The sequence below is a fragment of the Leucopleurus acutus genome (genome assembly GCF_964270905.1).
Source record: "Leucopleurus acutus genome assembly, chromosome: 21".
Classification (NCBI taxonomy): domain Eukaryota; kingdom Metazoa; phylum Chordata; class Mammalia; order Artiodactyla; family Delphinidae; genus Leucopleurus; species Leucopleurus acutus.
This window is the reverse complement of record NC_139163.1, coordinates 21,724,459-21,868,637: the sequence shown is the minus strand read 5'-3', so window position 1 is coordinate 21,868,637 and position 144,179 is coordinate 21,724,459. Positions and strand designations below refer to the sequence as shown.

At 43.3% G+C, this 144,179-nt stretch overlaps 1 protein-coding gene across 1 annotated transcript; it reads left to right on the top strand.

The window, feature by feature from the left end:
* The first annotated feature begins 23,000 nt into the window (after positions 1-23,000).
* On the top strand, positions 23,001-140,408 carry MFHAS1 (multifunctional ROCO family signaling regulator 1). Its single transcript, XM_082863873.1, has 3 exons — positions 23,001-26,216; positions 121,566-121,692; positions 137,704-140,408. The coding sequence occupies exons 1-3, from the start codon at positions 23,219-23,221 to the stop codon at positions 137,735-137,737; spliced, it is 3,159 nt and encodes a 1,052-aa protein (XP_082719999.1). The 5' UTR covers positions 23,001-23,218; the 3' UTR covers positions 137,738-140,408.
* The last annotated feature ends 3,771 nt before the right edge of the window (positions 140,409-144,179 follow it).

Genomic DNA, 144,179 nt, shown 5'->3' with positions numbered 1-144,179 from the left:
GGCATTCTACCTCTGTGGTCTTCCTCTTAAGAATTCTTAACCCCCGTCTAATGAGAAAAAAACTAGACATATCTCAGTGGAGGGACATTCTACAAAATATTTACCAGTATTCCTCAAAACTGTCAAGTTCATCAAAAAGAAAGTCTGAGGGCTTCCCTGGTGTCACAGTGGTTGAGAGTCCGCCTGCCGATGCAGGGGACACGGGTTCGTGCCCCGGTCCGGAAAGATCCCACATGCCGCGCAGCGGCTGGGCCCGTGAGCCATGGCCGCTGAGCCTGCGCGTCCGGAGCTTGTGCTCCGCAACGGGAGAGGCCACGACAGTGAGAGGCACGCGTACCGCAAAAAAAAAAAAAAAAGAAAAAAGTCTGAGAATCTGTCACAGTCAGCAGAAGCCTAAGAAGATACAATGACTAAATGGAATGTCCTATCTTGGATGGGATCTTGGGACAAAAAAGACAGTAGGTAAAAACTAAGGAAATCTGGAAATAAAATACAGATGTTAATAACAATGTATCAATATTGTAATGATAATGTAGCATTACATTACTGTAACAAATGTATCATACTAATGTAAGATAATAATAATAGGGAAAACTGGGTGTGGGATATATGGAAACTCTGTATTCTTTGTAATTTTTCTGTAAATCTAAAACTGTTCTAAGATAACTGTTGATTTTTAAGATAATGATATATGAAAAGTACTTGGCACTCTGTAAACATTCAGTATGTGTGTGTTGACCTGAGCTCATTGTATTATTGGTACAGTTCTCCAAACTGAGGGAACAAATGTCTTCCCTGTCCTGGGAATTCTGTGTAGTGAGCTAGCGTTACGGGGATTTCTCCAAATTCCTGTGGAGTTAGTTCTTCTTAGAGGGTGTATAGAACATGCTTTTATAAATTAAACAAGCAGCCTTTTTTTTTTTTAAAGCATCTAGAGTCTGGAACAAATATGGACTTGAATACCAGAGAGTAGGGAGTGCATATGAGCACAAAGCTTATGTTGAAACTGACTCACTTCGCAGAAAATAACAGAGTTGCAGTGAACTGACTGATTAGTCACACTCCCTGCTCTAATGGTGATTACAAAAGCCGAACTGTTTTTATGGGCGACACCCAATAAGCCAGACTAAACAGGAGGAATTAAGGGAGTATTTAAATAGGAGTGCTGAATGATGACACCAGCCTTGTAGCTTTAGAGAACGTATACCAAATGCAAGCCCAGCAGCCTGGAGCCAAGTAGGGGAAAACAACTCTTTCAAAGAGCTTAGGTAATCAAGTGACAAGAGACCCAAGGTCCACAGCCAGTGATGGGAGAGAGGGATGCAGGAGCACAGGGTTCTGGAAGCACTCAGCAAGATGAACCACTGATAGAGACAGGGTCTCTAGTCCTGGCTCTTATAGGTCTAAGCGCGTGTGTTTTTTTGTGCTGATTTTTTACAAAGCATTTCTGTTTCGGTAATTTTTTCCTCATTTACATCCATTTTTCTGTGTTGCCTTTGTTGCCATTCACAGTTAAGCAATCCACCAAGTATGAGAAGTTGATAGAAAACAAATGAAAACCATATATGGGTGTGACCCTTCATAACGCTTTCATGATGGAGGGGTCTGCGGTTGTTAAATGTAACAACGAGTATGTTACCATAGGGTTTTACTTGAAGCTGTAGGTATCAGAATGGGTAGAGAGATCAGGCATGAAAAACAAAATACATTTTTCTGCCAGTGAGAGTGATTGATGAAGAAGGCACAGAGTGTCCAAAATAAAAGTAGACACATTTTCAGTGGATTTTGTTTATTACTAAGAATGATTTTGGTGACAGTTTATATCATACAAATGGCCACTTTGGTCCTGTGTGGCTCATGTAGCATGTCAAAATTTTGATTACTATAATTGTATCTCACATTTTTATAGCTTGTTACAATTTTAAGAAGTGTTTCATACACTTCATCCCAGTTGTTGTCACCTTGACATCGGTTTCATCTTAGTTCGAGGTAACTTAAATCTTAGATAAAGTAAAACTAGATCCTTCTAAGAAATAACCCCAGGATGAAGAATACTATAAGATATTTATAATAGTGTAATAGTTTTAAATATCTAGAAATACATAGAAATCTAGAGACCATTACAAAGTCTTCTGGCTTTGCCTCCTTCCTGGAGTCCATTCTCAGGTCGTGTCAAGAGATCCATGAACCAAGGCTCTTCTACAAAAGTCTCCATCTTGGGTGCACTTCAGAAGCTTCCAGAAGAAATTACAAAGCCACACCTCAGATCACATAAATCAGTATCTCTGAGGGTAGGATCCAGGTATCAATATTTGTAAAATTTCCAGGTGATTCTAAAATGCAGCCAGATTTGAGAACCACTGTCCCTATATAAAAAGGAACTTCCTGGGCTTCCCTGGTGGCAGTGGTTGAGAGTCCGCCTGCCGATGCAGGGGACACGGATTCGTGCCCCTGTCCGGGAAGATCCCACATGCCGCGGAGCGGCTGGGCCCGTGAGCCATGGCCGCTGAGCCTGCGCGTCCGCAACGGGAGAGGCCACAACAGTGAGAGGCCCGCGTACCGCAAAAAAAAAAAAAGGAACTTCCTGATGGAAAATGAGGTCATGTGATCCTTCTGGCATATGGAATTTTGAGGTCCCATTATTTCTAATAATGTTTGAAGAATCAAAAGCAAACTTAGACTTCGAGTAAATCTTTTACAGACACTGCATAAAGAATTTTCCCCATGTTTGCAATAGATTTGGGATGGTGGAAGCATTTTATAATTAAATGAGGGATGGGCATAATTAAACTAATTAGTAGTTACTTACAGATCATGTATTTCTGCTAAGACAGCAACTTGCTTTCTGGGAATTACTGGCTACAGATTAAAGAACAAGATTTTTTTTTTTTATCTATTTATTTATTTTTGGCTGCGTTGGGTCTTTGTTGCTGTGCGCAGGCTTTCTCTAGTTGCGGTGAGCAGGGGCTACTCTTTGTTGTGGTGCGCGGGCTTCTCATTGTAGTGGCTTCTCTTGTTGTGGAGCACGGGCTCTCGGCGCACAGGCTTCAGTAGCTGTGGCACACGGGCTCAGTAGTTGTGGCTCGCAGGCTCTAGAGCACAGACTCAGAGGTTGTGGCTCACGGGCTTAGTTGCTCCTCGGGACGTGGGATCTTCCCAAACCAGGGCTCGAACCCGTGTCCCCTGCACTGGTAGGCGGATTCTTAACCACTGTGCCACCAGGGAAGCCCCAAAGAGCAAGATCCTGAAAGAACATTTACAGTAGCTGAGTCACCTGCTGTCACAATAAACCAATTTCTTACCTGAGAGACTTTCAAATTCAGGAATAGTAAATGCTTTTAAATGAGTTGTAACAAGCAAGATATAGATAAATGACTCTGTAGAGTCAGGTGCGCAAGATTAAATATCCAAAATTCTTCTCTAAATCTGTCTCTGACATTGACTCACTTATCGATCTTTTGGGATTTAGTTTTTTGTGCTTTCATTTTCCCAACTATAAAACAGAGTATTAACATCTGTTTCATGGAGGTATTAAAGAATTATTTATAATGCACTTTGAAGGTGAAAAATACATGTAATTAAATTCCATGAGAGTTCCCGTGGAAGTTGCTGAAGATATGACTGAAGCTCATTGCTCAAGCTGGAAGTTAGACTCTCTTAAATGGGTGCCTTTTCAACTCTTTGTCCATTCATTGATTCAACAAATATTCAGTTGTGACCTACCATGTGCCAAGGCTTAGATTACTCAGTGGTGAAAAAAATCCCCTGTCCTCATGAAGTTATAGTCCTGCGTGGGGAAATAGACAACAAACAACCAAACATATCCAGATAGTGATAAGTAGTGCTTGAGGAGTGGGTAGGAGGAGATGGGTGAAGAGATAGAGAGTTAAAAAAGGTAGGAGTGTGGAGCCAATTTAGTTGGGGTGGTTAGAGAAGGTCTCTAGGGAAGGTAAGAAGAAAAATTGCGGAAAGGAATTTCATGCAAATGTCTTAGGAGAGAGATTTTCAAATAGAGGGATTCATAAGTGGACAGTGTTCCGGATCTTCAAGAATAATGCAAAGGCCGTCACAACTGGGATGGAGTGAGGAGATTTATTTTAAATTAATATCAATCTACGCATCGAGTCAAAGTAATACTATACTTCTTTTCCAAGTATGTGATGATGGTTTACAGATCAGCATAGGAACTCCAAAAATATGGTTCTAAACATTCTTTTCTCTCCTTCCTTCTTTCCTCCCTCCCTCTTTCTTTCTTCCTTTCTTCCTTCCTTTCCTTTCTTTCTTTCATTTCTTTCATTCTTTTTCTCTTCCAGTTTTATTGAGATATAATTGACAACAGCACCATGTAAGTTTAAGGTGTACAGCATAATGATTTGATATAGATACATCATGCAATGATTATCACAGTAGGTTTAGTGAACATCCATCATCTCAAATATATACAAAATAACAGAAAAAATAGGTTATTATAAAATATTGGGTAGAGTTCCGTGTGCTACACAGTAAGTCCCTGTTGGTTATTTTCTGTTTCAAAATAACAGAAAAAGAAAAAAATATTTTTTTCCTTGTGATGAGAACTCTTAGGAATTACTCCCTTTAACAACTTTCATATATAATGAACAGTAGTGTTAATTATATTTATTATGTTGTACATTATATCCCTAGTACTTATTTATCTTATAACTGGACATTCTTTTCTTAGTCAAATATTTATTAGTACAAATATTCAGTTGTGACCAGTCTTATAACTGGACATTCTTTTCTTAGTCAAATATTTATTAGTACAAATATTCAGTTGTGACCAGTCTTATAACTGGACATTCTTTTCTTAGTCAAATATTTATTAGTACAAATATTCAGTTGTGACCAGTCTTATAACTGGACATTCTTTTCTTAGTCAAATATTTATTATTTTATTAAATAATAAAAGTATTTATCATTTTCTAGATTAAAAGAACAAATTTTGTTCTCAAGAAGTATACAATTTAGAGAATTATATACCTCAGTTTGCTCTTAGATGAAACTAAATTAAATTAGTATTAAGTCTATGTTAGTGTTTAGGCAGATTCTATGGTGATACTACACCTTTTTTTTTTTTTTTAATTCTAGCCAAGTTGCATAATAAGAAAAAAGTGAGTCCTAAAAAATAATGACACTGGAATTAGACTCCAAAGGACTACTTTTTATTTTCTCTATGATCTCAAACAAGTCACTATGTTTTTTTGATTAGGCTGAAGGATTATTCAGAAGAACACAGTGAATGCTTTCTAGAAGTTTGTATCTTGTAGAATATAGTACTGACAAACATATTAACATGTTTATAATCAGAATAATAAGAAAACATTTGAAAAATATTGAATATTTTAGGCAAACCGAAAGGTATAGATAATAATGTAATGCATAACAGATTTTGGTTAAAAATAATCTATAATCTATATTTGATTTCATTTATGTAAGGTTAACAGCAATGCATGTTTTGTTTTTTGGGTTTTTTTGGAGTATTTTCACAGGTTTTATTCTGTCAGCTTTCAACAGGGGTTCCACAAGCATTTTAAGTGGGTAAGTTCTTGGTGGGGAAGGACTGTCTGGCACATTGTAGGATATTAGATCCCGGGACCCTGCTCATTAAGTGCTAATTTGTAATAACCAAAAGCAGATAAGAAATGGTCTCATACATTGTCAAACACCGCCTGGAGGGATGTACCGCCCCTGGTTGGAAACCCTTGACAGTTGATAGTGGCAAATACTGCCTTGGGGCTGGAGGTGAGGATGCAAACTCTCCAGCCTCCTCTGAAGTCTCCAAAAGCCAGACCCAGGGACCCAGGGCCTTCAGAGATGGCCTCCAACTAGTCAAGGTCCTCGCCTATGCTTTTTTTTTTTTTTTTAATTTTATTTATTTTTTTAATAAGCAGGTTCTTATTGTTTTTAATTTTTATTTATATTTATTTTTGGCTGTGTTGGGTCTTCATTTCTGTGCGAGGGCGTTCTCTATTTGTGGCTAGCGGGGGCCACTCTTCATCGCGGTGCGTGGGCCTCTCACTGTCGCGGCCTCTCTTGTTGCGGAGCACAGGCTCCAGACACGCAGGCTCAGTAGTTGTGGCTCATGGGCCTAGTTGCTCCGCGGCACGTGGGATCCTCCCAGACCAGGGCTTGAACCCGTGTCCACTGCATTGGCAGGCAGATTCTTAACCACTGCGCCACCAGGGTAGCCCGCAGGTTCTTACTAGTCATCCGTTTTATACACATCAGTGTATACATGTCAATCCCAATCTCCCAATTCATCACACCACTATCCCCACCTGCCGCTGCTTTCCCCCCTTGGTGTCCATACGTTTGTTTTCTACATCTGTGTCTCAATTTCTGCCTTGCAAACCGGTTCATCTGTACCATTTTTCTAGGTTCCACATATATGCATTAATATGCGATATTTGTTTTTCTCTTTCTGACTTCACTCTGTATGACAGTCTCTAGATTCATCCACGTAAGCAATGCATGTTTAAATAGCCTTGGTCTTCTTTTTTAAAAATTTAATCAACTCATAGCCAAAACTGTATCCTCTATACCCAAATGATAGCTATCATATCATTTTTTAAAATTTATTTTATTATTTTTTTATTGTCTTCTCTTTTTATTTATTTATTTTATTTTTTGCTGCATTGGGTCTTCGTTGCTGCACGCGGGCTTTCTCTAGTTGTGGCGAGCAGGGGCTAGTCTTCATTGGGGTGCGTGGGCTTCTCATTGCCGTGGCTTCTCTTGTTGTGGAGCGCGGCCTCTAGGTGCGCGGGCTTCAGTAGTTGTGGCGCACGGGCTTAGTTGCTCCGTGGCATGTGGGATCTTCCCGGAACAGGGCTTGAACCCGTGTCCCCTGCATTGGCAGGGAGATTCTTAACCACTGCACCACCAGGGAAGTCACTATCATATAATTTTATCTGTAAATATTTCATTATGTACCTCGAAAAGCTAGTCTTAGAAAAAAAACACTGAACAATGCTTCCTTTGTATCATTGTATATCTAGTCAGCGTTAAAATTTCCCTTATTGTCTCATAATTTTTAAAAATTCAATGGATTTTTAAAATTTGCTGTAAAATATGCGTAACAAAATTTACCATTTTAATCATTTTTAAGTGTACAGTTCAGTGGTATTAGTCCATTCACATTGTTATGTAATCATCACCACCATCCACCTCCAGAACTTTTTCATTTTCCCAAACTGAAATTACAAACCCAGTAAACAATAATCCCTAATTCCTCCCCCAGAAGTATGACAACCACCACCCTACCTTCTGTCTCTATGAGTCTGAATACTCTAGATCTCTCATAGAATTGGAATCATACAGTATTTGTCCTTCTGTGACTGGGTTATTTCACTGAGCGTAATGTCTTCAAGGTTCAGCCATGTTGTAGCATGTGTCAGAATTTCCTTTCTTTTTAAGGCTGAATAATATTTCATTGTATGTATAGATCACGTTTTGTTTATCTGGTTGTCTCATAATTCTTTTTAACTGTTTTATTTCCAGCTTTATTTACAAATTCACTGGATTCTTTGGGGGCAAAAGGACACATAGAATATGTGGTCGTGTTACTTTTCAAAACCCAAAGAGATGAGGAATCTAAGAATCAAATGACAGAATATAAAGCCTTTGTAAGACCTTTTTAGGAGCTCCAACAATCCAAAGTCAACCACTTCAAAAATAAAAACAAACTGCTTGGGAATTTGTTTTTCCTGCTTAGGACTTGGTGCTTTCAGTGCCGTGGGCTGGGGTTCAATCCCCGGTAGGGGAACTAAGATCCAGAGCGGCCAAAAAACAAAAAACCAACAAACAAAAACAAAAAAACCCTGCTTTCCACCGGGCCAGGCTGTTCTTTTGTTGTTTAGTGAATATGGTATCCGCCCCACAGTAAGACATCATTGTGGAGTGCTCTGAACCAGAGAGACTAGCTCTGTGTGCTCAGCTTGGCTGGTCGGGAAAGAGGACTGTGCTCTGGCATGTTGATTCTGTGCCCCTGGCAGAGACGCTGCAGTGTTTGTTCCCGGACAGAATTTCCCAACACATCTGAAGTCAGCTTGTAGAGCAACAAGATGCTATGAGCCTGCACCGTCATTAAGTCACTTCTAATGCAGTCTCTTGAAAGACTATGTAAATGGCAGAGAGTCGAATGGGAATAGATATCTTCCATTATTGATGTCAAGCAGGGAATGAAAATCTGAAGATTCTGAACTCATTGTAGTTAATTATATGTTGTGGGGTTGGGATGTTGGAATCACATTTCTAGGGCTTCCCAACTTCTTTGCAACCTACTCTTTAAAAATATTATCCTAAGGTCAACATCAGGATCATACAGAGATAACACTGTGTAAAAGTTTTCTTAACATGTATGAAATTTAAAATATTTTAATTACATCAACTAAACCAGCAAACTGTGTAATTGCAAAATTTCTACCATTGATGTGAAATATAATTGATGGTTAACTTTTTAAAATTGAAATATAGCTGATTTACAACACTATTAGTTTCAGGTGTACAGCAAAGTGATTCAGTCATATATATATATTTTTCTTTATATGTTCTTTTTCAGATCTTTTACCTTATAGGTTATTATAAAATACTGGGTAGAGTTCCATGTGCTATACAGTAGATCCCTGTTGGTTATCTATTTTATAAACAGTAGTATATATTTGTTAATCCCAAACTCCTAATTTATCTCTCCCCCCACTTTCCCCTTTGGTAACCATAAGTTTGTTTTCTTTGTCTGTGGGTTTATTTCTGTTTTGTATATAAGTTCATTTGTATCATTTTTTTGTTGTTTTAATAAGTTTTCTGCATTTTGTTCTCTTGCGGCTACATATATATACACACTCCTGTCACAAAATGCCTTACACATGAGAGGAAATAATAATATTCACTTCATATTCCACTATTGGGGGAAATAATAATATTCACCAATTTGAAATCTAAGTAAACCAAGCATGGTATAAAATAAAGTTCTCTAATTAGGTAAAAGCACTATCTAAAATATGCATAAATGGAGAATCATGGAATATTAATGTTGAATGGAATTTAGAGATTGTATAACTCAGGGTGCTGTAATCTCTTTGGATACATGAATTGAGAATCCAGTGAAAGCTATGGATCTTGTCTCTCAAAAAATGCATATAATTTTGCTTATAATTTCACATATTCATGGACCTTCTGATGCCTCAGTTAAGCATCTGATGTAATTCAAGTCCTTCCTTTTATGCTTAATGGAATTGAGAGTCATGGTGACTATGTGACTTGTAGCCAACAGCTACAGAGTGAGAGAGGGTAGAGAGTTCACTCTAGTTAAAAGCGATTTTTACTATCTTGGTTATGAAATTGCTAAGCAAGCGATTTATGTGAAATTCCTAAACAAAGTCCCATTGGCCCCAAGGTATCTCCCAGCCAGCTTCTAACAGTGCCTTAAATTCTCGCACGTGTGGGTTTCAGGTAATATACAGTCAGCCCTTGGTATCCGAGGCGGAATTGGTTCCAGGACCCCCATGCATAACAAAATCTGTGGATGCTCAAGTCCCTTATATTAAATAGTGTAGTATTTGCAAATAACATACACACATTCTCCACGCTACGTAAATAATAGCCTGCACGTGACAAATTCAGGTTTTGCTTTTGGGAACTTACTGAAATCTTTTTTCCTGAACGTTGTCGATACGCATTTGGTTGAATCCTCAGATGTGGAACCTGAGGATAGGGAAAGCCTGACTGCACTTGTACTAACAAGGACAAGACATTAAGCACTGCCCTGCATTCAAATGCCGGGTGAAGGCACCCAGAGGATAACAGGGGTCACTAGCCCAGACTCTCTTTCTCTCATGCTGAATTCTCCTTTGAGACTCCTGGCCTCCTTATCTGCTGTTGACTTTGATGCCTTTATGCATTTGCCTACTTTTCCAACTGACCAGCTCTGCACAACATGGAGGAGGAGGGGCTAGAGAAATATGGTGTCAAAAAAAAAAAAAAGAAGAAGAAGAAGGGTGGGGCAGACAACTCTCTTTATCAGGATTAAAGTTAAGCAAAGGCAGCATTTTCAGAAATACAACTGATTCAAAATTTTTTTGTAGCTAGAAGTGAGAGTTCTGGAAATGTTTTCTATTAAATTACTAGGCAACGTATTCTAAACATTGTTGAAATGTATTTAAAAATCCCCAGTTTTACGAGTCTCATGCAATTAACTTGGAGAAATCGCACATGCTGAATAAGGTTGCGTTAAGGGCAAGAAGGAAGCTTAGATCCGTATTCCAGGAAAGAGGGGGATTTCCTTGTGAACATATTTGCTCTCAAACAAATCACAAATTGAAATATAGAAATATAACCTTAACTGTAACTTAAATATAACAAGCACTTTTTGTGATTGCTTGAGCAAAATACATGTACTTTTTGGCATGACTTTCTTTTGAAATATAACTTATTCTGATGACAAAGATAATACCTATTACAGAAAATTCGGAAAACAAAAAAGAAAAATTGTGATTCCAGCAAGTACAGATAACAACTACTGACAATTTGATGTACTTTTTGTGATATTTTCAGGCTTTATTCTGTGAGGGTCCATTTATACCACTCCCCCCACCACACACACACACACACACACACACACACACACACACACACACACACACACACACACACATATACATACAGGTATTGTAATCGAGCAGAGAAGAGCCCTAAGGGGCCTTCCTGCCCCCTGCCCGCCCACCCTTGTCCTCCTCTGCCTGCCTCTTGTTTGTGGAAGAACTTTAGCCTCCTAGGCCTTTGCCCAGTTCCAAAGAATAAATTTAATTACAGAAGTGAGAAAATGCAGAAACAAAGGAAAACAGTCAAGCAAGACAAAATAGTAATAGTTTAGCCATTAAAGTCAGTGACCTTTAGTTCCTCCTCAAGGGCTATAGATCATATTCTGAGCCAAATCCTTTGAGCTGTTTTACAGATACTGAAACCCCCACCAGGTGGAAGAAGTTAACTGCTTGTTGACCACAAGCACCTAGACCCCAGACCAGTTGGAACCAGAAAGTTGATAATGTTGACTCCAGATTACCTCATCACCAACCTAACAGAAGAATGTCCATGAGCTGATCACGTACCCCACAACCCTCTCCCTCACCCGTACCCCACAACCCTCTCCCTCACCCTGTCTTTTTCAGGGAAAAAACATTTCCTTGAAACCCATCAGCAAGTTCAGGCCGTCTGCGCACTAGCTGCCTGGACTGCTTGCTTGGCCCTGCAGTAAACGCTGCACTTTCTTTCACCTCAACGCGGTGTCAGTAGATTCGCTTTACTTGGGAGCAGACCCACGTGTGGTTCGGTAATAGTATGTGTGTATGTATTTACATCAACGTGAGGTTAGGCTTTATATGGAGAAGTGTATATTTTCAACAAATATTATGACATAGGTATTTTTTTAAGTTCTTAAATTTTCTTGGAAAGCAATTTTTAATGGCTACATAGATTCTATGATATAGGATGCCAACATTTACTTAACCATTATTCCACTGCTGGAAATCAGGATGTTTTTCGTTTTCCCCACTGAATATCCTTGAACAGATCTTTGGGGGCATATCTATCTTTAGAACAATTCCCAGGAGTAGAACATTTCTTTAGGATTTTGCTGCATATTATTAAATGCCCTGCATGAAGCTGTACCAATACATTCTTAGCTGTAATACCTGAGGATGCCCCATTTCCTTATTCTTCTACTAATATCGCATGTTAAAACATTTTTTTTTTTGCTTTTACTTTTTATTGTATCTATATGAGAAGATGGATGCTAACTAAACTTATTAAACCTTAAACTTATAGAGTTATGTATGTAAATTGTATCTCAACGAAACTGGAAAAAATAATGATATATATATTCTATGCCAATTTTATAGGCTAAATATGGCATCCTATTTTAATTTGCATTACTTTGATTACTCTGGAGATTAAACTTTTTAAAATATATTCATTACCTATTTGTATTTCTTCTAATGTAAACTATTTTCTTTGCCTGTTTTTTTTTATGTTATTCATCATTTGCAAACTGATTTGTAGGAATTCCTTATATATCTTGAATATAAACCCTATGTTGTATGCATTGAAACTATTTCCCATTTGTCATTTTCTTTAGCTTATGTTGGCACTTTTTTCCTCCAGTGTATAATATCATGAAATGTCACCTGTGCTCCCAAATTGATTTGAGCTGAACTGCTTTACAATGGGGACAGGCCTCACCACATTTACCTGTTGGGATAAATGGTGGGGTTGGAGCACATAGAGGATTTGGGGAGTTAAAGCTGGAGTTCGGGGATTGAAGTCCTTAGTGCATCTGGTTTTTCCCAGATATTCCCATTCTAATTGCCGAGATTATACATTTTCTCAATAAACACACCAATTTTAGTTTTAAAAACGATCACAATACGGAATCTACTTGTATTGATCTGTGTCTTTTTAGATGCTTTTTAGATGGACTTTGAGCAGTTAGATGTCTGGCTTTGGTCAGAAAGGATCTTGGTACCCACTTGGATTCCAACTCTGCTTTTCTGTCTGCTTTTGGTTGGGTAGCCTTGGCCTCAGACCTCTCTCCTTCTTGCTCTCATTTTACTTCCTTGAAAGGCTGCAAGAACAGAACACAGTTTATCATCCTGTCTTTTGTTTCTAGGACTACCCACTTGTCACCCCATCTGCTTTGACAACCGTTTTCTTAGATGGTCTGTAACTTGCAAACTCACTTCCAGAAAACAATTTCTATGCTAGGAGTGTTTTCCATTTCAAGGAAGAGAAGCCAATTCAAGGGTACTGTAGCAAAAGCAGGGGATTTATTATAAGTCTTTAGGGCAAGGAATGTAGCTAAGACTCAAGAATACCAGGCAAGAAACCAAAATGTTGGAAAACCAAGAAATATGATCTCTTGCTAAATCTGCAATCATTTCACATCTACCTTTTTCTTTCTTGGTGAATGGATTTCCTCTGCTCCCAAGTCCCTCTGATAGGCTAAGACAGCAGCTCATGATTCCAATTTAACACCTGCATCCACAGAACGACTGACTTTTCTACTTTCAGTCCTGAAAGGTAGCAGAATATATCACCCCAGAATATGCCACTTTGGCATAGCAATTATTTTGAGCTGAAGGCAGTTGAGAAGAAATGGATACAAGAAAAGCTCCATCTTCCCCCTATTTGTCTAAAAGGAGGACATATATTTACAAAGGCGTCCCTCCTCCCTTCTCTACCGGGAAGGACAAAGGTTAATCCCTGGAGACAACTTTAGACCCTTGTCAATGGAGAAGGCAATGACTTAAATGTTCATAACCCACTCCCCCATCACCCCCAAGACTGGTCTGCCCAATATCTCTCTTATGTCTTCAGTTGGAGATGTTATATAAGCCAGAGTTCTAAGACACCATTTTGAATGACTCATTTTCCGCTGGGTATCTCCCGTGTATACATGAGGTACACATGTTAATAAACTTCTGTTTGCTTTTCTCTGGTTACTCTGTCTTTTATTACAGGGGTCTCAGCTAAGAACTCAGAGTCAGAGGGGAAATTATTCTTCCTCCCCTACAAAGCTAAACTGCTAGGATAAAGCTCCAATAATCTTTTCGGTTTTACTTTGGGGCACATTGTCATTTAATTTGTACATCATGTTAAACTTGTTTAAACAAAAACTTATTTTTTAAAAAACCAAAGTAAGAAAAAAAAGAACAATAAGTTTAGTATTCTGCCCTAGAACATAACCCAAACTCCTAATACAATATGTAAACTTAATACTCTTGGTTTTGAAAATGTAAATTAAGTGAAGGGAAAGGCTTTCTTTCTTTTTTTGTGTGTGTGTGTGGTACGCGGGCCCGCACTGTTGTGGCCTCTCCCGTTGCGGAGCACAGGCTCCGGACGCGCAGGCTCAGCGGCCATGGCTCACGGGCCCAGCCGCTCCGCGGCATGTGGGATCTTCCCGGACCAGGACACAAACCCGTATCTCCTGCATCGGCAGGCAGACTGTCAACCACTGCGCCACCAGGAAAGCCGGGAAAGGCTTTCTTAAATTCTTCTTTAGCATCTGAAGAGCCATTGTGGTGCGGGAACAAAGGAGCAAAACTCAGGCATCTGCTAGACTTCCATCAAATCCTCTGAGAATTTTGAAATAGACAATATCTTTTTAACTGATGGGAGATCCACAGCTTCTGAAGACTGTCTTAGTCAACAGAAGACAATGTTTTATTTTTATACCTCGGCAAAGACAACAGAGAAAAGAAGCCTTCTCAAATTATCTTGTATCCAGGCACCGTGCACAGTCTTACATAAATATGTGTTGAATTAATAATGAAGTTATGACCAGCTGTGATCCTTGTGTTATGACACACCATTATTCCAAAGCATCTCACCATTTCATGGGATGAAGTGGAGCAGGTAGGGAGTCAGGTTTTATTGTTCTGTTACACAGAAGGGTAAACAGAAACTCTTTTTTTAAAATACAAAAGTAATAAAGTATCAGGAAGAACATAAATGGTAACTTTGGCTTTCTTGTCTTTTAATAAATACATGGCTTTATTATAATCATCATCAAAATTACAGTTCTTTGGGAGGACTTCACATTTGTGATGCTGTGCTGTGCTTTATGATACGTGTTACACTATGTCACGGTAGACTTTGTTTCTATCTTAGAAATACAGTGTTTCTCAAGGAGGAGGCAACATCCCAGGTGTCATTTATTTAAAAGCTAGCCCTTAAGTAAATTTGTTTTTTAAAATGGGAAATATTTTGTAAAACTGTGCAGACAAAAGCAAGATCTGAAACCATTTGTCTCACTGTCACCAAATCTCATGAAAAAACATTTCAGACTAGTAACTAAGACTCCACTGCCCGGGCTACACAGCTTGTACACTGCACACACCACCCTTGGAGGGAGGGACCAGAAGCTGAAACCACCTGATTCTCACAGGTCTGCTGGGGGTGCTGCCTTGGTCCCCTTTCACAAAAGCACACGTGGGCCCCTTTCACAAAAAATGAACTGTATGGTGGCTCCCTGCCCATGGCTTACCTTCAACCTTAGGCACAAAAGTGCGGGTGGGGAGGGCTTCCCTGGTGGCACAGTGGTTGAGAGTCTGCCTGCCGATGCAGGGGCACGGGTTCGTGCCCCGATCCAGGAAGATCCCCCATGCCGCAGAGCGGCTGGGCCCGTGAGCCATGGCCGCTGAGCCTGCGCATCCGGAGCCTGTGCTCCGCAATGGGAGAGACCACAACAGTGAAAGGCCCGTGTACCGCAAAAAAAAAATTAATAAATAAAAAAATGCAAGTGGGGAAACGACCTGTCTGCTCCCCAGCCTCCCTACCCCTTCCTCCTGCACAGGGCCGCATCTCAAAGCGCCAAGTGAGCTATAGTTAGCTTCGTTTGTCCTAACTACTTAACAGATGTTTTTCATTTATCCTTCACTGGAATGATTTTCCTCCATTTTCTCATAAAGAGGATGTTTGCACCAGGATTGGGACTGAGAATGGTGGAGGGTGACGTGAGGGGCTCGGGGAGAAAGCTATTTACAGACCCTCAGGGCGAGTTCTGGAATTCTAGGTGACACTGCTGCAAATCCTTTGGCTTTCAGTGAAATCGCCTAGATCCTGCAGAACATCTTCAGCTGAAAGTACTTCCAACGGATGCTAAAAATACATTGCAGTTTATTTTCCTCAGTAGGGAGCATATGTGTTCCCACTTGACCTGGAAACACAAAGAGATCCAATGTTAAATTTAATGCTGCCCATTCCAAGATAAATCTGTTTTCTGGAGAGCAAGGGAAAGAAAAAACAACAGACATATTGGTATGATTTTGCCTTTGCTCTCTGGGGGAGTCAGTGCCTTGAACACATTTTTTATGTTCCCTGTTGGTAGTTAAATGACCACTCTCAGACTTCTTAGCTATTGCTGATATAAACTGGCTTGCATTCAAATCAGATGGTGAGTCCAAAGCAGATTTATTAAATTTAGGGAAAGCGGGGTGAGGAGTTTGATTTTTTTTTTAGCTAAACAAAAATGTCAGATTCTTTGTATCTAATCTTAGATTGATAATTTAGCCTTCCATCTTCTTCTTTCTTTCTTTTAATGCTCTTCTCAAAAGACAATCTGAAGTGCCCTCTAATTGAAGTATAGATTTTATGGACATTTGTATTAAATCCTTTCTCTCTAAAACAAAAAGCAAACAGACCAAATACAACTTATCTACAGATGGCATAGAAATTCTGTTTCCTGCTGTAACATTTAATAACATGTTCAATCCAGTTCTTGTAGTTTGGGGATACCGTTTGTTTAGAGCTTTTGGTTGCCCAATATGACATTCTTTAATATTGTAAGAGCAAAGTTCAATTTTTACTGAAGAGGAAGTCTCAGCCCTGCTCTCCAGCTGGTACCACACTCCGGAGCTTAAAATACACAGTCTGCTGACAGAGAACTAAGACCCATTCCCCTCCCCCCACACCCCCGTCCAACCCCCGCCCCCCCAAGAAATAGCACAGCAATTAAACATGAGCTTTGGACTCTGCCTTTTTTTGAGTCTGGATTCTGCCACTCAATAGTTCTGCCTTCACTTTTCTCCATCTGTAAAAGGAGGATAACGATGGGACCTGCTGTTCAAGGCTGTTGTGAAGGTTAAATGAAATACTGTGTGAAAAGCATACAGCACGTTGCCTGAGTGCGTAGAATCTAAACCTTGAATCCATATTAGCTATTATTACCGGTGATGATTCTTAGATACCCTGGTTAGTTGTGCCCAATATCAAAGAGTTAACTGACACCACCTCGAAGATCCACTTCCTGAACTGTCCCTCATCAGTTCATTTTTTTAAAATTAATTAATTAATTAATTTTTATTTTTGGCTGCATTGGGTCTTTGTTGCTGCACTTGGGCTTTCTCTAGTTGCCAGGAGCGGGAGCTACTCTTCGTTGCGGTGCGTGGGCTTCTCGTTGTGGTGGCTTCTCTTGTTGCGGAGCACGGGCTCTAGGCACGCAGGCTTCCGTAGTTGTGGCATATGGGCTCAGCAGTTGTGGCTCGCAGGCTTAGTTGCTCCGTGGCATGTGGGATCTTCCCAGACCAGGGCCCGAACCTGTGTCCCCTGCATTGGCAGGTGGATTCCTAACCACTGCGCCACCAGGGAAGCTCCCCCGCCCCCCCCCCCCCGCATCAATTCTTAAGGCTTGATTTCTATCTAAGAAGGGTGTGGTCTGATGAAAATCATGGAGATGGATTTTCTCTTACTTACCTTTAACCACATAGTAAGGAGCATTTTTCTTATTGTTTATTTAAAGCAAAATATTCACTGGATCTAAAATTATAAGAAAGGAGAAATAAGAGAAGCCCTTTTATTATTTTCATGATAAAGGCAGCATATACTGAGCCTCTCCAGACTTCAAGGAGACAACTAAGTAAATTTTCTCCTGAAATGTTGTAGCCCACCCTTGGGTCTCATTTACACTGCAGGCTTAAGGAATAGCCACATTTCCTTTCGAGACTAGATGGGTAGTTTTGATACTCTAAAGTTAGTTAGAACCTCAAGCCCATGGATGTCCTCTCTGATAAGTTAGTAAGCATTTACAGGCATACCTCAGAGATGCTGTGGGTTCAGTTCCAGACCACGGCAATAAAGCGAATATCACACGCATTTTTTGGTTTCCCAACACATATAAAAGTTATGTTTACACGATACTGTAGTCTTTTAAGTGTGCAATAGCATTATGTATAAAAAAACAATGTATGTACCATAATTAAAAAATACTTTATTGCTTAAAATGCTAAGCATCATCTGAGCCTTCAGCAAGTCTTAATCATTTTGCTGGTGGAGGGTCTTGCCTCGATGCTGATGCTGCTGACTGATCAGGGTGGTGGCTACTGAAGGCTGGGGTGGCTGTGACAATTTCTTATAAGACAGTGATGAAGTTCATCACACCGATCAACTCTGCGTTTCACTTAAACACTTAGAGGCCATTTTAAGGCTAGTAACTGGCCTAATTTCAATATTACTGTGTTTCAGGGAGGCCTGAGGAGAGGGAGACAGGGGAAGGGCTGGTCATTGGAGCAGTCAGAACACACACATTTATTGTTTACCATCATATATGAGCGCGGTTCATGCCCCCAAACACAAGAGTAACACCAAAGATCACTGATCACAGATCACCATAACAAATATAATAATGAAAAAGTTTGAAATAGTGCAAGAATTACCAAAATTTGACACACAGACATGAACAAATGCTGTAGGAAAAATGGCGCTGATAGACTTGCTCAAGGCAAGGTTGCCACAAATGTTCAATTTGTAAAAAACACAATGTCTGCGATGCACAATAAAGTGAAGTGCAATAAAATGAGGTCAGCCTAAGTAAATACATAAGTAAATAAATCAGAACTATTTTGAAAGTCTAAAGTAGCTGAAGTAAGTAAAAGTCCTGCATTTCTGGGAAGCTATGTTTTCTGAACTCTTGAAAGGTAAAGGGAGAGCAAGATAAAGACCAAGTAGGTTAACTAACTGTACTAGTTTCCTAGGATTGCCCTGGTTTTAGGTGCAGAATGTCTCCTGTCCTGGGAAACCCCTCAGTCTTGTGCACGCTGGGACATTTGGTCACCCTAAAATAAAGACTTACGTTGTGGTTGATGAAATTAAAATTCAGTGGAAAGGGTACTTATATATTATTTTCCAAATTATATATCTTTAATATAAATGGAGTAATATAAATAAAAACAGAAAAAGCATAATGACCAAATACTCTCCTAAGAAGCTATCCATATATAGGCAAATCCTGGACAGTTTGTCCATTCAGTTATAGAGGTTCATTTGGTAGCACTTATTCTAATTGCAAACTTTTTTCCTACAAGGAAATAATTAGCCTTTATAGGGTTCTTTTGGAAATCCCAAACTTTAGCATGACACCAGATATCCTACAGGCTGAGAAAGGAGAAAGTTTCCAAAGGAAATTGCTTAACATTTTCAACGATGGGAGGTCAAAAAAGGGAAAAGGGTGAGGTGACCTTCCAGAGAACAGTGCTGCTGGCACAGTGGGGACAGAAGCCAGATTACTGGGCCCAAGGAGGGACCCAGCAGCGGAGAGGCTCCAGACGGCCTGAGACCACTTCTGTAAGATGTCAGGGAAAGGAAGTAAACCAATGAGCCAGTAGCTAGGGGGCAAGAAAAACGTCCGTCAAGGTGGTGGAAAGTCTAGTGTGCCGAAGACAGAACAAAAGAAACCAGGGATGGAAAGCTTACTTGGAGCTTGTTGCTACCAAGAGCAGAGGACTCCTGCCACCTGGGCCATTCAGACTGTTATCGAGAAATATTTTAATGGAAGACTCTGGCCCACGTGTCCAGGATCCTCCCTTCTAGCTAGCCACATCTTTTAAGGCCCAGCTCAAGACCTGGCCTCTATACATGTGCTCTCCCACTCCTTTAAATGACTTGTGCCGTCGCAGAGGGTCTGGACTCTAGGAGCAAGCCAGTTGCAATCATACGGCAGCAGCTAAAATGAAAACAGTGTCAGAATAATAAAAATAGGATAAACGTAAAGGTTTTGGAAAGTTTATAGCTTGGGTCCATGACATTGGGTAAACATCCAAGACAAGAAAACCTTTTTTTATTTTTTAATAAAGAAAAGACTGACATTTTATTATATCAAAATTAAGAACTTTCTTTTTTTTCAGAAAGATAAATTTATGTATTTTTATTGTCCTTCTTTTCTCAATAAAAGGTAGCCTTCTAAAAAAAATTAAGAACTTTCTTACATCAAAAAAAATTTTTAGGGCTTCCCTGGTGGCGCAGTGGTTGAGAGTCCGCCTGCCGATGCAGGGGACATGGGTTCATGCCCTGGTCTGGGAGGATCCTACATGCTGCGGAGCGGCTGGGCCCCTGAGCCATGGCCGCTGAGCCTGCGCGTCCGGAGCCTGTGCTCCGCAACGGGAGAGGCCACAGCAGCGAGAGGCCCGCGTACCACAAAAAAAAAAAAATTTTAAGAAAATGAAAAGACACTCTTAGTAAAGATATTGGCATGAACACAGCAAGGGATTAATAACAAGAACACATAAAGAACTCTCATAAATCAATAAGAAAAGCAAAAGAAAAATGGGTAAAGATTTTTACAGAAGAATAAGCACCAACAAAAATACAAAGAGATGTTCAACCTCATTAACGATGAGGGACATGCAAATGAGATACCATTTTATGGAATTCAATTGGCAAAAACTTAGAAGTCTAATGTGTTAGAAAGACTTCGAAGCAACAGTATCTTTTATACGTAAGACAAGAAAACCTTGAATAATCAGAGTCCCTATTCTCCAAACTGAGATTGTTTTTAGCTTTTAGGAAAACTCCAACACACGCAGGGCCACTTAACATTGGCAGGGTCTGGGGCAAGAGCACAAATGGAGGCCCATCTACCATACACCTAATCTTTAAATGTGCTACATCAGGCCAATAAGTGTGGCTCACCCACACCCCTTTCATCCTAACCTGGGCTCTGTGAGGAGCCTGTGGGCTCACAGGAGCAATCAAGCTCCAGCCACACCCTGGAGGCCCAGGGATGTCCACATCAGCAACTCCTGAATGACTATGAAATACTGCCCACCTTCTCCAAGCAGGCTTCAGGCTGTTTGCACTGGGAATTTAGGGTCCTTCATACCAAGTGTGTTCCAGAAGGCCGAGGGGGCATATCCATTAACCCCTTGGCCCATCAGAAACTTTACCACGAGGGGTGTGGTGTCGCAAGAGGAGGACCAGCTTGTGTGCCGAGGCCAGGATCCTTCTTGCCTTAGTTTAACAAACATACTGGACACATTATCATTTTCCAGTTATATTTTATCACTGCATTCTCCCAGTCTGACTTTCAAATAACTCTTGGACAAGACTTTACAATAAGGCTTCCCACAATATTGACTGTAACAGCTCAAGCAGGCTGAACAGCCCAGAAAGAATGTTCCTGCTGAGCAAACTCAAACACAGCAGGCTTCGGTGCTCCAGTGAGAGGCCCCAAACGGGGTGTTCTCTGGTCCTATCCAGATAAAGCAAATTACAGATTATCTCCTGGCAAAGGAAAAGCAGAGTTTTTAAATACATTTGAGATGGAAATATAATCTTCTGACAGCTTCTGAAAGGGAGCAGTTTAGCCTGGGTTATTTAGATCAAACCCAAACCACTTCAGTTTACCCTACATGGGGTAGGGAGCTGATGCCTTCTCCAGTCTTCTTCCCCAGGAACTAAAGCCTGGAGGAGGTGGCGTCTGACTCAAGAATACCTTGAAGGTGATGCTCTCAGGGGAATAACCCCACAAGGGGAGTTAGCACACCTGGCTCTTCTCTTCACCTGGCTGGTCAGTTGGGAGGTTGCTTCTTCTGGGCCTGTTGCCACCGCTGAGAATAAAAGTGCCAGCCTAGATGATTTAGAATTTTCCTTGGGGCAGGAGGGTCTGGGGAACCCTTGAGCAATTTGATCTTCTAGGAAGCCCTGCAGGGTGAACACAGCTCACCTGTACCCTGTTAACGTACTTGGAATATCTGGGATTCACCTGGCCCCGGGAGCGTCCTCCAGTTACAGGATGTACCATCCCAGGCTGGATAACCATCACTGGGGCATATTTCCAGCTTGAGGTGCTCAGTCACTCTCTTTGAAGAGGCAAACGATTACTACTGCACTGAATTTGGGTCCCCAAATGACAGCAACATCATGTGTAGGGGAGAGCCACGACTGTTAACTGGTGCATTTAACCAATTAAATTCGGCTTTGTGTCTCAAAACAATTTGCTTCATTATTAACCAAGCTGGAAGCAATGATGGAGGTGATATTCGGAGGCCTGATAGATTTCAAGGTTTGGGTAAATGCTGAAGAAATTATTTACTTAGTATAGATGTGATTTCAAAGAAACTTCCTCAACTAGTAAACAAACAAACAAATAAATAAAATAAACCTTCAAGTTGAGCATTGGGCTGCAAATTTTGCTTGAAATAGCTGCCATTTTCTTAAACCTACAGCATAACAAGTACCATAGAGTTGGGGCTATGGTATTTGTTTTCCGGGGCTGTTGGGAGGATGAATGGGATACCCCAGATAAAAGGGTGCGTGGCCCCCACCCCCCCACCCCCAATCAGGCCGGTGAGGAGCCTGCTCAGAGCCTTCTGTCTCTGTCGGTCTGGCACAAAATAGGGCCTCAATAAATATTTACCAAGTGCATGAACGGTTGCCTGCTTTTCTCCTTTTGTTTAGTCACACTCTCCTTTTAAGCTCCTACAAAGAAACCCAGGGCCCTGCATGCTGCCAGTTCCACTAGGGTGTGGATGTAGAGGATGTAGAGGAAGGGGGATGAGAAATCAGTAAGGGAGGCCAGGGATCCGAAACGAGAGGGAGGAAGGGAAAGATATGATTAGAGGCGCAGGGCCAACAAAGAGCCAGACGCAGGCGAACCCAAGCGCTCTGCACCCGGGACGGGCCCCAGGCGCGCCTCCAGCCCAGCGCAGTCCACGCCGCCGGCCTGCACCGGGCGAGGCGCCCCCAGCCCGCACCCGAGGCGGGTTAGTGGCCCCCGCCCCCGGGGCGGTGCCGGGAACACGCGGCGCCTCCGGCGGTCACGTGGGGGCCGCTCCGCCGGGCGGCGCTGCTGCTTCCCGATCGCACCCTCCCAGTGCCGGGGACGCGGCGTTCGTGCTCCCGCCGGAGCCTGGGGAAGCGGAGAGCAGGAGGCGGCCCGGCCCTGCGTCCACAGGATGCCCGCCGCGGAGCCGGGCGCCGCCGTTCTCGTGGAGCAGGCGGAGGCGACGACGCTGCGGGCCGCGGGGCCACGGCGGCAAGGGTAGCGGGGCTGGAGTTGGCCCCGAGGCGCCGAAGGCGGGCGGAGTGGGAGGAGGAGCGGCAGGCATCCTCCGCGGCGCGGCGGGCGGGCGGCGGCCCTGCTGCCCCGGCGCGCCCCTGGCCCGGGAGCCCGGAGAATGCGAGCTGCGCTCCCCGCCGGCTGCCGCCTCCCCCCGCGCTGTGCGCCCGGCGACCCCCGGAGCTGCTCGCGTCGCCGCCGCCCCCCAGCTGCGGGCGCCCGGCCGCTGGCTGCGCTAGGACCCGCCGCCGCCGGTCGCCGAGGGCTGGTAGGAAGGGAGGAGCGGGAGCGAAAGGGCCCCGGACTCTGGCGCCCGCCGGGGCGCAGCGCGGCATGTAGCTGCGGGCTCCCGCGCGAGGGTGTCGGCCCGGCCCCGCCATGGCTGGGACGGACAGCGGGAACCTGAAGACGGTGAGGCTGTGGCGGGACGCCGCCCTGCGCGCCAGGAAGCTGCGGAGCAACCTGCGGCAGCTCAGCCTCAGCGCGGCCGGGGGCTGCCCGGGGACCGACCAGCTCGACTCTCCCGACGCGCCCCAGCTTGTGCTGCCGGCCAACATCGGGGACATTGAGGTGCTGAACCTGGGGAACAACGGCCTGGAGGAGGTGCCCGACGGGCTGGGCTCGGCGCTGGGCAGCCTCCGCGTCCTGGTCCTGCGCCGGAACCGCTTCGCCCGGCTGCCCCCAGCGGTGGCCGAGCTGGGCCATCACCTAACCGAGCTGGACGTGAGCCACAACCGGCTGAGCGTCCTAAGCGCCGAGGTGGTGAGCGCCCTGCGCGAGCTGAGGAAGCTCAACCTCAGCCACAACCAGCTGCCCGCCCTGCCCGCCCAGCTGGGTGCGCTGGTCCACCTGGAGGAGCTGGACGTCAGCTTTAACCGCCTGGCGCACCTGCCCGACTCCCTCTCCTGCCTCTCCCGCCTGCGCACCCTCGACGTGGACCACAACCAGCTCACGGCTTTTCCGTGGCAGCTGCTGCAGCTGGCGGCCCTGGAGGAGCTCGACGTGTCCAGCAACCGGCTGCGGGGCCTACCTGAGGATATCAGTGCCCTGCGTGCCCTCAAGATCCTCTGGCTGAGCGGGACCGAGCTTGGCACCCTGCCCAGCGGCTTCTGCGAGCTGGCCAGCCTGGAGAGCCTCATGCTGGACAACAACGGGCTGCAGGCTTTACCCGCCCAGTTCAGCCGCCTGCAGCGACTCAAGATGCTCAACCTCTCTTCCAACCTCTTGGAGGAGTTCCCTGCCGCGCTGCTGCCCCTGGCTGGTCTGGAGGAGCTCTACCTTAGTCGCAACCAGCTCACTTCCGTGCCGTCCCTGATCTCGGGCCTGGGCCGTCTTCTCACCCTGTGGCTGGATAATAACCGGCTCCGCTACCTGCCTGACTCCATCGTGGAGCTCACGGGCCTGGAGGAGCTGGTCCTGCAGGGGAACCAGATCGCTGTGCTGCCAGACAACTTTGGCCGGCTCTCCCGGGTGGGCCTGTGGAAGATCAGGGACAACCCGCTGATCCAGCCCCCCTACGAGGTCTGTATGAAGGGGATCCCCTACATCGCAGCTTACCAGAAGGAGCTGGCTCATTCCCAGCCGGCGGTCCAGCCCCGCCTCAAGCTGCTCCTGATGGGCCATAAAGCTGCAGGAAAGACCCTGCTCCGTCGCTGCCTCACCGAGGACAGAGTGGAGGGGAACCAAGGAGGAGGGGACAAGGAGAAGAGCCACCCGCCTTCACCTCCTCCCGTGAGCAAGGGCATCGAGGTGACCAGCTGGACAGCGGATGCCTCCCGGGGCCTGCGGTTCATCGTGTATGACTTAGCTGGGGATGACAGTTATGAGGTGATTCAGCCCTTCTTCCTCTCCCCGGGGGCCCTTTATGTGCTGGTGGTGAACTTGGCCACCTATGAGCCGCTCCGCTTTCCCACCACCGTGGGCTCCTTCCTGCATCGGGTAGGGGCCCGGGTGCCTCACGCCGTGGTGTGCGTTGTGGGCACGCACGCCGACCTCTGCGGGGAGCAGGAGCTGGAGGAGAAGTGTCTGGACATCCACCGCCAGATCGCCCTGCAGGAGAAGCATGACGCTGAGGGGCTGAGCCGGCTGGCCCAGGTGGTGGATGAGGCACTGGCCCGGGACTTTGAGCTCCGCTCCGCCAGCCCCCATGCAGCCTACTACGGTGTGTCCGACAAGAACCTTCGGCGGCGCAAGGCCCACTTTCAGTACCTGCTCAACCACCGGCTGCAGATCCTCTCCCCTGTGCTGCCCGTGAGCTGCAGGGACCCACGCCATATACAGCGCCTGCGGGACAAACTGCTCTCAGTGGCCGAGCACCGGGAAATCTTCCCCAACCTCCACAGAGTACTGCCTCGGTCCTGGCAGGTGCTGGAGGAGCTGCACTTCCAGCCCCCTCAGGCGCAGCGGCTCTGGCTCAGCTGGTGGGACTCGGCTCGCCTGGGCCTGCAGGCCGGCCTGACCGAGGACCGGCTGCAGAGCGCCCTCTCCTACCTGCACGAGAGCGGCAAGCTGCTCTACTTTGAGGACAGCCCGGCCCTCAAGGAGCACGTCTTCCACAACCTCTCCCGCCTCATCGACATCCTCAACGTCTTCTTCCAGAGGGATCCTTCCTTGCTGCTGCATAAACTGCTCCTGGGGACCAGCGGCGAGGGCGAGGCTGAGAGCCGGGGTGGAAGCTCCCCGCTGATGGCACCGCCCGCCCCAAGCCAGGATGCGCTCCGGGCCACCCAGCTCCATCATTATGTGGAAGGCTTTCTGCTGCATGGGCTCCTGCCGGCCCACGTCATCCGGCTGCTGCTGAAGCCTCACATCCAGGCTCAGCAGGACCTGCAGCTCCTGCTGGAGCTGCTGGAGAAGATGGGACTCTGTTACTGCCTCAACAAAGCCAAGGGCAAGCCTCTGAATGGGTCCACGGCCTGGTACAAGTTCCCGTGCTATGTGCAGAACGAGGTGCCCCACGCGGAGGCCTGGATTAACGGGACCAACCTGGCCGGGCAGTCCTTTGTGGCTGAGCAGTTGCAGATTGAATATAGTTTTCCCTTCACCTTTCCACCCAGTTTGTTTGCACGCTACAGCGTCCAGATCAACAGCCATGTGGTGCACAGGTCGGATGGCAAACTTCAGATCTTTGCATACAGAGGGAAAGTCCCTGTGGTGGTGAGTTACAGACCTGCCAAGGGGGTCCTGCAGCCGGACACCCTGTCCATTGCCAGCCACGCATCCTTACCGAACATATGGACGGCATGGCAAGCCATAACCCCCTTAGTAGAGGAACTGAATGTCCTACTTCAGGAATGGCCTGGACTGCACTACACTGTGCACATTCTTTGTTCTAAGTGCCTTAAGAGAGGGTCACCCAATCCACACGCTTTCCCAGGTAAGAGGGGAGAGGGATGTGTCTCCCTTGCGGTATGTTTTAAGATGCATTTTGGGAAGATATTTGTTTCTCCTTTGGCAGACTGTTTGCTTAACCTCACTGGCTCCCCAGGAAAGCTTTTCAAGGAAAATAGAGGGGGCTTTGGGGACAAGCAAAAGGCAGTAAGTGTGTTAGCTATATGAATACAGTCCCCAGTATCACGTATCATACTCTTCTAATAGAAAGACTCAAACTTTCAAAGTGGGTTCCAGTCAAAACATTTCGGATCTCCTTTTCCCTCTTCCCAATTCAGCCCGCCTTTCCTGGAAGGAAATTTCAGATGGTTGAACAGAAGATGAGTGGTATCTGATGCCGAGCCCCGGGCTATAATGCTTATTAGACACATGTCGAAGGGGTGCTCTGAGTTTGAGATGTCTAGTCTCATATTCTTTTGTTTAAGTTCAGAGTGTGACCATAATGCAGAAATTATTGCTCCTTTTTCTTGAGAAATTCCAGAGAAGAATGTTTCGTAATCGGGGTGAATGATGGATTAGTAAAGACGAAAGTGTCAGTCTGTAAGGCATGACTCAATCCTGGGATCACTGTTTCACCCACTGCACTCTAGGGTATGAAAGAGAGATTGCTGAAATCTCTAAGGGGAATTTTTTGGGTATTTCTGGGTAATTTTGTGCTTTACCAACATCTTAAGGCCCGGGTTTTGGTTAAGTGTTAGAGTGGAGCTTTATGGAGGTGCTTTGTAAGAGATGGAAGGGACAAGAAACTGACGCGAGTTTTTGGGTTTTTGTTGGTTTTTTTTCCTCTTTTGGGGAGTGTTTTCTAGCAGACTTTTTTTAAACTGTTTCAGGTGAGTGGGAGAATTCCAGGACTGGTAGGATTTTTCAAGCCTGGTTAATTGGTATCTAAGTGTCTATTTGGGAACGGGTTCATTTCTTCACCCTTTGGAACTCTTCTCTAAACAGCTCTGATTTTTGTGAAGCAGGCTTAGTTAACATTCCAAGTGTCCTAAGGACAAACCCAGTAACAGCATCACTGCCAGTTTCTCCCCTCGGTCCCCCACCTCTGGGTACATTGAGGGGGGTGATGAAATGGAAGACTGTATGCCACTGTCATCTTTGTCCTAGGCTGAATGCTGCTCGTAATAGTATCGGGAAGGAATTGGACACCAATATTTCCGAAGGTAACATCTCCCCGTTGCCCTAGATCTGGGCTGAGTTTAATTCATCAGCTGAAAAAAGCCACCATATCCAGTTACCAGTCAATTAAGCTGTCCATTCTGTATGATTATCTGGTGTCTCGTCACAGTTCGTGACTTGGTAGCCCTTTCAGTTTGTTTTATATTTGCCATTGTCTTTATTCATGAAAGCAAAATTCTTCTCTATTGTGCCACTAAATTGAAGAAAGTGGTTGAGAATTACATATTCACAGAGCATATTATTGAAGGAGCTACTTAAAGCCAGTTCTTAACACAAAGATGGAGCATTAATAAAACTGGTGTTATTAACAACAAAGGGGAACACATAGGTTATTGAACAAGTAAGGATCTGTGCAGAGGAATTCGAAGAACTTTGAAGAGTAAACAATGAGGCTGATTTTTTTTTTCTAATCTCAGCTCTTTATTTTTTAACAGTCATAAATTCCACAAACAAGCTGTCTCCAGATGCAGAGACAACCCTATTCTCTTGTTATTGTTTTGCCTTTTTGTCTTTCAAGGAGGTCACCTGGTTTGCGATCCAGGCTATAGGGAAGAGGTGGCTTTCTCAACGTAAAAAGCAATTAAATGATTGAAAATTGTCAAATTATCTTATGTAGTGAGTAGGAATAACTCATCAGCTGTTTTTATAATATGGACTGTAGGTTTCTGTCTTGTTCATGGTCAGAGAAAGAAATTATCTTTTTTGCTTCGTTCAGGATTGATTTCTGTCAAAAGCAGCAGAGGGTACAGAGTAGCGGGAAAAGATGATTATAGTACATTTATTACATTAAGAAGACAAAGAAAAAACCACATTTTCCTCTTTCATAATTTTCTGTGATAGCCATCATTTGTTAGTATTTGTCACAATTCTGAAAGATTTGAGAAGAGCTAAAATAATGAAAAGCTAGAAGGTGATGTAGGAACAAACGTATAACGTTCGGTGTTCAGTTAGTGAGGGCATACATTTAAAAATACGCTCAATGAGTCCCTGGATTATTAAAATATATTGTAACTCAGCAGAAACCTTTGAATCTCTTGGTAGCCTTTTGTTTCTTTAAGAAGTCATTTTGCTTTTTAGAGACATGAAAAAAGTTGGTTACTTAGTTTTACATTTTATTAAAGTGTCAGGTTTATCTTGTAAATTAGCAATTTTATATACAGTGGTGAAAAAACACTGTTAAATTTGTTTCAGCTTCAAGACATTAAGATTAAATAGGAAATTAAAGTGTCTCCTTTGATTTTATATGGAAGAAACAAAGTTGCATTATTATCTTAAAAAGTGTGTGTGTGTGTGTGTCTGTGTGTCTGTGTGTCTGTGTGTCTGTGTGAGAAGCCCATTTTGGCCCTGTGTCTGTTGATGGGACATTGAATTTTCTGGCCTGAGCTGCACTGAGGTAGTTGGCCTAGGGAAGTATAACGCTAGATTTCTCTGTTCTTATTTTGATTTACAAAAGAAATGCAATGTTTTGGAAATCCTTAGTCACCAGGCCACTTGTTTCGAAAAGTTCTTGTAAAAAAGATCTAAGCACTGTGTCAGAGAGGTCACCTGTTTGTTTCATTTGAGATAAATGGGTTGGGTGATCAGAGAGGCTTTCAGAAACTCAGAGAAGGCCCATGATGCAGCCTACATGTCAGGTGTGAGTCTTTATTACTTTCTGCAACTTTACTGCCAGCACCTGACAGCCAGGTTGCCTCCTCCTTAACGAGGGAACTCTGTGGAAAGTTCTTGGCCTTGAGTAAGTTTCTTCTTGCGGGATATTTATCTATGCTCTCGTTCTTTTCCACCAACATGACATCTAAACCAGGAGAGCTGACTGCTCCTGAGGTTGGATAATGTGTGGCCTACGGATGTAAGATGTGGAGGTAAGGACGGAGGTCCACAGCGAGATTCTAGTGCTTTGCTATTTCAGTATTTGAAAGGTTGCTGTGTGTTTTTAAATTGGAAGAGTGCATCTTGGTGAGTTGAACTTGGGCCGCGTGCGATTTTTCATGAAATATCCTACTCTCCAAATTATTCAAGGTCACTCTTAAGAATAATTAGAAAGCAACCCAGAGCAGTAGGCAGAGAATTGGTAGATGATCTTTTATATATTTGATCCCTTTCATTCACTCAGTTGCTCAGCACCCTGCCGCTTCTCCCTAGTCAAGTGCCTTTTGTCCTTGTTTAATTTCTTACACACTCTGTACCTCTCTGAAGCCCTCAGTGAATTTTGCCTTGTTCTGTAGCTGTTTGTGTAGGTCATAATATCTCTTTGATTAGCTTGTTCACTTGCTTCCTCCAAGCAGGAAACATGCCTGAGGCTTTGTGGCTTCTGTAAGAGCCTCTCAACTGTCTGCTGGATGACTGGTCTTTGTGAGAAATCTCTTTTTTGTTTTCTTTGGTAGTCACACACTCTGTCAGATTCCCAGGTGGTACTCTTGCAGTCATCTCGCTTTGTCCTGTGTCCCAGCTTCCCTCCCCCACACTTGTCCCTCTGGTGTTCTCATCGTCACTGTATTACTGGCCTTGCCCTTGAATGGGCCCTTCACTTTGACCACTGAAGCAAAGCAAAATTCTTGCCTTGTTCTATCTCAGTTTTAGAGTTCCTGGAATTTGAGCATGACCTAGTTGCTTAGATTGAATTAGTCATTGTTTTTAATTTTGCAAAGGTTATTAAATATCTTTCTGGTTTGGCTTTATTAATACTGACGCTGCTCGGCTTTTGTTTTTGTGGAGAGTCCTCTTTGAACTCTCGGGCTTTGTTTCATAGAAACATCAAAACCTTCATCATGCAGTGGATGAAAGAAACTCCCTGCGTAACAGAATTCAAAGACTTGAAAGGCCTTTGGAGTGTTCAAATTGTTTTGAGTATTAGGTGCCTCTTCTTTAAACTCTAGAATAAACTCTCAAGTCCATCCCTGCACAAGTTTAGAATTTCCTAGAGAAAGTATTTTTTAATTTGTTAACAGACATTTTGTGTGGTCCTCTGCCACCTGCTCGTCTCATCCTCCAGGAAACCTCACCTATTTTAGTTCTTACTCATTTTCTTCATCTGAACACCTAGAACACGTATAGGGTGTACTTCACAGGGTTGTTTTGAGCATTAGGTGAGAGACTGTGTCGGGGAAAGCAGTACCCCCCGTGTCTGGAGGAAGTGAGGGTGGGGATGGCTGATATGGGAGTGAGCATTTCTGGTTGATTTCTCCCTTCACCCACCAACTTGCTTCTCTCTATGGGAGGCTGTTTTGATTAAGGATCTGACCATCCATCCATCAGGGAGCTTTTTTTTTTTTTAAAAACGCAGGGGACCAGTAGTGCTGGTCTCATCTCTTGCCCTCTGTTGTCTGCTGCAGCCCAGGCCCTTCGGGGCTGGAGAGGAGAGTTGTTTGTGTTTCAGGCTCTGCTTGGGGCAGGCCCAGCCAGGTCTCTGTTCCCCTGGTTCAGCTGCTCTGATTGCAAAACCAGGTGTCAGGTTGCTGTCAGGTTTACCGTCCTCTGGGGGCCGGCTACCTTCACTTCAGTGGGGAGGGCTGTGGAGGCCTCATTTTGGCCTGCCTTCCACAAACCTGCTCTGGCACTCGTGAAGCTGACCCTCGGATCCCCATTTAGTGCCTCGAGTCTGCATGGCCTGTAGAACCCAGAGTGATTGACAGACATCTCAGACAGCCACAGCATACGTACGATGACGTGTCTTTCTTGAACCACCAAGACCCTCTCCGTGAAAGGTGTGGCAGTTTGCTCTGCGGTTGTACCCTCACTTCTCTGAGTTCTGATGTCTCATGTGACGGCACACCGCGCCCTGGACGGTGCCTGGCACAGGGCCGAGCAGGTAGAAGGGATTCAAAGCGGATTGGTTATTTTTCAAGAACTCAAAAAATTCTAGTGTTTCTTAATTGATTCCTTGGCAGAGTGGTGTTTTTTAAGTTGCTTGTGATGTTTTTTATCTCAAAGTGTGTACTTTTTTTTTTTTTTTTGGTGGTACGCGGGCCTCTCACTGTTGTGGCCTCTCCCGTTGCGGAGCACAGGCTCCGGACGCGCAGGCTCAGCGGCCATGGCTCACGGGCCCAGCCGCTCCGCGGCATGTGGGATCTTCCCGGACCGGGGCACGAACCTGTGTCCCTTGCATCGGCAGGCGGACTCTCAACCACTGCGCCACCAGGGAAGCCCTCAAAGCGTGTACTTTAAGAGAAGCATGTATAATTTTCCCATGGGATTTTTCTGCCACATCAATCCCTGCCCTCTGTGTACATCCTCCTGACTCTTACAGAGATGGGGGAGGAGTGGGCGATGGGCAGCTTATCAGGATGAAGGTGAGTGAAGGGTGGAAGTTGGCTACAGAAAGCTTCCACCACCTGACATCACAGTCACTCTCCTTGAGGCAGTGGGCACTCCGCTCCCTCCTGTCTCATAGCTCTTTTTTTCTTTCCTTTTTCTTTTATTTTTTTGGGAATTTTTGAATTTTTTTTATACAGCAGGTTCTTATTTGTTACCCATTTTATACATATTGGTGTGTACATGTCAATCCCAATCTCCCAATTCATCACACCATACCCGCCTACCCCCCGCCCCCATTGTCCACTTTCCCCCCTTGGTGTCCATAGGTTTGTTCTCTACATCTGTGTCTCTATTTCTGGCCTGCAAACCGGTTCATCTGTACCATTTTTCTAGGTTCCACATATATGCGTTAATATACGATATTGGTTTTTTCTGAGTTACTTCACTCTGTATGACAGTCTCTAGATCCATCCACGTCTCAACAAATGACCCAATTTTGTTCGTTTTTATGGCTGAGTAGTATTCCATTGTATATATGTACCACATCTTCTTTATCCATTCATCTGTCGATGGGCATTTAGGTTGCTTCCATGACCTGGCTATTGTAAATAGTGCTTCAGTGAACATTGGGGTGCATGTGTCATTTTGAATTATGGTTTTCTCGGGGTATATGCCCAGTAGTGGGATTGCTGGATCATATGGTAATTGTAGTTTTAGTTTTTTAAGAAACCTCCATACTCTTCTCCGTAGTGGCTGTATCAATTTACATACCCCACCAACAGTGCAAGAGGGTTCCCTTTTCTCCACACCCTCTCCAACATTTGTTGTTTGTAGATTTTCTGATGATGCCCCTTCTAACTAGTGTGAGGTGATACCTCATTGTAGTTTTGATTTGCATTTCTCTAATAATTAGTGATGTTGAACAGTTTTTCATGTGCTTCTTGGCCATATGTATGTCTTCTGGAGAAATGTCTATTTAGGTGTTCTGCCCATTTTTGGATTGGATTGTTTGTCCTTTTAATATTGAGCTGCATGAGCTGTTTATATATTGTGGAGATTAATCCTTTGTCCATTGATTCGTTTGTAAATATTTTCTCCCATTCTGAGGGTTTTCTTTTCATCTTGTTTGTAGTTTCCTTTGCTTTGCAAAAGCTTTTAAGTTTCATTAGGTCCCATTTGTTTATTTTTGTTTTTATTTCCATTACTCGAGGTGGATCAAAAAAGACCTTGCTGCGATTTATGTCAGAGTGTTCTTCCTAAGTTTTCCTCTAAGAGTTTTATAGTGTCCAGTCTTACATTTAGGTCTCTAAACCATCTGGAGTTTATTTGTTTATGGTGTTAGGGAGTGTTCTAATTTCATTCTTTTACATGTAGCTGTCCAGTTTTCCCAGCACCACTTATTGAAGAAACTGTCTTTTCTCCACTGAATATCCTTGCCTCCTTTGTCATAGATTAGTTGACCATAGGTGCGTGGGTTTATCTCTGGGCTTTCTGTCCTCTTCCATTGATCTATATTTCTGTTTTTGTGCCAGCACCATATTGTGTTGATTACTGTAGCTTTGTAGTATAGTCGGAAGTCAGGGAGTCTGATTCCTCCAGCTCCATTTTTTTCCCTCAAGACTGCTTTGGCTATTCGGGGTCTTTTGTGTCTCCATACAAATTTTAAGATTTTTTTGTTCTAGCTCTGTGAAAAATGCCATTGGTAATTTATCTGTAGATTGCTTTGGGTAGTATAGTCATTTTCACAATATTGATTCTTCCAATCCAAGAACATGGTGTATCTCTCCATCTGTTTGTATCATCTTTATTTCATCAGTGTGTTATAGTTTTCTGCATACAGGTCTTTTGTCTCCCTAGGTAGGTTTATTCTTGGTATTTTATTCTTTTTGTTGCAATGGTAAATGGGAGTGTTTCCTTAATTTCTCTTTCAGATTTTTCTTCATTAGTGTATAGTAATGCAAGAGATTTCTGTGCATTAATTTTGTATCCTGCTACTTTACCAAATTCATTGATTAGCTCTAGTAGTTGTCTGGTGGCATCTTTAGGATTCTCTATGTATAGTTTCATGTCATCTGCAAACAGTGATAGTTTTACTTCTTTTCCAATTTGTATTCCTTTTATTTCTTTTTCTTCTTTGATTGCCGTGGCTAGGACTTCCAAAACTATGTTGAATAATAGTGGTGAGAGTGGACATCCTTGTCTTGTTCGTGATCTTAGAGGAAATGCATTCAGTTTTTTACCATTGAGAATGATGTTTGCTGTGGGTTTGTCATATATGGCCTTTATTATGTTGAGGTAGGTTCCCTCTATGCTCACTTTCTGGAGAGTTTTTATCATAAATGGGTGTTGAATTTTGTCAAAAGCTTTTTCTGCATCTATTGAGATGATCACATGGTTTTTCTTCAATTTGTTAATATGGTGTATCACATTGATTGATTTGTGTATATTGAAGAATCCTTGCATCCCTGGGATAAATCCCACTTGATCGTGGTGTATGATCTTTTTAATGTGTTGTTGGATTCTGTTTGCTAGTATTTTGTTGAGGATTTTTGCATCTATGTTCATCAGTGATATTGGTCTGTAATATTCTTTTTTTGTAGTATCTTTGTCTGGTTTGGGTATCAGGGTGATGGTGGCCTCATAGAATGAGTTTGGGAGTGTTCCTTCCTCTGCAATTTTTTGGAAGAGTTTCAGAAGGATGGGTGTTAGCTCTTCTCTAAATGTCTGATAGAATTCACCTGTGAAGCCATCTGGTCCTGGACTTTTGTTTGTTGGAAGATTTTTAATCACAGTTTCAATTTTATTACTTGTGACTGGTCTGTTCATATTTTCTATTTCTTCCTGGTTCAGTCTAGGAAGGTTATACCTTTCTAAGAATTTGTCCATTTCTTCCAGGTTGTCCATTTTACTGGCATAGAGTTGCTTGTAGTAGTCTCTTAGGATGCTTTGTATTTCTGCAGTGTCTGTTGTAACTTCTCCTTTTTCATTTCTAATTTTATTGAGTTGAGTCCTCTCCCTCTTTTTCTTGATGAGTCTGGCTAATGGTTTATCCATTTTGTTTATCTTAAAGAACCAGCTTTTAGTTTTTCTGATCTTTGCTATTGTTTTCTTTGTTTCTATTTCTTTTATTTCTGCTCTGTTCTTTATGATTTCTTTCCATCTACTAACTTTGGGTTTTGTTTGTTCTTCTTTCTCTAGTTCCTTTAGATGTAAGGTTAGATGTAAGGTTAGGTTGTGTATTTGAGATTTTTCTTGTTTCTTGAGGTAGGCTTGTATTGCTATAAAGTTCCCTCTTAGCACCGCTTTTGCTGCATCCCATAGGTTTTGGATCATGGTGTTTTCGTTGTAATTTATCTCTGGGTATTTTTTGCTTTCCTCAGTGATCTCTTGGTTATTTAGTAACATATAGTTTAGCCTCCATGTGTTTGTGTTTTTTATGTGTTTTCCCCTGTAACTGATTTCTAATTGCATAGTGTTGTGGTCAGAAAAGATGTTTGAAATGATTTCAGTTTTCTTAAATTTACCAAGGCTTGATTTGTGACCCAAGATGTGATCTATCCTGGAGAATGTTCTGTGTGCACTTGAGAAGAAAGTGTAATCCGCTATCTTTGGATGGAATGTCCTGTAAATATCAATTAAATCTATCTGGTCTACTGTGTCATTTAAAGCTTGTGTTTCCTTATTAATTTTCATTTTGGATGATCTGTCCATTGGTGTAAGTGAGGTGTTCAAGTCCCCCACTATTGTTGTGATTTCCTCTCTTACATCTGTTAGCAGTTGCCTTATGTATTGAGGTCCTCCTGTGTTGGGTGCATATATATTTATAATTGTTATATCTTCTTCTTGGATTGATCCCTTGATCATTATGCACTGTCCTTCCTTGTCTCTTTTTTTAATAAATTTATTTATTTATTTATTTATTTTTGGCTGTGTTGGGTCTTCGTTGCTGTACGTGGGCTTTCTCTAGTTGCGGCGAGCGGGGGCTATTCTTTGTTGTGGTGTGTGGGTTTCTCACTGCAGTGGCTTCTCGTTGCAGAGCATGGGCTCTAGGCGTATGGGCTTCAGTAGTTGTGGCACATGGGCTCAGTAGTTGTGGCTGGTGGGCTCAAGAGCTCAGGTTCAGTAGTTGTGGCGCACAGGCTTAGTTGCTCCGCGGCATGTGGGATCTTTCCGAACCAGGGCTCGAACCCGTATCCCCTGCATTGGCAGGCAGATTCTTAACCACTGCACCACCAGGGAAGTCCCCTTCCTTGTCTCTTGTAACATTCTTTATTTTAAAGTCTATTTTACCTGATAGTATTGCAACTCCAGATTTCTTTTGATTTCCATTTTCATGGAATATCTTTTTCCATCCCCTCACTTTCAGTCTGTATGTGTCCCTAGGTCTGAAGTGGGTCTATTGTAGACAGCATATATACGCGTCTTGTTTTTATATCCATTCAGCCCATCTGTGTCTTTTGGCTGGGGCATTTAATCCATTTACATTCAAGGTCATTATTGGATGCATGTTCCTGTTAACCATTTTCTTAATTGTTTTGGGATTGTTTTTGTAGGTCCTTTTCTTCTCTTGTGTTTCCCACTTAGAGAAGTTCCTTTAGCATTTGTGTAGAGCTGGTTTGGTGGTGCTGAATTCTCTTAGCTTTTGCTTGTCTGTAAAGCTTTTGATTCCTCTCTTGAATCTGAATGAGATCCTTGCTGGGTAGAGTAATCTTGGTTGTAGGTTCTTCCCTTTCATCACTTTAAGTATGTCATGCCACTCCCTTCTGGCTTGTAGAGTTTCTGCTGAGAAATCAGCTGTTAACCTTATGGGAGTTCCCTTGTATGTTATTTGTTGTTTTTCCCTTGTTGCTTTCAATAATGTTTCTTTGTCTTTAATTTTTGCCAATTTGAGTACTATGTGTCTCGGCATGTGGGACTCTGTGCCCTTCCTGAACTTGGGTGGCTATTTCCTTTCCCATGTTAGGGAAGTTTTCGACTGTAATCTCTTCAAATATTTTCTCTGGTCCTTTCTCTCTCTTCCTTCTGGGACCCCTATAATGCGAATGTTGTTGTGTTTAATGTTGTCCCAGAGGTCTCTTAGGCTGTCTTCCTTTCTTTTCACTCATTTTTCTTTATTCTGTTCCATGTCATAGCTCTTTCTTTCTAACTAGCCCCCTACCCTTCCTTGACATTGGCCTTAAGAAGTGGGAAAGTATAAATGGTAAGGAGAGTGAAGGTCTGATGGTGGCAATGCAGGAAAGAAGGTGTTTTCCGTGGTGTGTCCCAGCTGTTTTGCCTTCTTCCAAGTGCTGTTGCTTTCCAGAAGCTCCTTCCAGGTTTCTTGCTGGTTTGAGTTCAGGGGAGACCGTAGAAGAGTTGCTGGCCGGAACGAACGCAGCGATGGTTCGTGTGTCCTATACTCTGTGGTAACAACTCCCAGACACCACTGCCAGCGGGCCTGACTTATTCATGGAGAGCAAGGAGAAAACATTTTCAGTTATTTTTATTTTTGGCGCAGAATGCAAGAAAACATTTTCTCATTTTTCCTTCCTCGACCTAATCTCTTAGCTGCAAATAGTGATGCCTTGTTTCTTAAAGAGTAAATTAGTGAAAAACCATCAGCAAACTTCTTTCTCTTTAGCTGTCGGTTTACAGATGGCAAGGAATACTGAAGGAGAAAGAAAGTGGGAGTGGGGAGCAGGGGAGCAGGGGAGAGGCGTTCGGGTCCTGGTGAGTTACTGAGGTGGGTTTGCATGGCCATTGCGAGCCTGGAGCCTGTTTGACCGCCTCAGGAAGGAACTTCCTGCCCTGGACTGGCAGTCCTAGGCACCCGGGCTGTCCCAGCTGTTTCCTTCGCTTTTGCAAATCTGTGCACAAGGGTGCTTAGGAGAAGGGCAAGGAGGAAAGGAAGTTGTGTTAAGTTGTGTAAGTTGTTGTGTTAAGTTGTATCAAGACTGCTCTTTGAGGGTTCCCTGTTTTGTGCCTGCCTTTCTGCTTTTTGGGTGGGGTGGCTTACCGAGTCTAGCCCTGCTGCTTTCTTCCTCCTCTTCCTCCTTTTTATCCAGGTGAAATTCACATACATGAAATTAACCTATTTTTTTTTTTTTTTTTTTTTGCGGTACGCGGGCCTCTCACTGCTGTGGCCTCTCCCGTTGCGGAGCACAGGCTCCAGACGCGCAGGCTCAGCGGCCATGGCTCACGGGCCCAGCCGCTCCGCGGCATGTGGGATCTTCCCGGACCGGGGCACGAACCCGCGTCCCCTGCATCGGCAGGCGGACTCTCAACCACTGCGCCACCAGGGAAGCCCGAAATTAACCTTTTAAAAAATATATATATATATTTATTTTTGGCTGTGTTGGGTTTTCATTTCTGTGTGAGGGCTTTCTCTAGTTGTGGCAAGTGGGGGCCACTCTTTATCACGGTGCGCGGGCCTCTCACTATCGTGGTCTCTCTTGTTGCGGAGCACAGGCTCCAGACGCGCAGGCTCAGTAGTTGTGGCTCACGGGCCTAGTTGCTCCGCGGCATGTGGCATCTTCCCGGACCGGGGCTGGAACCCGTGTCCCCTGGCAGGTAGATTCTCAACCACTGCGCCACCAGGGAAGCCCAACCGTTTTCTTTTAATGTAAAGTTTTTTGTTTTTTTTTAATGAGTAACATAGGCAAAATTAAAGTCAAAATTTTATTTAAAGAATTCACGTTATGATTCCCTCCACTGCCAATCACCTTAGTTCCTCAATGTTTGAGTCATAATCTTCAAGATAGTCCTTTTAAAAAGAACTTTTGCTCAGACCACAGTTGTCATATTAGTAAGTCCACAATTGTGTTTAGTTGGGATTCTTTGATCTCTACTTGAATAGGAGATGCTTCAAAAATTCCCCACCTGTAATCTTTGGGTTCCAGTTTCTTCAAGCAATTTACGTTAGGGCCCTGGAAGTTAAATTGTAGGAAGTACATTGATATTTTGGCAGATGATCTAAAATATATTGTTCCTTCATCATTTCTAATATTGAAAAGCTTTGTGACATCCAGTTTTCACTCACGAGCCTAGCAAAACATGTTACAGGTCTCCTTGTCACCTCTGCAATAAACTTACTGTGATGGAAACAAATCCTGTGTCTCAGTGTGGCCACATCAGTAATATCTGGACACCATGCACAACAGTTCCCATTTGCATCTAGAATGAAGCTTGAAATGAACCATTTTACGGTGAACAGTTCCCTGGCATTTAGTGTACTCACAGTGCTATGCAGCCACAGCTGTAAGTCAGGTGCTTCTGGAGGGAAGGAGCCAATCAGGTTGGTGGCTTTCTTCCTGGGGCGAATGTTCTGGAATTCTTTTGCCAGACTCTTTGTGGCAACTTTCCTTCTAAGACATGACTTGAGAAGGGATTTTTAAGCTAGGCCTTGAGATGCCACGTTGATGAACATCTTTTAGCACAGCTGCCATGAGAATCCTCTTCCTTAGTGTTGATGAGAGGACAGAAAGTAGGACATGGAGACTTCTGGTCTGTGCTGTGCATATGTGACTTAATTGGGGGCTGACACACAAAGCACATGTAGGAGAGAAGCACAAATAAGTACTGTGTCATTACTGTCTTCTGTACAGTGCTTTTTTCCCATATAGATTTTGAGTAGAGTTCTGGAATGATTGGCAAGGCCATAGGCAGGTATGAGGGTTAAGGGGATGGGGTTGCATTGATTCAAAATTAGGTTGTTACCAGATTAGGCAGACAAGTGTACCATACGTTTATGAGCTGGATGCTGTCATCAATCACTGTTGGGTACCTTCTGTAAACAGAAGTCTGTACCAAACTGGGATTTTTAGGAGAATAAAATAAAATACCTGGCCGTGGTCATGAGGAGCTGAGATGGGATTTTGGTTGATGTAGTTGTTGACTCTGGTACATATGGAATCTGACTATATATGGAGAAATTCATTGCATGTTTGAGGAATGACTGGAAAAAACTGGCTTTTGATTTTCTAGAAGAAAATGTGGTCATATGGAAAAAAATCAGGTATAATTTTGAATTTGCTTGACATAGTCATTCTTTTCAGTTATCTACAGTTTAGATCATTTGTTTGCAAGAAGTCTCAGGCAGATCTCGAGAGGATGCTGAAAAAGGAAAAGGCATTGTTTCTGAGGATTTCTCAAAACTTCCAAAACTAATCAGCCTTTTAAGAGGAGGGAAGTGCCTCCTCTTCAGGAATCTTTTACATGTTTCAGAGTCGTTTATGGATTTGCTTCTGTTTTGAGAGGGATTGCCATCAGCAGTGATTTCTGAACCCCAAAGACTGCGTGAACACTGCCTCCAAAGACAGTCTAAATTAAATCGGGTACTGCCATATTAAAAAGATACGGCTGGGCTTCCCTGGTGGCGCAGTGGTTGAGAGTCCGCCTGCCGATGCAGGGGACACGGGTTCGTGTCCCGGTCTGGGAAGATCCCACATGCCGCGCAGCGGCTGGGCCCATGAGCCATGGCCGCTGAGCCTGCGCGTCCGGAGCCTGTGCTCCGCAACGGGAGAGGCCACAACAGTGAGAGAGGCCCGCGTACCGCAAAAAAAAAAAAAAGATATGACTGCTGTTTAGAGATGTCTTTGTTGAGGGACACTTTGTTGGGGTGGTTTACTATTCTTAGCATATTAAATGTTGAGAGAATTAAAGAGTTAATTTTCTTGGGTCCTCCCCGCTCCTAAAATGAAGCATGTGATCTGAACATTGTATCAGTACTGTGTTACAGTAGTAGTGAATTTGGAGGTAGTAGAACACGCCTCTCTTTCTTTCTTTCTTTTTTTTTTTTGAAAAGGGGATGTTTAGAGAAAAGGTAATGGAGAAGGAAAATATGAAATCAAAACAATATTTCTCCTAGGTACTGTTGTTTTATCGACTTTATTACTGTTCCCATGAGATTCTTATTTTTCATGCCATAGAGGTTATTATTGTATTAATCATCACATCAGTCATTCTAAGGGTATAGGGTTGGGAGAAAATATGATAATCGGTGACACTGTTGAGTTCCTGTCATGTTCTAGAGACAGTGCTAAGTGCTTCTTACGGGTGATCTCACTGAATCCCCCCAGCAACCCTAGGGGGTCGATATTGTCACTGTCCTGACTTTCAGGGGGAGAAATTGAGTATCAGAAAGTTAAGTGAGTCCCCCAGAATTAGAACACTCTGGGATTTCAGCCCCGACCCTCTGCTTCTACCCTCTGTCCTGCTCTGCCCCTCGGGGTCAGGTTGCCCACTACCCTCCCGGGTACACAAACTCACCTCTGTCCCCCTCTTTCCTAGACATCCATTCTGTGTCACTGCGTGCTGTTCACTGTCTCAGTGTTGGACATACAGGGTCTGGTAAGGCATGGGACCTGCCCACGCAGCGGTCAGCAGAGGTCATGGTCAGGTGCCAGTGAGAGGTATGGTCTCAGAGAGGGGTTCCTGAAAGGGCTGCATTGCAACTGAGTGTGATTTCCAGTCCCAGTCAATCACATGGAGAAGTGGGGAAGGGTATTTCAAATTAGAATGTCTCTTAAAAAGGCGGAGGGCGTTCAGATAGATCAGCAGGCCGTGCCTGGGGATGGGTGTGTGTGCACAAAAGCAGTTAGCAGTTGTCATAAAGAAGAGGCTTCTTGATGGTAAGTATCATTTATGGACTGGTCAGAGTTTGCCAGCGGCCACTGCTGCCCCATGAGCTAGAGTTTTGGGAGCTCTATCCGAGCTCATTCCTTGTCCATCAGGCCGGGCTCTGTCGAGACCATGGAGGGGATTTATGGCTCAGAGAGCTGGAGGGTGGTTTCAGATGATTTGCTCAGACTCGCGATCAAGTTACTGTCGGGCTGACAGAGCACCTGTCCTGTGTGATCCCTGGCTAAGCGTGCCCCTGGTCCGGTTCTCTGGTCTGAGTCCAGAGAGAACACGCACGTTGGCTGCTCCCCCAGCCAGATGGCTGCATGCCTCTGCGATCACTAGGAATGTATCCAGAACATCGATTTTCCTGACTTGAAATCTTACCATAACAGATCCTGCAATAAAGGCGAATTTAGCTGTAACACAATTAGCATTTTATTCTGGACTGGGTTTCCCTGTCTTTACTTTGGGCTTTCTTGTGACACCACAGACTGACTGCAAATACTGTTCTTTTAATTAATTTTGCACCAATGGAACAGGATATTTTATGCACTTTGTTTGGACTCCACTTACCACGCTGTGATGGCGTCTTCTTGCACCTTTCATCATATCACCACTGGAGTTTGTCTTCCCCTGCCTCTCAGTTTATCAAAATATACTTAAGTTACATTTTAGTTGAAATCCTAGGAGGTGCAAGATATTAAAAAACTTTGTTTTGTTTATATTTGCTTAATAGTTTGACTTGAAACACTTGGAATTTTGTGTTGCATTTTAAAACGGAAGCATTATAATATAGTGGTTATTTGCAAGGGCTCTTGAGATTCTGCTGGGTTCGAATCCCTGTTCCACTTGTTAGCTGTGTGACTTTGGTTGTCATAATAGTTTCTGTCTCATAGGCTGGCCCTGCATGTTGAGTTAATACAAGTAAAATGCTTTGAACAATGCTTGACGCATGGCAGGGCTCCCTTAGGTATTAGCTGCTGCAGCGGATGTTTCTGCCATTATTCCAGAAAGCACAAGTCTAACGATCTATTTGGAAATCTGATAAGCTTATGGATAAAAGTCTTTTTTCATAGGAGTATAGTACAGTGTGATTCCTATTCATGAATACCTTATGCTTTTTTCAAAATGCATTTTTCCCATTATTAAAACATTTGCAAACTTGGAGTATAAAGGGGAAAAAAATACTCATAGTTGGTATCTAACATAATTACACATTTTGCTCTATTTCTTTTCAGTTTTTTTCCCTTTAAGTTTAGGTTTATTAAAATGTGATAATCATATTTTATAAATAATTAAAAAAATTTTTAACCTAAGCTACCATGAGTATGGTTTCATGTTACTAGTAGCTACACAGTAATTATAAATGCTTGCATAATAGTACATCAAGGAAATGTTTACCTTTGTTTATTTAAACATTAGACACTTGAGTAGTTTCAGGTTTTGTTGTTATGAGTAATTCTGTGATGACTGTACTTCTTTATAAAAGCTCTTATTTGGGCAGTAATCCTAGAAACAGACTCATTGAGTCAAAGGCAAAGAATGTCTAAGGTTCAGTATATGCTTATGTTGCTTTTCATTTGAGGAACACTGTGCTACCTGCATAGGATTCTAGAATGATTTCACTGCATTTCCTCAGCATCGGGTATCATCTTAAAAATGCACTAACAATGAATGGAAAACAATATATCACTGATAGATCAAATTTTAATTAGGGAACATGCATGTTTTCCTCTATGAATGTTGCCTAATTGTGTTGCTTCTTTTGTGAATTGTCTGATCATGTCTTTTGGGATCGTCTTATTGGTATTTTTTTTTTTAATCACAGTGATTTCTTATCATAGAGTTCAGTTTACATTAACACTTTATATATGAAAGATGATAACCTTTTGACTATCAAACTGTCAGGGAGGGGAACACTTCCCTCTACCCAGTTTGGTTCTTTTGGCTGGTCTAATAATTAAGTTGACACAAGGCAGATTAAGAGGAGGAAAAAAACAAATTTAATTTCATACGGATGGGGGTGCTATAGATAGGGGACCTAAGAACTGACCAAAGCAGGCTGTTTATATACCTTTTAGACAAAGAAACAATAAATTTGTGAAGAACTGACAAGATAAACTTAGGCTTGGGTACTAATTAATGAAGAAGCTAAGCAGAGTTTGTTTATACAGCCTTCTCTACCTTGAGTTCCCTATCTCTGGCGATTAGAATATCTCTACTTTCAGAGTTGGGACAAAGGAGGGTCAGAGTCCTTCTTGTAGTGGCTGTTTAACTTTAATTCAAAATAGTATGTCAAAGTGGCATATTTTGGGGTGGCCTGCCCTGACCCCCTTCATCCTTAAGGTGTTTTTGCCTTTTCGATGTTTAAAAAACTTAGGATGTTTTGAAGTTTTAAATTTCATTTGATACAATGTATTGATAGCTTCCTTTGTGATTGAATGAAATACCATTACTATTTTTCTGAATACAGAGAAGTAACAGAAGGGATCACACAGTGAACCATAATTCTTTACCCATATAACGTCTACTGACCATAAAAAAGTAATACCTGTACGTGGATGGTATATTCAACAGCAAAAACCCCTCTCACCCCCCTCCCCGAGGCCCCTTTCTCCTCAGTAAACTGTTTCTTGTTATTGCTTTCAAGGAAAATAAAACATGTATTTGCAAATATTTTCACCTGAAAGAGATCATGCTGTAGTCATTGCTCAGCACCTTGCTTTTGGTCACGTAAAATATATTTTGGAGATGTTAACATATGAGCAGTTATAAACCTATTGTGTGTGTGTACATACACATATAGCATAATATTCTACCAATGGATGTACTGTTTAGTTAGTCCTATATTGACAGACCTTTGATTCTTTCCAGATTATTTTATAGATTTTTTTTTTTTTTCTCGGTACGCGGGCCTCTCACTGTTGTGGCCTCTCCCATTGCGGAGCACAGGCTCCGGACGCACAGGCTCAGCGGCCATGGCTCACGGGCCCAGCTGCTCTGCGGCATGTGGGATCATCCCAGACCGGGGCACGAACCCGTGTCCCCTGCATCGGCAGGCGGACTCTCAACCACTGCGCCACCAGGGAAGCCCTATTTTATAGATTTTAAACTAAGTTCTCCACCTTCCAGAATTTTATTTCCTTCAGGGTTGGTGACCCCTCTTTGTGTTCAGGACACTGTCGAGATGCAATTAGAAAAAGACAAATCTCTGAGTCAAATGATGGGACTTAAAAAGGGGCTTGGGAATGATAAAAGCTTAACTCTGTCATTTAAAATAAGGGTAATCTTTTTAATTGGCTTCTGTGATGCCTAGTGGAATACCATTGTTTGCAGCATAATTATGCATTTCCCAGCTTAATTCATGCATTATAACATGATGTAATGTTTAGACATACATAGCAGTAATTACAAATCTCGCATGTCTTCAGATAAATATGCCACTGATCAAAATAAGACAGTGGCAGCACGAATAGTGCTGTGTCCATGGGATACATTAATGAAAAATAATTGATAATGAACCGTATCTCATTGGCTCAAAACATTGCTTGGTAGAAACATGCCTTTCTATCCCAACTGTCATGTAGAGGCCAGTCCACCTTTGCCAGCGGGGCCGTTTTCACTTCTGCCCTGTAACTAGCCCCAGAGTTCCACACCATTGTATTTTCTAGACCTCAGCTTCGTGTGTTATGCACAGATGTGCCCTGGATATTTTATCCTGGGACCAGTAGGGGTCAAAATTTAAGAGATTATCCGAACTGTCTGCTTCTCTGTGTGTGTGTCACGAATAAAGAATGGGTCTAACCCAGCCCACTAAAGTGTGTTTGACCTGGAAGAACAGTAAACAATTAAATCCTGGTAGAGTGGCTTGTGTGTTTAAAAGCTACTTAGTTGTTTATTTTGCTTAAAGCAAACAAAATCATCATCAGTCAGGTTCTTGGAGAAGAGAGATTGTTCACAGGGTCCAATGAAGTGTTTGGTCTTTAAAATCCTCCTTCTTATAGTAGATGTCCAAATTGGTTCAGACAGCATGGAGGGAAAGAGGAAGCCACGTTTTCTGAACATGTTATTAAAGCAAATATTGGCTGGGATTCTTGACTCACCTTAGCTGTACATCGACATGGCATAGCTGAGGTGCCTTTGATTCAGGGGGCTTGTTACAGGTGAATCACATGGGGAAGAGCTAAAAAGAGAGATGGGAATTTTCTAGAACGCTGTGATGCCCCAAACAGCTCACTGGTCTCCTGAGAGCTGGGTCATTTCGTGTCCAGGTTACAGAAACAAAAAATGAGATGCAAAGCCGCTGTAGGAGGATGCATCTGTCTCCTTTACTGACACTACTCGCCCCCAGATGGCTAGTGAGTGGCATGGCCCTGGTTGTGCCCCCCTCTAGTTTGGGGCAGGTGTTCTTTTGAATTTCTTTCTTTTATTAAGCCTCTGTGGCTATGTATGCCTTCTCCCCTCCCCGAGAAAAACACACATGCTCACCCTCTGGTTACTGTATAATGTAATGTGCATTCCCACTGGCTAGTACCTTGTTTCCATCTTTTTATTCTTGGTGTAGGGAGAAGGAAAATTTACTAGTTTTCTGTTTGGTCATTTCAGGAATTTGCCTTTGGGGCTCTTGGACCAGGCTTTCCTGTAGCCACACAGAGTTTATCGGGTCTGTGTTAGCCTCTCAACCACTTTTTGAAAACTGTTGATGCCGCTGAGCCTTGACTATGTGACAGGGCATAGCATTAAAATCTCACCCAAATAGCGTCCCAAATGATGGCGTCTTGTTGATTACCAGGGCTGTTAAAATTTTTTTGCTGAGCCAAAAAAAACAGGTGACTGTTTCCAGGAATTGAAAAGCTGCTGCACACCCGGTCCCAGGTGTTCCATGAAGGTTGGATCACTCATGTCATCCCTTTTTACAGTCCATAAATCTTCTGATTTATTTTGCCATCTGGGATTCAAGACATGTTTATTCGTGGAGGGATTTCATTGAAATCAGGGCTCGCTGTCAAGCAGGAGAAAGAATCAGGAATTAGAATGGTGTACATTGTTCTTTGTTAGAAAAGGACCCTCGTTCTTTGGTTGTAGACAAATATTTGCTTTTGCAGAATCTAGTGGTGTGTCGGTGCCTTTGTTCGCATCCATGCGACAAGCACGCTCTCTCGCCTTCTAAGGACTCAGGTGCACACCGGGCGCAATCTGATAATGCTTGGAATCTGGGTGTGTGCTACTGAAAGTACGAATACCTTTCTGCTTCCTACTCCTCTGACTTAGCTAATTTCTGTAATGGGACAGATCTTTATCCCAAGGAGTCTACATAGTTTCCTACGGAGGGTGATATTGGAAAAAATGTCCCTTTAACTATAGCTAGAGATGAATATTGCCATTTCTTGTGTTATGCTAAACCAGCATCAGAGCAAGAGGCCTTACATCTTTTATCTTTCCAAGCCAGTGGATTAGGGAGGAAAGAAGCCTGGATCTCTGGGAAGCCACCCTGAACCTCAGTTTCTTCATCTGTGAATGAGGAGAAATAATTCTAACACTTCCTAAGCATTCGCTCTTGCTATCACAGCCTCCTCAGATGTTAAGAGTATTTAAACGAATTCATGCACACCAAGGGTCCAGAGTAGTTTTTACCACATAGTATTGGGTTGGCCAAAAAGTTCGTTCAGGGTTTTCCTTAAGATGTGATGAAAAACCCGAACGAACTTCTTGGCCAGCCCACTACATGTTAGCTCATGATCCCTGTTTCCAGGGGAGGAACTTGGTTGGGTACATGTGGCAGGGCCCAGGCTGTCCTCCAGAACCTGCGTTCTCTGCCACCACCCTATACTGTCTCTCAGGAGGATGATAGCTTTCCACCTGCCATGAACGGGTGGTTGGTTGACTGAAAAATGGAATAACAAGTGTGAAAGACGTGTGTTTAACTCTGCAGTGACAGACTGTAAGCGTTAACTGGGAATCTACAGTGACGATAGGGCGGGTGATGGGGAGTCCGGGGTCAATAGGCCTTGATCCCAGGAAGCTGCAGTTTAGGGAAGTGGTGCACACAGTAAATGTACAGTTGCAGTGCTGTGTAATAAATGCCAAGTTAAAAAAGATCTCCAGGGGCCAGGAGAGGCCTGAGGAGGGGAGCTCTCTGGAACCCCATGGGTGGGGTTGGATGGATGGGAGCAGGTCTCTAGCTGAGTGGAGGTGATGCTAGAGGACTTTCTGCAAACCACCAGGTCCCCTGAAGTGCGATGGAGCTGGGATGGGGAAGGGGGTCGCACAGGTTATCAGGAGCCAGTTCTTTTACTTATCAGTGCACATGCCATGTCAATATTTTTTAGCCTATCTACCTGATAAGCTAAAATTCTTGGCAGCATGATATAAAGCTAAAATATTTTTAGTTGATTTGATGATTTTTTTTTTCCCCCTAGGGTGAGAAGGACATATTGAAGGGTCAGATGGGGGAAGTGTCAAGTGTACCTTTTGTAAGACCACTCAGGGCAGCGGCATGGAAGATGGACGTGAATGGAGTGGGAATAGAGTCAGGGGATCACTCTGAGGTCATTCAGACGTTATATCATACGGGACCCCAGGCAAGTCCCTAGGAATGAAGGAAACAGTCCCGGATGTGAATGAGGGCCTCTCCGCCTGGCTGGGAGATCTTGGGCGAGCTAAGTACGTCTCTGGGCCTCACTTTCCCGTCAAGCTAAGTACCTCTTGGGGCCTCACTTGCCTGCCATGTCGCTTTGATCGGGTGTACGGGATGGGATGGATTTTAACCACAGTGAGAAGAAAACTGGGGCGTTTATTTTTGAAACAGAAAGCAGAAGTGATTTGAGAAGGTTAATTTCAACAGAACTGATATATGTTGCCTGCTGGCTTACTAGTTTTATTAGGACTCCCTCCCTATGATGGAAACCAAGTGAATTCTAGTAGATGTGTCGTCTTAGGTTTGTAAGTAATGTCATTTGCAGAAGAGTAAAGTTCTCCATTTGTTCCTCAATTTGGAAGGATCATGTAGAAATCAGCAACTTTAAAAATACCCAGCAACCTTCCACCACTTTAAAATATTGAAAGGATAAATGATGCTGATGGCGGCTGGCTGGGCATCATGAATTATGGATGTGGCGTGCCCTGGAGCTCTTTATGGCTGTGCATGACGAATCATCTTTTGTTCTAGCTTAGTTTCATTGGGGTGCTTGTAAAAGAAGAGGTCAAAGCCAATGCATTAAAGAGATCTGTTTGGGGCAGGATGATCGTTTTTTGCCATCCTATTCTGTTAGTTGCTTTCGTTGGCGCTTTGTTTGTTCATTATCAAATTGGTCCGCAGTAGGGTGGGATCTGGGGACAGTGGCGGAGGACCGCCTGTGGAGTTAACAGCTGTGGGTCAGGCTAATGATAGAGCAGGGGGCTCGCACACCCCTTGTTGGTTCCCTGCGTCTCTAAAGCAATTCTCTTCCTGCTCCCTTCTTTTTCTGAGCTGCACCCTCTTTAAATTCTTCAAGGCAGTGGGCCACCACGAAGTAAAAACGGGTTTATGCTCCGTATAAAAGCAGGTGAGGCCTTAAGCACTTTATAACCTGATAATAGTAAAATAAAATAAATTGGAATAAATTATTCACATGCCCATGATCTTTTCTCCCACTAATTTTCTCTAGACTCTCAATGCAATTAGAGAGGATTAAAAAAACATGAAACATAGCAGAAAATTAGTTTGTGCTCTTTTTCCCCCCTCCCCTCCCCTCCCCTGGCCAAGATTCCTTTAGAATCTGAGTATGCTATCCAAGGTACCATTTAAATTTCATACATGAAGTCATGATGACTGTAAGTGGAAGCTGGTGGTCACATTGCTTATTTTGGTCATTCATATCTCCTTTCTGTAGTGAAAGCGCTACCTACTTTGTGAGGGCCGAGCCTCCCAGACACAGATATCAGGCCTGGCTCATCTAGAATCAATTAGAAAAGGTCTACCCACCGCATTTCGTTTGTGGTTAGGTGAGCTGTCTCATCTGCCCTAAGATGATCGATTGTGGGATGCTCAGAGGCAAACATCGAAATAGTTGGGAGTGGCTCCAGATTGAGGCTCCAAGGCCCACGGCTGCCTCTGGAAGTGCATATCTACCGAGGGCTGGTCCATGTATTCATCAGAGTTCCAATGTAGTCAGATGCAAAATGTTGGGGCTATTCTGATTTCAGTGGATAATTACGGTTTTAGCTCATACTAAAATTTAAAAAAAAAATCTTTGCAGGAAAAACTATTTAACTCAGTTTGTCTATATTATTAACTAAAAGACATAACACAGTGTGCATGCAATGTAGAGAAATGGGATAACGCCTGGAGGTTCCACATAGGTAGAAATTTGCCTGGATACGCATCCACTTAATCCTGTATTCATTCAGCAGAAATTCACGGAGGCCTCCCAGCAAGGGCCGGGCACCAGGGGACTTCCAGCAGGAATCACGCTCACGCTCAGGGCCTGTCCTCAAGGACCTTGGTCCAGAAAGGGAGATGAGGCTTAGGCACCACCATGAGACATTGTAAAATGGGTCTAGACCCTGTGCCATGAGAATTCAGTAGAGAAAGAGACTCCTTCCAACTGAGTGGGTCATGGAGAAACTAGAATTCCACTTACAGGTGGTGGGAAAGGCATGTTGTGAACAAAGAATTTACAAATGGTCCTTTTTTCTTCTAGGTCTTTTTCATCAATCAAATCCCTGGGCTTTTAACCTGTTAGCTAAAAAAGTGCAGTAATTCATAATTTCTGAATTACTATTAACCCGTTCTCATGTCATGATACTTTGCATTGCTTTTCAAATCCTGGGATTGAAATAATAATAAAAGAGTAGGAACACTGATTATTTAAATTTTTTTTCTATGCGATACATACAGGGGACATGATGTACCTCCTTTTATTTTTACGCTATTTTTGGAACGTTTAGTTTCTTTGCTATCCTAGGAACAGTTAAAGGCATACTTCCAGTAGTGTGAGATTACAGTTTTAATTTGTGCTATAAACGTGGAACGGTTTATATGGTGAAGAATTCAGTGGGTCTACCTACACTATTAACCATTGTGATTTTAATAAACCATAGCCTTTGTTTAATTGCATCCTCTGCTAGCACAGACTTGAAGAGCTCAATCCATCTGCTTTATTGTCGTTTCCTTCTATCGAGTCCTGTTTTGTTTCCCCTTCTCTACTATATGAATGCGTCTTAGTAATACAGCAAATATTGTGACTGTATTATGTGAAGCTGAACCGTATGCTGAAAGTAGATCATACCAAGCCATTTCTCCCTCTCTCCCTCTTTTTGCTCAGTATCACCTTCTAAATTTATAGTTAGTTATTTGCAAATGATGGGATTATACTTTCAGGATTGTCTTGTATCAGATATATAGCTCCCCATTCTCTAAAGAAGCCTTATTATGCAAATTAGATGCATTTTCTTGATTCATGAATTCATATTGTGATTTTATTTTGGGATCCCTCGAGGTAATCGCTTACTCGGGTGGTTCAGAAGACCGGAGAGATCCAAGTCATACAGTGAACATTTTCCATCACATAAAGGCAGTTCTATCTTCCGCAGAAAATCAATGAAGCAATCACTGTGACAGTATGTTGGAGACTGGAGAAAGAAGATCAATCAGTGGTCATTTAGGATCACGGTTCCTTTTTCCCAACTCTAAGAGTGATCTTTACTGGGTAATCACAGAGCCCTCTTCTAGGTCCCCATTTAATGCCTCAGTTTTATCCTCTGAAAAAACAATGATCAGGTAGGAGAGCGCTTGGGGCAGGCAAAGGCACTTTACCTGGAAGCGGGTAAAGAGCTTCCCCAGGTTCCTTGGGAATATTCTTCTATTTTCCTGCTTCAAGAAAGAGCATAATAAAAATACTTCAGCAGGAAGTAAAGCTCTCCCCGAATTGCTAAGTCCCGGGAGACCCAAGATTGGAGCATCTTCGCTATCAGCTCCTTTTGAGGCTGGCACGTTGGTGCTTCCTTGCAAAAGTGAGCTCAGCAGGGCGTGGAGGACGCCAGCTCTGCAGTGGAAGTGGTCCCTGTCCTTATTGCCCTGTGTTCCCCAGTAAACGAAGAGGACACCAGCTCTCTATAATAACCAGGCTTCTGACCCTTTTTTGGCCTTTTTGGACTATGAAAATTTAGTTTTTCTAAGATACTGAACGTCAATTTTGGGAACAAAAAGTAGTTGGATTAAGGGGCTATAGTTTAGTAGCGGTAACTGGATTTTTTTTTTATTGATGTATAGTTGATTTACAATGTTGTGTTAATTTCTGCTGTACAGCCAAGTGACTCAGTTACACATATACATTCTTTTTTCTAGTCTTTTCCATTATGGTTTATCCCAGACTCAATTTTTATATGTAATTACTAGGAATTTCAGAGGAGTCACAGGCAGCTCACCTGGAGCAGCCTAAGATTTGACACCTAGTGACTTAAATTGCACTCAGCAGCCACTTTCTAAAATGAAGAGAAGGTGTCCAGAGAGTAATTGATGTCATGTGTCATCTGCTGTTTTTTGGCGTGACTCCCCCCCTGCAGGGCTTTCCTGGACCGTGACCCTTGTTGAGTTAGCAGTCCTTCTGAGTTAAGGTAACTCGTAATCCCTGCCCTTACCAGCTTATACCGTTTGTCTGCCTTCCCTTTTTTTTTTTAAACATCTTTATTTGAGTATAATTGCTTTACAATGTTGTGTTAGTTTCTGCTGTATAATAAAGTGAAGCAGCTACATGCATACGTATATCCCCATATCCCCTCCCTCTTGCGTCTCCCTCCCACCCTCCCTATCCCACCCCTCTAGGTGGTCACAAAGCACCGAGCTGATCGCCCTGTGCTATGCAGCTGCTTCCCACTAGCTGTCTATTTTACGTTTGGGAGTGTATATATGTCAATGTTATTCTCTCACTTCGTCCCAGCTTACCCTTCCCCCTCCCCGTGTCCTCGAGTCCATTCTCTACGTCTGTGTCTTTATTCCTGTCCTGCCCCTAGGTTCATCAGAACCATTTTATTTTAGATTCCATATATATGTGTTAGCATACGGTATTTGATTTTCTCTTTCTGACTTACTTCACTCTGTATGACAGACTCTAGGTCCATCCACCTCACTACAAATAACTCAATTTCATTTCTTTTTATGGCTGAGTAATATTCCATTGTATATATGTGCCACATCTTCTTTAACCATTCATCTGTCGATGGACACTTAGGTTGCTTCCATATCCTGGCTATTGTAAATAGTGCTGCAATGAACATTTTGGTACATGACTCTTTTCAAATTATGGTTTTCTCAGGGTATATGCCCAGTAGTGGGATTCCTGGGTCATATGGTAGTTCTATTTTTAGTTTTTTAAGGAACCTCCATACTGTTCTCCATAGTGGCTGTATCAATTTACATTCCTACCAACGGTGCAGGAGGGTTCCCTTTTCTCCACACCCTCTCCAGCATTTATTGTTTGTAGATTTTTTGATGATGGCCATTCTGACTGGTGTGAGATGATATCTCATTGTAGTTTTGATTTGCATTTCTCTAATGATTTGTGATGTTGAGCATCTTTTCATGTGTTTGTTGGCAATCTGTATATCTTCTTTGGAGAAATGTCTATTTAGATCTTCTGCCCTTTTTTGGATTGGGTTGTTTTTTTGATATTGAGCTGCATGAGCTGCTTGTAATTAATCCTTTGTCCGTTGCTTCATTTGCAAATATTTTCTCCCATTCTGAGGGTTGTCTTCTCATCTTTTTTATGGCTTCCTTTGATGTGCAGAAGCTTTTAAGTTTCATTAAGTCCCATTTGTTTATTTTTGTGTTTATTTCCATTTCTCCAGGAGGTGGGTCAGAAAGGATCTTGCTGTGATTTACGTCATAGAGTGTTCCACCTATGTTTTCCTCTAAGAGTTTTATAGTGTCTGGCCTTACATTTCGGTCTTTAATCCATTTTGAGTTTATTTTTGTGTATGGTGTTAGGGAGTGTTCTAATTTCATTCTTTCACATGTAGCTGTCCAGTTTTCCCAGCACCACTTATTGAAGAGGCTGTCTTTTCTCCATTATATACTCTTGCCTCCTTTATCAAAGATAAGGTGACCATATGTGTGTAGGTTTATCTCTGGACTTTCTATCTTGTTTCATCGATCTGTATTTCTGTTTTTGTGCCAGTACCATACTGTCTTCATTACTGTAGCTTTGTAGTATAGTCTGAAGTTCCCTGCCCATTTTTAATCATTGTATCCAGGAGTTTCCAATTCTGCCTTTTGAGTTTAGTTTCTTCAAGGAGAGCTAGGTTTTTATGAGGAAAGAATTTCTAAGCTTCTCATTTTTTGACTTTTTTTTTTTTTAACTTAGGTGGACTCTTAATTGACTTGTTTGGGACCTAGATATCCTTTTTAGTAGCTAATTCACACATAAAGGCAAAAGAAATCTCAAGTAATCTTTCGGATGAGAACATTTCAGTGCTGTGTTATATAACTTTATGATATCTCATCTTAGTTCCTGTTTTTCTTCCCTCCCTCCTTCCCTCCTTCCTTCCTTTATTCCTGTTTTCTTCTCTTTCTTTCTTTCTTTTTTTTTTTTAAACAGAGCCTAGAGCCTGTAGTTGAGTTTATCTTGGGATGCAACTGGGAAAATTCACTTTACCTGATAAAGAAAATAAACTTCAAAAGCATCTGGGAGATAGCTGGTACACATTACAGGAAGGGAATAGCTAATTTTATGCTGACTGTAGTTCTATAAGATGATGTAAATATGTTTGAATATTTTAGGGGAAAGAAATGTAAAAAGTGATTTCACCCAAACAGTTATTTGTGGTCTTCTGCATTTGGACCTGTCTGAAACACATCCAAGTCAACAGAAGAATATTGGGAATGTGAATTTGGTCCAAGGAATGTTGAACATATTTTTGCTATGTCATTTTCAGTATGAAGGCACTGTGTCACTAATGTGTGAGCTGGAGGGAAGAAGGGGCGGAGGAGTGGGGGCAGGGCCATCTTGTTGCACAGTTCCACTGCAGGCAGCATGAGCAGTGCCCCTGGCATCATGCCCTGAACAGCCCTCTTGGCCATTGGCAACAGGCCTGGTTGGCTTGTGGGTAGAAATATCTTTGTTCACTCATTTATTCATTTGTGGTTATAGCTGGTTAGGGGTGAAGTCCAAACTCAGAATGAACCAGGTCATAGCACCCCAGGGAAATCGGTCTCTAAGGCTGGCCATAGGGGTAGGAATCAGATGGTCAACACAGAGGTTAGCAACGTTTTGTTGATGTGGTCTGGAGAAATCTAAGGAGTAGAGACCAAGAGTCCAGGGGGTCATGGCTGGTAGAACAAGAGCATAAGTGAGAGCCTGTTGTTGGTGAGGTCAACTGGGTAGGAATTCTTTATGCCCCCACCTAAGCAGGAAGTAGATGAAGGGCTTTGAAGCTCCCTGGAATGTGTAGAAGGAGCCACTGTTAATTTCAGAAAGGGATCGGGGGGATGGAGTGGGCAACAGCATCAATTGGAGGTCTTATGCTGTATCCATTGGGAGTGAATTGTCCCATAGAGAATCAGTCACCAGTTATTAAATTATTTAAAAATAGGTATTCTAAGTTGAGGGATTTATACTACCTGACTTCCTTTGAAGGAAGGAACTGCTATGGTGACAGAAAGCAAATCAGGGGCTGATGGTGTGGGCAGGGGATGGACTACAAGGGAACTTTTGTGGGTGATGGAAATATTCCACATCATGATTGTGGTGGGGATGACAAGACTGGATTCTAAGTTGAGGGATTTATACTGCCTGACTTCAAAACTTCCTTTGAAGCTACAGTAATCAAGACAGTGTTGTATTGGTGTAAGGACAGATAAATCAATCAGTAGAACAGAATAGACCCATATATATGGTTAATTGATTTTTGACAAAGGTACAAAATAATTCAGTGAGGGAGAGATAATATTTTCAAAAATAGTGCTGAAACAATTAGTTTTCTGTATTCATAAAAATGAACCTTGACCTCTACCTTGTACCATACACACAAATTCACTTGAAATGAATCATAGGTCTAAATGTAAGAGCTAAGACTGTAAAATCTTATGAAGAAAGCGTAGGAGACTCCTATGCTTATGAAGAAAGCATAGGAGAAACTCCTGTGCTTACGAAAATTTTGCTATATAGGACTTAATCAAAATGCAAAACTTTTGGTCTTCAAAAGACCTGTTAAGAAAATGAAGAGGCCATCCATAGTTCAGGAGAAAATATTTGCAAAACGTATACCTGATAAAAACCAAAACAGAACTCTTACAAGTCAATAATTATAAAACCAAATTAAAAACTGGGCAAAAGATTTGAATAAACACTTCCCCAAAAGATTTGAATAAACACTTCCCCAAAAGATTTGAATAAACACTTCCCCAAACAGGGTGTATGAATGGCAAATAAGCATATTAAAAGATAGTAGCATCACTAGTCATTAGAGAAACACAAATTAAAACCCGTAGGAGATATAGCTACCCACCCGCTAGAATGGCAAAGATTAAAAAGACTGACCAGACAAAGTGCTGGTGAGGATTTGTAACACCTGGGGTTCTCCTCATTGCTGCTGGGAATGTAAAGTGGTGTAACCATTGGAAAACAGTTTGGTAGTTTCTAATAAATTTAAACATGCATTTACCATACAATTTAGCAATTTCATTCCTTGGTATTCACCCAAGAGAAATGAAAATCTGTGTTTATAAAAAGATTTATACACAAATGTTTATAATAGCTTTTTTCATAATGGCCAAATACTGGAAACAACTTGTCTGCTAAATAGATAAATTGTGGTATATTACTTAGCAATAAAAAGAAGTGAACTACTGATGAAACAGTGTAGATGAATGTCAAGAGCATTGTGCTAAGTGAAAGAAGCCAAACACAAAAATGTACGTACTTTTGGGCTTGAATCCAATTATAGGAAATTCTAGAAAGGCAAAACTGCTGTGGTGACAGAAAGCAAATCAGGGGTTGATGGTGTGGCCAGGGGATGGACTACAAGGGAACTTTTGTGGGTGATGGAAATATTCCACATCATGATTGTGGTGGGGATGACAAGACTGGATACGTTTGTCGAACTGCATCAACTATTACACTTAAAATTAGGGAATTTTATTATATGTAAATTATACCTCATTAAAGCTAATTTTAAAATAAGTTCTGGTTAAAATAATTCCTTCGATATCCTGAAACACATTTTTTCACATAACGTGGTATGTGCCTTGTGATCCTATCCTTTGTATATGAATTTTTTTAATTAATTAATTTTTAAAAATTATTTTTATTTATCTTTGTCTGCATTGAGCCTTCGTTGCTGTGCGCGGGCTTTCTCTAGTTGCGGCGAGCGGGGGCTACTCTTCGTTGCGGTGCGAGGGCCTCTCATTGTGGTGGCTTCTCGTTGTGGAGCACAGGCTCTAGGTGCACGGGCTTCAGTAGTTGTAGCACCTGGGCTCAGTAGTTACAGCACGCGGGCTCTAGGGTGCACAGGCTTCAGTAGTTGTGGCACGCAGGCTCAGTAGTTGTGGCTCACAGGCTCTAGAGCGCAGGCTCAGTAGCTGTGGTGCACGGGCTTAGTTGCTCTGCGGCATGTGGGATCTTCCTGGACCAGAGATTGAACCCGTGTCCCCTGCATTGGCAGGCGGATTCTTAACCACTGCGCCACCAGGGAAGTCCTGTATATGAATATTTTGATAAGTGGAACATGTTATGAAGATACATCCAGATTTCCCACCTATGTTTGTGTGATTGGTTATATTCTATTATGTTGAACCATATGAAATTGTTGATATCCAGTAATTTTTGAACTGTAAAAGTGGCAATTTCCTGTTCAACTAAGAGAAGAAATTTTGTTTGTTTTCTAATTCATTGGAAAGACTTTTGGCAATGGTTACAGCTCAAGATTATGTGGCAGTGGTCAAATTTCAAGAGTTTTGTAAGCCAAAAAGCCTAAATTTTTGTTCTAAGTTATGCATTTTCTTTTCCCTCATTTTGCTTTTTCAGTTCAGTAGATGTTTCATGTATCTATCGCTTTTAGGGCGTTACACTTGGAATTACAGTGGATGGATATAAAGATGAGTTTGTTGCCCTTGCCCGGAAGAATTTAGGTGATGAAATTAAAAGACATGTATAGACTTTGCCGTAATCACGACTTGAAATACAGCTCTTAGTCACTGCTCTCTCCATTGTAGTAATTATAGAAAGGTATTTGGATTTTCTTACTGAAGAAATAAGTGCTGTGGATGTGTATATATAAATCTATGTGCGTATGAGCCTAAAGAAAAACTAGAAACAAGGTCAGCAATTTGCATAACATTCGAGTCTGCCAAGAGCAAGCATCTCTTAACCTTTTTCAAGAAGAGTCTGTATTGTTTGCCGTTACTTAGTGGATGACCTCACACTGACTCTTTCTTTAGTTATCCATTGACTGTATTGAGCTGTTGGTCATAAGTGAGGTGAGCACTGCTTAAGGAGGTTTGCTTCTGGGTGTCTTTGTGGCCTTTTGTTTGGTGTGCAGAAGATGTGGGGAAAGTGGCTGTCACTTCATCCTAAGACTTCATTTCATTGTTTGTTGAGTTGGTGACAGGGGCCACACTACGCATCAAATGAAGAACCCTGGGAAACTTCTAAAGACGTATTCTAGAGCATTCAGTACAACACTGTGTCCAGGCTGGTCAACTCGATGTCCAGTTTTCTTAGGTTTCTGAGTGGAGACCCATCTGAGCAAAATGGAAAACAACAGAATGCATGCTAAATTTATGCCTCCTAACTCTGGTGTATTTCCTCCTTCTCTTTTCCTAAATAAGTCCAGGGGACTGAGAGGGCTATTCTTTTTATGTGGAGTGAAGCTATTCTAGCGGTCAGATGAGATTGTTGATAGTTGACACATAGCACATAGGCTGTTATTTTTGGACCTCTGCCCCAGAAGAGCATGTACCCAAGAAATGATGTTATATAAGTGGGATGGGTTTCCATGTTTTGTTCTGTGCTCTCTTTGTGGCGTCTCACAGCTGTTTGTGTGTGTTACCTCTGACAATAGCCTTTACTTTTGATCAAGGATTTGCAGTTCTCAGAGGGAGCAGGCATACTCAAATTAAGTACTGCAGTAGTTTTTTTGGTGCCATTGTGGGGCAGTGGAAGAGAGTCCATGGTTTGGAGCAGCCAGATGTGGCTCAGTCCTAGATCCTCCACCCTAAGGTGTATAATCCTGGGCAAGTTGTTTAATTTTGAGCTGCCACTTTCCTCATCTGAAAAGTGGGATTAATGCTGCTGTCACTTAAAACTGTTGAAAAATAGACACTAACTGCCAATATTCTTTTTAAAATAGTCTTTTAAAAATTATCATACAGAAAAAAAAATTATCATATAGTAAAATTGACTTTTTTCAGCATATAATCCTATGACTTTTAACTCATGTATAGATTCATGTAATCACCACCACAATCAAGGTACAGGAAAATCCTATTACCCCCCGAAAACTCCCTCCTGCTGACCCTTTATAATCACATCCTTCCTCCTTCACAAAGACTTGTTCTTGAAAAGGGTCATGGGGTACAAATCATGCTTAATTTATGTTTCATATCACTCTAAACTTACGGAAATCTTTAGCTTATGCCGAAAAAAATGCATATGTCAGGAATCACTTTTCTATTTGTGACAGGAGAATGTGCGTGTGTGTGCACACGCGCGTGACGCACAAGAAGAGCAACATGGAATTTTTTTCTTCTCCCTTCACCCCTTTCTTAGGAAATACTTACATAATCCTGCACATTGGAGAAGCTAAACTCCAGAAAAGTCTAATTCCCAAACGATGTCCTCTGCTTTGTGATTCTTTCTAATGAGATCATACATTAACATGAAATTTAACAAAATCGTGTTGGGTACCACATTTAACATCAGCTCCAACAAGGTTGTAAAGTATGTACTTTGTCTATAAAATCCTTCCATCTTTTGAGGCAGTCAGAGTTCTTTGAAAAATGGTATCTGCCCTAAGTTACTTGCAGTCTAATTTAAGAGACAAAACTAAGACAAGCCTTCCTGTCCCTTATGAGTTGAATTGTACCCCGCCTCAAAAAAAAAAAAAAAGACATATTGGAGTCTTAACCCCCAGTACCTCAGAATGTGCTCTTACTTGGAGATAGAGTCATTATAGAAGTAAGTAAAAATGAAATCATTAGGGGCCATTAGGGTGGGCCCTAATCCAGTATGACAACATGTCTTTATAAAAAGGGGAAATGTGGACTCAGAGACACGCACACAGGGGAAGGTACCATGTGAGGCGAAAGGCAGAGATTGGGGTGCTGCATCTATAAGCCGAGAAATGCCAAAGAACCAAAGATAGCCAGCACAGTGCAGAAGCTCGGGGAGGGGCATGGACCAGATTCTCCTTCACGACTCTCAGAAGAAACCACCCTGCCAAACGCCTTGATCTTGAACTTCTAGCCTCTGAACTGTGAGAAAATACATTTCTGTTGTTTAAGAGTCCAGTTGGTGGTATTTTGTATGGCAGCTCTAGGACATTAATACACTGTCCTTAATAAAAACTGCCAATTTTCAATGGCGGTTTCTTGGTGTATAGGAAGAAAGGACACTGGTGTTTGGTAAATTTGGAGTGTCAGTGCTGATGACCACTCAGTATATGATGTGGACGTTCCCTGGTGGTGACACCTCCATGTGTAGAACACAGTATTTTCTTGACTGTCTCTCTTTTTTTTTTTTTTTTTTTTTTTTTTTTGCGGTGCGCGGGCCTCTCACTGCTGTGGCCTCTCCCGTTGTGGAGCACAGGCTCCAGACGCGCAGGCTCAGCGGCCATGGCTCACGGGCCCAGCCGCTCCTTTGCACGTGGGATCCTCCCGAACCAGGGCACGAATCCGCGTCTCCCGCATCGGCAGGCGGAGTCTCAACCACTGCGCCACCAGGGAAGCCCTCTGCTTTACATTTTTTTTAAATGTGGTATTTGAAGGTCCAAATTCATAGGGCATATTTACATAATCTACTTAAAAATTCTCTGATCCCACTGAGACCTCCTGACCTTTCCACTTTTGTATTGTCTTCCAGCCCCACTCATGTCCTCACTTCCTCACCCAGTTTAAACTGCGTGGCCCATTACTGACTATTCACCTCAGTTCCCTTAGCCCAGGTTCCATTCTGCACAGTCATTCTGGTGTTCATGTATTTGAACTCAGCTGCAGAAAAACAACCAAGGAAAAAGCAGGCATAGGAAGAAACTTTCTCACCTTCCCACCACTACATTTACCAGCTGACTTGTGTGCACACCCATATGCCTGCTCCACCTTGCCTGTTGTGATACATGAACCATCCCTGCCCTGGCCAGTTATTCGCAGGACGCCTTCTACTCTCTCTACTCAGAAGCCCTTCATCCTACAGTGAGTGCTGCCCCCTCTCTCCTGCTTCACCAGTTTCCCCTCTACTTGATCAATCCTTCAGCAGATCATCAGACTGTAGCATGTCCTTTCTTAAAACAAACAACCAAAGCATGTTTTCACTTTATGGTCCATGCTAGCTGTTGTCTCTATCCTGTTTATAGTAAAGTTCCTTGAAAATGTTGTTCATCCTCTACATTTGCATCCGTACTTCCCATTCCTTCTCTGAATCTCTTTCAGTCCAACTTTGTCCCCATGGTTGATCCAGAGCCGCTCTTGCCATGGTCTCCAGTGACGTGCGTGTGGTCAGCTGTCAGTTCTCAGCGTGCCCTCCACTTGACCCCGCTGTTGTTCCCTCTGTCCTTCTGGAGACACTGCCTTCCCCAGGCATCCTGTTTCTTCACTGCTTCTGGGACATCATTTGCCCAGCTGGCTTCTTATCTCACTGGGTGCTCAGTCCCCTTTGCTGGATGTGCTTCCTCATCCCAGCATGAAGTGTCCCAGGCCACCAGGGATGGCTCCGGCCTCAGACTTCTGCTCTCTCTCCTCTAGGAGAGATTGGCAGAATTTTCTGAAAAAAGTCTTTTTTCAACAAATCTTTTTTTTTTTTTTTTTTTGTGGTACGCAGGCCTCTCACTGTTGTGGCCTCTCCCGTTGCGGAGCACAGGCTCCGGACGCGCAGGCTCAGCGGCCATGGCTCACGGGCCCAGCCGCTCCGCGGCATGTGGGATCTTCCCGGACCGGGGCACGAACCCGTGTCCCCTGCATCGGCAGGCGGACTCTTAACCACTGCGCCACCAGGGAAGCCCATTCAACAAATCTTTTAAGTTTTGTGGGCCACATAGTCTGTCACAGTTATTCAACTGTGGCACCAAGACAGCCCTAGATATTACGTAAATAAATGAGTGCGACTGTGTTCCAGTAAAACTGTTAATCGACTCTAATATTTTAATTTCATATTGTTTTTATGCATCAAGAAATACTACTTTTTTACCATTTCAAAAATGTAAAGACCATTCTTAGCTCACAGGTCATGTAAAAATAGGCTGTAGCCTGTCATACAAAAATCAGCCGTAGTTTGCTGATACCTGCTCTACATCACAAAGTGATGTCATCCAACCGGTGTTACACACATACGTAGATAAATGAAGAATGTATACTTTCAGCTCTAACTATTCCTTGAATTTCAGACTAACATATTCAGCTCCCTGTGTTATATCTCCACTTGAATCTCCCTGTGTTATATCTCCACTTGAATGTCCAACGGGCATCTCATGTCTAAAACAGAGCTCTTGATTTTTTTCTCCCCTCTCAAAGCTACTTCTCTGAGTGGGTTCAACTTTAGTAAAAGTACACGGGTAATGCAGCCATCCCAGATTGTGGTGGAAAGGAAGGGTAGGGATTCTGGAGTCAGACGTGTGTTCAAATCCCAACATTCTGCTCCTTGCTAGCTATGGGACCTTGAGAAAGTTACCTGCCTTCTCCCTCTCTTGAAATATGAAAAAGACCTACTTTAAAGGCATGCGAGGATGGCGAATACTGTGCCTGACCTATAATAGGCTCAGTAGATCATAGAAACTACAGTAAGAAGCCACCTATATGTAGATATCAGATGGAGAAAATTTTTATAGTCTATTTACATAATACAATAAAGATAGCTTACCAAAGCAGAGTATAAATTAGAGAAAACGGACATTCAGATAGGTAAAATAATCGATCAGTTTCCAACTTGCACAGGTAGGGCAACCCTGAAAACTGGACGTCTCATGAACCTCTGGCCAGTTTAGCTCTATTGGAGGATGCTATGGGTTGAATTGTGTCCTCCTCAAATTCATATACTGAAGTCCTAAGTCCTGCTACCTCAGAGTGTGACCTTATTTGGAGACAGTCTTGACAGAGAATTCCGTAGATGGGCCTGTTTCAATCTGTCTGGCATCCTCATCTTAAAAAGGAGAAATCTGGAGACAGACAAGCAAACAGGGAAAACACGGACATCTCCAAGCCAAGGAGGGGGCCCGATTCAGATTCTCCTTTGAAACCCTCAGAAGGAACCAACCCGGCGGACACCTTGATTTTGGACTTCTAGCTTCCAGAACTGATACAATACATTTCTGTGGTTTAAGCCACTCAATTTGTGGTCCTTTGTTATGGCAGCTGCCATGGGGCACCGATACAGGAAGGATCAGGTAGACTTCATTAGCTTGGGCACCGATATAGGAAGGATCAGGTAGACTTCATTAGCTTGGCTTCATTGGCTTGACTTACAATCTCTACTAACACTCGCAGTTGTTTTTCAGTGCCTCTAAGTTGTGCACCCTGCCCTGTATCGCTGCTGACGAAAGAGGGTCATGTCATGAGTTCAGAGCTGCAGTTACTCTCTGGGCTAAGTTCTGAGGTCCCCAGATTCACTGATCTCTAAACACCCAGCCAGTGCGAACCCTAGGAGTCTGTGAATTAGAGCTGTGGTTCCCAAAGTGTGGAGTGTAGATTATCAGTCCCGGGAGATCCTCTGAAAAAGGGCTTCTGGTCAATTTAATTTCAGAAAAACTGTATTTTGTAGAGCTGTTTTTGAAAAACACCAAGTATCTTAGCATATGAGGAAGCTTCTGAGAAGTTCCACAGTTAAGAAATGTGATGAGCCTAGTTTAAGCAAGTATTCTTCAAACGTCTGTGACCACAGAGCCTGTGTGTGTGTGTGTGTGCATAAAACACTTGTGTATATCCCCCAGAGCTGGTGTTATATAGAATATATTCAATACTTTGAGAAATGCTGATAGAAAAATCTTGCTCACGTTCATCGTATGGCTTTTTTTTTTTTTTGTCTGCGTTGGGTCTTCGTTGCTGTGCACGGGCTTTCTCTAGTTGTGGCGAGCGGGGGCTACTCTTCATTGCGGTGTACGGGCTTCTGATTGCGGTGGCTTCTCTTGTTGTGGAGCGTGGGCTCTAGGCGTGCGGGCTTCAGTAGTTGTGTCACACAGGCTCAGTAGTTGTGGCTCATGGGCTCTAGAGTGCGGGTTCAGTAGTTGTGGCGCACGGTCTTAGTTGCTCCACGGCATCTGGGATCTTCCCGGACCAGGGCTCGAACCCGTGTCCCCTGCATTGGCAGGTGGATTCTTAACCACTGCACCACCAGGGAAGCCCCATTGTATGGCTTTTTTGACTCAGAATACTTTATCAGTTATGGATATTTTCACTTTTCTTTTACCTATTTGGGTCTGATCCATGAGCATAAACTTTTTTTTTTTTTACAGTTTTATTGAAGTGTAATTGACATACAGTAAACTGCACATATTTCAAGTGTACAGTTTGATACGTTTTGACCTATGTGTATTCCCATGAGATCATCACCACAATCAAGATAATGAAGATAATCAAGATCATCACCATAATCAAGATAATAAAGTATCCACCCGAAAGGCATGAGCATTTTTAATATAGTTGTAATCATAGTATCACATAATCACTTTAAGTAGCACTGACCTAGTCTGCAGCTTTAGGTTCCAGTAAAATAAATAACTCAATATTGAACCCTCTTAGCCTCCAAAACTGGATGGGCCTTTTTTTTTGGCTGCGTTGGGTCTTCGTTGCTGTGTGTCAGTGTTCTCTAGTTGCGGTGAGCGGGGGCTTCCCTTTGTTGTGGTTCGTGGGCTCTCGTTGCGGTGGCTTCTCTTGTTGTGGAGCACGGGCTCTAGGCATGGGGCTTCAGGGGTTGTGGCACGCAGGCTTAGTTGCTCCGAGGTATGTGGATCTTCCTGGACCAGGGATCGAACCCGTGTCCCCTGCATTGCATTGGCAGGCGGATTCTTATCCACTGCTCCACCAGGGAAGTCCCAGGATGGGCCATGTTAACAGTTTTCTCATATATCAAAGCATAATAAAAAGATGTTAAAAAAAAAAAAGTACTTTGATATGTTTATATTTAGATGACATGGGGACATCTCTGTATTTCCTTCACTATACAAAAGCTAAGTCTATTCCATAGAGCAATTGAAAGGATTAAATACGACACTAAAAAGCGTAAAAGTGCATTACTATGGCTGGCACATTGTAGGCACTTCCGAAACCATTTTCTTCCCTTCTTGGTTCTTTAACCACTCCCTACCCCCTTCTAGTTTGAGTTCACATGGCTATTGCTCTAGCTTGGGTTGTCAGGCTCAAAGGTGGGGAAATGACCCAGGTCATTGTATTAGAGCATTTTGTTTGATGCAGCTCAGGTATTGGAATCGTCTTGGTTTTTCTCAGTGTTTAGAAAATGTTTTACCAAAAGTTGGTGTTGGTGGGTTCTTGATGACAATGTGTATGTGTCAACAAATGGTGCAGTTCAGATGGAACTTTCCTGACTGTAGAGGAAAACTTACCTTAGGTTTTATGCTTTTTTTTTTTTTTGGCTGCACTGTGTGGCTTGTGGGATCTTAATTCCCCAACCAGGGATTGAATCTGGGCCCACGGTAGTGAAAGCACCAAGTTTTAACCACTGGACCACCGAGGAATGCCTTGTTTTAGGCGTTTTTAAAACTAGTTTGTAACAATCACTTTTTGTTGGGTTAAAGATAGTTAAAAGTCATATACGTCTATTGAGTTCACAAAACAGAAGACTAATTTTGAACTCATTTTTAACTAAATTATTCTTAGCATTAATTTCATTTTAATTCATCTCACTTAACAGTTATCTGTACTCACTTTTGTTTTTAATTTTATATATGCACTAACTATATTATACAGACACCACTTATGTGTATCTATGTTTTTAATTATACATTACTTATGTATATTATTAAATGTGGTTGAGGTGACTAGACCATCTGTGGCTGAATAAGAGGAAGAAGAAAATATCTAGGCCCAGAAGATTCACATGTTTATGTTAAGGCAGAAAATGTTTGCATATGTTGGCTTGAACAATATCTCAGTTACGGAGTCAGAGATCTGAAAGGGCTATTAAATTAGAAGTAAGCCTATCCTGGGTTGGTTAACTGATAAAAGTTGGGTTGACTATTTAATACATAAACAGTGGGGGCACATCTGTAATTTATTTACCTTTCGTGAACTTTCTGTTTCAACCTCTATTGCTTTGAATCGATAAAGTTTTTGTTTGTTTGTTTGTTTTGTTTCCTTTTTTTCCTGCTTTGTTTAATGGGCTAAATTTGGTTTTGGCTTTTTTATGATTTTTTTTCCCCTCCCTCCCTCCCTCCCTCCCTTCCTTCCTTCCTTCCTTTTCTAGAATTTGGCAGTGCTTTCCAAAGTGTTTCCTTCTGCACTGCCTCCGAAACAAAATTATAAACAGGTTGGCTTCTTTTTTGATACAGTATGAAATAGTGTTTTTACTTTTCTGACTTGTAAACGTGTCTGGTTTAGAGTAAGTTTTAACGTTAGGCCTTGAAAGATGAGAACTTGAGTTCTACTCATTTCTCTTTAGCACCTAGAGAATTGTGTTTGTTGTTAGGAAAGTGTATGAGCAGAACTGTGTGGCTGCAGGGTTCCCTGCTTGCAGTAATAACCGAATGCATGCCCGTGGTAGGGAATCTGGCTCATAGGGTTGAAGCTTCATGAACACCATCCGTTAACTCATCAACATTACAAGGTGTGTGCTAAGTGCCATGACGATGCTCTGTTCTGCGGATGCAAAGATGAATAGGCTCGGAATAAGAGGCCAATTTCATTTTTTAAAGTATTAGTGTTTTTAACACTGAACTATGAGACCTTGTGAGTAAAGTGATAGAAAGCTAATTACCCAATTATAAGTCTTTGAATTATTGTCTTTTGTGTAATATATGTCCTTGGTTTCCCACCAATGGACCCCAGAGCCTTACCTAATGCCCTTGGCAATGATCACGCCCTCTTTTCTGTGATCTAAGGCAATTCCAGCAGGAAATACATACACACCACCTTTTTCTTAGCTTCCTTTTCTCCCAACTTGCCTTTTGCTTTCTCTCCTGTGATCTCGAAATCAAGGGGTAATGAAGTGGCTCTTCACGAGAAGGCGCAGGAGACTTCTAGGCCAGAGACATTTCTGTGCCAGGCGGTGCACATCACACCTCCTGGGCACCCTCTGAGGATGACATGAGGTGGGCAGGTCTCTCTGGCACCATCCTTGCCTGACCCCACCTGACCAGTGGGTTCTGTGCCTTGCCCAGCGCCCGTGGCTGCTGGTGCCAAAGACAGCTCGAGATAAAAGGAGAGCTAGTTTTCCAAATATGGGCCCAAAATCTTCCTTGCAGAGCTGTGCGCATGAGTTGTATGTGGGGAATCCCTGCTCTCAGCGGAAATGGGGAAGACTGTCCTCTACACTGTGTTCGAAACAGACAGACTCCCAGCCTGTGGGAACTCCCCAGGCTCCAGGATGAAGAGTATTTGGCTCTGTTAACAACTCAGTTTATTCTCTAATCTGTCTTTTTAAATCTGTCTTATGGCCAGTATCCTCTAACTCTCTCCAGATTACCTCGACAGTAACTTGCTTCAGGTGTAAATAATGGCAGAAAGCGGAATGAATGATCTTCACAATTGTTCAGCTTTCCGGGTTCCCACTTGGAGACGGTGTGCATTTGGTAACGTTCGGTTTCCTCATCCACATGACCCTTAGTGAGGAACCAAATTCAAGCCACGCTGCTCTCTGCTTTTATGCAGGTTCCTGTGAGGTTAGCAACACAGCTCTGGGTCAAGGAGAGAAGTTCGTAACTCCTGGAAGTTTCGGAAGCTTCAGCTTAGCTCGGGGTTTGCTTCTTCCTCTGGATGTTACTCCTAAAGGAGGAATGGTGGGTGATGTCCAGTCAGGGAAGAACACTTAGAACACTTAGCAAGTTCATGTGTCAGGATTGTAGAATATAGAGAATTCTAGAATAAAAAAATGTTTACTTTCATTGCAAAAAATAGGAATATTTGTGTGCTGCATTAGGATTTAGTGGCTCCTTTGCCTGTGTTTCCAAAAGCACTTGGTAAGTGCCTCTAATCCTCTGTGGTAAGCTGTATTGTTCTGGTTCTCACCAGACTGTGAGCTCCTTGGGGTCAGATGCCATGTCTTATTCATCTTTGCTCTTACAAGCCGTAGTGCAGTGTCAGGGTCGCCAGATAAAATGTAGGATGCTTAATGAAATTTGAATTTCAGATCAACAGCAAGCAAATTTTATTCTAAGTATGTCCCATATATACATATATTGTTAAATTTGAGTTTTAGATAAGCAACAAATAATTTTTAGTATAAATATGTCTCATGCAATATTCAGATTTAATTGGCGATCCTGTAAACTTGCTAAATCAGGCAATCCTATGTAATGTCCCTTACTTAGAAACAATTTTTTAACCCAAATAGGTATAATTCTATAATGTGACCCCAACTAAGGCCAATCAAGGTGTTCACTGGGCTCGTAGGATGGGAACTGCAAATAGGAGTAATTCCCTCCTTCACAAATAGCATTTGGGAAGATGAACCATTTTACCTACTACAACTGCATAGCCTTGATGGTAGAAAAATGTAGCTAGGACCTGAATTAATGAGTTTTCTAGTGCTTCTGGCCTTCTCTGAGCCAGGCAGTCCTAACCCAAGGTTGTTTTTTTTTTTTTTTTTTGCGGTACGCGGGCCTCTCACTGTTATGGCTTCTCCCATTGCGGAGCACAGGCTCCGGACGCGCAGGCTCAGCGGCCATGGCTCACCGGCCCAGCCGCTCCGCGGCATGTGGGATCTTCCCGGACCGGGGCACGAACCCGTGTCCCCTGCATCGGCAGGCAGACTCTCAACCACTGTGCCACCAGGGAAGCCCCCTAACCCAAGTTTTTTATGGTAATAATGAGCAGCCATTTTGGGAGATTGTGCATATTAACTAATAAAATATTTGTCTGGGTTTATGGAACTGTGGTTAAGAGGTACTGGCCTCTTCCTCTCTTTCTGCTGTTTCTGTTCTTCTGAGTACAGCTCTCCAATGCTCCCCTTCCTTCCCGGAAGATGGGAAGGGGCAGGCAGGACAGGAGTTTGTCATTTGTTGAGCTAGAGGGACATCACTTCATGGGATCACTTCATGGGATGTGTGAGTGTGTATGTGTGGGTTGGTGTATATCCACGGTATAAGTAAATAAGCATGAGTGGGTGTTAAATCCCCATTTTTATAGGACGAGAAAGTAGAGCAGGTAGGGGTGAAGTCAGCAGCTTGAGAAGCAGACATATAGGCTGAGTCGGGCAGCTGCTGTTTCTGAGAATAGAATTGGGACCTCCTGCCTCCTTTGGGTTAAATGGGTTTTTTTAGGCTATCTTCCCATCCGCAAAGTAAGGCTCTGAAATAGGTCTGGGTATAAATGTTTTTGTGGAAATATAAACAGTTCTGACCTAAAGTATTTGGAAGTGAGGATTCATGCCCTTCTCCCAGAATGTAAATTGGACTCATTAGGGCTAACAGCAATTATAGCCTAATATAAGAGACGGTTAACAGACTTTGTTCTGCTGTCAGCCACATTAGAGCTTTGCATGGTGGGGGGCGCTGTGTTGGCTCTACCCTATTAGGGAGAGCAAAAATAGGAAGCTTTTTCTCTAGACTTGAGCACCAAATCAGTGTATGGTTATTAAAAGCATCAGTGACAAATGGCCGTGACAGTTGGAATCTCAGACTTAATGAAGGGCGATGGTGTCCTGATAACGCCGCATTTGCAAAGAAACAAAACGCTCCCATTGGTTTTGAAGCCATGGAGACCCGCAAATGCCAGATAGAAAACTGGGTGTGGTCCCTAGGAGGAGGAGCTTCAAGATGGCGGACGAGTAAGACACACCTTCCTCCCCACAAATACATCAGAAATACATCTACATGGAACAACTCCTACAGAACACCTACTGAATGCTGGCAGAAGACCTCAGACCTCCCAAAAGGCAAGAAACTCCCCCACGTACCTGGGTAGGGCAAAAGAAAAAAGAAACAAAGACAAAAGAATAGGGATGGGACGGGACCTGCGCCAGTGGGAGGAAGCTGTGAAGAAGGAGAGGTTTCCACACACTAGGAAGCCCCTTCGCGGGCGGAGACTGCGGGTGGCGGAGGGGGGAAGCTTCGGTGCCGCGGAGGAGAGCGCAGCAACAGGGGTGCGGAGGGCAAAGCGGGGAGATTTCCGCACAGATGATCGGTGCCGACCGGCACTCACCGCCCGAGAGGCTTTTCTGCTCACCCCGGGCGGGCGGGGCTGGGAGCTGAGGCTCGGGCTTCGGTCGGAGCGCAGGGAGAGGACTGGGGTTGGCGGCGTGAACACAGCCTGAAGGGGCTAGTGCGCCACGGCTAGCCGGGAGGGAGTCCGGAGAAAAGTCTGGAGCTGCCGAAGAGGCAAGAGGCTTTTTCTTGCCTCTTTGTTTCCTGGTGCGCGAGGAGAGGGGATTCAGAGCGCCGCTTAAAGGAGTCCAGAGACGGGCGCGAGCCTCAGCTAGAAGCGCGGACCCCAGAGATGGGCATGGGACGCTAAGGCTGCTGCTGCCGCCACCAAGAAGCCTGTGTGCGAGCACAGGTCACTATCCACACCTCCCCTCCTGGGAGCCTGTGCAGCCCGCCACTGCCAGGGTCCCGGGATCCAGGGACAACTTCCCCGGGAGAACGCACGGCGCGCCTCAGGCTGGTGCAAGGTCCCGCTGGCCTCTGCCGCCACAGACCTGCCCCGCATTCCATACCCCTCCCTCCCCCTGGCCTGAGTGAGCCAGAGCCCCTGAAATAGCTGCTCCTTTAACCCCGTCCTGTCTGAGCGAAGAACAGATGCCCTCAGGCGAGCTACACGCAGAGGCGGGGCCAAATCCAAAGCTGAACCCCAGGAGCTGTGCGAACAAAGAAGAGAAAGGGAAATCTCTCCCAGCAGCCTCAGGAGCAGTGGATTAAATCTCCACAGTCAACTTGCTGTACCCTGCATCTGTGGAATACCTGAATAGACAACGAATCATCCCAAAATTGAGGCGGTAGCCTTTGGAAGCAACTGTAGACTTCGGGTTTGCTTTCTGCAAATATTAAAAGCAGCAAGGGAAAAACAACAAGTAACACAACGAGTAACAACAAAGGGAATCCCCATAAGGTTAACAGCTGATCTTTCAGCAGAAACTCTGGAAGCCAAAAGGGAGTGGCAGGACATATTTAAAGTGATGAAAGAGAAGAACGTACAACCAAGATTACTCTACCTAGCAAGGATCTCATTAAGATTTGATGGAGAAATTAAAAGCTTTACAGACAAGCAAAAGCTAAGAGAATTCATCACCACCAAACCAGCTTTACAACAAATGCTAAAGGAACTTCTCTAGAGAAATGCAAATCAAAACTACAATGAGATATCATCTCACACCGGTCAGAATGGCCATCATGGCCATCATCAAAAAATCTACAAAAAGTAAATGCTGAAGAGGATGTGGAGAAAAGAGAACCCTCTTGCACTGTTGGTGGGAATGTAAATTGGTACAGACACTATGGCGAACAGTGTGGAAGTTCCTTAAAAAACTAAAAATAGAACTACCATATGACCCAGCAATCCCGCTACTGGACATGTATCCTGAGAAAACCATCATTCAGAAAGAGTCATGGGGCTTCCCTGGTGGCGCAGTGGTTGAGAGTCCGCCTGCCGATGCAGGGGACATGGGTTCGTGCCCCAGTCCGGGAAGATCCCACATGCCACGGAGCGGCTGGGCCCGTGAGCCATGGCCGCTGAGCCTGCGCGTCCGGAGCCTGTGCTCCGCAACGGGAGAGGCCACAGCAGTGAGAGGCCCGCGGACCGCAAAAAAAAAAAAGTCATGTACCAAAATGTTCATTGCAGCTCTATTTACAATAGCCAGGACATGGAAGTAACCTAAGTGGCCATCAACAGATGAATGGTTAAAGAAGATGTTGCACATATATACAATGGAATATTACTCAGCCATAAAAGGAATGAAACTGAGTTATTTGTAGTGAGGTGGATAGACCTGAGACTGTCATACAGAGTGAAGTAAGTCAGAAAGAAAAAAAAAATACCGTATGCTAACACATATATATGGAATCTAAAAAAAAAAAAAGAAAATAAAAGATCAGAAGAACCTAGGGGCAAGACGGGAATAAAGATGCAGACCTTCTAGAGAATGACTTGAGGATACGGGGAGGGGGAAGGGTAAGCTGGGACAAAGTGAGAGAGTGGTATGGACACATATACACTACCAAACGTAAGGTAGATAGCTAGTGGGAAGCAGCTGCATAGCACAGGGAGATCAGCTCGGTGCTTTTTGACCACCTAGAGGGGTGGGATAGGGAGGGTGGGAGGGAGGGAGACGCAAGAGGGAAGAGATATGAGGACATATGTATATGTATAACTGATTCACTTTGTTATAAAGCAGAAACTAACACACTATTGTAAAGCAATTATACTCCAATAAAGTTGTTAAAGAAGGAAGACTGGGTGTGGTATGTTTTCATTAGTCATGCTAATGACGCATGTAACACATCAGGCACTCCTGAATCCTCAGTGCTCTGGAGGAAAGGGTATGGGGGGGGGTCACGTGGTTGCCGGAGCTGGCTCTCCTTGACAGGAAGCTGGCATCCCACCCCTACTACCTGCATCTCTACAACTGGTCTCTGCAGAGGTGTTTCTGAAGAACATTCAGCCCTTAGGAGGGATCTTGATGACCTGGAATTTACACTAAGCTTCCACTTTGCCCATAGTAAATATTTTCTCTCCATCACCGAGGACTTACTGGGAATGGAGGACATGGTGATCACTTGAAGTCTCACAGGCCTGAAAACCTTTGTTTTATGGGAGGCATCAAAACTTCCTATTTTTCCATTTACCTTAGTTTTAACATTCCTGCTAGTGTTTTCACTCAGATTGACTTCCTGCATTTGCTTTTATTTTAAGCGCATTCTTTGGTTAAAGTGTTACGAGGTGAATGGGAAGAGAAAAATAAGGCAAGGGAAAGGGGTACATTATTCAAGAATACAGTTTTGTTTCCAGTTCTGTTTGCAACAGTAGCTAAGTGTTTTCCACCTTCTATTCTTCGTTGTTTCACAACACATTAAAACTCCATTTTTTAACGAATATGGTTAAACATTAGATAGCAGCTCCACATGGAGAGTTTGCAGAGGCTCTTTGGTGGAATCCAGACCTCACTTTTAGGAGGGTTCACGTGCACCTATGCATTCGTGGGGCATTTTTTTGCTGACTGTCCATCGTGTCCCCTGAGACCCAGTGTCCTCACCTGCCAGCATACTACTCGTTTCAGTGACAGAAACTTGGCAAATATTAAGCGCCGGAAGAATACTGCATATCAGTATTTGAGATACTGATATGCATTTGAGAATACTGCATATCAGTATTTGAGATCAGACAATAAAATCTAGTTCCTGTTAATCAGACACCCAAGTCAAAATCATAGCACAAATGAGAAGTACAGAGTCTTGTCAGCAGAATTGGGCATCCTGAAAACAACCAAAAGCTTAGTGAAAAAGGAAAGCAAACCTGGTACTTTTAGTTTGCTGTAATTCACCTAGCTCTGGAATTTTCTTCTAAACTCTTGAGAGAAACTTACACACGTAACCCTGGGTGGGACTTTTGGACTCTGAAGTACAAAGGTTCTCTGAAGGAGAAGCTGATCGGCTAGAGGTGATTGGTTCCAAGCATGGTAAAACGGTTGATGGAGCAGTCGGGGTGGGTATGGGACCCCCTGGAGGAGGGTGGGGCTGGGTGGAGCCAGTCGGGGAGGGAGAGAAGGAGAGGAGAGAAGGAGATCACATGCGTGTTGAAGGGCCAGACTGATATGTAGTGCAGGGGCCTGGGAATTCAGGGTCTTGCGATATTATTTCTACTAATAAACTTTGTGACTTTGGACATCTCAACTCTCTGGTCCTGTCTCCTAATCTTTAAAATGAGGGGCTGGATTAAATGATTTTTAAAGTCTCTTCCAGGTTAAAAATTCTTCTGTCACTTGGAAACACAGTGTTAGGAAAATACCAGCACAGAAGTATGCTTTTCTAATATGGGAAGTATATTTGGATTGGGTATCAGCAAAAATTACTATTGCTAATATTTTCTGAAATGTATAAAGTGGGAAGTTATTCGAGTGTATTGTGGCACCTGGGTTTAGCTATTTGTGTTTCAGTTAATGGAAGAGAACTTTAAGTGACTGTTAACTTTTACCAAGGGGTGCAGCTCAGAGTTAACAGTTTGTAAGGGCTAACTAGTTTACTAGCTGGTAGTTGCCACAGGATTTACAAGTTTACAGTCTGATTTTTAGTTTTGGTAGCTCCACACCGAGTCAAGAATAGATGATTCACGTAAAATCATCTTCATAAGAACAGAACAGGCATATAATATTGGCTTTTCATTGCTGCTCAAGGGAAAGATTTTAAACTGTTAGGTTGAAGTAACTTAATTTCCTTTGCTTTTCTAAAAGTCTCTACCATCCTGAGAAAGTCTAGTGGTTTCTTCAGAGACCTGGCTGCTTTCTGTCTCAGAGTATTTAAGGAAAGTGCATTTTCTCAAAATGGAATTTTTCCTGGGTCACACCAGGCAATCAGGGCTTTGAGCCATAAACCATCTCCTAGGGTTTGGTTCCCTCTGAGAGAGAGGGAAAGGAGAAACTTTCACCCTTGCTAGAAAGTAAAGCTTGTCTACCCCTATGTGTTTGCAGTTTTTAAAAAGGAGTGGTTTATACAAAAGCCTAGCACCCTTGACCACAATAAAGCAGCACTTAGGCTTCTCATTTTGTGTCCAGGAGACACAGATGCATTTTTCAGCCCATGGAAGGCTCTTTTGGTACCAGATTTGGGCAGAATTCTGAGGGAACAATAAAGGTACAAATGTGTGGCTGGGTAAATATCTTTATAATAACCCCACATTATATATATATATATCCAATAAAAAATAGAATATAATATGTAAAATATTCCTATATAGTAATATGTATTACTATATGTTACATATTCCTAGATAGTAATATATATTACTATATATGTTAATGATCAATATATATTATTACTATATATTATATATTATGCTATATCATTATAGTAATAAATGTTACTGACATAGAATTATATATACATCTGTAGGTATATATAGATACACACACATACACATGTGGGTGGATGAAGGAATAAAAGTCAGTGAACTGTAAACTTTCAGAGTTAATTGTTTCAGAATGCTGTGTTTTCGGCTGTGTATCTTTTACCATGATATTTGGGGAAGAAATGCTAAACTCAATCAGTTTGCAGTGTAAGAGGAAAGTAAGTGTAATGGTGCTTTGAAATCAGAAGTAAGTCTCCCTCCCACTTCCAAAAAAAAACAAAGGTGGTTTGATTTAACCACTTTTTTCCCCAGCCAGTTTCATGTGGGGAGGCCCCCACTGACTGTGTTTGATAAAAGTAGTTGTGTTTATTTGTGTTAAGTAAACTGTAGGTTGGTGGCTTACTCTAGTTGTCTGCATTTTTTAAAAGTCCTAATATTAGGACAAAAAGCTTTCTCATTTCTCTGTTGAATATTTTACTTATTGGTTAAAAATGAGTATCCAGCTCTGTTATTAGTCAGAGGGCTTCCCATCAATTCATGAAGTGTTTCAGTATCTCAGTTTTCGGTTAAATGGCGAGGGGATTTTGAGTCCCCGGGAGTTCTGTTTGGTGTTTCACTTGTGTCTCTTTATATTAATGGCTTTCATGTTTATTTCTTTGCTTGAGATGGAGAAGGAAATGAAATTGGATGACTTTTTTTTTTTTCATGCTTCAGCCCGACTGGCTCTTTATAAAATGGGGAGTAGAGTCACTCCCTCAAAATGGCTAATGAGTTCAACTGTGTGTAAATTGGGGTCATAGTCCTTTCTTTGAAGAATAGGAGGAGTGCTATCATGATAAACACGCTGGAAATGATTAAAGGTAAAATACAGCAGGACACAAGTGGCTGTTTCAAGCCTTTTGGTGGCAGGTGGGACACCCTCTGAGTCCAGCTAAAAGAGACTGAGAAGAAAGGCATCAGCCAGTGCAGCCCTGGCCGTGGGGATAAAACACTAGTCGCCGGGTGAATGTGCAAGCAGCCCACTTACACCAATGTCTATGTTGCGTTCTGTCTTTTCTCACCTTTTATCATAGGATGGGGGAAGATATCCCAAAATAGGGAGCGATATTTGTGTACCCCTTTATCCAACCTGTGTGTGCCGTACCAAATGTACCCCCCCTCCAACGTCTGTGGACGTTGCTCTTAAGCACGGATGTGGTAGGAAATTGAGGTTATTCAGCTCTGCAGGCTGTACTGAGTATTGCTTATACTAAGCAGGATATGCCATCAAAGAACGATTTGACTTTAGATGCCTCCTATTTGAAGTGGTTGGGAATAAAAATATTCCTTTCACCATTCATGATCAGGAAGAACTTTAGTCGATACACATTTTCTGAAGGGCTAGAATGTAAAGGGAATTTACTGCAAAATGTATGCCATGAGGTGTCTTTATTCAGGCAGTTAACTCATGACAATTTTAAAGATAGGGTGTTTGTATTTCTTAGTGTGTAACCACTCACTGTCTTATCAATAATGAATTCCTATTCTATTCCATATTATCTTTCTACAATTTAAGTGAATCCTATCTGCTGCTGAGAATCTTTCTCTCTCAAGACATTTCTGACTAGTTTATTGGAAGCAAAAACCCTGTGGTTGTTCCTTCCAGGGATGATAAAATACATGTATTGTCAATGCATGAAAGTAGAAAGAAGAAAATAAAAATCACTTGTAATCTCACCAACTCTATGAGAGTTGGGAAGCCAATGGGGGTATTGGAGCTGAGAAAAAAAAAATTTAAGGAAATTTTTAATTAAATATTTTTAAAGGACCACAGAGGGGATGTGGTGAATACGCAAGGGGGAAAGCAGGGAGGGGAGGTAGGACCATTGCAGTAGTCTGGGCAAGAAACAATGGTAGCTTGGAATGCATCCTAGCAGTGGAGCTGGTGAGCAGTGGTCAGATTCTAGATCTGATGGGAAGATGGAACTGAAGGGTTTATTGATAGGCTCTGGGTTATGAGAAAAAGAAGTAAAGAAAGACAAAGAGTTTTGTCCTGAACAGCCAGAATGATGGAGTTGCCACTTATTGAGCTGGGAAAGGCAGGGGGAGGGGGAAATTTTGATGGGAAAAATCAGAAGTTGAGTGTGCGCCCTGTAGTTTTTTATTACGGTACTTATTCAAAACTTTGTCTCATTCGGTCTCCCCGGTGCTTTTCCACAGGGATAGGTGTGCTTTTATTAATAAATCTCAAGGCAACACTAAGCTTAAGGTATGGAAACTTTAAATCAAGGAAGGAAAAATTCCGGATGAAGATCAGAAAAGGCCAGTGAGGAGAAGCATCCCCAGGCGCCTGATAGCGCCCCAGCAGGAGGGTCTTGTAAAAGGCAATTTAATTAAACTGTAGGCGTCTGAGAATCGTTGTCCAGACAGCCTCACAGAAGCCCTTTATGATCTTTTGTTCATGCGTTAGGCTCTAACTGGGTGTGTTTCCAGGTTTGTTCCAGGTTTGGACTTTGTTACCTGACGTGCTGTGTGATGGGGCTGTTATTACTAAAACGAAGTGTGGATTTTCCCATGCATCATAGATCAATTCTAATCATCTTTCCAATATTGGTTTGCACTGTGAAAGTCGTTTTTTGTTTTTCTTTTTAATGGAACTGTCTCTGCCTTTTACATGAACTAACCTAGAAAACTCCATTATTTGTTCTGATCATGCCTGAGAAAGAATGGCAATTTTTATGTATTTATTTATTTTTTTGCGGTAAAGAATGGCAATTTTGAAGCAGAATCTTTTTTTTTTAAGCCACTTTATTATCATTGCATATGGCTCAAAGCAAGCTTGTTTAAATCTTTAAGGGCAAAAGAACATATGTTCATTTAAAATACCAAGGGAGGTTACAGCTTACTTGGTTTTAAATGTCCTCATAGTCTTTATTCCAGCTCAAATTGAGTTTTTTTCCTTCCTCCTTCATCTTTTATTGTTGTTGTCGTTCATCCTCACCCAAGAGTTGCTTCATTAATGCTGATAGTATTTGGGCCTTCTTTTAAAAATAAAGCAACAACCTAAGTACCCAGGATTAGAACTTAAATTTGCTTATTTAGCCGTGTTGATGGAGCATCCTGTGCGCCAGGCACTCTTTGAGGGGCTGGAATGCAGCAGGGACAGTCAACACCCCGGCTGTCCGGGAGCTGAAGATCTAGCTTGGTGTGTGTGTTGGGGGGATGGATAGGTGATCAGTAACCCAGTATGCAAATATACACGTTAAGCTTTGAGTGAATATAAGGAGAGTCAGGACATAGAGAGCGATGGGCAGTGCGTGGGATTATCTGAGGAGGCATCTGAAGCTGAGATCTGATCTTGCACCAGCCTCCTGGTTTACGACAGAGAAGGTGGATGGAAGCCAGCCCTGCCTCTGCAGAATTAAAGCATTTTAACTGTGTAGTTTTAGATCTTCTCAGATGAGAAGCCGGTGCAAGGGTCCTGCTAATTTTTAACAACGACAGGAGTGATGTATGTGCCCGTGCATATTTTATTTGTATTTTTGTAAAGAAACCTGGTTAAGTGCGAATAGAGCGGTATTTGAAGAAAGTGGTACTGTTTCCCAAAGGGAACAAATAGCACATTTGAAGCCAGCCTCTGGTGAGAACATCTGTGGGTTATTTTTACCATTTTTAAGAGAGGTAGTCATATTGGGACAGTGATCGTATGACTTAGAATCATATCATTTTTAGGTCTGAAATGGAGGAACTTTTAGAGACTATGTAGTCTGATGTCTCTCATTTCTTTGAATGACAAAGCTGAAAAGGACAAGCTCCGCCCCGGGTTTCCCTGCTGGTTAGTGGAGGGGCTGACACCATGGTCCAGGGTTCTTTTCTTCTCCATCTACCGTGCTTTTCCGTGTGATTAAAATCTGTGTCTCTATGCCTTTCAGCAAGATGTCCATGCAGTTAGGGCCCCACAGAAGAACAGATTTTCAGTTATTTTAAATTGATCCTACAATTATTTATAAAATGTCTCTGCTGTTTATAGTTTGTCCTCTTTATGCATAATTCTGCCCCAGATAATGATAAAACAGAGAAATAATTCTTCAGTTTCTACTTTTCCATTTTTGGTGTGTTTTTACCAAACCTTAGTTTTGACCTTAGTGTAAAAGCTGAATTTAAAAGAAATGCTAGTCTCTCGTTTTCAGCCTATAAGATATGAGTGGATTTGCTAGTGTTGATGGGGAAGGCGCACAGGGTGACATCCAGGGGAGAAATGACCGAGTCTCTACCTTCCCTTCTCTCTCCTTTTCCCCTTCCCTGCCTTGCCCCATCCACCCTGTATCCATCCATCTTTCACTCTAATTCTTTCTCTCTCACACAGACCTCCTCTTTTTCTCTCTCACATTCTTATGTGCAAACCTATTTTTGTTTGTTTTCACGTTGGTTAAAACCATGCTGTTGTAAATCCAAATTGCCAAACCACAAAGAGATAGTAGAGATAACATGGAGGGGCATGCAGTATTCTTCTGGCTTATTTCACTTGGTATAATATTCTCGAAGTTCATCCATGTTGTGTCATGTGTCAGAATTTCCTTTTTTTTTTTTTGCGGTACACGGGCTTCTTACTGCTGTGGCCTCTCCCGTTGCGGAGCACAGGCTCCGGACGTGCAGGCTTAGCGGCCATGGCTCACGGGCCTACCCGCTCTGCGGCATGTGGGATCCTCCCGGACCGGGGCACGAACCTGTGTCCCCTGCATCGGCAGGTGGACTGTCAACCACTGCGCCACCAGGGAAACCCTTTCCTCCTTTTTTAAGGCTGAATAATATTCCGTTGTATGTCTATACCGCATTTTTTTTGTTTTTGTGTTTTGGCGGTACGCAGGCCTCTCACTGCTGTGGCCTCTCCCGTTGCGGAACACAGGCTCCGGATGCGCAGGCTCAGCGGCCATGGCTCACGGGCCCAGCCGCTCTGCGGCATGTGGGATCTCCCGGACCGGGGCACGAATCCGTGTCCCTGCATCGGCAGGCGGACTCCCAACCACTGCGCCACCAGGGAAGCCCTATACCACATTTTGCTTATTCATTCATCTGTCAGTGGACACTTGGGTTGCTTCCACATTTTAGCTCTTGTGAATAATGCTGTTATCAACGTGGGCATAGAAATAGTTCTTTGAGATCTTGCTTTCCATTCTTTTTGAGTATATACCCAGAAGTGAAATTGCTGGGTCATATAGTCATTCTGTCTTTAATTTCTTAAGGAACTGCCATAGTGTTTTCCGCAGCAGCTATACCACTTTCCATTCCCACCAGTACTTGTTATTTTCTGGTTTTTTGATAGTAGCCATCCTAATGGGTGTGAAGTGGTATCTCACTGTGGTTTTGATTTGCATTTCCTTAATGATTAGTGATGTTGAGCATCTTTTCATGTGCTATTGGCTATTTATATATCTTCTTTGGAGCAAATCAAGTATTTGCTTAACTGCTATTTAAAATATTTTGTCCTGAATGCGTAGCAGGATAACTTATTTGGTCATCTGCATCAAGAATATATAAAGATTGTTATACAGGAGAAACTAACAACATTGTAAAGCAATTATACTCCAATAAAGATGTTTATATATATATATACACACACACATATATATATATATGAAGAGCTTGCCCAAATTAGCAGAGCACTTGCATCATCGTTTAAGAACTGCAGTGTTACGAACATCTGGTTGCTGATTACATATTGATAACAGTTTCTATGTCAAAATGCCACATGAATATTTAGAGACGCAGAACTTAGTTATGTTTTGCCAGAGTTACAGGCCACTGTTCCCGCATTGCTGTTCCTAACTCAGTCCAACTTGTACAAAAACATCTAAAAAAATTTACATGGAACTATTCTTACTCTCTACATTAGGCAGAATGAAACTCATACACATGTAAAGAGGCAGTAGATAAACAAGGAGACGACTATTACTGTGGGGAAGAGAAAGGAAGAAAGATTGGTTCACCTACAGAAAAATGATAAAATTCAGAGGAGAAAAGCAGTCAGATTTTTCAGACCCATGTGAGGAGAAAGGGGGACAAAAGAAAGCCAGCTCCACTTTATTTTTTCTCTCCTGAATTAATCTTGCACGTAAAAATTTCGAGTTCATGGATAGACGAATCTCTACACCCAGGAGGTGTTTAAAATAGAAAGCTGGGTACTTTTTTCTACGAAGTCTAGAGCCATTGATAGTAACAACTTGAACCAACCCAGAGAAGTAGACTTTTTTGAGTGAGACACAATCCAGAGTCTGGTACTACTCAAGCTACACCTTTTGTGGAAACAACAGAGTAGCCTGAAATTTGCATTTGAAACAATAAACTCCCTCCTGCACCAGAGCCTGCATTGTTCAATCCTGTTTAAAAAGAAATCCCTTACTTAGGTGTTTGGTTTTCTCCTCCTCCTCTTCCTCCCTGACTTGTATATGTTGTTTTAGAGCAGGTACATCTTAGGTCAGAGTTCAGCAAACTTTTTCTGTAAAGAGCTACATAGTAAATATTTTCAGCTTTGTAGGTCAGAGTTTCTCTGGCAACTACCCAACTCTGCTGTTGTAGCAAAGTGGAAGAGCAGAGTTGTACCATCATGGAAGGCAGCCATGGATAATCGTTAAAAGACTGGCCATGGTTATATTCCAATAAAACTTTATTTACAAGAGCAGGGAGTGGCCCTAGTTTGGTGATCCCTGTTCTAACTAATTTCAGGAGGCCATGGGAAGTTTAATCTCAACGCATGGTTAATGAGAGCTGTCTCCAAATGTTGAGACATTTGGAGACAGCTCTCCTTAAACCATGCGTTGAGATTAAATGTCTCATTAACCATGCGTTGAGATTAAATGTCTCTTCTCTGGTATTTTTGGGGTCCCAAATATTTTTTTTTTTTTTTTGCGGTACACGGGCCTCTCACTGTTGTGGCCTCTCTCGTTGCAGAGCACAGGCTCCGGACGTGCAGGCTCAGCGGCCATGGCTCACAGGCCCAGCCGCTCCGCGGCATGTGGGATCTTCCCGGACCGGGGCACGAACCCGTGTCCCCTGCATCGGCAGGCGGATTCTCAACCACTGCGCCACCAGGGAAGCCCCCCAAATATTCTTAGAGGGTTAAATGATCTTTTAAATTTTTAATTTGAAACCTTATTCAGTGACTAGAATCTTGAGGGAGTAAGAGATAAAAGCTTTATAAATATTTATAAGTGCTAAAAATTAAATTGCTGAGATAAAATTTTGTTCTCATGAAAAGATAATTATATAACAAGTTTGGAATTCGCTCTCAATTTTCATTTCCTTGTGGAAACATCTTCATTGTGAGGAAAATTAGGGAATTAATGAACAAATGTTTCCTGAGCAAGAACTGTGGTGTTTAACTGGGGCCTGAGGGCATCTACTGGGACGGCTGTCACATACTTCGTGCTCGAAGGCACTTACCATCTTGGAAAGATGCTCAAGGCCCGTGAGAGAGGATTTTTTTTAAAATGTATTTTAACTTTTTTGGGGTATTTTATTTTAAAATAAACCCATTTTTGAGGTACAATTTACATATAGGAAAAATGCACCTATTTTAAGCGTATGATAAATTCCATGAGTTTTGACATGCAGCCACCATCCCAATCAAGATATGGAACATTTCCGTCTTCTCAAAAGGTGTCCCAACCCTCCCCCTGCCAAACCCCAGACAACCATTGATCTGCTTCCTGTCACCGTAGACTGGGATTGCCTGTTCTAGAATTCACGTAAATGGAATCACAGAGTATGTACTCCCTTGCGTCTGGCTTAGAGGTTGCCAAACTTTCTTGGCTCACAAGACCTTTAGAGAATCAGTAATTTTTCATGGAGTCTCAAGTCAAAAGCAATACCTAACAGTTCCAATAGGTCCAGAGAACACAGTAGAAGTACTTGGCATGGTGTTCAGTTGTTGCTGCGTTTCCCTCAGAAATTTAAAATACCCTCTCGTACCTGTGAGTTCACCGTGGGGCCCTTGGGTGACATAGTGCAGAGTTTGGGAACCCGATGTCTAACTTCTTTAACTCAGCATAGCTTTTTGAGATATATTCATGTTGTTATGTGTGTTAGTAGTTTGTTCCCTTATTGCTGAGTAGTAGTCCATTTCAGAAAATACCACGGTATATTCATTCACTTGATGGGGGCATTTGAGTTGTTTCCACTTCTTGGCTACTGTGAACAAAACCAAATAAGCATTCGTGTGTGAGTCTTCGTGAAGGCAGAAGCGTATTGTCATTTCTCTAAGAATAGAATTTTTGGGCCATATGATAAATGCATGTCTAACTTTATGAGAAACTGCCAACCTTTTCCAAGTGATCGTACCATTGCATTCCTGCCAACAATGTATGAAAATTCTAGCTGCTCCAGTTCTTGCCAATACTCGGTATTGTCAGTTTTTAAAAATTTTAGCCATTCTACTGAGTATGTTGTATACCTTAGCATCGTTTCAATTTGCGTTTCCCTGAAGACTAATGATGAGCATGTTTGCAAGTGTGCTTATTTGCCATTTGCGTGTGTGTGTGCGCGTGTGCCTGCACGTGAGTGGTGTCTATTCAGATCTTTTGCCCGTTATTCAATTGGGTTGCTTGTCTTCTTATTACTGAGTTGTAAGATTTTTTTCTTTTTTTAACATATTCTGGGTACAAGTCCTTTGCCAGATATATGTTTTACAAAGAGTTTCTCCCAGTTGGTGGCTCTCCTTTGCATTTTCTTAACAGTATCTTTTGAAGAAGAATAGTTTAAAATTACAATTTATCAGTGTTTGTTTTTTTTCTAGTTAGTACTTTTTTATTTTTTGGCTATCTCAAGGTTAAGATTTTCACCTAGGGCTTCCCTGGTGGTGCAGTGGTTAAGAATCTGCCTGCCAGTGCAGGGGACACGGGTTCGACCCCTGGTCTGGGAAGATCCCACATGCCGCGGAGCAACTAAGCCCGTGCGCCACAACTACTGAGCCTGCGCTCTAGAGGCCACGTGCCACAACTACTGAAGCACACGCGCCTAGATCCCATGCTCCGCAACAAGAGAAGCCACCACAATGAGAAGCCTGTGCACCGCAACAAAGAATAGCCCCCGCTCACTGCAATTAGAGAAAGCCCGCACGTAGCAATGAAGACCCAACACAGCCAAAAATAAATAAATTTGTTAAAAAAAGAAAAATTTTTTTTCACCTGAATTTTTTTCTATAAGTTTTATAATTTTGACTTTTACATTTTGGTCTAGGATCCACTTCAAGCTATTTTTTGTGTATGCCATGAAATGAACGTAGAGGTTTGGATTTTTTCCATACAGATTTCTGGTTGTTTCACTAGCATTTGTTGAGAAAACTGTCTTTCCCTTTGGAATTAACTAAACCCTTTTGCCAAAAGTCAGTTGACCATGGATGTGCTTGTCTGCTTCTGAACTCTCTTCTGTCCATTTATCTATGTCTATTCATGATACCTTGATTATTGTAGATTTACAATGAGTTTTGAAATTAAGTTATGGAGAAAGATGTATTTTTAAGTTGGATTTCTTTTATCAAACTGTTTTCTCAAATACTTTATTCTAATTGCTTCTGAAAACGAAGTAAGCATATTTCTTTTTAGTCTTGGACATTAAAGTGACGTTAAAGGCAAGGGAAGTACACTGAGAATATAGCACAGTGATCCTGCTTCAGCACCAACTTTGATGACCTTTGGCCTCAGTTTTCCTGCCTGTCAATGAGAAGCTTTTGACTCCGGAATACTCCCCCGCAATGTCCCATTTGAATCTAATAACCTGTCATCTTAGATGGATCATAAGCGATTTCCTCTTCTACTTGTGTGCTTTGCTGTGATGCAGGTTTTAAAATAGCCAAGCATAAACGATACTGAAAACCAGATAGCTTCGTGGAAGCAGTGCCTGACACTAAATGATAACTTAGTGCGCTCTTAGTCGAAGTGCTTCAGGAAAATCTTGATGCCAGTGGGACGCTTTCATTTATTTTAGAAGCTTTTACAGTCATTCCTTCCTTAGGCCTTTTATCTTGGTGTTTCCCAAGTCATTAGCTCTTGGTTATTGGGTCCGCAGACCAGAGGCTGTGGGGCTGCCTATCCTATCAGGGTCCATGGATAAATCCCAGGATTGGAGGGAGCTAGAGGTGGTCTCACCCCCTGATCTTCAAAGTGTGGTCCTCGGACCAGCAGCCTTGGCATCATTTTGTCAGAAAAGCAGAATATCAGGTTGCGCCCCAGACCTCCTGAACCAGGTGTGCACAGGTATGTACCTTCAAGGTTGAGAAGCACTGATCAGGCTGGGCGGTGAGCATCGTCTCTGTGGCCTTCGCACCAGACTGTCTGGCCTCGGGACACCTCTGAGGGTGTAAGCCCATCAGAGAACATCTGTTCCATTTGTGGATAGTTCTGTTCAAGTTTCTTTTTTCTCTTAATCTCCATCAGGCCTCCCATCTGCATTTCCAGGTAGGAAAAGATAGTCAGAGAAAAGTAGAAAGAAGGGATGGTTCCTATATTGTGAAAGTCAAAACATTTCCAGAAATCCTCAGCAGACTTCTGCTTACATTTCATCGACGAGACTAACTGTCCCACGGCTCCCCAGACCTTCAGGGGGATCTGTGTAGGCAAGAACGAGGCACATGGTCTTCCCTGACACATCCCCCAGGGTCCTGTAGTGTGCAAGTCTGTGTTACAGTGTTTCTGGAAGGTGCCTGAGAAATGGACAACAGTAGTTACCTCTTCGGAACAGGCTGGCAGTCAGAAGTAAGAGGGACATTTATTTTTCACTTTATATTGTTCTTTCCTGCTGAGATTTTTTTTTTTTTTTTTTTTTTGGTAAAAAAACAATGTGTGTTAACTTTGAAGAAAGGAAGTTGACGGGAAGTTGACAGAACCCCTTGGGTACAGCTGTCCAACCAGTTCCTCAGAGCCTGGGGGCGTCAGCCTCAGCTGTGAGATGAAAGGTTAGATTAGATCCTATCTTGGACTCCTGGGTCTGAGCCTCTTCCAGTTAATTACACAATCTCCAGGAACCAGAGAAGGGGATTAAGAGTCAGCTCCTTGAGTCACAAAAGAAACCTAGCATCTTGAACAGGTTCTTATTGAGACTTTGTTATGGGCTGAATTGAGTCCCCCCAATCCCCAAATTCATATGTTGAAGTCCTAACCCGCACTACCCCAGAATGTGACTGTATCCGGAGAGAGGTGAGAAGGTTGAGGTCATGAGGTTGGGCCCTAATCCAGTATGACTGTGTCTTTATAAGAAGAGGAGATCTGGACACAGACACGCACACAGAGAGGACCATGGGAAGACACAGGGAGAAGACAGCCACCTACAAGCCAGAGAAGAAACCAACCCTGTTGATACTTGGATTTCAGGCTTCTAGCCTCCAGCATTGCAAGATAATCCTTTCTGTTCTTTAAGCCACACAGTCCGTGGTACTTTGTTACGGCAGCCCTGGCAAACAAATACAGTCTTCTGTCCCTTTAAACTTTTATGGGGATAGTTTTGTATTTTGCAGAATCGCCAGGATAGCTTGAGATTGCGCTGGACTTGGTTACTTCATCTAGTCCTGTCCCCAGGGAACCTGGAAGTACGGAACATGGGCTGGGAGCAGAGCTGGGTCTCTGGCAGGAAGAAGCACGTGTCTGTTACCGTGAGGCCAGCGCCAGCCTCTCCCCAGGGCCTCATTGCCATGCACACCTTGCTTCTGGGTTACTTGGAACCCCTCCTTCAGCTTGCTCGCCTCTTTTCTGATCCATCTTCTATCCTTGACCTTCAAAACCAATGGATGCTCTCCTGTGCTCTTGATTTTTTGCATGGCCTCTGGCTGAGAAGTCTATCTTGACCACAAATAGTTTTGCCTTTTAGGGAAGATCTGCACCTGTGCAGCTGGTGAGATTCGAGGGCGAATCCTGTGTTTAGAGTTACCTTATGATACCAATTGGCAAGAATATATTCTACTTTTGATGAAGCAGGAAGGAGTGTGTGTGAGTGACACACACACACACCCACACCCACCCACTGGGGTCTCACACCTTCTCCAGCCCAGCACTCTGTCTGAGCCGGATCTTGGCCTTGATGGGGGCTGAAGGACTCTGAAATGGCCTGCAGTCTTCCAGTTTAAGGGAGACTCGATCTTTCCTGGGGCTCGATGAGGGCCAACTTTCTGAGCCGGAGTGGGCAGCGACTGCCAGGCACCCAGGCGTGCCCTGGGAGGGACTCTCAGGCCTGCGTTTCTAGGAGATGCCCGGGTGACTGAAGGTGAGCAGAGGCTAGCCTCGGGGCACTGTGCTCCCTGCCGAGCCCCTCAGGAGGAGGCCTTATTTGTGAGTCTTTGCCAGCCTGCTTACCAGTTTCTTCTCCCGGAAGCAGAGAGCATGGGTAGGATGGGGCAGCGTGGATGGGCAGCGTGTCCACCTTGCAGACACACTGGTGGTGTCGGAGCAGAGAGCCCGCACAGATGGAAATATTTAGGTCCGGCCAAGTGGCATGTAGCTGTGAGATGCTGGAGGACACTGTACTGATTGTGGCTCAGTGGGGAATGAAAAGGACTTCTATTTATATGGAAAATCAAATCTCACCACTTTTTCTATGATTTACCGTTGTTTTCTCACACCAGGGAGATTTGCCGTGATGAGGACAGAGTAACAGGCCTTTCGTGCAAGCGCTCAGCTTTCCATTGTGCCCGCCACTGCTGAGCTCTTTGAAGCCCAGGGAGGCAGACGCATCTCTGGGTGGAGCGTTTTTCTGGCCGTATAATTTCATCAGCCCTCACTCTGCTCCGTGCTAAGCGTGAGGCTGAGCTCGCAGATAACACTCCTCTCGGTGCCAGTGGGATTCAGTACCTCGTGTGGAAGCAGGGGGGTGGATGAACTGGGGAGGTGATGGAGGGTGGCTGTGGAGAGCCCGGGACGTGTTTGTTTGCCTTATGTAAGAGATTGTTCTACTTCATGCTGCGTTTGCGAGGCGTTTAACTTGAGAAGCCCAGAAAATTCAGTAGAAAATACATTTTCACAGTATTTTAAGCTGGAACAGACTATTTTAAGCTGAACAGACCCTGGAGATGAACCATTTCAGCTTCTTCCTTTTGAAGCTGAAGGCCTGAGGCCCAGAGGAGTCGGGGTTTGCCAGGAACTGGCAGGGACTTAGCACAGCACCAGGGTCAGAACCCAGGGCTCGATGCCAGGCTCCTGGCGCCTTCCCTTCCAGCAGGGATGCTCACCCGGCCTTCGCAAAAGTGTTTCCCTGGATACCAGAGGGATATGTTGTTAAAGCCAAGGTTTCAAAAGTGTTTTTTATAATAATTTATTAGAGCTACATAATTCGTGGCAAATAATAACATAGTTAATGCACAAAATGGATACTCTCAATAAAAGCCAATTATTAATTATTACGCTCTGGACCTCCAGTGGAGCAGTCAGTTAGCGCGCAGTACTTATATAATTATTATGTTCTGGTAAGAGCTCTTGAGCTAACTTAAGGGGGAAAAGGCAGGATTATGTGAAGAGTAGAGCCATCCCCAGGATCCAGGGAAGCCCCTGTGTACCAGGCTCTCTCTGTGTCTCCGTCATCCCGCCGCCCAGTCTGTTGGTACCCACGGCCTGTCATTCTCTTCGTCTGTCACCCTGTCTCCCGTCTCCTGCCCCCCGCCCCCGACTTGGTCCCCTCTCCCCGCCTCCATCCCCCATCTCCCCTCTTGGGTTCCCTCGCATCTTCTGCCCCCCACCTCAGGTGTGGTCGCCCCTCAGTGCCAGCTCCGTCTCTCGCTATGGACTTGCCCCGTTTTCCCTTCTGCCCTCAGACCAGCTTGCTTTGCAGCTCACACGTGATCTGAGTGACTGTGCCCGCCTCACTCTGCTTCAGTCACCCCTCCCCACAGACCAGTTCTGTCTCTCACCCCACTTTCCAGTTCCCAGGGAGCCCTCCGACATACCTCCTCCAGCGTTTCTCACCGGGCGGCGTGTTGCTGCCACACTCAGGAATGGACTGCCTGTGGCCAGGTGGCCAGCCCTGGTCTAGTTCTGGGGCCGGGGTCCTGGGGGCCTCAGGAGCTCTGGGGAAGGAAGCCGGCCTCGTGCTAAACACTTGTGCATATGTGACCTCATTCAGTCCTCACAGCGACCCTGTGACGTATCATCCCCAGTAGAGATGTGGAAACTCGGGCCCAGGACCGGTAAACCCATTGCCTGGGGACCCACGGCTGACAGGCAGCCTCCAAAGGCTGTCCTGCACCCTCCTCCTCCTCGTGCTGGGCTGTCCAGAAGTTACTCAGTGGATCCTTAATAAGTCAAAACGCTCTGATGCTAAGTAAACGCACTGTCTTTTGCATGAGTTTGGATGTTACTCCTAAGGCTTCTGAGTTATCCGTACGGGCTTGATATCGATAGGATTTTATAAAAACCTCACTTGAGCCCCTCGTGGTATCTACCAACAGCTTCACATGCTTGGGATCCAGGAGGATTTCTTTGATCTAGATCAAGTCCTTGTAGAAACACCTAAGTAAGGTTTAAACATCACTTGCTGGTTTGCAGCATTTTTATTAATTTTATTTTATTTATTTTTGCCGTGTTGGGTCTTCGTTCCTGTGCGAGGTCTTTCTCTAGTTGCAGCAAGCGGGGGCCACTCTTCATCGCGTTGCGCGGGCCTCTCACTATCGCGGCCTCTAGAAGCACAGGCTCAGTAGTTGTGGCTCACGGGTCTAGTTGCTCTGCGGCATGTGGGATCCTCCCAGACCAGGGCTCGAACCCATGTCCCCTGCATTAGCAGGCAGATTCTCAACCACTGCGCCACCAGGGAAGCCCAGGTTTGCAGAAGTTTTAAAAGCTCCTCCATCCCTTTTAAAGAAGTGTGAAGCTCGCGTAAATCAAATTTGAATAATGAGTGGTGATTGACTTGTCTCTTCATAACCGCTGGCATCAGGAAAGATTTCATATGGACATGAGAACTGTATGCCTGTCTGCAGTGGGGGGAACATTCCTGGACTATCCTCCTTGCTGAACAAGGGTTGTAAGTACTTCGCTGCATTCTGTGAAATTTGCTGTGATGAAATCTAAGAACCAAGTGGTGCCGGTGGGGAGAGGCTTAGTAGTAAGTGACCTTCCATTTCCACTTCTTCCTCGTTATTTGACCTCCTGCCACAGGGGCCTTGGAGGCATCCCGTAAGGGAAACCCCTAATCCCCCAGCAGTGCATTCCGGCTCCATCTGGCAGCTGCTTCCTCTCACACCCAAGGCCAGGCAGGCAGTGGCCTCGGACCTCGATGGGCGGCCAGCGTGAACGCATGTGTGACTGACGCCCAGATCCGGTCCTGTCCTGACTCAGCGTGTTCTCGCATCTCCTCAAGGGAGGAGAGCTAGGGAAGGATGCTGAAACTAGAGGCCTTTACTTGCTGGAGAGCTTTTCTCTGTCCCTTGTGCTACTTTTTCTTAATCGAATGTGTGCTTTGGGTTTGTGAAAGCTTCCAGTAGCTTCTCCTACTAGATTGGTTAATGCCATGATGCAAGTGGTACCTCGGCTGGAGTCTGGAATCACACTTGACACTTGGCCAGGGCCCAGATTCCCTGACTGTCCAGCAGGCTGAGGTTTGCCACAGGGCACCTCCGAGTTGGAGGTGTCCCCAGAACAGGAATCAGCCCCAGGGGTGGGCCTGGGGAGACCACAGGGTCCCTTGTGGGCACACAGACCCACCCTCCAAGGGGCCGTGAGATTGTTTAGGAAATGGGGGTGGCCGAAACAAAAGAACCCCATTAAAAGAATGAATGTGTGACATGAGTCCATTTGTGTAAAATTGTTTGTGGGAGTGAGGGAGGGGCAAGGAAGAGAAAGACATTGAGATGTGATGAATAAAGAAATTGGGAACAAATATAGTTCTCACTCTTAACACGACTGTCAGATGAAAGAAAGGAATGTTGCACTCATGCTTATGGTTTGATTTTGCCTGGTGGAAGAGAAATCAGTCCCAGAAACCCCTGCTGTGTGTATATGTTTTATCTGCATGTCTGAGCCAGGAGAAAGGGAAGGAAGGGTCCACACCAGTCCATCCCTGGATACTTGGGAGGTGGGTAAGGGGGGAAAGGGATTATAGCCTCTTCTTTATATATTTTATGTTAATTTGCTTATTAAAACCAGCACATGGTAACTTTCATAATTCAAAACAATACATTTAAAGAAATCTTTAAAAAACAAGAAAGCCGTTCTAGGCGGGAAACAGGGCAAAAATTAATTTACACTGGGGGTAGATTATTTTAAGTTTCATGCCTAATGGGCAGTCTGTGTAAATGGTGTAAAACTCAAAGGGTACATAAGGCTCTATGGGGAAAGGAAAGTCTCCTCTCCACAGCCATCTGTCTCTCCTGAAGGCAGCCAGTTTTGCCAGATTCCTGCACGTCCTTTCAAGATGCTCTGTGTTTTTACAAACGTACATTTGTAAAAATAGGGCAAGAGAGAGTCCTGCCCCCGCAAAAAAAAACAGCAGCATAATGTAAACACTGCTTGGGTCTTTTTGTTGGACATGTTGCTACATACAGAGCTGTCTGACTCCTTTTACACTGGTTGTATGATATTCCATTCTATAAACTGGTCTTATTTAACCAGCCTGCTGCTGAACAGGCATTTCAGTTGTTTTCAGTCTGGTACTTTGGGAACAATGCTGAAGTAAATACCTGCGACTGTATCCTTTGACATTTATGGGTATATCCGTAGAATAAGTATTGTGAAGTGGATTGCTAAATTTCTCTCCAGAGAGGAGGGACAAATTGACACTTCCTTCAGGAATACGTAAAAGTACTAGATATTCTTTAGAGGACAGTGCTGCCTCGGAGGTGGGTATAATATAAAGGCAGCAATAGGGATTTTAGGGAAGGCATTAGGAGAGTCAGGACCTTTTCAACTGCTCCTCTAAGGTACTTCTCTTTCCAGAAGTTATTTTTGCTCAAACCTTGGTTTTTGTTTCAGATTAATAAAGTCGTGAGGAAGAAATAAACATATAGTGAGCTGCTATTACGTGCCAGACATTGGGTTAGGTCAGTTGCAAATATCATTTAATTCTTGTAGCATTCCCATGAGGTATGTATTTGACGTTTACTATCCACAGTTCACAGATGAAAAAAAATGAGGCTCAGAGAGGCTAGGTAACTTCCCCAGGGTCACACAGTGGATATGTGGCAGAGCCAGCTTTCCGACTTTGTCAGGGTGCTCATGTTCTTTTCATCTTTCTCCTTCTCTCTCTCTCTCAGAAATTTAGCAAGCTCTGTAGCTCTAGCATTGCAGAAAATCTAGGGATGCACTGAACGATGAACTAGGTGTATAGAAGACTGGTGTCACATGGTTGAACTAGGACTACGTGTCACTGCTTGTGCCTCAGGAGTCTTTTAAGTAGATTTGTGGGGTGTACAGAGGAAGTCTGCTGTTGGATTATACGGATTGTCCTTAATGTACAAAGGGCTGTGTGGCAAAAATTCTTTAACTCTGAAGGAGACGACACAGCCTACGTAGGGTCTGCACAAAGCCAGTCAGCTTTTGCTGAGCTCTGGTTATAGTAAAGGGCAGAGGAAAGAAGAGGGGCTGAAAACAAGGAGACAAAAGTCATTTTAGGAAAAAAAAGTCCATTTAGTGAGCTCTAGGGAACACTCAGCCTGCTGCTATACTAACTCATGAATTACAGTGGATTGTTGGTAAGCAAGACAAGAAACCAGGGAACAAACAAAACAAACAAAAATCAAGAGATTGTTTCTTACTGAACTCTTCTCAAATGAGATCAAGGAATTATGGTGAAATGCCACAGCTGTAAATCATTTCTGCTCCTGGTGGGGTTAGAAAGGGCTTGTAATATTTACCCTTTTTTTTTTTCAGACAGAATTTAGGTCTGAGCAAAACGTTTTGTGTCCTCCAACCTCAAAGTTTATTGGGGATGGGAGTCCAAATTTGCTTTGACATACCATAAAAAGAATCTCATGAGCAGAGGGTCAAACTAATTTTGTAATATATGAATTATGCCCAGTGTTATTTTAAATAGATTTTTTGTGTGTGTGTGTGGTACGCGGGCCTCTCACTGTTGTGGCCTCTCCCGTTGCGGAGCACAGGTTCCGGATGCATAGGCTCAGCGGCCATGGCTCACGGGCCCAGCTGCTCCACGGCATGTGGGATCTTCCCGGACCGGGGCACGAACCCGTGTCCCCTGCATCGACAGGCGGAGTGTCAACCACTGCGCCACCAGGGAAGCCCTTTAAATAGATTTTAAACTAAAATATATAAATAAATTTTTACTGATCTATATGATTCTGGGTTCTGAAACTTCTGCATGTCACATGCCTCATACATAACACATAGTGTCAGCCCCAGGAGACAGGAAACACTCCAGTGAAGGAGGCCAAAGAAACAAGATTCAAACAAGGTCAAGTGATGTGTAGACCAGGATTTTTCAGTTCTTTCCTGTCATGCTGAAGCTTCCAGCTCGTGAATAACAACACGTTTCCCTTGTCCTAGACACCCAAGAGTATGTCTCCTCTCTTGGGCATAAGAATCTCTATAGAGTTACGTATGTGTAGTAAAGAGTGGACCCAGCTGGCATACTCACAATGACCACATTGTGTTGCTCGTACTTTAAACTAATACATTGCTCCACGATGAAGTTGCAATAAATGATATATTTGCTTTCTAGACATGAATGAGATGCCTTATTGGATATACTCCAGGAAGGCCAGAGAAACTGGCTTCTAATCCATACGGAATAATTCACTGGTGAATTTCTTTCAGGATAGCCCATGATTTATCTAGAATATAATCTTTACATATCTGGATCCTTCAAACTAGACCAAAGGGAAAACCTGGGCTGCGAGCCTCAGTTAGAAATGTGGGATGGTGCTATGCTGACAGCTGGTGGTCCCTGACCTGTATCTTCTGAGACTAGAACCCAGTGTGGTGGATGACCAATTCACGCGTTGAACAAAAGAAGACCTCCTACAGGGCAGTGTATGTGTTCGTTACAGGTATGGCACTTAGGGCTAAGTACCATAAGGACTTCAAGAAAAAAAAAAGGTAACATATGAAGCACATACGATAAGGAGGCACCATAGTCCAGAGCACGAGCTCTGGAATCACACAGGCTTGGTGCGAATCCCGGCTAAGCCACTACCATCTGTATACCCTGAAGAACAGTCGAAGGTTTAAATGCTGTTTTACCAAATTTCGAAAAAGAAGTGAAGAAAGAACCTATCTGCCGGGAAGGGACATCGTGGGGTGCAGCATCCAGTCGGGGCAGGGCTCTGCATCCCCTGCTCAGAAACCTTCTCCGCCTGGCTCATGGTGATGCTGGCAGCTGAGCAGCCCTGGAGAAGGTGCTCCTGTCTCCAGGGCTCACGGACAAGCTGGGGAGGTCCCCGGAGGAGGCGGCCACACCCTGGCAAGATCTGGGTGGCTCCTGTGCTCAGCTCTGAGCAGGCTCTGGACTCTGAGCCCCCTGGGGGGGAAGGGCTGGCCGATACATACCCAGGTGCTGAAGGGCCTGCAGAGCCGGTGCCCAGGCAGGGGGAGCTCTGGAGGAGAAGGCTTCCACAGTCCCAAACAGTCTCCACATGGTGGCCCATCCAGTGCCAAACACCTGCCACCCACAGCAAGAAATCCCAGCCGCTAGAAGGTCCAGAAGGGGTCGGGCTCTGGGGCCCCGCCCTTTGCCCAGGTTTCTACACGGGCTGGGCTTGCGTGTGCCCCCCACCCCTCCCCCCACCCACCCTTTGTGACGTGTACAATGGACATGTCATAAGCGCCAGGCTGAGCCATCCAGCGTCCAGTGCGTGCTAGACCTCGAGAGGAGTTAGAAGCTAGGGGGAAGCTCTCCCAGTTTCACACTCTAAGATGGCTCGGCGCACAACAGGTTCTACGTGGGCAATTTACTTTGTCAATTTCGTACCTGGCTCCGCCGCCCCGCCGTGGGGCTCTGGTGGGCCGTCACCCGCTGGTTTTGCCCTCCCGGGAGGCTGCCACATCTGACTGGGACCACCCCGCTGCTCCAGCGCCTGCCTTCTGCCCTGGTCCCGGGCTGTCCTACTGGGATCGAGTGCCTTTATCGTCGGGCTTTTACACGCACCAAAAAGGCAGGATCCCATCCAGCAGGCCAGGTACTCCCGTCTGGGGATGCTTCCCTCGGTGAACTGCAGGGACTCGCCAAAGAAGCCCGTGCTGTCTGCTCATAATTCCATGATGTTCGGCCACTCTAGAACCATCAAGATTCCTCCACCGGGGCGCAAATTTACCCTCCTGCGTTCACCACCTGAGCGGGCGGTCAAGGTTAGGAAGCCGGTACCATCCAGTCACCTCCCACTTCCTTGCCCAAAGGAGAGTGAGGTGAAGGTCCAAGAAGAGCCCCGAAGAGGCATGGCAAAGATGGAGGATCACACAGAGACCGAAGGAGAGGACGATCGGAAGAGGGGCCACCGTAGCAGTGGGGATATACCATTGACATCTAGGCCCCAGGAGGCCAGTGGAGTCCTCACTTCCCTCAAGTGCAACGCTGAGCCTCTGGACCTCCTTCCTGAGCACCCAGAAGACAAGTACTATTCTAAGTGCTTAGCAAATATTAACTCAATCCTCATAATTGCAACCCTATAGGTAGGTATTATTCGTAATATTCACCTTTTTTTTTGGGAAACTGAGGCCCAGAGAGGTTGAATAGCTTGTCTAATGTCACACAGTAAGTAGGTGGCAAAAACCCAGGATTAAAACCAGACCGTCTAGACTTTCATCACGTTGCTGTGTCACCTTATTGTAAGTTGTGTTTAGGGAAGGGGCTAAGTTGACAAGACTCTGAACTAAAAGGAGAAGGGAGAAATGAGAAAATGAGTGATCCTAGAGACTAGAGAGGATTTAGGCTCAGAAATTTCTGGTGATGAGACCCAGAAGAACAAGAACTTGGTTGGAATATTAACTTGGGGTAGTATCTGAATCCATTGAGAAATGCTTTTGTTTTCTTTAAAATTTAGAAAGGCCAGTTGGATGAAGATTAATGAAAAAAAAGTAGAAAGGAAAAGAATAAGTGCCTTAAGTGAGACATAACCTCTTCCCTCTAAGTAATAGGGGTGGAGGTCCTGTGGGAAAGGATGGAGCTCTCTCTACCAGGTTTGTTAGCCAGGACGAACAAGGAGAAAAATGGCAGCCGTTGTACCGGTTTTGATGATCCCTCAAAAGCAAGGCTTCAGTTTCCAAGAATGGCAAATGGTAGCATACCTACCGTGTGTCAGACATGCCACTGTGTTTCCAGTTTCTCCAACATTTTAATAGTTCCTATGAGGTACGCATTAGTTCCCCATGGCTGCTGTAACAAATTACTACAAATGTGGTTGCTTTCAACACACTTATTTTCTTATGGTTCTGGAAGACAGAGGTCCAAAACCAGTTTCCCTGGGCTGGAACCAGGAGTTGACAAGGCCATCCATCCTCCTTCTAGAGGCTCTAAGCGAGAATCTGTTTCCTCACCAGCATTCCTTGACTTCTGGCCACATCAATCCAACTCCAACTTCATCATCACATTCTCTCTGGAGTAGAAACTCCCTCTGCCTCTCTCTTACGAGAACACCAGTGGTTACATCTGGGTCCATCCAGGTAGTCCAGGAGAATCTCCCCATCTCAAGACCCTTACTTTCATCCCATTGGCAAAGTCCCTTTTGCCATTTAAGGTGACATTCACAGGTTCTGGGGATTAGAATGTGGACATTTGGGGGCAATGGTATCATTCAGTCTACTACAAGGTAGATGCTATTATCTTTCTCAGATGCAGGAAATGAAGTTTAGGGAAGTAATTCATCTCAGGTCTATAATTTCCAGAGCAGAGATTTAAATTCTGGCAGTGAGACTTCAGGACACACTCTAAACAACTTTAATCTGTGTCCTTAACTACTGCATAATCCTTGGTTAAGAGTCACACTTAGGTATCAAGACCCAATTGAATAAAACACTATGTACTGTCTCCTCTTTTACTTTGTTTGTCTGGTGTATTTATGAATCTTGCCCAGACCAGAAGAGTTCAGAAAACTGTTATGCAGGTTGACTAAGAGAAAGCATTTACTGTTTGATATGCACTGAGTAATGGAAGGCTTTTTTAAAATAGAATATGCCACCAAGTAGTGTTATCACCATTTTACATATTTAAACAACTAGACAACGACAACTAAAAGCTACAGATGCAAAGGTGTCAGGGACATGTCTAAAGGCAGCCTGCCAGAAAAAGGGCTGGTACCAGATGCCAGATGCCCAGGTCTGAATTCATCCTATCCAGTCCTGATTAAGCACCTGTTCAGAGGGATTGTGGCTCATCACCCAACACCTGAGTCTTTATATCCCAGCTTCAAGACGGAAATACTGTACTGACCACTAACTCATAATCTTCTAGCCCCGTCCTTTGTGGGACAGAACTTGGCACTTCTAAGCAGAGCAGCCTTTGCTCCTCTGGCTGTGACCTACCGTGCTTTGCAAAGGTGATGTGGCGAGTGCAGCTGCAAACCCATCTCCACTATCACACATCTATGGAAAATTCCAGTCAGGTTTTAGACCCAGTCACAGTACATTTTTCCGAGGATCAGTAATGATTTGCTGAGGATCAGTAATGCTCTCCGTATGCTGGCTGACAAGGGCATGATCTCTGTGCTTACTATACTCCATCTGTCAGCTCCTCTCTGACACAGTTGTCCGTGGGATTCCTTAGGAATATTTGCGGTATTTAGGCACAATTTCAGGAGCTGCTCTTTCCTGTATCCTCTCATTTCTTAATCAACGTTTCCCAGTTAAGACTATAAATAATTCAACTTGGGTGGGTTATCGGAGGCATTCTTTCCTGCTCTACTCCATTTGAATCTCTGTGCTCTTTAAGTTTCGCATACGTGGCATCACATATCTCCCATCATCTCTATTTTCAGCAGTCAGGGCTACAAAGGTAATTGGCAAGTTCATTAGCCTTTCCATTTCTTTCCCTCTTGGTTGTTTAAGAGTGATTTGCGGGCTTCCCTGGTGGCGCAGTGGTTGAGAGTCCGCCTGCCGATGCAGGGGACACGGGTTCGTGCCCCGGTCTGGGAAGATCCCACATGTGGCGGAGCGGCTGGGCCCGTGAGCCATGGCCGCTGAGCCTGCGCGTCCGGAGCCTGTGCTCTGCAACGGGAGAGGCCACAGCAGTGAGAGGACCGCGTACCGCAAAAAAAAAAAAAAAAGTGATTTGCTAAAGACTGTGCGTTTCGATGTTTTGCAAAGCTCAGTGGTACAGAGACAATATTGGAATTCTGCCCTGGAGAAATAGACCTTCTGTTAATTGTCTCCTTCTCTTATAGAACAGAAAAGAGATTCATCTTTCACACAGTTACTCAAGGTTTCTCTACTTGCATTGCCAAGGATCTGGATAGGACTGGGAGTACTCCACATTTTCTGTTGGAAGGTACTTTGCATTCCATAAAACTAAATCCACACCATATGAGAACTTTAGTCTAACCTCTCATCTACTGAGTCATGAAGTTTGACTCACTGAGATTTCCCCTCCTCATACTATTGTGAAGAAAAGAATCGTTGGCCAAATCCATGGTCAAATGTTTGTATTATGTTTCCTAGTTTGTCAGTTATCCTTATGTTTGGATTGCCTTTTGTCGTGCAGAATTCTTTCATTTTTATGAGGTCAAATCAACTCTTTTTCTTTATGATATCTCAGTTTCATGTTCTGCTTAGGGACAGACTTCCTCATAACAAGAATATGATTTCTTATCCTATTTTACATTCTTCTAGGTATTTGTTTCTTGCAATAGAATATTACCAAATGTATGCTGCACATGCAGTCCTCGCTCTGAACAGTTTGCCCATGCATGAATTTCAGTTACCATGATTTAGTGAAATAATCCCAGGACCCCAGCAAAACAAATCAAATTTCAGTTACTGCCATATTAACTGTGAGGAAGTGCATAAAGTACAAACTTCACAGCTAGTTCTTAAGTCCACAAATCTCCCTGGATATAACAGATGTGTATCATGATCAGTGAACAATCAGGTCCCTTCTTTCAAAGTCTGTAGGTGCTTGGTCACTGTGCGTGTTATTCAGTTCACATATAGACAGCAAGATCCATGTATTGCTTGGAATTGAACCGTTTAATCTTCAAGTATTTTGGAATTTTCCAGCTTTGTTTTTGTTATTGATTTCCAGTTTGACCTCACTGTGGTCTGAGAACAGACTTTATATGATTTCTGATGTTTTAAATTTGTTAGAGTGTGTTTTATGGCCCAGAACGTGGTCTTTCTTGGTGTATACTTCATGTGAGGTTGAGACAATGTGTATTCTACTCCTGTTGGATGAAGTAGTCTGTAGACATTTACTATATCCATTTGGTTGATGGCGTTGTTGAATTCAGCTATGTCCGTACTGATTTTCTGCCTGATGGATTTGTCCATGGATGATAGAGGGGTGTAGAAATCTCCAACTATGATAGTGCATTTCTCTCTTTCTCCTTGCAGTTCTATCAGTTTTTGTCTCATGGATTTTGATGCTTTCTTGTTAGGCACATAAGCATTAAGAATTGTTATGTCTTCTTGGAGAGTTGACCCCCTTTTCATTATGGAATGCCCCCTTTTGTGCCTGATAATTTTCTTTGCTCTGCTTTGTCTGAAATTGATACAGCTTCTTAAACTTTCTTTTAATTAGTGTTAGCATGATGTATCTTTCCCCAGCCCTTTACTTTTAAGCTATATGTGCCTTCACATCTAAAGTAGATTTCTTATATTTGGATCTTGTTTACCGATCCTCTGTGACAATCTCTGTCTTTTAATTGGTGTATTTATACCATTGGTGTTTAAAATGATTACTGATATCATTGGATTAATAGCTACCATATTTGTTACTGTTTCATATTTATTGCCATTGTTCTTTGTTCCTTTTTTATATTCCACTCTTTTTCTGCCATTTCTGGTTTTAATCAAGCATTTTATATGATTCACTTTTCTCTTCCTTGAAAATCCAGACACGATGGACTGGTGAAATTAACTGCAGTGCATAGTCCTTTAGTGATGTAGTGTTACAGAAGCACTGCACAGTCTGATGATTAGGTCTCAGTCCTATAATGAGCATGTGCTCCTCAGCTATGAATGTCACAATTGCCTCTCAGTATTTTCCCTCACCTTAGGTGAAACGCAGTGGCTGGATATTTCCCTTCCCCCAGGTCAGTTAGGCTCTGACAAAACCCCATAGGTTAGGCCTCTGGTAAAACAGTTTCTCCTGGGGGCAGGCCTTATGAAGAATAGCAGAATGCTCTGGTGTTTTCAAAATTGCTCCTTTCACCCTCCCCCTGCCAGAATTCCAAGGGGACTTGCCTTTGACCTTCACCTGGTAGTCACAACCTGGTAGAGCTCAAGAGACAAAACTCGTAAAAGGATGGGGGCTTCCCTGGAGTTTTTACGGCACAGACTTTTCCACACAAGCCTCCAGCAATCCGTCAGATACAGTTCAGGTTTTGCTGCCTCACTATTGGTTTCCACAGAGATTTCTGCTCTTGGGTCTCTGTGCCGGTAAGCTGTTATTCTCTGTATCTGCTATCTGCCTCTCCAGTTTTGGGCACAGTGATTTTTCCTGTGACCTCGCTTCTCTAATGAATCTAAGAAGAATTGTTGATTTTTCAGTTTGTTCAGATACTTACCTGTTAGGACAGAGTGGCAACTTCCAAGCTCCTTCCATGCTGGTCTCAAAACTAGACGTCTCATAAATCTTTTTACAATGGAATAAAACATGTTAATTCTCAATATTTCTAATGTTTTAGGTTGCACTGTATTAACTAAATATAAGGTTTACTAAATTTTAAGTCTATCTATAACTTTATAACCAACAAGAAAGTTTCTAGTGCTTTTGTCAGAAAGATTTTAAGGTCATAGGACAATAATATTTTCCCAGTCGATCATTAAGATCAACTCTGCACAGTTCAGCTTGTATGATCATTTTTGTAGTTCCACAGTGAGGACAGCCTGTATTTTATTTACCCTGTATTTTATTTCTCATATATACATGGGTTCCTATTCTGGTTTAATAATATACTGATGTACTGTTATAGCTTATTAGATTTTTTTTAAACTACTGAAATTTGGAGTGTGTTTTGATATTGGATAAGGACATTTCTTTCCTCATTACAACTTTACCCTACTTTAAAATATCTGCTTTATGGTGATAAATCCCTCTTGATCATAATGACTTCTTAAAAATACGTTGCTGGAATCTATTTGCTAATATTAGTTAGAACTTAAGATCTTAAAAGAAATGTGCTTCTAGTTACTTTTTGGGTAAATTGTCCATATCTGATTTTTGTATTAGGACTCTTCTAGCTTTTTTAATACACCGGAAAATAACTGATATCTTTCTAAGGTGTATATCTTTGATTATATTTTCTAATTTCATAAAGCTACTTGTATTCTCTACTCAAAATATGAGTAAATATTGGCTGCATATAACTTATCAATAATCAGCCATTTTGTCCAGATTTTCAAGTGTGTTGGTATAAAGCTAGCATGGTATTCTTTTGTAATCAAAAAAACAAATTCTCTCTGTTTTACAGCTAGTCCCATCTCTATCATATTTGCCAAATATTGCTTATTTTACTGGTCTTTCTTTTGGTTTTATTTGTCAAGTTGACTGCTTTTCTTCTCTGTTTTTGACTTTCTCTTGATTAATTTTGTCCTTCCACTCTTTGGGATTTACCTTGTTCTTTTGCTACGTCTACTGTCCATTTCCTGTAGCTTCAAGAGCCATTTTCAACAACTCAGTGAGCTCTGCCGGCTGTGTCACGGCCACTTCATCATACGCCATTAAAACCTAATCTCATACACTGAGTGAAGACTCAGCAGCCTTATCGTGCTTTCACAATTGTTCTATGGCCTTGCATCCTTCTTCTTCTCCTAAATTAGCACTATCATCAGGGAAAATTCTAGTGGGCCGCATGCTACTTATAAGGCTTGCCTTTCCTCCAGTTTCATAATAAAAGAAAAAACATTTCCACCCTTTTTTTGATGTTGATCGAAAATTTAGCAACACTTCTCTGCACTGTATTCAAATCCAGAAATATAAGCAAGTCTTCATGCACACAGGCTCACTGAAATGTCATAATTTTAAACTATGTATGACCTTGGACAATGACCTTTCCAAATACTCCATGTTCCCCCTTTCTTCCTAGGTGTTCGGAGTTTTTCATTCCTACAACATCTTTTACACATGGTCAATTTGTGTCATAAGCTCTTCCTCCCTCCCACTCTGAGTCTATATCCAAAGGAGACAATTATTTGAAGAGATATCTGTACTCCCATGGTCACTGTAGCATATTCACAAGAGCCAAGGTATGGAAACAACCTAAGTGTCCATAGTAGATGAACAGATAAAGGAAATATGGCATATATATATATACACACACACACACAGAGACATATACATACAATGGAATATTATTCAACCTTTAAAAGGAAGATAATCCTATCATTTAAGACAACATGGATAAAACTGGAGGACACTATGCCGAGTGAAATAAGACAAATAGTGCATGATATCACTTATATGTGGACTCTAAAAAAATAACTAAATAAACTCTTCCTTCCCTGGACATTTTCCTCAGCAGACTCTAGCAGCCTCTACTATGCGTCTCATCTTTTTTTCTTTGTACCATATCACAACCCCAGGGAACCTGGGGTAAACACAGGGAACCTGTATTTACTGATGTGTATCTAGATTATAGTTTACCATTGTTCTTTTTCTTCGTAATTCATTCCTTCCACTTCTGGCATCAGAACCTCATTTTTCCTTTGGAGAAGTCCTTGTGATTCAGGTAGGCTGGGTGTCTCCTCGGCAGTGATGCTCTGACTGAAGCACAAAGCCCGTGTAATCCTACAACGTTCTGAAACAGTATTGGCCATAATGACTTGGCACTTGCAGTCCATAGCAGGATGCATAGGTGAAGGATGTACGGCTAGATAAAGGCTAGAGCCACAGTGAGGAGGAAAATAGGAGGGCGATGGCTCCCACATCGGTGAGCTGGCGGGGGGGGGGGGGGTTCGGGGGCATGGCTGCAGCGAGGATGAGAGCTGACACCAAAATACAGGGCAACAGGAAGCTTGCTTAAGTGGAATTGTTAAAAGTGTCACTGCTAAGAGGAATGGGGCCATTTATTATTTTTGAAAGTCAAATGTTTGTAGATTGGCAACTGTCTATACTTTTTGTTTCAAATGGCTTCATTAGACTAATAACCTCTGATACAAATGGGCTTCAGTTAAAAAGCTTGGATATAATTTGGTGTAATATCTCAGCTCAAGAAATAAGGAGATTTTTCCTCCCATAAAAGCCAGGGTAAATTTTCTCCTAAGTGGTAGAGGTTATTATGGTACTTACTCATTTTTTCTGTTCATTTAATCAAAATTGGTGCAATTTCCACTTGATGGAGATTAGATGGTGCTCTTTTGAGCTAATGTTGTGAGTCACTCACTAGACTACTTTGTGCTTCAAGACTGAAAGAAGCCATTGTCCTTATGTCTTCTTGCCCTTAGCCTTGTCTTCCCCGGGTAGTTCTGGGGGATAGTGTTGGATGAATTGAAGCTTATGTCTCACCTCTAAGTGATGATACTCTTCAGCTTACAATAGGCAGAGAGTAATTCCCTGAGATGGAAGAGGAAGCCAAGCTTACAGGTCTGTAGATGGTTAGAGATGGAAGGGAGTATGTTTACCTGGACTTACCCTGCCATAGGTGTCAGCTCTTACACGTCTATCCCTCAGTAGCAGACGCTGGTGTGTTTCCATATTACTTCTATGCCCTGAAAGTTTATAACCATCAACTATGTTTAACCACTTTGATCTATTAATTTAATAGCCATTGGTAGGTAGTGTCACCTGCCAATTATTATTAGGTATTAGATAGTATCTACTATTATTATTATTATTAGAACTTTCTATATGATTGAGTATAGCTTCAGTTTGAGTTTCATCTAACAGAATATACTTTTTTGTTTTACAAATATCACGTGAGACACACATGAAATAATCATAAATAAAAGCTGAAAAAAGAATCTCAGCAAAAAAGATGCATGCTTATGTGACATTTCTGCCTTCTAGGGCTTTGATCTGAGATTCCCTAATTTTTCAGTTTGGAAGTCATGGGATATGGTAAATGAAATGTATCCTTCCCAAATCTGTCAAGCATTTCATTTTGGTGGGGAGGGTGGTCATGCTGTAACACCAGTTGGTGTTTCTTGCTGATAGTTTGGGGTTTTAGTTAACTATAGGGTTTGTTTCTAATTGAGATACAGTTGAGATGTAATTGGCGCACAGTCTGAAAGTACACAATTTGGTAAGTTTTGAGCTGTGTATTTACCCATAAAGCCATCACCACAATCAAGAAAATGAACAAATCCCCCTCCCTCGGGAGTTTCCTCTGGGTCACTCCGATCCCTTCCTGTCTGCCACCTCCACCCCAGATAACCACTGATTTACTATAGATTAGTTTCCATTTTCTGGAATTCTATATAATGGGATCATACAGTATGCACTCTTTTCTGGTCTGGCTTCGTTTCCTCAGCATAGTTATTTTTGGATTCATCTGTGTTGTGTATACCCATGGTTCATTCCCTATTATTGCTGGTCTGTATTCCACTGTATGGATATACCACAGTTTATCATCTGCTCACCTTTTAATGGACATTTGGGTTGCTCCTGGATTTTGGCTACTTCGGATGAAACTGCTATGAACATTTATATATAGATCTTTGATTGGATTTATGCGTTCTCTTCTCTTGGGTAAAAGTTTAAGAGTGACTAGCTGGATCACATGGCAGGTGTATGTTTCCACTTTTCAAGAAATGCCACCAGCAGTGTTGAGAGTTCCAGTTCCTCCAGTCCTCACTAACGCTGGGTGTGGTCAGCCTTTTTTGTTTAGACACTCTAATAGCTGTGAAGGGTATCTCGTTCTGGTTGTGGTTGCATTTCCCTAATGAGTAATGATGTTGAGCATCTTTTCATGTGCTTATTTACCATTGGTACACCTTGATTGGAGAAATGTCTGTTCAAACTTTTTTTTTTTTTTTTTTTTTTTGGTGGTACGCGGGCTTCTCACTGCTGTGGCCTCTCCCGTTACGGAGCACAGGCTCCGGACCCGCAGGCTCAGCGGCCATGGCTCACGGGCCCAGCCGCTCCGCGGCATGTGGGATCCTCCCGGACCGGGGCACGAACCCGTGTCCCCTGCATCGGCAGGCGGACTCTCAACCACTGCGCCACCAGGGAAGCCCTGTTCAAACTTCGGCTGCCCCCTTTTTATTGGGTTTTTTTCTTCTTACTGAGTTTTTAGAGTTCTGTATATATTCTGTATACAAGCCCTTTTATCAGATACATGCTTTGCAAATCTTTCCTCCTAGTCTGTGTCTTTTCATTCATTGTCTTTGGAGGAACATAAGTTTTTAACTTTGATGACGGGCCTATCATTTAGAAAGAAACTATTTTATTCACAATATCAAAAGTACTTTAAGACTTATAAAAACACTTCCACTTTCAGCTAAGATAGAGTAACAGAGACTGTATTTACTCTTGCACCTGGGAAAGAACTCCAGCAAAGTATACAAAATAATGATTTTCAAGACCCTGAGCATCAGGTGACAAAGGACAATGATCCCGAGATATGGGAAACAAATGAGGTGAGTCCCATAATTGGCCCAGCGTAGTGCCTTGAGAGTGTCCAGGCTGCGGTGCAGAGGGCGGAGCTGAGACAGACCCTCTGAATTAAGGAGCCCAGGGTGACCAGAGTTTGCAGGACACAGGACCGGAGAGAAGAGACCTCCAGCGGGTTCCCTGGAGAAGCCAGCAGGGTGCTGATCAGCGCATGTGTGTGAGCAAACTCTCTGAGACTGGGGAAAGTGGGGGGTGCTAAGCTCTCATTTCAGCTCCTCCTACCCACCCCCAGAGCGCTAAGTAACTTGTGGCATCTCTGTTCCCTATTCCCCACCCCCACTCTCTAAATAACCCATTTCCAACGATAGTTAAGAAGAGGGCATTTTTAGCTACACTTAACAGGTCTTCCTAAAGAGTCTCTGAGTCTTGTAATTCTCAGAATTTAGAATACCTTTCAAGATGTTGGCATTAGAATCTTCCCAAATGGGTCTTGAGTTTGGCATGACTTTTAGTTTGTAAAAGATGCGAGAACCAGGTAGGACAGAAAAGCAGAGTGAGTTCCAGAGCGGAGCACTCCTGGGTTGTGTGCCAGGCCTGGCGTGTGGAGGAAGCAATGATACGCTCAGAAGTCTGACACCTGCCCAGCTGGGCCTTCGTGTGCCCTTGGGAAGAGGAAGGTGTAGACTGTGGCCCTGACGGCCTGACTGTGCGCCACACCAGTGTCAGATTTGGAACCACAGACCTGAGGGAGCTTGAGAAGCCGCCTTGTATATGCCATCCACTTATGGACTCATCAAACGATCGATTCTTCTTCACCATCTGTCTCAGGCCTGCTGTGGTCCGGGCACTGTGCTGGATGCTTGGATCCAACAGTGAGCATGAGAAGTCCCAACACTCGTGGCTCTTACATTCTAGTAGAGGAGACACACCATCAACCAGTATATGTCAGGTGCACAGAAGTACCATAAGAAAAATAAAGCAGGTGATGGGATGTGGGTGACCAGGAGGTTGGGGGTGCTCTTTATACAGGGTGGTCAGGGAGTTCTTTCTGAGGTGGTGACATCTGAGCAGAGACTTGAATGAAGCTTGTATGGGGAGGGGGATGGGGACCTAAGTGGTGAAAACGGGGTCCTGAGGTGGGAGGCCAGTGGGGCTAGAGCAGGATGAGGAAGGAGTGAGGGGCAGGAGAATGGAGCAGATGACACCGGACCCTGCAGATGTGTGAGTGACAAAGGAGGTGGCAGAGGATCTGAGGAGATGAGTAACATGGTCTGACGTGCCCTGGGAGGGAATTGCTCTGGCTTCGGTGGGGAATAGACTGTGGGGTCAGGAGACCGCCATACATCCGGGTTGATGGTGGCATGGACCAGGGAGCTGAGGAAGTGGTCGGATGCCGATGGGTTTGAAGCTGGAGCAGTGGGACGTGCCGATGTATTCAGTGTGTGGTGTGAGAGAAGAAGGGCGTAAAAAATGACCCCATGTGTTTTGTCCAAAGTAACTGAAGGACAGAGTGGACACTCACAGACACGGGAAGCCTGGGAAAGGAGTAGCCTGGTGGGGCGTGAGGCCAGTGGGAATCAGGAGTTTGATTTTGGTGTTTAATCAGTGTTTAATAGGCAATGAGATCTCAGTTGATATTCAGGCCGGAAGTCAGGACTGGAGGTGACCTGAGACCACGGCCAGGGGAGTGGACTGAGCTACCCCGAGAAATGGTTCTTTCCCCTGAGGAAGCCAGTCCTGTTTGGGGGGTCCCATACTTTCTAACGGGTGTCAACACTTTTCATGATTACATTTTCTGTGCACTGAGGCTTCATTTGAAAGCCAGCTGCACCTGCCGGCAGGAAGGTGTACCTGAAAAATAAGAAAAAATAGACTTAAAAAATTAAATAAGAATTCTTTCTTGTTCACAGTTACAACTTTGCAGAGGCCGGAGAGTCTAAGGAGGGCTCGGTTTCCATTGGTCGTGCAATGTAACATTTTTCAGGACGCCAGGGATGCTTTTTGTTTAAAATGGCCTCAAGTCCAGGCTGGATCTTCTGGGAATGAAACTTGGGTGGGGGGAGTAGATAAAGAAAAGCGGGTGTTGGAAGAGGGTCCTGGCTGGAACACGGTCCCAGTAGTGTCTGTTTATGCAAGTGGGAGATATTATTCATGTGCAAAATAAGGCGGCTGAACCGTCTCAAGCTTTCTTCCAGCCTCCAGCCTCAAGGCTCTGTGGGTCTGACCCTAAGTCTGTGGGGTCTCTCAGCAACCCCTCAGCCAGAGGAATTCATTTCTCCTGCCCCCTCCCTTCCTCCAAGAACACCGATCCGCAGGAATTCTTAGCTTCGTTCTGAGACCTGAAGCCAAGATACGGTTTCTGATCATCCTTCAGGACTTCAGGTGGCTCCCGTAGTCCTTCAAAACCAGGTCGATTTTGACAAGGCTGCCTGGCAGTGTTTCAAATTTCAGTTCAGGTCCTAAAAGTTCCTCCCGTTTTTCAGTTGAAAGGAGAACTCAGGTTGGAGGGAGACAGTTTTAGTCTGAAGGCTTTTATGAAACTGTCTGTATTCACTCACTCCTCTGAGCCTGGAGCCGTTTCCAGTAAGAAGGAGGTGACAGGCTCTCCAAATAGAGAGTCACCTTTTGAAAGCACTCCAGCCCAGCAGCATGGGGGCTTTTGATGATCCTGACTTGCGTCTTGAGAAGGGGGCAGGCCAGCGCTGGGTTTGGGCTCTGTTCCTCCCCCCGCCCCCCCTTAGCGTACTTTGATCTGTGAAGCATGTCTAATCGTCGGCCAAGTCTGCTAGAACTTTATCCAGAGCCGGAAAAGGGGAAATATTTTTCCTTTCTTGGGTGGATTTGTATTTATATAAACCCTTAGCAATGCTGATGGAGCCAAGGGGCCAGCACACACGTCTGAGGAGCTGGAATGACTGAGTGGCGGGAACAGGCAGGGCAGCGTGTTCTTCTGTCCCTGGTCAGCTTTGACACGGGTCAGACTTACTAAAGGTCAGGAGAGGGTGGTATGAGTCTTCACGTGCATTTTGCTGAAGGATGTGCTTGTTCGTAAGACGGTTTATACAACGGCTTGAGCTGAGCCAGCAACTGATCAGTTAACTCCAGACCGTAACTCCAGTGAGACACCTGTATGTATAGGAATGATTCGGTCACTTTATCTCTTTTGTCATCACTAAGAGTATAGGGTTGTGGAAGGCCTTAGCTGTCCTCTGAAACTTTAACCTCGGAAGCTTGACCTTTTCACAGTGTGTCCCGTTATTGGTTTTACGTGCATGAATTTGTTGTCTACATCTTTTTGGTCAAGCCCTTGCCATTTCTCATGGGTAGTGAGTTTTTACTCTTCTTTTATTGAGGTAACATTGATTTATAACATTATATAAGTTTCAGGTGTACATTATATCTCCACATCTGTACACCCTACAGTGTGCTCACCACCAAAAATTCAGTTTCTATCCATCACCATCTGTTTCCTCCTTTTTACCCTCCCCCCATCCCTTCCCCTCTGGGAATCACTATTCTGTTCTTTGCATCTACCTGTTTTTGTTTAGTTTGGTTTGTTCGTTTAGTTATTATTAGTTTTTTATATTCCACATATGAGTGACATCAGACAGTATCTGTCTTTCTCCATCTGACTTCTTTCAGGGTGATGAATTTAATTTTTTTAATTTTTTTTTATTCTTTTGGCCGTGCTGCACAGCATGTGGGAGCTTAGCTCCCCTGACCGGGGATTGAATCCGTGCCCCTTGCATTGGAAGCACTGTGTCTTAACCACTGGACCACCAGGGAAGTTCAGGGTGGTGAATTTTTAAAGCCTGCTTACCATCAATATGAAGGCTTTCTTGTCCTAAAACCACCTTGTTGAAGTGGTACCTCACTGTTCTACATTTCTAGGATATAGCACGATTCGCTTTCAGATATTCTCGAGGAATCTTGTACAGAATCTAAAGACAGGCTCTCTTGTTCTTGCGATATCGCGATTTGTATATTATCTGGGCTAGTCTGGGACTGATAAAGGTGCTGACAACAGCCAGTGTATAGAACATTGACATAAAGCAATCTATAATTTTGCTATTTTTGACTCTTTTAGAACCAAAAGCAAACCCAGTGTAGGCACCCCAGTTTCTGGCAACTTCCCTGGAGTAATTCTGCTACATATTAATAAACACCACAGGAGCCACGTTTACCTGCTGTCTTGGGATGTTTATCCTGGTCTCCAGGCATGTTTATTTTGTGTCTGTTGGGGTCTCATACTTCAGCAGGGAATCTTCCCAAAGTTTCTCCCTGGCATCTCATCCCAGTTCTGTGATGGACACTTGGGGAAGGAAACTCCTTGGGCACCCTGGGACTCTTTCAGCAGGTGGAGAGAATCCAGGCGGAAAAGCAGCCTGGCGGAGGAGGAGGAGATGGGGACTTTTGTTCCACCGCAGGTGATGGAAATAGGGGGGCTGTAGGAGGGGAAGTTCAAAGCACTGAGTTATGAGGAAGTGGTGGGGAAGAATGGTACAGAGGGTTGCATGTGGTCAAATAAAAACACAAAAAAGAAAAAAGCGACATTAGGAAAAGGAAGTGTAAGCTTGTAATGTGAGGGAAGAAGATTTACAAAGAAATTTTGTCAGCAGTCCCCCCCCCCCCCACCGCCTTGGTTGAACTTTTGCCAAGTGCTTGATCTGAGGTCCCAGCTCTTTTGATCCAGAAGAGACCTATGTGATGATCCATCCAGGAGGGGCCCTGGACCAAATGCCACTATTCTCAGTTTAGCATACCTGAGATGTTCAGTCACCTCCTGTTCCTCAAACAAACAAAAAGCTTTCTGAAATTAAAAGCAAACGTTACTATGAGGACAGTCATCTTCTGTCAGGAATTGGGTTAAACAAGGAAAGGCTAGGCTTGTCTGCTCCAGATGGGCACCTGCCATAAAAGGAAAAATTTCAAAGTGTCCATCATGTGTGCCCGGCTTGCGGGGACGCTTGGCTTCCACTGAGTTACTTATCAGGAAAGTCTGAGTGCTTCACAGGTTAGCATCAAGGAATGAGTCAGAGAAGGAATCAAGAGTGTGGCCTTTCCTTTGTCTTTCCTTCTGCCTGTAACTGTCACCACTGTCACCACCTTGGAGGATGTTGGGAAGACGCTGAAGTGTTGAAATTTCGTTTGTTCAGTGCAGCCTAATGACAAGCCATGAAGACTCACTGAAGATAGGTACTGAGTTATACCTTAGTTCAAGGTCATCTCTAAGAACCCCAACTGGCCTGCTTCTGTTTTGCTTACAGGTTGTCCTCTCTTAATGATAAGACTTCACAAATTGTCCCCAAAGCTTCAAGGCACAGAAGGGCATTTCTGAGTGATTTCTTTTTAAAAAAAAACAAAGTTCCAGCCTTTAGAATCAAAACTGGACTTGAGAATTGAACAAATCTGGGAGGCGTAGTGCCTCTGCACTGTTAAATTGCCTGCAACTCGGTAGATCCCTACACGTTGAAGAACTGCAGGGCTCTATGGCGAAAGTGGAAACAGTTCTGGAAGACAGTCACAATGTCTGAGGGTGTAAGTTTTTGCAGCTACCTTGGCACTTCATAGCTTAGGAGGTATCCGATTAAGTGGCCCTGTCAATTTGACTTCTTTCCAAGAGGAACAGATTGAGCCAAGAGCAAACTGCTCACAGGGAGAACACAGCATCCCTGCGGTGTGGGGCCCCTCTCGGAGTCCCAGAGCTCCCTAAGAGTATATGGTGAGGCCCAAGTGCTGGATGGCATCTGTGGGCACCCGAGCTGACCTCCCTGTGGCCCAGCAGGAAGGTGCCTGAGAATCTAGGGGTGCCCCAGCCAACTTCCTGGCGAGTTCAGCAGTATCCCCCAGGGCACATCCCCAGAGCGTTTCGAGGCTGGCCTAGCTGGCTTCCTCATTGATTCAGCAGCAACCCGGGGAGGGGGTGGGTAGCTTTTCAGGGACTCTAGTTGGTGCCCATCTAGCCTCAGTTCAACAGCATGATCCCCACCTTCCCCCCAAAGACAGCTTCCTGGGGAATTTTGTCAGCACCCAGGGGACAGTTCCCTGCTGGCTTCAGCCAGCTGACTGTGGACTGGTCTGGCCTGGGCAGCCCAGCAGGCTTTTCCCCTACTCAGAGGCTGTACCACACCCCATCTAACCAACAAGGTCTGAATCTCAGCTTTGCCCAGGGCTCTCCCACGCCCAGGTTCTTCTTCCTGGGCCATTCTCCCTCGGCCTTGGCGTTATCCTTTAGAGTTTTCTTTCCTCTTGGTAGTAAATTCACTGGAATAGGTTAATAATTATTTCTATTAAAGCTTACTCTGTGGTTCTGTCTCCTGAGGAGACCCTGACTGATCCACACAGCCAGTAAATCTTAGCCAGGATGGCAGCTAAGGCTGTCTGATTCCAGAACCAAACTAATTGGTATTGTTTCTCTACGACCAGCAGTTTCACATACATTGATTGTTGTGATTAAAGTGCTTTAGACTAATTTTTTGTTTTTTCAATTTTTATTGGAGTATAGTTGATTTACAATGTTGCGTTAGTTTCAGGTGTACAGCAAAGTGAATCACTAATACATATACATATATCCACCCTTTTTTAGATTCTTTTCCCATGTGGGTCATTACAGAGTATTGAGTAGAGTTCCCTGTGCTATACAGCAGGTCCTTGTTAGTTATCTATTTTGTATATAATAGTGTGTACACGTCAATCCCAGTCTCCCAATTTATCCCTCCCCTGCCCCTTCCACCTGGTAACCATAAGTTTGTCTTCTACATCTGTGGCTCTATTTCTGTTCTGTACCTTTTTTTTTTTTTTTTTTTTTTGCGGTACGCGGGCCTCTCACTGTTGTGGCCTCTCCCGTTGCAGAGCACAGGCTCCAGACACGCAGGGTCAGCGGCCATGGCTCATGGGCCCAGCCGCTCCGCGGCATGTGGGATCTTCCCAGACCGGGGCACGAACCCGTGTGCCCTGCATCGGCAGGCGGACTCTCAACCACTGTGCCACCAGGGAAGCCCTGTAACATTTTTTTAGATTACACGTATAAATGATCACATGATATGTGTCTTTCTCTGTCTGACTTACTTCACTCAGTATGACAATCTCTAGGTCCATCCATGTTAAATGTCATCATTCTTTGTTATGGCTGAGTAATATTCCATTGTATATATGTACCATATCTTCGTTATCCACTCCTCTGTCAATGGACATTTAGGTTGCTTTCATGTCTTGGCTATTGTAAATAGTGCTGCAATGAACATTGGGGTGTATGTATCTTTTCGAATTATGGTTTTCTCCAGACATATGCCCAGGAGTGGGATTTTGGATCATATGGTAGCTCTATAAGTCTTTTAAGGAACCTTCATACTGTTCTCCATAATGGTTGTACCAGTTTACATTCCCACCAACAGTGTAGGAGGGTTCCCTTTTCTCCACACCCTCTCCAGCTTTTATTGTTGGTAGACGTCTTGATGATGGCCATTCTGACTGGTGTGAGGTGATATCTCATTGTAGTTTTCATCTGCATTTCTCTAATAATTCATGTGCTTTTGGCCATCTGTGTATGTCTTCTTTGGAGAAATGTTTATTTAGATCATCCACCCATTTTTTGCTTCTTTTTCTTTTTCTTTTTTTGTATTGAGCTGCGTGAGCTGTTTATATCTTGGAGATAAATCCCTTGTCAGTCGCATCATTTGCAAATGTTTTCTCCCATTCTGTGGATTGTCTTTTTGTTTTATGGTTTCCTTTGCTGTGCAAAAGATTTTAAGTTTCATTATGTCCCATTTGTTTATTTTTGTTTGTATTTTCATTACTCTAGGAGGTGGGTCTTGCTGCAATTTATGTCGGAGAGTGTTCTGCCTATGTTTTCCTCTAAGAGTTTTATAGTATCCGGCCTTGCATTTAGGTCTTTAAGCCATTTTGAGTTTATTTTTGCATATGGTGTTAGTGTTGTAATTTCATTCTTTTACATGTAGTTGTCCTGTTCTCCCAGCACCACTTACTGAAGTGACTGTCTTTTCTCCATTGTATATTCTTGCCTCCTTTGTCATGGATTAGTTGATCATAGGTGTGTAGGTTTATTTCTGGGCGTTCTGTCCTGTTCCACTGATCTATATTTCTGTTTTTGTGCCAGTACCATACTGTTTTGATGACTGTAGCTTTGTAGTATAGTCTGAAGTCAGGGAGCCTGATTCCTCCAGCTCCCTTTTTTTTTCTCAAGATGACTTTGGCTATTCGGGGTCTTTTGTGCTTCCATACAAATTGTAAACTTTTTTGTTCTAGTTTCTGTAAAAAATGGCATTGGTAATTTGCTAAGCATTGCATAGACTGACTTTTGATAAAAATGTTTTCAATAGCAAGCACATGTTATTTCACCATTGTTGTTTTTTTTAGTGGAAATGTCTACCATACAGATGGCTCTCTTACCACGTAACCCACTCTGGAAAAGACGTGGACACCCCTGTTTATCTTTTCAAAAGAGCAGTTCATCACGTTGGCCTCCAGGGCCTTTGCGCTGGGCTCCTTTTCTCTCTTTTTTACATTCTTTTTTATAATTAATTTATTTTTATTATTTATTTATTTATTTTTGGCTGCGTTGCTGCACGCGGGCTTTCTCTAGTTGCGGTGAGTGGGGGCTACTCTGTTGTGGTGCGTGAGCTTCTCATTGTGGTGGCTTCTCGTTGTGGAGCACTGGCTCTAGGCACACGGGTTTCAGTAGTTATGGCATGTGGGCTCAGTAGCTGTGGCACATGGGCTTAGTTGCTCCACAGCATGTGGGATCTTCCTGGACCAGGGTTCGAACCCATGTCCCCTGCATTGGAAGGCGGATTCTTTTTCTTTTTTTTTTTTTTTTTGCGGTATGCGGGCCTCTCACTGCTGTGGTGTCTCCCGTTGTGGAGCACAGACTCCAGACGTGCAGGCTCAGCGGCCATGGCTCACAGGCCCAGCTGCCCCGCGGCACGCGGGATCCTCCCAGACCGGGGCACCAACCCGCGTCCCCCACATTGGCAGGCAGACTCTCAACCACTGCGCCACCAGGGAAGCCCAGAAGGCGGATTCTTAACCCCTGGACCACCAAGGAAGTCCCTCCTTTCTCTTTTTTATCTTCTGAGCCTTGTGATCTTTCACTCATTCTATTACTCACTCCTCCATCTACCCACCTGTTCATTGTAGTAGTTCAGACACGGAGACTTAGAGCTGGAGAAAACTCGGAGAGGAACAAGGCCATCTCCTTAATTGTGTTTTTCGGGTGTGGGATACCCAGCTCAGAGTGCAAGTGGCAAGTACAACGTAATTCACCGCTTCATGGAAATCTGTCTCTGGCTGTGGTTCCCACTTCTGCCTCCCATTCTTTCCTCAGCCCTCTTCAGTCACACACCCGTCCCCACCTTTCTGCTTCTGTCAAAGCCTCCAGTCACCTCCAAGCCCAGTGGTCCCGTCTCCGTTGTTACTTCGCTTGTCCACTCAGCAGAGTGGAGCACAGCTGGTCACTCCCTTTTCTTGAAGGAGTTTGGTTTCCTTTGTGAAGCCACGTTCTTCCCGTTCTCCTTCTGCCTCCTTGGCAGTTCCTGGCTGGCCTCTCTCCTTTTCAGCCTCTAAACTTTCAGTGCTCTAAACTTGGAGCACCCCAGGCTGTCTGTTTTCTTTTTCTTCTTTATCTACTCAATTTCCTGGGTGATGTCATTCACTTGTATGCCTTTCCAGATCATGTGTTTGCTGATTCCTCCCAAATCTCTACCTCCAGTCTTAACCTTTTCCTGCAAATCCAGAACTGAATGTGTAATTCCACAATTAATATCTATCACCCTGTTGTCTAACAGTCAGATCTAACTTGGCCAAAACAGAACTCCTAATTTCTCCCCTTCCCACTAACAGTCTTCTCGCTTAGTCTTGCAAGTAGTACCACCAGCTGCCGTCTTCCCATACCAGAGATTTGGAGTTATCCTTGGTTCGTCTCTGCATCTTACCTCCACATCCAATTCACTGGCAAGTCCTGCTGACCGTCTATGAAACATAACGCCCGTCTCTCCAGACCAGGCCTCCACCACCGCTCACCCGGGCTCCTCTGTGAGCCTTCTTATGGTTTCCTTGCCTTCATTTTGCCATCCCACACAGCAGCCAGAGGGATCCTTAGATCAGATGTCATTACTCCATTTAAAACCTTCCATATGGCTCCCCACCACTTAGAATCAAAACCAAACATTTTCCCCTGTCTGCAGAGTCCATGATCTGGGCCTCACTGTCTTGCCTCTTCGTCTTGTCCCGTTTCCCCTTCACCCCATGATCTAGATTCTTCTCTGGGCAGCCAAGCATCTTCCTACTTTCATGACTTTGCATTAGCGGTTTCCTCTGCCTGGAATGTTCTTCCCATGGCTTGCTTCTCTTTGTCGTTCAGCTTTCAGCATAAACGTCACCTCCTCAGAGAGGCATCCTGGGCAACCCAGTCGCTCCCTATCTCATTAGCCTGTTTTAATAATCTGTGTAACAAGTTTTTAATAAGTTATGTAGTTTGTTCCTTACTAATCTTCCTTCTGGACTGTAAGCGCCACGAAATCAGGGGTCTTCATGTACCTTATTCGCTGCTGTTCTCTCAGAGTCTGTGGTGCTGTCTCACATTAGTTGGTGGTTGTTATGTACCTGTTAAATGAATGAGTGAACTCAGTGGCAGAACCAGGCCTAGGACATAAGATTTTCCTCTTTCGTTTCACATCTAATTTATACCAGGATGTCTTTTGCCAGTAAAGTTATCCTAGCTCCAAGTTATTGATATCTCCTGTTTACTTAAAGGTTATGGTAAAATTTCCAAAAACAATTCCAAAGCCAAATTACCTTTAATCCATTTTGATTTTAAATTTACTTTTAAACTTCACCTTTCATTTCAATATGTTGGAAAATACCACATTCAATGACATTTTATGACCTATATCCTTTGGTTTTTAAACTTAAAATTGTTTCCATTTATTCCAAGTGACTATTATAAAATGGTACTTTAAGACACTTTTATAAGTTGGGAAGATCACACTTCCATAGTTGTGCATAATTTTTACCTCTGTGAAAACGATGTTGGCCAGAGATGGGCCCAGTCCTGGTCTCGGAGATGGAAGGACCAGATCTGTTTGTGCTCTTGACACAGGCTCACTGTGCTACTTCCTGCACATCAGTTTCTCTTCTAAAAGAACGTCATAATTCATAGTCACAAAATGGATTTTTTTAAAAAAACAGGACTACCAAAAAGTACAACCTAGTCCATTTATTTTATTTCTTTGGAGCAGCAGCCAAGCTGGAGCTGCCCAGCCCTGGGCCTGAGGGAGGTGCTGTGCTGTGCTGAAGCTCAGCCGTGGGGACCGGCCCCTAAAACGGCATGAGGTGGCCAGGTCTGCAAATGTCGGTTTTGTGGGAACCAGTAGGTACTGAGAGATCTCTTCTGCTCCCTTTTCTCACACTCTCAAGTGTGCACAGTGGTGCATTTTTCTTATTTTTTATTCAAGTGTACTTGATTTACAGTATTGTTAGTTTCAGGTGTACAGCACAGTGATTCATTTTTGCAGGTTATACTCCATTATACGTTATTATGAGATAATGGCTATAATTCCTTGGGCTATGCAGTCTATCCTTGTTGCTTATCTATTTTCTGTATAGTACTTTGTATCTGTTAATCCCCTACTCCTAAACTGTCCCTCTTCCCTTTTGGTAACCACCAGTTTGTTTTCTGTGAGTCTGTTTCTCTTCTGCTATATACATTTGTTTGTATTATTTTTTAGATTCCACATATAAATGGTTTCATACAGTATTTGTTTTTCTCTCTCTGACTTATTTCACTAGACGTAATATTCTCTAGGTCCATCCATGTTGCTGCAAATGGTAATATTCCATTGTATGTACATACCACATCTTCATTATCCAGTTGTCTGTTGATGGGCACTTGGGTTGCTTCCATATCTTGGCCATTGTAAATAGTGCTGCTGTGAACACTGGGGTGCATGTATCTTTTCAAATTAGTGTTTTCATTTTTTCCCAGATACATACCCAGGAGTGGAATTGCTGGATCCTATGGTAGTTCTAGTCTTAATTTTTTGAGGAACCTCCATACTGTTTCCCATAGTGGCTGCACTAACTTACATTCACAGTGTTTACCTCTCCTTTGTATATACTTTCTGGCCTTTGTTTTGTTTTAAGACAAGATGTCCTTTTATCTCTGTCTGGCGTTCGTCTTCATATAAAAGGGACCGTGGAGTTCTCCCATCTTTGCTGCCTTTGATAACGCGGTGGGCTTGCAAAGTGGGAGCCTTCCTGCTCATCAGGTTCTGAGGATGCTGCCTTTGCCCTGAGGGGGTGTGGGAAACATGCGTTTGTGTATCATTGCATCTCATCCAGAGTCACACTTAAAAGACAGCAGTGAACTTTGCGGGGTGGAGGAGTGAGCTTCAGAATATTCAAGCTGAAAGAGGCCTTGAAGAAATCTGGATAATTCCTTATTTAATAGAATCTATATAATTGCTTGTTTTAATTTCCAGACCGCTTTTGCTGTTTTGAGGGATGTTCATAACTCAGATCTTTACCCTGGATCAGGAAGTGGGTTTTATTTGTACTGAAAAGACATGTTTTAGGCTTTTAATATCGTGGTTTGGGTCGTCAGAGTGATACATTTTTAGTATTTTGCATAATGTGCCCAGTATTTGTGAATTCTGATGATTAGCAGAAAAAGACGAGCTCATTTCACTTATCTCCTGTAGTTTAAAAATAAATCGTAATAAAACTTGGTGTTCTATTCTTCCACAGGGGAAAAACAGCTAATGAGCGTTCACTAGCATTTTAATGCCAGAAATCTTGAGACAGAGTGATTAAGTAAGAATAGCTTTTCATAACTTTAATAGGCACAGGGAGACTGTGTAGTGGCCTAATACAGCCTCAGTAGATGCGGTGGTCTGTTCATCCAGCCAAGTTTCTGCTACTTCAGGAAGACTGTGTAAAAACCGCACATGAATAGAGAATATCCAACAGAGGAGAAAGCATCAGCATTTAAAGCTGGCATCTCCCTTCAGTGTGAAGCATTCTTAGCCTTTTTTTTTTAACTGATTCAAGCATAAAAATAAACAAATAACCTCAGGACCATTTAATCTTGAATGACCCATTTCACTCCACATCCAGTTGTGTTCCTTATCAGTTTATGTTTCTAATGAGAACGTACTTTCAAATTTACTTTCTACACAGAAATATTGGTCTCATAATTTTTAATGACTACAGAGAATTCCGTCTTCGGAATTGTGTCATAGTTTTTAATCATTTCCCCTTTGTTGAATATTTGAGAGGGTTACTAAGTTTTCACTGTTTTATGAATAGTGTTGCTATGAGCAATCATTGTATAATTTTTGTAAGAAAGGCCCACTTCCTTGAAGCGAATTCCTAAAAATGGAAATATACCAGGTCACATGAATATTTCTCCTTCCTCTATTGGTAACATTTTCTATAAATATAACATTTTTTTTGCAGCTGCCACCAACTTTGGGATTTATCTTTTTTATTAGCTTTTGCTAGCGATGACTGATGTGTAGTAAATCTAAATTCCCCACATTTCCAGGTCTTTTCCAGTCCTGGAAACCAGTCGTTCCCTAGCATCACATAACTTCCTAGGGGGCATCCACTGCGCAGTCCCATAGTTCTTCTTTTGTGGACTCGACTTTCTCCAGTGCCGAAGCCTCCACATCACAGGCCTTGCTGTAGACTCCTGTATCCCTGCAGCTCCTCACACCGTCATATCTCCCTAATTAGGTGCTCAACCAATAGCCTGTGCTTTAGTTTGAAAATCAAGTTTGTGTTACGGAAATCGGAGCCAGTTAGCTTCTATTTTAGTAGCCAACACGTTAGGAACCACTATTTGTGTTACTGATAAGATAGTTTTTTTGTTGTTTGTTTTTTTTTTTTTGAGAGGAAAAATCCGTTTCTCTTACTTTCTTAATTTAGCAACTGGGCACGTTTCCCAAATCCTCAGAATCTGGCCCCAAGCAGTAGCCTGTCGGAGTGCTCGCATGTCTTGGAGCTCGTGAACTGTTCTTTCTTGCTCATCTGCACAGCACCAAGTGAATTTTTCGTATGCATGAAATTTCTCAGTGCCTTCGACTTTGCTGCTGTTTCAGTGGCTGGCAGTGCTGCTAGGGGTACGACCCACACAAAACCAGTTCCCTGGACCTGGGTGATTCTGGGCATCTGGGGCAGGGTGGGGGGCACTAAAGCTCTTGGTTTAATAGAAATTGATAGCCAATGCTTAATAGTCAACTGTAAATTATTTCCGGTTCTCTGGCAAAACCTACACTATTCCCAGCAAGGAAGCCAGCGGTGCAGGAACGGGAGCCTGGGGTCGGGGCTTGACATCTACATTTGTTATCCTGGGCCCTCAGGCACTTGCAGGAAGGAGGAGCAGAGGCCTGTGTGAAATTGCCACCAGGAGAGAGTTCTTGGGGGAAGCCAGAGATTCCCAGTCTGGGTTCAAGCCCTGGGGGTAATCTTGGGACAGAAAGTAGAAACTGTGAAAGTATCAGGTGAGGAAGCAGTGGAGGGCGGTCCGGTCCGGACTGGGGGTGTTAACAGGCCTGGGTGGTTCAGAGCATTCTCTTGGTGCAGTTCTAGCCCCATGGTAGGTGGTGGGTTTAAAGCTCTCTGTGGGACTCTGAGCAAATCTGTTAAACTCAGAGACCTTCTGACTTGTAAAGTGGTATTTGGACTGGATGACTTCCAAGTCTCAGTCTGGTGCGACATGCTCTTACTTTGGTTCATTTTATGACTTCGAGAACATTTAATGTTTACGTTTTTAATTTGCCTTTTTATATTTTGAGATCTTTTCCTAGCTGGTGTTGGAGCAGAATTCTGATACCCATGTATCCATGATACAAGCTAATGATGCTAAATTAACTTTTGCAGTCATTCGGTGTTTACATTAGTTTGGTTAAGGAACTCAAATTACATTTGGTTTGTATTGTGCAAAGCCATATAAAATTGTTCAAACCAGGAAACAGCTGTCTTTCATAAAAGTACAAAGATGTCAATGGTTAGTTCATTACTGAATAATAGCATTTTTGGATTACTTTTCTAGGAGAGATGTGTTCTGGAGTAAAGAAGCAGTCCCCACTTTGGGGGGACGGGTATCAGAGGGTGGCAGCAAAAGGTAAGGGCCCCAGAGATGGGTTCCCAAGGTCACAGCCCGAGTCTGCCCCTTGCTAGCCTTGACTCTGGGTACATCACATAACCTCCCTGAACGTTAGCTTCCTCATTTGCAAAGTGAGGATAAACCTTATAGTAACATTGTAAAGATGAAATGAGATGTACATTTAAAGCTGTCCATTCAGTGCTGGCACATGGGCATGCTCTATCAATGTGAGTTCGCTGAAGGTGAGACGTTTAGATACATGGCATTTTCAGTCAAAGGATTTTTTTGTATCCTCACATGAATGGCATATACTTTGGGGTCCCCAGAATTTCAAATCAGTAATACAAGTGATGGCTGTTGATGTTTTATTTCCAGTAGCATCTTTCCCCAGCTGGCAGATGTTTTGGTTTCATTTATTTACTTTCTAGGTATAAGTAGGGGAGTTTAGGCAATAATGCACCATTGTCCACCAAAAGCTATTTCTTGAATTTTCTGAGCAAGAGCTGGCCATGAAAACAGAGAAAGGGCAGAGGGTGCTACTGGGTAAGCGGACAGTGGGGAGGAAAGCAAGAAACGGAAGGCATCACTGCTCTTGGGGATTTGATGATCTGGTTGGAGAGATCGTATCTGGGGCAGGCAGAGTACGCAGGTATCCTTTGGGGTGACTTACTAGCTCCCATTACTCATAAGAGAGCATTGTGTTGGTCCTTTACAAATCCGCACACATACCTACCCAGGAAATCCTCTTGCCAGCGTGAACCAGCCTGCTTACCTTGATAACACACCTTTAGTCAGCTGCATTTCCAGATCATTAATACGGGGCTTTGTTGCAAGGCTGCTGTGAATTCCATCTGCCCCCATCCTCATTATGAACACCTCCTTGGCAGCCCTGCTTCTCCGGGCTCGAGGGATCCTGGCGACGTCTAGATAAAGATCTCTGGAGCCCATCTGGGGAAAGGAAGGTGAGGAAAAGAGTGGCAGATGCTGTCTTTGTCCGGAACGGTAGCCTTCCTGCCATCACCATTAGAATGTTCTCCACAGTGATGCAGATGAGCCAGTGAGAGCAGAGCCAGTTCTGCTCTGGTTGCACATTTGTTCTCTGATTCCACTGTCTGCAGACCCTTCCCGTCGTCCTCACTACCTGCCCTGCTCCCTGTTTCCTCTACCCCCTCTCTAAGGTGGCCTCATTTTTGAAGGCAAATCTCACTAATGCATATTTCTCTCTCCTGCAGGGGAGTTGCTGAGTCAGCCCAGACCAGAAGGCGTGGCAGAGATCATTTGCCCCAAGAATGGCAGCGAGCGAGTGAATGTTGCCTTGGTTTACCCACCCACACCGACTGTGATCAGCCCATGTTCCAAGTGAGTTCTGAACCCGCAGCCCCTGTCCCTCACTCCTGAGAACAAAAATCCAGGTTAAAGTACCTTTCATCAAACCTGGAAATGCTCCCCCAGGGCAGACCTAGTTATCTGGGCAACAGCAAAACTATGGCTTATACAACAAACTAGGAACTTGCATTTTTTGTTATTTGTGATGTTTTTTTTTTTTACTTTTGCTCATAAAAGAACATTTTAAAACAGCTTTTTTGAGATTTTGTTCACATATTACACAGCTCACTTGTTTAAAGTGTATGATTCACTGTTTTTTAGTATATTTGCAGGTATATGCAACCAAAAAGAGCGATTTTTTTTTTTGATAGAGAGTCATAATTCTGTCATTGTAGTATGAAGTGGGCCCTCATTTTAGAAGACAGCGAGGGCTCATTAAATAAGAAAAGCTGGCAGAAAATCGGTAGCAGATCCTTTTCTCTTGTGGGCCTCTGATTCTCTATCAGTCCTCGACAATCAGAAGCTGTGCGGTTTTTTCCCACCTTCCCCAAAATGGACTTAAAGACACAGAACGTACCCGTGTGAACTAACTTTTGGATACAAGGTTAGCTTAGCATTAAACTCAGATGATAAACTTAGGTTAAACTCATCTGTTTGGTTTCTTCTGTAGTGTTAAGAACTGAACAGGCCACTTTAGACTGAGATGAAATACCTTTCTACTGCAAATCTTGAAAAGCAGTAAGTAGTCCCTGGTCTTCTGGGTGATATCAACAAAGTATTCATGAAGGAGACTTCAAGCATTTTTCTTCCTAGTTGACCACACAGAATATTTTTTCCATATCTAAGCTTTGTATAGGGATGTTGGAAAGTTCGTATTTGAGAATGGTGACCTGTTAATGGCCTCTTGAGAAACTTGCTGTCAGGCTGCATTCCTGAGAGTTTGTGTGATAGGAACTTATGTCTCCGACCCTCCCTCCAAGTATCAGCTTTCCTGCCCTTGATATGCTGTCTGCAGAGCAAGGGTCTGCTGGGGATTTCTCATTCATTAGCAGCTGTCCCTTTTCTCCAAACTGGGTGACTCATTAGACAGAACATCCCTAATCCGTCTTTGCTGCAAAATGTCACTGAACACCCAAGGGAAAGTCTTTTCTCATGCTCTTCTATTCAGAATGCTTTTTAGGTTAACTTATCACTAATATATGACCCTATGACATTGTGAAACCTTGAAATGCTTCTTAGGGTTACCCAGTAACTAAATATGAACCAGAACATTCCCCTGTCCTGAGCATACCAAACATCAGAAATGTTACCATTCTCTGAATTGGTATACACTGGTGCCTTTCTTACACACAGGGTAAGGATAAAGGGATATGATGAAAAAACAGGGTCTGGAACGGAGGGAAACAATTGTGCAATAGGCTTTGCAGGGGTGTAGATTTTCCTGAGCCAGGAGAGACGGTAACCTATTGTTTTGCCATAGCCACGTGGCATTTAATAGACGAGATAGAGGTTGGAGTTAAATATCCACTTGCACGAGAAACCACAGGGGCACCGAGCCAGAGTTAGTGTCTTCTCACCGGCTTCTGTTGTACTGCCACAGAACGACATTTATACCAAGCTGCAGAAATGCTATCAGCTCCTCTCTCTTCCAGTTTATCATACCTGAAATGAACAAGCAGCTTTAAAGCCCTGGGTAATCAGAGCCACATGACCTGAGACTTCTAGATGCTGGAGGGGATACCTTTAGGGACTGAACTGCTTTTGACCTAGCTCTGTGAACAGGTTTATTTTGAAATGGATTTTTAAGAAAAGGTCTCATACAATGGATGGCAGATTTAGAGGGTAACTCTCAATTCTAAATGAAGGAATATGCTTGAGAACAAAATGGAAACAAACAGTCAGGCCCTGCACAGCCCCGTGGAAACTCTAATTTGCAAGTGGATGGCAATGTATTGGAAGTGGGGTTTGGGGATCGATGAGGAAAGCTGTCCCAGGAGGTGGTCGTTAGGTCCAGACAGCTTGGGTCTGAGGCTGAGAGCTTCTGAGAGTTAGACTTAGGGTCTCAGCGGACAGTAGAAATTGGTAGGCTGGAGTTATTGCCCTGGTTTTGCAACTCCAGCCCCAGTTAACTTAGGCAAGTCACTAGGGAGTGACCTTTTACTGCTCTCTCCTCCTCTAAAATGTAGGTCGATGGTCAAGATCAGACTTTCTTCATCAGGCACGTGTGTATCAGAATTTCCAGGGCCAGGCACTAGTCTTTAAGAAAACGAGTCACTCAGATGATTGTCATGTGTGTGCCAGACATTCTGCTCGTTGAGATCCCCTCCAGGGCTCCCAGGCCAGTGAGTCTCATCTTCAGGAGAATTCTTAGTAATTTTGCCAGGATGATAGGCGGCAACCAGAGCCATCCCGGGAAAACCAGAATAATCACCCTACTCTTAGGTCACTGATCCAGATCTTACAGTGGTTTTAAAAAGGCGTCCCAAGCTCTTCGTTGACCAGTTTACCCCTCTCCTTTATAGGTCAGATGAGACTTGTCATTAACGGCCTGCCTTTGACCATGTGTAAAATAATGGTGCTACTATGAGCTTTGTAAGGAAAAACCATTGATGACTGTTATTTGATTGGATCTTCCTTATGAATTCCAAGCTTCTCTGTTTCTCATTTTTTAAAATTTCGAGGTGTGTTATTCACCTACAGACAGAGAATAAAGAGCAAGTAGTGGTTTTTTCTTTAAAAAGTGACTTATTCTCCTAATTCACCTTGGATGATGGTGAAGTCTCTGCCAGCGTTCCACGGGGAAGAGGTTACATGAAGTGAATGAAATGCCTGGCCTTCGGCACCTCGCTCTCCAAGGAGAAACGTTATCAACTGAGTGACTTCTTGGTCCCTTGGCTGATATCAGATAGAAATACGAGTCATTTCCATACTTTGGCAATCCTGGGCTGATTTTCAAGGATATTTGCCTTGGAGATGAGATGAAAATTCGTCTCGTAGCAGATTTGCTGGGTTGCTTTGAAAAATTCTGACCTTCTTAAGGATATGGATTCTGTCTGATAAACATTTTTTTTAAAGCTTTGGTATACTTTCATACCATCAAACTTACCCATTCAGTGATGGTTCCTATATTTACAGAGTTGTGCAGCTGTCACCACAATCTCATTTTAGAACATTTTCATCATTCCAAAGAGAAATTTCATGCCCATGCCCACCTGCAGTCACTGTGTCTAATACAATACCTAGTTCCATGCAGAAAATAAATAATTTTTAGTGCCACTTTCAGGAATGGTTTTGCTCCCTGGTGTGTTGGTATTAAACAGATTTGTGAGTTTTAAGGAAATTCGTACAAACACTTGTTATCCTTGGCCCAGTGCAGTCTGAAGGCAGTGGAGGGACGTGTACCCCTGCTGCCAGCCCCCTGTTTACTGAACAGTAGAAGGGAAATGGGGTTTCTTGGAGGGAAATCAGCCTCCTTCAGAACTCTACCTATACCTAAAGTATAGGTAGCAATTTTTAAAAACAAAGACTTAGTTGTTAAGAGCAGTTTCAGGTTCACAGTAAAATTGAGCAGAAGGTACAGAAAGACCCCATCTACCCCCTGCCCTGGCCACACACAGCCTCCCCAACCAGACTGGAACACTTGTCACAGGTGATGAACCTACACGGGCACCTTGTTATCACCCGAAGCCCACGCTTTACATTAGGGTTCACACTTGATGTTGTACGTTTCATGGGTTTGGACGAATACAGAATGACATGTATCTACCATTACAGTATCTTATACAATATTTTCATTGCCCTAAAAAATCCTCTGCATTCCCCCTCTTTATCCCTCCTTCCCCTCTTCCCTCTTAACCCTTGGCAGCCACTGATCTTCCTTTTTTTAGCTTTATTGGGATGTAATTGACAGAGAAGATATTTAAAGTGTACACTGTGGTAATTTGATATCCGTATGCACTGTGAAAGGATTCCCACCATGTAGTTAATTAACACATCCATCTGTCATGTATTTATCCTTCAGAACTTCTGAGCGGCAGCCTAACTGACCTTTAATGTAGACAGGGATACTGAGCCTTGGACTTTAGGGATCATAAAGGGCAAAAATATACTTTCAGTGGGAAAAGCAAGGCAAGTACAATAGAAGGATTTTTTTTTTTCATTAAAAAATTATTTGTGAATTCCTGTCTCATCCTGTTGCTTTACAGGTTGAGACACTTTAAAATTCCAGCTCAGAAGGGAAGTGTGAACTTCTTTGGGCAAATTGCAGCTTGCTATTTGCCTTTCATTTGTAGATAACTTACGGACTATTTCTTTCTCATTTCCAAAGAGATTTTCCTCCTTTACCAATTAAAATATATATTCTGAAAAACTGCCACTTGACTCAATTTGTCTACTGATTTTCATTTAAAAGACATGATTCAGAAGGTTAGCTATGAAAATGTTTTACCTTAAGAAATACTGGAGATACATACAGTGGGTGGGGACAAGATGGCGGAGTAGAAGGACATGAGCTCACCGCCTCTCATGAAAACAACAAAATCACAACTAACTACTGAACAACTATCAATAAAAAAATGATGGAACCTACCAAAAAAGATCCTACATCCAAAGACAGAAGAAACCACAACAGCACAGTAGGAGCTGTGCAATCACGATAAGATCAAATCCCATACCGGCCAGGTGGGCAAACCACCAACTGGAAAATAACTGTATCATAGAGGTTCTCCCACAGGAGTGAGAGTTCTGAACCCCACATCAGGCTCCCCAGCCTGGGGGTCTGGTTTCAGGAGGAGGAGCCCCCAGAGCATCTGGCTTTGAAGGCCAGTGGGATTTGATCACAGGAATTCCACAGGACTGGGGGAAACAGAAACTCCAGTCCTGGAGAGTGCACACAAGGCCTCATGTGCACTAGGACCCAGGGGAAAAAGCAGTGACCTCACAAGAGCCTGGGCCAAACCTATCTGCTGGTATTGGAGGGTCTCCTACTGGTGGGGGGAGGGGGGACGACTTTGGCTCACTGTGGGGACAAAGACACTGGTGGCGGTAGTTCTGGGGAGTACTCATTGGTGCAAGCCCTCCTGGAGGCTGCCATTTTCTACCAAGACCTGGCCCCAGCCACCAGCCTGTAGGCTCCAGTGCTGGGAGGCCTCAGGTCAGAAAAGCATCAGGGTGGGAATACAGCCCCACCCATCAGCAGACAGGCTGCCTCAAGTCTTCCTGAGCCCACAGCTGCCCACTAAACACACCCCTTGACAGGGCCCTGCCCACCAGAGGGACAAGACCCAGCTCCACCCACAAGTGGGCAGAAACTAGTCCCTCCCACCAGGAAGCCTGCACAAGCCCCTTAGATCAGTCTCATCCACCAGGGGGCAGACAGCAGAAGCCAAGAAGAACTACAACTCTGCAGCCTATGGAATGGAAACCACAATGACAGAAAGTTAGACAAAATGAGCCAGCAGAGGAATATGTCCCAGACGAAGGAACAAGATAAAACCTCGAACAACTAAGTGAATTGGAGATAGGCAACCTAACTGAAAAAGAATTCAGAGTAATGATGGTAAAGATGATCCAAGAGCTTGGAAAAAGAACGGAAGCATACGTCGAGAAGATACAAGAAATGTTTAACAAAGAGCTAGAAGATCTAAGTAACAAAGAAACATAGATGAACAATACAATAACTGAAATGAAAAATACACTAGAAAGAATCAATAGAACAAATGAGGCAGAAGAACGGATAAGTGAGCTGGAAGACAGAATGGTGGAAATCACTGCTGTGGACAAGAATAAAGAAAAAAGAGTGAAAAGAAATAAGGACAATCTAAGAGAACTCTGGGACACCATTAAACACACCAACACTCACATTATAGGGGTCCCAGAAGGAGAAGAGAGAGAAAGGACCTGAGAAAATATCTAAGGAGATAGTAGCTGAAAACTTCCCTAACATGGGAAAGGAAACAGTCACCCAAGTCCAGGAAGCACAGAGAGTCCCAGGCAGCATAAACCCAAGGAGGAACACACAAAGGCACATAGTAACCAAACTGACAAAAATTAAAGACAGAAAAAATTAAAAGCAACAAGGGAAAAGCAACAAAACATATAAGGGAATTCCCATAGGTAATCAGCTGATTTCTCAGCAGAAACTGCAGGCCAGAAGGGAATGGCATGATATATTTAAAGTGATGAAAGGGAAGAACCTACAACCAGGAATACTCTATCCAGCAAGGCTCTCATTCAGATTTGACGTAGAAATCAGAAGCTTTACAGACAAGCAAAAGCTAAGAGATTTCAGCACCACCAGACCAGCTTTGCAACAAATGCTAAAGGAACTTCTCTAAGTGGAAAAGAAAAGGCCACAACTAGAAACAAGAAAATTAAAAATGGAAAATCTCACTGGTAAAGGCAAACATTACAGTAAAGGTAGCAAGTCATCCACACACAAAATGATATGAAAGCCAGCAGTCGTGAAAAGAGAATACAAATGCAGGATATCAGAAATGCATTTGAAATTAAAAGACCAGCAACTTAAAACAATCCTGTTTTTATATAGATTGCTGTATTAAAACCTCATAGTAACCACAAACCAAAAATCTACAATAGATACACACACAAAAAAGAATAAGGAATCCAAACACAACAGTAAAGTTAGTCATCAAATCACAAGAGAAGAGAACAAAAGAGGAAAGAAAAAAGACCTACAAAAACAAACCCAAAACAATTAATAAAATGGCAATAAGAACCTACATATCAATAATTGCCTTAAACGTAAACAGACTAAATGCTCCAACCAAAAGACATGGACTGGCTGAATGGATACAAAAACAAGACCTGTATATATGCTGTCTACAAGTGACCCACTTCAGATCTAGGGACACATACAGACTGAAAGTGAGGGGAATGAAAAAGGCAAATGGAAATCAAAAGAAAGCTGGAGTAGCAATGCTCATATCAAACAAAATAGACTTTAAAATAAAAACTGTTCCAAGAGACAAAGAAGGACACCACATAATGATGAAGGGATCAATCCAAAAAGAAGATATAGCAATTGTAAATATAAACGCACGCAGCATAGGAGCACCTCAATATATAAGGCAAATACTAACAGCCATAAAAGGAGAAATCAACAGTAACACGATAATAGTGGCAGATTTTAACACACCACTTTCATCAATGGACAGATCATCCAGACAGAAAATCAGTAAGGAAACACAGGCCTTAAATGACACATTAGACCAGACAGACTTATTGATATTTATATCCATCCAAATGCAGCAGAATACACATTCTTTTCCAGTGCACATGGAACATTCTTGAGGATTGATCATATGCTGGGCCACAAATCAAGCCTCTGTAAATTTAAGAAAACTGAAATCATATCAAGCATCTTTTCCAAACACAATGAGGTTAGAAATCAACTACAAGGAAAAAACTGTAAAAAGCACAAATACTTGGAGGCTAAACAATATGATACTAAACAACCAATGGATCACTGAAGAAATCAAAGACAAAATCAAAAAAATACCTAGAGACAAATGACAACAAAAGCATGACGATCCAAAACCTATGGGGCACAGCAAAAGCAGTTCTAAGAGGGAAGTTTATTGCAATACAATCTTACTCAATAATCTCAGAATCTTACAATCTTACAATCTCAGAAAACAAAAATCTCAAACAACCTAACCTTACACCTAAGGCAGCCAAAGAAAGAACATACAAAACCCAAAGTTAGCAGAAGGAAAGAGATCATAAAAATCAGAGCAGAAATAAATGAAATAGAGAGGAAGAACACAATTGAAAAAAAAAACAGTGGAAAAAATAAAAACCAGTGAAACTAAAAGCTGGTTCTTTGAAATGATAAAATTGATAAACCTAAACAAAATTGATTAAAAAAAGGCAGAGGAACTCAAATCAATAAAATTAGAAATGAAAAAGGAGATGTTACAGCTGACACCACAGAAATACAAAGGATCGTAAGAGACTACTACAAGCAACTACATGCCAATAAAATGGACAACCTGGAAGAAATGGACAAATTCTTAGAAAGATACAATCTCCCAAGACTGAACCAGGAAGAAAAAGAAAATATGAACAGACCAATCACAAGTACTGAAATTGAAACTGTGATTGAAAAACTCCCAACAGTCCAGGACCTGATGGCCTCACAGGTGAATTCTATCAAACATTTAGAGAAGAGTTAACACTTATCCTTCCAAAACTCTTCCAAAAACTTGCAGAGGAAGGAACACTCCCAAACTCATTCTATGAGGCCACTATCACCCTGATACCAAAACCAGATAAAGATACCACAAAAAAAGAGAAAATTACAAGCCAATATCACTGATGAACATAGACACAAAAATCCTCAACAAAACACTAGCAAACCGAATCCAACAATGCATTAAAAGGATCATATACCATGATCGATACACCATGATACTACATAGAAAATCCTAAAGATGCTACTAGAAAACTACTAGAGCTCATCAATGAATTTGGTAAAGTTGCATGAAATACACAGAAATCTCTTGCATTCCTATACACTAACAACAAAAGATCAGAAAGAGAAATGAAGGGAAAAATCCCATTTATCGTCCCATCAAAAAGAATAAAATACCTGGGAATAAACCTACCCAAGGAGGCAAAAGACCTGTACTCAGAAAACTATAAGACACTGATGAAAGAAATCAAAGAAGACACAAACAGATGGAGAGATATACAATGTTATTGGATTGGAAGAATCAATATTATCAAAATGACTATACTACCCAAAGCAATCTACAGATTCAATGCAATCCCTATCAAATTACCAATGGCATTTTTCACGGAATTAGAACAAAAAATTTTACAAACTGTATGGAAACACAAAAGGTCCCAAATAGCCAAAGCAATCCTGAGAAAGAAAAACAGAGCTGGAGGAATCAGCTCCCTGACTTCAGATTATACTACAAAGCTACAGTAATCAAAACAGTATGGTACTGGTGCTGAAACAGAAATACAGATTAATGGAACAGGATAGAAAGCCCAGAAATAAAACCACACACCTATGGTCAATTAATTTATGACAGAAGAGACAAGACTACTCAATGCAGAAAAGACAGTCTCTTCAATAAGTGGTGCTGGGAAAACTGGACAGCTACATGTAAAAGAATGAAATTAAAACATTCTCGAACACCATACACAAAAATAAACCCAAAATGGATTAAAGACCTAAATGTAAGGCTGGATACTATAAAACTCTTAGAGGAAAACATAGGCAGAACACTCTTTGACATAAATCGTAGCAATATCTTTTTGGATCCACCTCCTAGAGTAATGAAAATAAAAATAAAAATAAACAAATGGAACCTAATTAAACTTAAATGCTTTATCACAGCAAAGGAAACCATAAACAAAACGAAAAGAAACCCCACAGAATGGGAGAAAATATTTGCAAACGATATGACCAATAAGTGATTAATTTCCAAAATTTACAAATAACTCATGTGGCTCAATATCAAAAGAAACAACAACCCAATCAAAAAATGGGCAGAAAACCTAAACTGACATTTCTTCAAAGAAGACATACAGATGACCAAGAAGCACATGAAAAGATGCTCAACATCACTAATTATTAGAGAAATGCACATCAAAACTATAACGAGATATCACCTCACACCAGTCAGAATATGGCCATCATTAAAAAGTCTACGAACAATAAATGCTGGAGAAGGTGTAGAGAAAAGGGAACCCTCCTTCACTGTTGGTAGGAATGTAAATTGGTACAGCCATTATGGACAACAGTATGAAGGTTCCTTAAAAAACTAAAAAGAGCTACCATATGACCCAGCAATCCCACTCCTGGGCATATATCTAGAGAAAAACCATGGTTCAAAGGGATACGTGCACCACAATGTTGCAGTGCTGTATACTATAGCCAAGCCATGGAAGCAAACTAAATGTCCATCAACAGATGAATGAATAAAGAAGATGTGCTACATATATACAATGGAATATTACTCAGCCATTAAAAAGAATGAAATAATGCCCTTTGCAGCAACATGGAGGGACCTGGAGTTTATCATATTAAGTGAAGTCAGACAAAGACAAATACATGATATCGCTTATATGTGGAATCTTTAAAAAATGATACAAATGAACGTATTTACGAAACAGACTCACAGACATAGAAACCAAACTTATGGTTACCAAAGGGGAAAGGTGGGTGGGAGGGATAAATTGGGAGATTGGGGTCGACATATACACACTACTATATTTAAAATAGATAACCAACAAGGACCTACTGTATAGCACAGGGAACCCTATTCAATACTCTCTATTGGTCTGTATGGGGAAAGAATCTAAAACAGAGTGGGGATATGCATATGTATAACAGTTTCACTTTGCTGTACACCTGAAACTAACCCAACACTGTAAATCACCTATAGTCCAATATAAACATTTTTTTAAAAGACATACTGGAATGCAGCTTACACTCCCATGTGGCTTCTTAATGGACTGGTCCTTGAACATGCAGGAAACAGAAAAGTATCATTTTTATCTTCCGGCAGTTGCCATTTCTTTTGGGGTGCTACCCTATCTGTCTGTGGAGTGGTGGAACTGAAGAAGGAAGCAAATTCTGATTTTGGCAAGTCATGTGTTACAGAATTAGAAAAAATGGGCCGGTTTGAAAATTGCTGGGCAAAGCTTTCTCCTTTCCAGAAAGTATTACCGATAATAAAGGACAAGGCTCACACTGCATTTCAAACTTGGATTATTGCGTATATACTATAGCGTTCCAATTCAAGTAAGATTCCAGCTACTTACTGTTTGCAAGTATTCTCAAACCCATAGTGATTACTTTGCATAGGAATTTTGGCAGTTACATTGTTATGACATAAGGATATTTAAGACCAACTAAGCCTTTTGTAAAAAGTAGGATGAAGATTCTGTGGCCTTTACCTCACCAAATAAATAGGCAAAGTATGTTTAACTGCACTCAGATTCGTAAGGACTCGATTAAAAAACCTTTTTTTTAAGGAATGGATGAATTTGGCTTAATCACAATGGAGAATTTTTCACTGATCTCAGAAGTGTAAAACACGAAGGGTGGGGACGGGATGGAATTTCAGAAGGAAAGGAGGCTTAAATGTGGAGGTTGCCTGTGGGGTGTATCACAATGATTTGCATTGATTTGTTTTGTTCTTTGTAAGGAGTAAGAGGGCTCCTTGCCTTGTTGCTTTCATGACTGGGAGGAATAGTGTTTCTTTGATTATTCAGTCTCCCATCAGCCACATTGATACTGGAATTTGTTCCCTCTCTGCTTAGGTATCTTCATACTTTCTTGGACAATTAAGTGGAAAAGATAGTGCTTCTTTCCCTTATGCCATCATTTTTACTGTACCCAATCTGTGACTTTAGGAGCACCAATTTTTAAGGGTAAGTCTCTGGGAAGCAGAGAGGGTTTCTTAAATAGGTAAGGGCCTCCTAAGGACTTGGAGAGTTTAGGGAAAAAAAGGGGGAGGATGGGCTTGGGACGAAGAGATTCCATACAGCAGGACATTTTAAGATTACAAATCTTTTACTTATGCAGAATCAAGACATATTGGAGAATTAAAAATAAGAAAACTGCTCAATTCTTTTGCCTAATTTACTATAATGCATATATCAGTCACCTTAGATCCTTTTTGGAAAAAAGTCATTTTAAAAAACTCATTCTAATGTAACGCAAGAATATAACATCAGGAAAAGCTCAAGCTGATTAACACAGCAAACCATTTTTTTAAAATCCTGAGTTTCCCACTTTGTAGCTAATTGACTGTTTGTTTATTTATTTATTTATTGGCTGCGCGTGAGGGCTTTTCTCTGGTTGTGGTGAGCGGTGCGCTGGCTTCTCATTGCGGTGGCTTCTCTTGTTGCAGAGCACAGGCTCTAGGTGCACGGGCTTCAGTGGTTGCAGCAAACGGGCTCAGTAGTTGTGGCTCGTGGGCTCTAGAACACAGGCTCAGTAGTTGTGGTGCAAGGGCTTAGTTGCTCCGCAGCACGTGGGATCTTCCCGGACCAGGGCTCGAACCCGTGTCCCCTGCATTGGCAGGTGGATTCTTAACCACTGCGCCACCAGGGAAGTCCCAGCAAACAGCTTTTTAAAAGCAGTGTTGGTATTTATTTTCTCAAGGCAGTTTGACAGGCTCTGTAGTTATGCCCTCTGAGTTTGAATCCGGCTGTGTGTTAGTGCTGTGACAGGTGCAGATCACAGCAGCACTATCTCCTGAGCTCGTTCTGTGCATTTAGAGACAGCTTCAGGGGAAGCATTTAGCATTATTCCTTACACAGATTAAGTAGCGCTCAATAAATCCAGTTGCTGTTATTTCTATCAGAAATATTAGTATGTACACCATGCATAACATATAAAGGTAATAATAGAAAACAAAATTTCAAAATCCAAATATAGATGCTAGAGTAAAATCCACTCACTGACTTACCTAGGACTGTTTTGCTTATTAATTGAGGTACCGGCGCAAGGCAGGTAAATGTGTGTGCTGAGTAGGCAGGAGAGCCTGCTGGCTCACCTTCCCCTCCACCACCACGAAGGGGTCAAGGTGAAAGTACATGCAGATCTGTTTATGAGGCCACCTGCAGCTACTTAGTAAACGTCAGTGTCCTAAACCCGTCTTCCTGGGATAAAGAGATGAGTGGGATCATTCCTTTCATATTGTAGATGCCAGTGCCCATGTGCCTGGACAAACTCCTTATACCGTGGGAATGGAAGATTGGAGATACATGAGGCCAACAGATCAGGAAACGACTGCCGACTGCCGGAGAAAAGACAGTTTATTACAGTTCCTTCGGGGAGGGGCACGCCGTGCCCTGGGGCGGGGGCGGGGCTGCGTGGGGAAGCACCTGTGGGCCAGGAGGCGGAGGGGAGGGGCCTGTGCTGTGGTCTCTGCGGGAAGGTACGGGCAAGGCAGGGGAACACATGTAGGATGGGCCAGTTTGGGTAGTTTCTGCGGGCTCTGGGGCACAAAGACAGTCCCGAGTTGTCTGGAGCCTGGCCCTGGTGTGATCAGGGCAGGTGGAGAGTGGCCTGGAGTGTGAGAGCCTGGTCAACGGGGTGGTCAGGCGTGTGGACTCCGGACTCGCTGGTTTGCATGAGAAGCACGCTCGCGTCTGAGTTGTTCACTACGTGTGGGCACTAACTGGCTGACCCTGGGAGGGGCAGTCTCTCCACGGTGGGCAAGGCCGCAGAGGTCAAAAGCATCAGAGGGCAGAAAAGACCCGCTTAACGTCAATACAACAGGGTGTGGCTTCACCGTCAGCCTGAGCTTCTAAATAAGCTGAATGCGTTTGCTGTGTCCCAGTAAGAGCAGGCTCCGAAACCTGAGGGGATTCTGGGGCGAGCCCCCCAGCTGGCCCCTCCCTTCAGCTGCGGGCCTGTTTCCATCGTCCCGCCCGGCTGCTCCCTTGGACGTGCCGTGGCCCCACAGCGCACATCTCGTCCCCTGCCCCGGAGCTCTTCACTGCCCGTGCCTCCTCCCATCTCTGCGCGTCTGTCCACTCAACCCTTCCCGCTCTGTCTTCCCACGCGCGGTCAGCCTTCCACTGCGACCTGCTACCCCACCTCATCGTGTGTCTTGAATGAGCGAATCTGGCCATGGAACTTTTCTCTTCAGCCCGTGCTTTCCTGTAGGTCCTCCTGTCTCTGCCAAGATCCCTGTCATTGAGTCTCACCTGGCCTCCTCCTCGCTAGTCTTTTTGTCCTTGAAACCAATTGATTTTTCAACATCAGACCCCATCAATTTTCTATTGAAAAGCCTTAACTGGCTTCCTGGTGATTATGGTGTAAGTTCAAAATCCCGGACATGACACACAAGACTTCCCCAGCAGACCCCAGCCACCCTTCTGACTTGTGACACTCCCTTACTGTGGAGGGTCAGCCACACCTGACCTCTGGCCGGCTCTCGGTCCACAGCTAGCTGCCACCCCTTCTCTCCTACCTGATGAAGGCCCATATTCCCTAAGACTCAGGACATATGTCACCTCCTCTGAGAAGCCACCCCAGTCCTTCTAACTGTACTCAGGCCCTCTTTCCTTCACATCTCCTTAATACTTCTCATCCACCCCCTTACCGAAATGATCTCAGAGTAGCTTGGCTGTTTTTGCCTGTGACTTTTTCATCACATCTTATTCCTTATTCATTCAGCAGATCTTTGTTGAGTATTTGCCCTCTACGAGGCATTATGCCAACTGTTGAGGGTAGAGAAATAATAGAGATCCGCAAGAATCTAATAGCCTCCTTGGGGAGAATGGGAACCAAAGACACAACCAGAGAAACTTGCGAATGTCTAATTCCAATTAAAATGTGATACCTGCAGCAACAGGTGTATCGACAAAGTCCTGTGGACACAGAGAAGAAAGAACTCTGCCGGACAATCAGGAAAAGCTCCAGGAAGTAGCATTTGAGGTGGATCTTGACAGATGAGGGCGAGTTCGAGATGGAAGAGCAGGGAGAGGTGGGGAGGGTTGGTGATTCGACGGCTCTTCTCTTCCCCTAAGCGCCCACACCAGAAAAATGATATCCACGTGGAAAAACGCTCAAACCAGTTTTCCTTTTTCTCCCTTGAACACTGGAATATTCCCTCTAGGTGCCCTTGATTACGTATCCTTGTGTTTCTCAGTCTTACTAGCGGCTCAGGGGAGCAGACAGCCAGACACAGCTGCCTGCATTTCTCAAGGTTAGATTCAGCGAGAAAAGCGTAACGCAGCACCTCCCCCCCCACCCCATGAAGCTGGAACTCACTTCACCAGAGTTAACTGCTTAGTTGGGTTGAGTGTTCACACTGCCATCCTCTTTACACTTAGATGTATGATGACTTGAGTCTGAGGCAGTTTTCAAAACCTTCTCTACTGGGAAGTTTACTCTATTAATAGGCCTTCCAAAAGTCCATATGCCTCAGTGCCATAGAAATGTGAAACTACCCCTAGGGCCCCAAATATTCCAGCCTTGCTTTTAGCTGTCAAGCATACTTCGGAGTCAAATAACCCTCTTTAAAGGCCTGGCCCTGCTGCCCACTGGTGTGTGCTCTTGGGGAAGTTATTTAACCTATTGGAACCTCAGCTTCTTTCTTGGTGAATGCAGAGCTTACCTGATAGAGTGTTATGAGTTAGGATTAATCAGATAATGCAACGTGGCGAACGATGTGATTCCTAGTGTACAGTAAGTACTTAGTAAATGGAAGGTGCGTATTTTTGGTGGTTATTAATATTATGCTCAGCCAGTTCTTATGTGGGCTAGAGAGATGTCTTAGGTAGATACTGAATTATCAGTTTCCAAAAAATCAGGCAGCATGAAGACAGATGTGGGGTGGAGGGTGGGAGAAGCAGGTAATAACCCCTTTATGTCTTTGTATGTTTTATTAAATGTTGTCAAAACACTTTAAAAATATCACGTCATGTGTCATTATAGGAAAGCTAAAATAAGGGATGGGAGCATTTGACATGTTTTCGTCTGACCCTTTTGTCTGAATTGAATGCCACTTGGTTTAATTAGTTGATGATACAGCAGTTTCTTCATTTTATTTTCATCCAACTCCAGCTCTTAGTTTGGCAGTCTATAAGTAAAATCATGCTTTTTAGTCCAGATAGACACTCATTCTCACTTCTTAGTACTGATATATATTCCTACTGGTAGAGGGTTATTTAGTGTCTATGTGTGTTTCCTGAAAGGAAGCAGTGCTGTGTTTAGAGTTCAGGATTCTTAATCAGAAATCTAGTTAAGCTGTGAAATTACAATGGAATAGGTAGTTATAGCTAATTCGTCTAGTTTTCTCTTTATGTCTGATCTTAATGCCATAGACAGAAATGTTTGACTAGGTTTCTAGTAAAAAGCCTCTTTCCTTTGTAGGAACATTGGTTGCCTGCATTTACAATTTTATACGGAGCTCTAGAAGTAGACATGAAAATCAGTGGTGCAAAAAAAAAAAAAACAGTATGACTTGCAGTTCTTATCATTGAGAATATCGTTTCCTATTTCCTTTGTTCATTTCTGTGCTTTCTTCTCATCTACCCACATAGGAAGAACGTTGGTGAAAAGCACAGAAACCAGTGACTTTTATGGCTGTGGAATTTCCATGGAGAAAAGAGCATCAGAACGCACCTGGACCATCTTTTGTCTCTGGCAAACCCTCCACACTCCCTGGCGTGTTCTGTGAATTTGAGTGCATGTGTGTTCAGGGTGCTTTCAGGGAGGAAGCACACCTAGCCTCTAGACAAGGTGGGGAGAGGCGGGGCGGGGCGGGGGTGGGGGGGAGGATGAGAGAGGCTGTGGAGCAAATGTTTTACAACCTGAACCTCAGAACTGTGATCCTCCAAGGAGAGCGCTACTTGAAGAAAAAAAAAAAAAGTCGAATGGCTTCTCAGGGATTTTATTTTCCGTGCACATATAAGCCATAATTCCAGTACAGGTGGCAGTATTTACAGCACTCAGATTTCAGTTCTGTTAAATGTGAAAGAGAGATCGACTGACCATTCATTGCTGTTCCGTAACTAGTGTAAAATATGTATATGTTTATCTTTATTTTTATAATATGCAAATACATTTAAATTTATACAGTTTGAAGCTTCTAGAGTTAGTTCACACTGGGTGCAATATTCTGATGAGAACTGTGCCAAGATGGGGCTGATTTCTTATTTTAGTATAGGACCTTTTGTTTATTCTTTAATTCTTTGCAGATTAAAAAAAAGATACCTATCTCTCTGCCCATGGATTAAGGGTTGGTTCATAGAGTCTGACGATAATCAGCAAGAACTTTGAACGTGCATTTCAGGTCAGGCGGTGTCCGTCCTTTTAAATAAAGGTCCCTGCCTGTAAACTGTTGGGCAGGGTAGGAGGATTTTTCCTTTTCTTTGCCCCCACATATCACTAGTGTTGGGCAGAGGCTTCCTTGCTCCAGGCTTTGATGACTGTGAGTTGTTACTGGGTGATAGTCTGACGGAGGCCTGGGGATTAAGATTCTTCAGGGGACAGGGATCAAGGGATCCACAAATCCAAGGAAAAGCAGAGTTTTGCAATAGCTTCAGATAATCAGGAGTCAGTTCTGAAGCAGGTAAAGAGCTCTGCTAATAAGTCCTTTCTTTTCTGCCCCCAGAAAAGAGTCTGTGAAATTTAGTAGAGCACTCTGAAAGCCCTCCACATCTGGTGTAAGACCGAAAGATAGCGAGTTGCCTAACTGGAGAGCATAAGCCCACATTGGTTATTTTATAAATACAGAGCCTCTGATTGGATGGTCTACTGCCAAGAACTAGTAAAACCCTGGTTTTAAAGTCTCTGCGAGGTAAAACTTAAAAAGCCAACCAACCAAACTGCTCTCTCTTCTCCTCCTCACCGGGGCCAAACAGCATGTGCTGCAATAGTAACAACATTCTCTGAAGAGTGTGCCTGACTCTGTTTACATCTGCCTCCTCTGCGTGTTGATTGAAAATGTGTAAAACTGTTTCTCACCCCTGTAAGGCAAGAAAAATGAGTCAGCTGGTATTATTCTTTTACTTCTTCTATAAAGTTTTGACTCTTGGAATGCCACAGTATACGACGTCCCCACATATTTCTGAAAGAAGTAACAGGCAAGTGGCTGCATTGTGAAAAATCGCGAATAATTTTTGTAATTATTTTGTGCCCCAGGAGGTAACTTTATTAACTCCAGAACCTCAGTGAAACAAGTATGACTTCTTGTAATCATAAAATCAAATGGGATCAGACTAGTTCTGCATTTTAATACTTGAATATGACACCTCAAATTTGCATTTTCTTTTGGAACAGTCACGAGATTCACCTTGTTAATCCTTTTGTCACAGTTCTCCTGTGCGTGTGTGTGTGTGTAAGTGTAAACTGAATGGTAACATTTAATTGCTTTATGGACCATTGAATTGTTGGGCATAAATGTTTTTTCAATCGGCACAAACAGTTCCTGAACTGTCAAATTAACCGACTTTGACCAGGAAAAGACTTGTAAATGACTTCAGGCTAACTCCCCAGGGGACCATATTAAATGAAAATAAAAAAGCTCCTTTGGGTGACATACCCTGCAAAGTATGTGCTCTTGTCATGAACATAGATGCCCACATTCTTAGTATCTGCTATTTTTGGACAAGTGATGTTTTGTGCTGTCATCTGAACCCTAGAGAAGCAGTATAAGAAGAAAGTTTGGTGTCACATATATTTTAGCAAAAAGGTCATCATGATAGAGGGTCATGTGACCAAAAGCAGCTCCAGAAAAGCTTGAGAACTTGCTTCACGGTTGGGGGAGGGTCGGAGATACAGAAAACATTCTGCTCTATAGGAATTTTCTTCATTTATGCAGGAAATTCCATTTTCTCTTTCAACACCTGGGAAGACTCAGCCGGGGAGGCTGACAGGCAATTCATAAGCACAAGGGGAATCTTTTCCAACCAAGACGTCCCTGCCTCGCAAACAAAAGCCCTCCAAGTTTGTTATGGTTTCTATTCCTGCATCTTGTGGTATCAAAACCACTTCCTGGAATTGTAAAAGCGCTGCCAGAACAAATGTTTTTCCCTCTTGCAAGAAAAAACGACAGTGCTTGTATTTCACACTTGTGCACTGGACTCTTCTGAATGAATAAAATGGAAAGGGTTTGGTGTCATTCCTGATGAGGTGTGTGTTCTCTTTCATGCCACAGTTTGTGAATTGTAATTGTGGTTTCCTATTTAATTGTCATAACCAGGCAGAAATTTAAAAAAAAAAAACAAAAAAGTTTAATAAAAACACAAAGAAATGGTTAAGCAGTTATAGTTCCAGAGTTGAGTTATTTCTGTTTTTGTTTGTTTCGGTTTTATCAGTTAGGAACTCACTACATTCCATTTTTAGTTCTGAAGGCACTTTTGAGCCACAGGAGGTAGATGGCGGCAGCTCTGGTTGTGGACTGAGCTCCCAGGAAGGAAATGAATGAATCTGTTTCATACTCTGCCTCCACCTTCAGGCTGGAGATTCAGGTCTTGAATATCGACCGTCTCTTAAATCAGAACCTTTTTTCAGCGATCTATGTTCCTATCAAAGCTTACAAAATTATGATTGGTTTGCAAGTTCCCTTCTCCTGGCCTTTCTTTGCCCCGGGGGAGGGGTGGGGTCTGTATTTACTGGCTGAAGGGGCTGACCCTTGGGTACTGATTCCCGCCCCACCCACCCCCAGCTTTTTGTTTGTTTGTTTGTTGTTGTTTCTAAAGGACTGTTGAGATAAGGATAAGGAAAGGAAAAGCATGTGCCTGCTTCTTGCAGAGGTAACAGCCTCTGGGGAAGGACCTGGTGCAGACGAGCCCTGCCCTGAGGCGCTGGGGCATTGGGGACACGGAAGAAAGGGCCCCCTCCACTAGGAGGGGCCTCATTGTGAGACTCCTGAGAAGGTAGGTGGGGCCACTGTGTGCTCTGAATCCATGTTTCCCTTTGCCAGTGCAAAAGCTGAAACCATGTGCTGATCAGAATTTTCCAGAGTAGCAAAGCATCCCAATGTTCATAGCAGCACTATTTACAATAGCCAAGACATGGAAGCAACCTAAATGTCCATCGACGGAGTCATGGATAAAGAAGATGTGGTATCTATAGACGATGGAATATTACTCAGCCATAAAAAAGATCGAAATAATGCCACTTGCAGCAGCATGGATGGACCTAGAGATTATCATACTAATTGAAGTGAGACAGAGAAAGACAAATATCATATGATATCACTTATATGTGCAATCTAATAAAGAATGATACAAATGAATTTATTTACAAAACAGAAACAGACTCACAGATCTCAGAATCAAACTTATGGTTACCAAAGGGGAAACGAGGGGAGTGGGGGATGAGAGATTAGGAGATTGGGATTGACATGTACACACTACTATATATAAAACAGATAACTAATAAGGACCTACTGTGTATATAGCACAGGGAACTCTACTCAATATTCTGCAATAACCTATATGGGAAAAGAATCTGAAGAAGAATGGATATATATGTATATAACTGATTCGCTTTGCTGTGTACCTGAAACTAACACAACACTGGAAATCAACTATACTCCAATAAAAACTGTTTTTAAAAAAGTAGGGAAAGAAAAGGTGTGCCCCCCACGGACGGGCTGGCTCTCACAGCCGTGTCCAGGTAAAGCAAAGTCCTCAGATTCAGTGCCACCACTAACCCTCCTGAGTTGGAGAGAACACAAGGAACATCAATTGCCTCTTTGGGCCTCGTTTCCCTTCACCAGGAAGCTTGGGGTTCTTTAAACTTGCTAAGTAGGTCACAGACAAGCAGACGTCCCTGGTGACACTTTGAAACGCATTATTCATCACATACATATATCCTTCCCTCCCAAGGCTACGTCTCCTGTTTCATTGTGAGCTCTCTGAAGTAGATTCCTGGTTTGCTTTGAATACAGTGTCCCACAAGTGGTGGATTCAAAAGCTCAGGGTTTCCCTTGCCCGTGAGTTACCCGGCAGTGCTGGGAAGGAGGAACATCACCTGGCAGAACCTGCTCCCAGAACTGTTGCACCCAGTAGGGAGGGATGTAGAGTTACTGGAAGAGGTTTAGAAAGCACATGACCCTTTAAAATCTGGGTCTGACAGCATGAGAAAATTCCCCTGGTATCAGAAACCCTATTTGAATATTTAGGCTCAAGAAAGAAATATCTTCATCTTTATACGCAAGAAATAACTCATCATTGCCCAAACGGCTCCATGAAACATTCGTGTCTCCTGAATGACTAAGAAATGTTCCTCTGTAAAAGGGTTCTGAGAACTAGTAAGTTTGAGAAAGCTGCATTAAATAAAGCTTAAATTTTTGCTGCAGGATTCAGAACCGTTTAGATGCTGAGATAAATTGTGAGTGTCCAAAGGGGGCACAGAATGCATTTCCACAGGTGCTGGAGTGTGGAGGGGTGTCTGTGGACATTCTCTGAGACCAGCGTTTCCAAAGTACAGGATGTCTACTGCCAATGAGACCCGGGGCACTTGTAGGTGAGGCAGATGTAGGCTCAACCAATAGAGAATCACTTTTCTTTGGAGGCCTTTTACTTTCGTAGGAGGTGGGATTGTACGGTGGTTAAGATCACCCCTCCAGACTGCCTCCGTTGGAATCCTCACCATGCCAACTAGTTACCTTGTGCCTCAGCGTCCTCATGTGTAGGATGGAGAAAACCATCTACCTCATACAGCTGTGATGGATATCCAATGAGCCTCTATGTGTAAACGACTTAGTACAGGGCTTAGTACCGGTCATCAAATACAGCTAATGTTATTCTATTACTGTGCGTAGTTCTCTTTTTTACTGGGAAAGCTGGTCTCAAGTTCTTTGTCTCTGACTGTATCTAACTAGAATTCTTAACATTGTTTGTCTTCATCATATTTACTAACTGGTTATTCGCACTGGTGATAAAACAGCTGCTTTAAAAATAAATGCATTTAGAAAGAAATACTTCAAATGTATGAAAAAGAAAAATATTAAGTGAATAAGTGCAGGTGGCACACAAATATAGAAAACATGGTGACGATATGGCAAAAATTATCACGATGGTATGTGAGCATCTTGGTAACGTAATGGAGGGACCCAATCTGGGACCCAGCCTAATGCCAGCTACAGAGGGACCAGGCAATTTCCCCGGAGTCTGAAGGACAACCCCACCACAGAAGCTTTTAAAGCTACTTCCCCCAGTTTTAAAATTTCTGCTAGAAAACTGTACAGAAAGATTACAGAAGAATGATTATTAGAAAATGAATATTTCTTAAATTTGAAATTGAAAGTAGGTTCTGCATTCTTAAATGTTTCTTTCAGGGCAGCCGAACTTTTCATACAAATACAACTCTGAAACTCGGGAAAATTCGATTTGTGAAAATGTTAATGTGCTTTCGGAAGCCCTTATAGGTATGACACTTTTTCTCTGAATATTTTACTGAAGGCAAACTGAAAAAGTGAACTCACATGTTTCACTCATCAGAAATCAAAGCAAAATCTCGCTAACCGATTTAGTACACATCAAACAGAACAAATTGCTTGGATTCATTTTATAGTCACTCAGTCCTTGAGAAATCATGGCATGAAATTAAGTTGGGTACAGGCCACATGCCCAGTGAGTGTTGAGGGGTAGATGTATAATGCCTGGCAACCCAGTAACGTTCATTTTCTTTTCTCTCCTGCTCCAAAAAGCATGTCAAGATGGCAGCTGAGCTCAGTGGAAATTCTCCCCAGCAAAACAAAGTGGGGAAAATTGTTATTTTTTTAAAAAAAAGAACCACAAACAATTATTTTTAAATTTCTGACTAGGGGCTTCCCTGGTGGCGCAGTGGTTAAGAATCCGCCTGCCAATGCAGGGGACACAGGTTTGAGCCCTGGTCTGGGATGATTCCACATGCTGCAGAGCAACTAAGCCCATATGCCACAACTACTGAGCCCGTGCGCCACAACTACTGAACCCACATACCACAACTACTGAGACCCGCGCACCTAGAGCCTGTGCTCCGCAACAAGAGAAGCCACCACAATGAGAAGCCCGCACGCCGC

Excerpts from the sequence above, each read along its gene's own strand:
- MFHAS1 (XM_082863873.1), top strand. The coding sequence starts at position 23,219 with ATGGCTGGGACGGACAGCGGGAACCTGAAGACGGTGAGGCTGTGGCGG. Across the intron at positions 26,217-121,565 it reads CAATCCACACGCTTTCCCAG|GGGAGTTGCTGAGTCAGCCC; the intron begins GTAAGAGGGGAG and ends TCTCTCCTGCAG. Across the intron at positions 121,693-137,703 it reads GTGATCAGCCCATGTTCCAA|GAAGAACGTTGGTGAAAAGC; the intron begins GTGAGTTCTGAA and ends CTACCCACATAG.